The sequence below is a fragment of the Miniopterus natalensis genome, chromosome 4 (assembly GCF_054644295.1).
Source record: "Miniopterus natalensis isolate mMinNat1 chromosome 4, mMinNat1.hap1, whole genome shotgun sequence".
NCBI lineage: Eukaryota > Metazoa > Chordata > Mammalia > Chiroptera > Miniopteridae > Miniopterus > Miniopterus natalensis.
The window spans coordinates 62,964,410-63,103,029 of record NC_142084.1 but is presented as its reverse complement, the minus strand read 5'-3'; the positions used below and the strand labels follow the sequence as shown (position 1 = coordinate 63,103,029).

At 52.3% G+C, this 138,620-nt stretch overlaps 9 protein-coding genes across 15 annotated transcripts in view; 5 read left to right on the top strand and 4 right to left on the bottom strand.

Annotated features, from left to right (window-relative positions):
* The window catches only part of LSM7 (LSM7 homolog, U6 small nuclear RNA and mRNA degradation associated), a 3,894-nt gene extending 485 nt beyond the window's left edge, over positions 1-3,409 (top strand). The window contains exons 3-4 of the mRNA XM_016209756.2: positions 1,036-1,107; positions 3,129-3,409. Coding sequence (XP_016065242.1) covers positions 1,036-1,107; positions 3,129-3,271 — 215 coding nt within the window. The 3' untranslated portion in view covers positions 3,272-3,409. The remainder of the gene's footprint in view (positions 1-1,035; positions 1,108-3,128) is intronic.
* An 18,872-nt stretch (positions 3,410-22,281) lies between these two features.
* On the top strand, positions 22,282-24,788 carry LINGO3 (leucine rich repeat and Ig domain containing 3). The gene has a single exon (XM_087815994.1). It carries the CDS (start codon positions 22,282-22,284, stop codon positions 24,058-24,060), a length of 1,779 nt encoding a protein of 592 aa, XP_087672120.1. The 3' UTR covers positions 24,061-24,788.
* Positions 24,789-31,445: 6,657 nt separating this feature from the next.
* Positions 31,446-35,374, top strand: PEAK3 (PEAK family member 3). Its single transcript, XM_087816152.1, is given in 8 exon segments — positions 31,446-31,504; positions 31,506-31,732; positions 31,735-31,955; positions 31,958-32,029; positions 35,025-35,158; positions 35,160-35,299; positions 35,302-35,337; positions 35,340-35,374. Coding segments are annotated over 8 exon segments (924 nt in total).
* Positions 35,375-37,877: 2,503 nt separating this feature from the next.
* Positions 37,878-41,585, bottom strand: OAZ1 (ornithine decarboxylase antizyme 1). The gene is given in 6 exon segments (XM_016209754.2): positions 37,878-38,449; positions 38,737-38,822; positions 39,209-39,381; positions 39,824-39,910; positions 39,912-39,969; positions 41,392-41,585. Coding segments are annotated over 6 exon segments (684 nt in total). The 5' UTR covers positions 41,538-41,585; the 3' UTR covers positions 37,878-38,315.
* Positions 41,586-52,856: 11,271 nt separating this feature from the next.
* Positions 52,857-55,460, top strand: JSRP1 (junctional sarcoplasmic reticulum protein 1). Its single transcript, XM_016209683.2, has 6 exons — positions 52,857-52,951; positions 53,398-53,435; positions 53,596-53,725; positions 54,085-54,255; positions 54,802-54,893; positions 55,008-55,460. Exons 1-6 carry the CDS (start codon positions 52,897-52,899, stop codon positions 55,458-55,460), a joined length of 939 nt encoding a protein of 312 aa, XP_016065169.2. The 5' UTR covers positions 52,857-52,896.
* Positions 55,461-55,806: 346 nt separating this feature from the next.
* Positions 55,807-59,081, bottom strand: AMH (anti-Mullerian hormone). 2 transcript variants are annotated; one of them, XM_087816619.1, is made up of 5 exons: positions 58,186-59,081; positions 57,344-57,486; positions 57,022-57,151; positions 56,775-56,940; positions 55,807-56,691 (listed from the first exon to the last, which is right to left on the bottom strand). In XM_087816619.1, exons 1-5 carry the CDS (start codon positions 58,625-58,627, stop codon positions 55,824-55,826), a joined length of 1,749 nt encoding a protein of 582 aa, XP_087672745.1. In that variant the 5' UTR covers positions 58,628-59,081; the 3' UTR covers positions 55,807-55,823. The 2 variants fall into 2 exon arrangements, with proteins under 2 accessions (XP_087672745.1, XP_087672746.1); XM_087816620.1 differs by having other exon boundaries at positions 57,022-57,130.
* A 317-nt stretch (positions 59,082-59,398) lies between these two features.
* Positions 59,399-68,812, bottom strand: SF3A2 (splicing factor 3a subunit 2). The gene is made up of 9 exons (XM_016209753.2): positions 68,706-68,812; positions 65,490-65,653; positions 63,529-63,600; positions 62,750-62,796; positions 62,118-62,227; positions 61,038-61,087; positions 60,818-60,958; positions 60,352-60,420; positions 59,399-60,238 (listed from the first exon to the last, which is right to left on the bottom strand). Exons 2-9 carry the CDS (start codon positions 65,613-65,615, stop codon positions 59,522-59,524), a joined length of 1,332 nt encoding a protein of 443 aa, XP_016065239.1. The 5' UTR covers positions 65,616-65,653; positions 68,706-68,812; the 3' UTR covers positions 59,399-59,521.
* Positions 68,813-69,024: 212 nt separating this feature from the next.
* Positions 69,025-74,210, top strand: PLEKHJ1 (pleckstrin homology domain containing J1). Of its 5 annotated transcripts, XM_087816618.1 has the most exons (8): positions 69,234-69,408; positions 69,514-69,581; positions 69,669-69,735; positions 70,579-70,669; positions 70,772-70,835; positions 70,905-71,457; positions 71,944-71,992; positions 73,727-74,093. In XM_087816618.1, the coding sequence occupies exons 1-6, from the start codon at positions 69,315-69,317 to the stop codon at positions 70,968-70,970; spliced, it is 450 nt and encodes a 149-aa protein (XP_087672744.1). In that variant the 5' UTR covers positions 69,234-69,314; the 3' UTR covers positions 70,971-71,457; positions 71,944-71,992; positions 73,727-74,093. The 5 variants fall into 5 exon arrangements, with proteins under 5 accessions (XP_087672743.1, XP_087672742.1, XP_087672744.1 ...); XM_087816616.1 differs by lacking the exon at positions 69,669-69,735 and having other exon boundaries at positions 69,026-69,408; positions 73,727-74,210; XM_087816614.1 differs by having other exon boundaries at positions 69,514-69,735.
* Positions 72,484-133,481, bottom strand: DOT1L (DOT1 like histone lysine methyltransferase). 2 transcript variants are annotated; one of them, XM_087816613.1, is made up of 29 exons: positions 133,321-133,465; positions 119,254-119,297; positions 113,231-113,305; positions 110,034-110,097; positions 109,299-109,527; positions 107,759-107,853; positions 107,117-107,179; positions 99,560-99,615; positions 96,601-96,680; positions 94,310-94,378; positions 93,490-93,596; positions 92,982-93,023; positions 91,883-91,993; positions 91,386-91,620; positions 90,871-90,984; positions 89,894-89,985; positions 89,346-89,447; positions 88,860-88,997; positions 87,794-87,919; positions 85,998-86,473; positions 85,687-85,822; positions 84,989-85,132; positions 83,396-83,525; positions 81,570-82,150; positions 81,072-81,277; positions 79,478-79,542; positions 78,099-79,034; positions 76,714-77,334; positions 72,484-75,040 (listed from the first exon to the last, which is right to left on the bottom strand). In XM_087816613.1, the coding sequence occupies exons 1-28, from the start codon at positions 133,399-133,401 to the stop codon at positions 76,748-76,750; spliced, it is 5,184 nt and encodes a 1,727-aa protein (XP_087672739.1). In that variant the 5' UTR covers positions 133,402-133,465; the 3' UTR covers positions 72,484-75,040; positions 76,714-76,747. The 2 variants fall into 2 exon arrangements, with proteins under 2 accessions (XP_087672739.1, XP_087672738.1); XM_087816612.1 differs by lacking the exon at positions 76,714-77,334 and having other exon boundaries at positions 133,321-133,481.
* Positions 133,482-138,620: the final 5,139 nt, after the last annotated feature.

Genomic DNA, 138,620 nt, shown 5'->3' with positions numbered 1-138,620 from the left:
GGGTTCCTCAGGCTCCTCACTGTTAACTTTGAGGCCCAAATGTTATGGTCTTGGGACCATCCTGGGCATGGCGGGGTGTTTAGCAGCATTCCTGACCTCGACCACTGGATGCCGGGAGCATGTTAGTTTTGACAACCAAAATGTCTCAGACATCACCCAGAGTCCTACTGTCAGCCTCTGAATATGAACCAGAGGTACCTGTTAAAAACAAATAGAATCTTGTTCCCTTTTTAGCCCTGCGGGGGCTCACCATTGTCCCAGGGTAAATACAAACATTTGGTACCTCTGAGTAACTAATAGAGCTCTCACCACTGGGCTGTAAAAGTACATGTTTTCTCTGCCTGGAGTGCTTTTACCAGGTTAACTTGTTACCAGGTTAGCCGCCAGAGTCATTTTCCTGCTCTCAGCTCAAGGTTTTGGCTCTGGGAAGCTTTCCCTGACCCTCCACCTTCCCTGAGGCCTCTTTATTATTACCTCCTGGTAGCACCTGGCACAGTTTGCAGCTTTATGTGTAAACATGGTGCTTAACTCTGTATCTGCCACTGGAATCTAGTGGAGAGGACAGTACAGTACCTAGTCCTTGCCTTTCAGGGAAAATGGGCAAGCAGAGTGTTGACATAGTGGGGTACCTGCCTCCACCAGGTGAGAGCAAAGTGATGAGAGGCCTGCAAGTTGAGAGGAGTTGGAAAGGAGGAGTGGGAGGTGGAGCATCACAAGCAGAAGCACAAATGAGTGTGAAGGTCTGCAGGCCAGAGAGAACAGTTGGGAGAGGCATCAGTGGGCAGGAAGGATGAATGGCCTGTCAGGGCCACTGGGGGCTCACCCCCCCCTCAGGTGCTAGAATACGTCCCTTGATCAAGGAGCTGTAACCTAGGGTGCTCATTTGTTTTTTAAATTGAGGTAAAGTAAAATTCACATAACATAAAAGTAACCATTTTAAAGTATGCAATTTAGTGGCATTTGGTACCTGCCCCCTGCACCACTGTTGATCTTACACCTTTCCATTTCTCTTCTCTTCTTGGTGATTCCTACAAGCCAGTGGAATCCTGAAAGGGTTTGACCCACTCCTCAACCTCGTGCTTGATGGCACCATTGAATACATGAGAGGTGAGTGCAGCCAGCAGGGCTTGGAGGCCTCCTTGCTGGGCCATTCTTACTGTTCCTTACTAACCTGCCATCTGAATTATGAATGTGGTCCTTGTAGACTAGACAGCTGCCAGATAAGTGTTTTGTTTTGTTTTAATATATTTTTATTGATTTTTAGAGAGAGAGGAAGGGAGAGGGAGAAGAGAAATAGAAACATTAATGATGAGAGAATCATTGATCAGCTGCCTCCTGGCTGCCTCCTGCATGCCTTCTGCTGGGGACCAAGCCCACAACCCGGGCACATGCCCTGACCAGGAATCAGACCGAGATCTCCTGGATCATAGGTTGATGCTCAACCGCTGAGCCATGCCGGCTGGGCTGCCAGATATGTTTAATCTTTCACTGTCCCAGCATTCCAGACAAGCTCAATACACTGTCCTCTCAGAGACTTAAAAGATGTGCAAATGTTTTGCTAAACCACCATCACTGATCCTGAGACACCAGCTGCTTGTCTGGGTTAGAAAGATACCAACCGGCCCTGCCCGGGTAGCTCATTTGGTTAGAGCCTCATCCTGATACACCAAGGTTGCTGGTTCGATCCTCAGTCTGGGCACATACAAGAATCAACCAATGAATGTATAAGTGGAACAAGTCGATGTTTCTCTCTCTCCTCTCCTCTTATCTCTATCTTTCTCATCAATAAGGTTTTTTTTAAAAAGATGCCAACCTACTCTGGGGTTTGGTCAGCCCACTGTCCCCTGCCATCCCCATGTGTTATCCCTGCTGCTGACAAAGGGTCCCATTCCTCTTATACTCTGCCCCTAGTCCCTATACCCCCAAACCCCCAGAGCCTCCATCTGCAGCAGCCCACGGCAATCAGGCCATCCCTGGCCCGTCAGTCAACAAGTTCTTCAGCTCAGCCTGATCAGGCATTAAGAGGATGCCAAACCTAGGAGGGAGGGAAGGTCTTGCTCCTCAGGGGACCATCAGTATCTTGAGACACGTTATTCAGGTGGAAAGTTAACACAGCCACATAAGAGTGTCACTGGCCACCTAGGGGAAGCATGGCCGCAGCTCAGTCAGTCAACTCCAGGGGGCCTCTTGCTTTGCCCTCATTTTTTCTCTTCCCACCTGGGTCCACCCAGAGTCCCAGCCCTGCCACCTTGGGTGGATGAATTTCCTTTTCTGTAACAGCTCCACCACATGGGGCCAGTGGGGAAACCAAGTCAGCTCAAGCATGCAAAGCACTTAGGGCCGGTTAACCCTGGGAGGTACAGCTCCTGCTCCTTCCACAGAGTCTCTCCTGCCAGGGTGCTGCCTCACTTGCTGCATAAGTCTGTGTCCCCTCATCTCCCAGATCAGCCTCTCAGGGAAGCCTGGACCCATCCAAATGGATAGGGGATGGGAAGGTCAGGCCCAGACAGCTGTTGTCCCTGCAGGATCTGAGGGTGGAAGGCTGCCTTTTAGATGAGGTCTCTGATATTACTGGGCCACCTGGTTCTCCCCTCCTCCACATCCTTCAGTAACAGTAATGGGGACTTTTAGTTGCTGTGAACTCAAAAGAGCTCCCCTGGAGCTTGCTATCACTTCCATGGGTTTCCTCTCGCTCCGCTGTTAACACACCTTTGACACGGGTGAACAGTGGCCCTGCAGGACTTTCACAAATTTTTGTTCCAGCTGCCCGGCTGATATCATGGCCCCAGGGCCTCTGCTGGCTCAAGCACCAGTGCCCCCAATTAGCTTCACTACCCAGCACCCCTGCGGTCCCTTGGGCCTCCATGTTCTCATTTGCAGAATGAGGACAGGCTTCGGATGGTTGTTTCCAGAACTCTTCCTGGTCTCTGGGCCACTGTAGGGAGAAAGGCTGCATGTCTGGCTTTGGGAGGCAGTTGGCCTGCTGCCCTGGCCAGCACGTCCCCTCCAAAATACCAGATAGAGGGATGGGGGAAGCAATCTGAGGACCCTTTGATTTGGGTCTTCAGACTCCATCCTGCCCCAGGCAAGGTCTGAAGTTCTTACTTCTGCCCTCTCTTCTTCCGCAGACCCTGATGACCAATACAAGCTGACAGAGGACACCCGCCAGCTGGGCCTGGTGGTGTGCCGGGGCACCTCAGTGGTGCTCATCTGCCCACAGGATGGCATGGAGGCCATTCCCAACCCCTTCATCCAGCAGCAGGAAGCCTAGCAGGCAGGGAGGGCGCAGACAGGGATGCCATCAGACTTGGAGCTGTCCCTCCCGCCTTAAGTGCTGCCTGCAGAAATGGAACTTTCCTTTTTGTATAGGTTATTTTTTTGTTTTCTTAATAAAATTACAAACCTCTCATTTTCAGGAGCCCCAGAATCTTGCTTTTAGCCTTGATGTTCTGGCAAAGCCTGGTCACCGGGATTCAGTTCAGCTGAGTTGTTGAGCACTGGCCTTTGTCCATGATGGGGACTGGGGCATTCCACAATGACTGAGGCATGCATGGTCCAGGCTAGGGGATAGGGACATGTGAGGCTGGATCCAGGTGCAGACATCCCAGGCCAGCCTGTGTTTCCAGGAGGGTGGACCAGCCACCAGCCTTCTCAGCAGGTCCCAGGAGGCTATCTCTGCTTCTCTGCTTTGTCCCTTCAATGCCTCCATATGCCGTCCTGAGTGTTCCCCCCAAACCAGGGCCTTCCAGGTCATGTCCCTGCTTACAGCTTCATTCTCACAAAGAATAATGCGGATGGAGTGTGGATCTCAGCCCAGGCCTGCAACCTCTCCAAGTTCTGACCCTCTTGTCCCCTCCCCTCAGTCTAGCCCCAACCTACCCAGGGCCCTTCCCCCTGCTCCTGTCAGCCCAGGACTCTACCCCAATCATCCCCTCAGCTGGTCCATTCAGGGGCCATGCTCATGAATGCCCCTCAATGCCCCATTTTTAAAAGCAGGGCTTTTCCTGTCGTCCATTTCATAAACCATCCTTGTTAGGACTCTGTCTCCCACAGTACTATTCCCACTGAGAAGAGCCACATCAGTCTGGTTTGTCACTCAGTAGGGCTGAGGCTGGGAATTGCAGGCTGACACCCCCTTTGCTAACAGCTAGGGTCACACAGGAAGCGGCAGCTGGATGGGCTCATGCACTACCTGTTCACAGCCACAAGATACACTGAAACCTCTGGGCTCTGCTGTGGCCAGGCAGCACGAGCTCCTCATCCTCCTGCTCTCCCTGCCACTGGCCCTGCCCCGCTCCACCATTCCCTTATCAGAGGCCTCATTCCAGAGCCAGTCTCCAATAGCTGGCAGTGGAGGTGCTAGCCTAGCTGTGGACACCACCAGGGGAGGCTGTGATCTAGAACCTGGGCATGCTCAGCATGCCAACATCCAACCCTCTGTGCCTCAATGTCGGGGAGTGATTCCCCTGTGGATCATTTGACCACTGGGGGACTGGAACTTGTGCAGGGACGCCACACCATGGAGAGACTTGAGAACCCAGGCACCTGGTCTGTTCGCTCTGCACACCTAGCCTGTCCTGACGCCAAGACACAGGCTGAGACCTGAGAGTATGGAGACGGAGGGCCCAGGGGCTCGACCCCAGGGAGGGATGGGGAGCAGCAAGCTTGCAGGCTCTTTGGACCTCATTAGAGATGGGCAGCAGGGGGCCAGGACAGAGGGACACCTGGTTTCCTAGCCCTCAGCTTCTGTTGCAGAGGAAGCAAGGCTTGTGCTGGTACACCCCATCCCACAGTTGTGCCCTTCAAAGCAGCCCTCAGGCTCCAGACCACTCTCCACTGTCCCCCTCAACTCCCAGCAAACTGATGTGGGCAAAAGCTACTTTCAGCAGCCACCAAGTCCAGGACTCAGATCTCCCACCACTTGCTGTGTGGCTTAGAGGAAGTGTCCCAACACTCTGAGGTCCAGTTCCTTCTCTCTTAAGTTCAAGGAAAGGCATTGCATATCCACTCTGTGGCCAGGCACTGGGCTGCAGTTGTGTAGGGAGTTATTTAAGAGCACAAAACTTTGTGTTGAAGTCTGAAGATGAGAGCAAAATGCTATGGGGGCCCAAAAGAGGGAAACCCTGACTTCTTGGGGGCTCAAGCAAAACCCCCCAGAAAGATGAGCTCCTGCCACTGAACTATATCTGCCCTAGAGAGCTGCTTTGACCTAGTTTGTAAAAGACTGAAAGTAACCTAGCTGCCCATCTCTGGGGGATCTGCTATACAAACTTGGGTTCCTACAACAACTACAAAGCAACTTTTTTACACACATTGATCTCTCTGTGCAGGGTATTTAAATATAAGCACAAATTCTCTGCAGCTCTTCCTAGCAAGGGAGCAAGGCTTTATTTCTCCACCCTTTGGATTCTGGGAGCTTGTTTTGCTGATAAGAATATGGCAGAAGCCCTGGACAGCATTGCTCAGTGGTTAGAGCATCAGCCAGTGCACCAAAGGGTCTTGGGTTCAATTCCCAGTCAGGGGCATGTGCCTCGGTTGGAGGTTCAATCCCTGGCCCCCAGTTGGGGCACATGCAGGAGACAACCAATTGATGTGTCTCTCTCACATTGATGTTTCCCTCCCTCCCTCCCTCCCTCCCTCCCTCCCTCCCTCCCTCCCTCCATCTCTCTCTCTCTCCCTTCCCCCCTCCTCTCTCTCCCCCACCCCATTACACTCTTTCTAAAACATTAATGGAAAAAATATCCTCAGGTGAGGATTAACAAAAACACATACACATACACAGAGAACATGGCGGAAGTGACAGAGTGGGAACTCAGACTAATTTGCAAAGGGGCCTTGTGACTTCCACCTTTGTCCTCTGGGAATGCTGCCCTGACATAAGGAAGCCCTGCCAGCCTCCTGGAGGCCGGGAGGCCCTGTGGAGGAGCACTGAGGCCCCCCCAGCCAATAGCCAGCACCAAGTGCCTGTGCACTAGTGAGCGTCTCAGAACTGGTGGACTTTGCCGTCTGGGGCCTCCCGAGTTAACCCAGGAGGAACTTTGCAGCCAACCCACAGAATCACGAGAAATAATAAATTGTTTTATGTCCCTAAGCTTGAGGGACGTTTGTTATGCAGTGACAGGTCACTAAGACTTGCTCACTGAGGCCTATGACAGATTGCACAGGGAAACACAAGTTTATCATACTGATATATATTGTACAATATCATTTATTTAAAATAATAAAATTTTAAAATATCTGATGTTTCTGTGCTTTTAATGTGTAGAGAAAGATCTGGAAGGACTGGTGCTGACCTGGGATTGAAGATAGTGATCAAAGGAGCCTGTTAGCTTATTCTCATTTTAATATTTCACAAGGAAAGACTGAATATTATATGAAAATTTTAATAATGTACAAGAAGTCAGAGAAAGAGAAGGGCAGAAGTACATGGGGAGATGCAGAGACAGATTTATAAAGAGGGTGGCAGAGGCAGATACAAGGCAGCAAGAGTGAGAGAAATGAAGACATGGCCACCTGGCCAGCGAAACTGGATGCCCACCCTCCCTGCCCTCCTGGACCCAGTGTAAGTCCCCAGCCCTCATAGCCAGCAGCCAGCCCATAATGCCATCTGACCCCTGCCTGGGTTTCATCCTTCCAGCTCCCAGCCCACAGTCCTTGCAGGCCTCAGAACACTGGGCAGGGGCTTCGGCCACCAGACCAGGAGCCAGCCCTACTGCACATGCAGATGGTCACCACAGCCCATGGCTTCCAGTGCTGGATGAGAGACTTTGCGTGTTGTCTGCCGAGGCCCTGTTCTTGGAGACATCACTAGAGCCCCCAGCAGATGGGCAGAGAGGGGCAGACACTGGCTTGAGCTCAGACTGGCTAGAGAGCCCCACAACACCACCCCAATTACAGATTCTGGAGCCTCTGAAAAGTGGACAGGATCTTGACATTGGTGATGGTCAGCCCTGCTCCCTCCCCCAGCTGCTTCGTCCCCAAAACAGCTTTTGTAAAGGATGGGCTAACCACCCTTTCTAGTTCACTTAGCCCAAACCCTCTCACTATCCCTGTTCACAGATAAGGAAGCTGAGGTCCAGAGAGGTTCAGCAACTTTTTAAGGGTCACACAGCCTCTTACACCTTCTGCCCCCTACCTCCTGTGCTGTAAAGCCACCAAAGCTGACTGTCTCATGGGTGCAGAAACTGAAGCCCAAAGCTGAATGGGTGGGGGATTACATGTGGTGGGGGGCAAACAGAAGGGAAGGATCCCTGCCCATGGCCCTGGCCCCAGTCAGGAGCTGGGAGGGAGCAGGTGCCCTCGCTCTCACGCTGCAGGTCCATTCCTGCCACCAACAGCCAAGGGGAGACCTCTTTGCAGTCCCCCAGCTCCAGGGAAAGGACCAGACAATGCCTGTAGCCTGGGGCCCTTTGCCACAGAGCCTAGAAGCACCCCCACAGCATCTGGGCATGTTGCTGTCTGTTTCTGGATCCTGGGTTCCTGATTTGTGAAACAAGAGAAATCCAGTTCTGCTTGGACTCAGGCAGGGATGTGGAAGTAAGAGGAAGAGGGCTCTGTGAATGGGAAACTGCAAATATGTGTGTGGTGGGGCGGGTTCTTGGATTCACAGGGATGTTGGTTTGAGCTCAGGGTCAGCCCAGGCTGAGAGAGTGAGGACACCCCTCCATATGGACCCCCTACTCCCCACTGCTCTCAACATATCCCTCCCCAGTTCCAAGCCCGCCCAGAGCCCCCACTGTCTGCAGGACAGGTCCCACTCAACCATTAGACTAGGAGCTAGAGGGTGGGAGGTCTCTGATGCCCAATAATGTTGGCTACTGAATGAGGGCCTTCCTGTCTTTTCAAGCTTTCTACCTCCATTCAGGACCCAGGTCAGCAACCTGGGGTTCCTTTACCCACCTTGCCAGCTCCTGCCCACCAGTCTGGGCCATGCCATGCTGACCAGGGCCAGCAGGGGTCAGAAATCACCCAGGAATGAAGATCTGGAGGCAGAAAACAACCTTCCTGGTGTGCTATACAACCTAGAGGGATTAGTATTATCTCTATGTTATAGATGGGGTGACTGGGGCTCAGAGAGTTTCTGTCACTAGCTTTGGGTCACACAGCAGGGACCCAGCACAAACCCAGAGATCTGGATCTGGAGCCCAAAGCCTCAATCACTCTGCATGCACTTTTGCCACTCAGCACTTGACGGTTCCATACCCAATTACAGAGGGGACACCATTTGTCTGGGGCCACACCTGAGGCTCCTACCCCCACAGCCTCCCTCCACAGGCTGAAACAGCTAATCCTGCACATGTTGCTGGAGAAAGAGGACCAGAGGAGGAGGGCTTTTAATTTTAGAAATAATTATGGCCACATAAGGGCTCCTGCTGCCCAGACATGAGGATGCAGGATGGGGAGAGCCCATAGCCCCTGCTGCACCCCCCTCCCCAGAGGGACTTAGGAAGCCCCCTGGGCAGGTGGCTGCATCCCTCCACCAGCCCCTCCAAGGCTTCCTCATCTGGCTTCTGCCAGGCAGTCCATCTCCATGGCAACATCCACATCACAGGTGGTTGTAACCTTGGCAACCAGGTAACCTTGCAGCCCCACTGCCTGGGAGGCTCTAACTCCTAGCTGCACCCTCTTCCCACACTCCCCTTGCTCCCCATGGCAGCATCCCACTGGGGGTGCTGAGCCCAGAGAGGCCACCCAGCAGCTGAGCCACCTCCCTCTCCTTCTGAATGCCAAGGTTCACATTCTAGCCATTTGCTGAGCACCTACTATGTGCTCCAGGGACACAGAAGTGAGCAAGACAGGAGTGGTCCCTTCCCTCAGTGGGCTCACACTGGGGACGAGTTGTAGGAAGACGCTGGCCAAGGACAGAAAGGAGAAGACAAGCAGTGGTTTCAGACAACAGAAGACCCTTTGAGGGAAACAGGGTGCCACTTCCCCCCCCAGGCCGCCAGAAACCCCACCTCTGGGGGCAAAATCTACCACCCTCAATGTCACTGTGTCACTGACTCATTCAATCAATGTTCATCGCACACCTATTGTGTGCCTATTGGAGCCACAGCAATTTTAAAAAAGGACACATGATAAACAGCATAAATCAGTAAATTACAGAGTATCTTAACTGGGAAAAGTGGTAAGGACGTAAGGATGGGACAGAATGAGGCAAGGGGGAAAGACGTGAGTCAGAAAGGAATCAAAGGAGATCTGGGCAGATGTCTGGGGGAAGGCTGGTGCAGGCAGTGGGAACAGCCATGCCAAAGTCCTGAGGTGGCATGTGCCCTTGGCCTCACCATGCCCTTCAGCCAGGCATCCAGAGCAATGACCACAAGTTGGGCAGAGCCACCTGCACCCTGGTATCCCTCTCTGTCATCAGGATAGAGTCTGTAGCCTTAGGACATGTGTATTGTTCTGATCCCAATATTACAGATGTGGAAACTGAGGCTAGAGGGGAGTCTCCCACAGTCCCACAGCCAGGAAGTGGCAGGACCAAGATGTAAACCCAGGCCATTGTGTTGGTTAGCCCCACTTACCCCGTAGGACTCATCTCCAGCAAACCGTCCTTGGGGAAGCATCCCTGACCCCCCAGCTTAAGTCAGGCCCTGGGTATCTCTGCGTTTTCCACCCCACTCTGTGATTATTTCATGAATTTGTTCCATTCCCCTTCCATGGCAAGTCCTTTGTCCCCCTACCCCCCCCCCCCAGCATCTCTCCCTCCTGATACATAGTAGGAGCTCAATAAGCTTTTCTCCAAAGCTCTTGGGAGGCAGGCATCAGAAGGAAGAGAGGGAAGTTCAGAGAAGAGAAGTGACTGTCCCAGGTCACATAGCTCATCCCAGGTCACATAACTTGTCCGAGCAATGACTTCTCTGTGCAGGGCCCTGGGCTGGCCTTGGAGATGGGGATCCATGAGGGAGGGGTACTCACATCCTCTTTCTGAATCTCTAGGGGCCAGGGGATGAGAAATGGAACCACCCCCCTCAGCTTGAAGGGGGCCTGACTTGTGGCCTCCTGGGATGCAGTTTCTGGGCTTTGGGCCAACAAGACAGTCTGGGAACAGAGCCTGCTTGAGTCACAGGTGGCTGAGCTGATGCCAGGCCACCATCAAAGCAGCTGGAAGGACACAGTGGTCAGGGAGGGCTGGGGGGGAACAGTGCAAGGTTACATGCACACAGCCCCCAGGACAGCCAGGCCTGCCTTGAACCTCTCCCTTGGGTCAAATGGCCCTCTGAGCCTCAATTTGCTTATCTGTGAGATGGGGAAAGTGCCCACCTATGGCAGTGAGGAGCTGAGGGCCCCTGTTTGGAATGGAGACCAGCACACAGTAAGTGCTTGGCCATCATAACTGGGGTTAAGAGCATGATGGGGGATGCCCCCCACTCTTTGTCCTCTGCCCTGGTGCCCCACACCCTACAGTGACGTCCTGCCTTCCCTGCCAGACTCCACCGTGTGAGTTCCCTGAATAGTGCAGCCCCAGCTCCTGGCCAGTGGTGGGCAGGCCCCATCCTAGAGGGTCAGGACACCCACTCCCGGTCCCATTTCTGCCCTGGCTCCTTTGTACACAGAAGCCACATATCCCAGCCTGAGAGTAGGGAATAGGGACACTTCACCCCAATATCCATGATTCTAGGATGTCTGCGCCAAGATGCTTTCATCAGGCAAGGCAGGCTCCCTCCTAACGTGAGGTTCCCAAGCATGGGGGCCTTCACACTGTTCGCTGTCTATAAAAGCAAGACTCATTCTCCCGCAAACGCCCTTGAGCACCCTCATACTGCACAGGCTGGTGAGGATGTGATGGTGAGAAAGCCCCCTTAGTCAGACAGACACAAGTTATCACAAACTGGCCAAGGAAGCATGGAGGCAAAGGCATTCCAGCCAGGCAGAGGGAACTGCTGGTTCAAAGGCCCTGAGCTTGGAAAGAGTGTGACATGTTTGAGAAAGAGCGGGAGGATCTGCATTGTCACCAGAATGAGGGGACGAAGTAAGGCAGAGTAGAGTTTAGAAGAGATCCTGAGGGCGACAGGGAGCCACAGTTGGTTCAGGAGGCCGTGGTTAAGCTTCCTCTGGGACCCACGTGGGGAATGAGCCTGGAGGTCTGGCCTGAGTCTGGAAGAGGCTGGGTCAAGTGTCCAAGCGCCAGGTGGCGGAGGCCTGGACTGAGGGGCATCGAGGAGGGGGGTAGGTCTCAGAAGGGCACAGATCAGGAGCCCTGCGTTTCCCCCACCGCATCCTCAGCAGGCCCACCATGGCCACAGGCGTCCTCAGACGTGCCCCGACGCGGGCGGGGAGCGCACTGGGGCACGCTCCCTCCGGGTCTTGACCCCCAGGCCCTGCCGGTCCCCCTGGAGCGCGTCCCGGCACCTGCGCTCACGTGTCCCCGCGGGCCCCGCAGCCCCGGACACCTGCGGCCCGGGCACCCGTAACCCAGAGAGCAGGCCGCGCGCACGGCCAGGCGCAGCCCGCGCGTCCCCGCCCGAAGCACCGGTAGGTTGGCGGCGGGCACGCGCCGGCGGGAGTGCGCACGGCGGGCCCGGGAGGCAGCGGCGGCGGCGGCAGCTCTGTCGGCTCCGACGGCCCCGGTGCCGCAGCCCGCTCCGTTCCGCGGCGGAGCCGCCCAGGTGAGTGGCCGCGCAGGCCCGGCGACCCCCTCCGCCTGCGCCCCGCAGCCCCCATTCTCGCCCGGAGGGCACTCGCCTCGCGCTTCCCACCCGGACACACCACCCCTCGCCAGGCCCCCGTGCTCCCCCTGCAAACTTTGGGGGCCACTGCCCACGCTGGGGACCCCCGCCCCTTCACTGAGGCACCGAGGAACGGGGAGCCGGGTGGGCGTCTCTTGGGGCAGTGAGGACGCCTAAGGTGATGTGTCCCCCTCCGTGGGTGGAAGGGACACTGGCCGCGGTAGGGGAACAGGGACAGTCGGGATGGAGGCTTCAGCCCCGCTCCTTCCTGTCAGTCTCTCACCAGGGTCTGTTCCATCGGGAGGATGGGGGTGGGGGTGCCAAGCTGCCAGGAAGGTGAAGGGGGAGTCTGGGGTCCACACCAGGACCTGTTCCATTCCTGGGCCTGGAGACAGCTCAGCTTGGCATGAGGAGTTTAGGGGTGCAAGGCTGAGCCCCCTGCACTGTAGGCTAGTGTCCAAACAGCACCAAGGATGCTGGGGGACTTCTCTCCATCCGTTGAAGCTGGGCCTCTGGGGTCTGGCTACAGAGGCCACTGAGCCCGATTCAACAAGTTGGCAGGGGGAGCACCTAGTGCCTCAATCTGGGCACAAGAACAGATGGAGCCCTTTGGAGACCACCTTAAAACCGCTTTTTTCAACATGTCCCCTGGGCACTAAAGACTCACATACCCCAGCCTCCCAGTTCTGAGGAATTAGAACTTTGGGGGTTTGGGCCCCAGAACCTGCATTTTTAACAAGCAGCCCGTGGTGAATTCATGTGTGCATAGAGATGGTCAAGAACCACTTGCTTCTGGCGAAGGGGGGTGGTGGTGGTAGGAAGGGGGCATCTGGCATCACATGGCAGCAGGCAAGGGACCATCTGGGATTTGATGATGGGGGACCTTTGGGGCCAGCAGGTCTGAGACCTGGAGCAACCCAGGAGGGCTCTGTGAGGGAGGTGTGGAGGGTGGGAAGGTTGTGGTGTGTGAGTGCCCAGAGACGGAGAACACGAGGTCTCCGTGCGGATGAGGCAGTAGAAACCAGGTGTGCAGTGGGAAGGAGGGTGGTCTTTGTCTGGAGTCTAGGCCCAGGTGGGCTGTGGGCTCATTGTGTTGAAGCAGCAGCCATGTGAGACAGGACCTGAGCTGGAAGACCCTGTGAGCCTACCTAGGGCTCCCCTATAGACGCAGTGCTCACACTCTATCTGAATTATGTGGGGTGACAGGAAGGAGCCACCTAGCCATGGGATGGGGCTTGGAAGGGTTAAACCCCGCCTTCCTCCTCCTGCTGTTCTGTTCCCTGTCCTAGCTGGTAACTTCTGGCAAAGGACAGCCCCTCTCTGAGCTCCAGTTTTCAAACGAACACAAACACTGGATTAACTTCACACTAGCTGAGACAAATTGCCACACATCACGCTCAGGCCTGGTGCTGCTATAAACCAGATGCTCAGTTAATAGGGGACTGTTATTATCATTATCACTATTACAGCAGCTCAGCCTCAGTGTGCTCATCTGTAGAATGGGGGTGGTTGCTCCTAGCCACCCCCAGACTAAGCCTGGAATCTGAAAGTGCCTTGCTAAGTAGGAATAAAACGCAAATCTGAGGCAGCAGCTTAATTTCTCATCCCACAGTACTGTCATTCCCGGGTGCCCCTGAGTCACCACCTAGTCACCAGGTAGAGAACTCTCCAAACAAAGCTTGCCCCAGGTGGGCCTGAGGGAGCCACCCACCAGCACATGTCGAGCCTGAGCCTCAGAAGAGAGCCCTCTGCCCTCCACTCTCCAGCAGGGCTCTGGTATTTAGTGGAAAGGAGCTGGCATGAGACCCAGGTTCAAATGTTGACTTTCAAGCTGAGTGATGCCAGGTGAGCTGCGGACCCTTCTGACCTTCAGTCTCCTTTTCTCCAAATGGGTTCCATTATTCCCACCCTTAGGGCTGGGCTAGTGGGCAAACAACCACAATATACAGTAGGCTTCCAAAAAATGGTTCCAGATCTAGAAGCCTCACCTGCAGAGGGGGGTTGATAGCCTCCCCCACCCCCCACAGGCTGGCAAGAAAAGTGGGTCTGGAGGCCCCCAGGCTTCCAAGGGTTAACAGGGACTAACAGCAGAGGGAGAGTAATTAGGGCTTAATGAATTATCATGGATGAGAACACAGATCTAGGACACAGGATGACCATTCTTGGGGGCATTGGCAGTGTGTCCCTAAAAGCAGAGCTTGGAGCGCCCCCACCTCCCAAGTCTAAAGCTTGAATGAGGGATGCTACCAGAGCCTGTCAAACCAGGCTCCCCTTGTTCCCTATGGCATGAGGGGGAGGGGCAAAGGGAGGAGTGGCCTGGGGACAGAGCTGCCAAACTCCCAGCATCTGTTCACCATCCCACCCTTGCCCTCCCTGTGGGTCCAGCTGCTGTCTCCAGTCCAGCCTGGTTTGGCCCTGCCCAAAGGAATGTTTAGCACCCCCTGGCCTGGGAGGGGACAGGAAGCTGTGACCCATGCCTGTGAGGGAGCAAGCTCACTCAGAATAGAGGAGGTGGGTGGGAAGGGGCTAGGGTCCAAGGAGAGGTGCTCAGGTACCCTCAGCCACACTGCCTTCCCCTTATGTGCACAGCTTCGTGGCAAAGTAGTCTAGGACAGCTTGGGGTGGAGGAGAGGAGGCGTCTGTTTCCCAGATTCTGCCATGAGGGACAGATTTGGGGGCCTCTCCCCAGGTAGGTCCCCTCACTTCAGCTGATGCTGGTGGCAGACCCCATGGGGAGCTCGGCCCCTCTACCTTCCCAGCCCCTGAAGCTGGCATACAGCCCGCCTCCTCTTCAATACTGCAGAGACCCTGTGTGTGGCTCCTGCAGCTACTGTAACAAATCAGCACAAACCTAGAGCTTAAGACAACACAAATCTATCATCTCACAGTTCTGGAGATCAAAGTCTTAAACCCAGGTGTGGGCAGGGCTGGTCCTTCTGGAGGCTCCAGGGAAGAATCGTTTTGGCCTTTTCCAGCTTCTACAGGCGCCGCATCCCTGGCTCGTGGCCCTTCTTCCTTCTTCACAGCAGCGCAGCCTCTTCCATCTCTCACTCTGACCCTCCTGCCTCCCTCTTATGAGGACTCTGTGATGACACTGGGCCCTCCGGGGTAATCCAGGGCCATCTCCCCCATCTGGAGGTCAACTCATTGGCATCCTTAATTTCATCAGCAAACCTAATCCCCTTGCCAAGTCAGGTAACATTCACAGACTCCAGGAATTAGGACATGGGTGTCTTGGGGGGGGCTATTGTTCTACTGGCCACACACCCCACCTTCCCTGTTGATTTTCTCCAGAGCAATGCCCACATGTGGCCTCTGTTTAATTCTTTCTTCTGTTTCTCACCCATAGAATGACGGGGGGTTTGTCTGTTTTGTTCAAAGCTGTTTCCTGGTAGAACTTGAACAGCGCCTGGCACACAACAGGCACCCATTAATTGCTTGTGGAAGGAAGGAAGGAAGGAAGGAAGGAAGGAAGGAAGGAGGGAGGGAGGGAGGGAGGGAGGGAGGGAGGGAGGGAGGGAGGGAGGAAGGAAGGAAGGAAGGAAGGAAGGAAGGAAGGAAGGAAGGAAGGAAGGAAGGGAGGGAGGGAGGGAGGGAGGAAAGGAGGGAGGGAGGGAGGGAGGGAGGGAGGGAGGGAGGGAGGGAGGGAGGGAGGGATGTGGTAAAGACTTGACCAAGAGCAGAACAGAGCCTAGGACTCGGCTCCTGACCCCATCTGGCACCCAGTGGAGACTTCCAGATACAAAGTACCTTCTCAGCTGACTTCTCATTTACTGTCCACCCATCAGCCGGGAAGGTGGTTACTAGTCATGTGAGTCCCCTTTTGCAGAAGAGGAAACTGAGGCTCAGGGCATTAAAAATCTCTGCCCAAGGGAGTGGAGCAAGCTCCGGTGGGGACCCAGGAGTCTCGTCCTGGCTCCAGACTCACGCTATTCTCTGTTCCACTCATTAGATATTACCAGGTTCTTGGCACTTTCCTGGGGGTAAAAAGAGGAAATAATGCTGTCCTTGGTCTCACAACATCACTGTCTAGGAAGAGACAAGACTTTCCAGCTCAGGTGACATGGGGTGATAGGGCCAGACCATCTTTAAGCTGCAACTCAGAAACGCCATGCTCTTACTCAAAACCCCCCATGGCTCCTCCTGGCTCTCGCAGGCGAGTCTGAACACCTCACTGTAGCTGTAACGCTCTGTGAGGTTTCACCCTTGCCAACCCCAGCTCTCACCCCTAAACTCAGACACACCTGGGCCACAACCTCCTTCTCTCTCTGCTCCTCTGAAGCTCCAAGCTTATTCCCATCATGGGGCCTTTGCCTGGTGGCTGTCCCCACCTGGAACACTGTTTTCCTGACTTTTGCCTGGTGGACTGCTTCCCACCATTCAAGTCTCAGTTCAGACTGGCCTCCCTCAACCATGCTGGACAAAGCATCAGGCCGTAATGGACCCCCACGTTCCTCACACCATCTACTTCATGTAGTTGCATGATTCTTGTCTGCTTTCCCACTTGACACGATGCTCCCCGAAAGAAGCCAGGTGTAAAAGGCCACACAGTGTATGATTCCATTTGCATGAAATGTCCAGAACAGGCACATCCACAGGGACAGAAAGTGGGTTAGTGGTTGTCAGGGACTGGGGGAGGGGAATGGAGAGCGACTGCTAATGAGGACGGGTTTCTTTTTGGGGTGATGGAATGTTCTGGAACTAGATAGTGGTGATGGTTGCACTTATCTGTGAATGTACTAAAAAACACTTGAAATGGGAAAAAATGCACCCCGTGAAGGCTAGGTTGCCGCTGCGCTCAGGGCCCAGCACAGAAGGAGCAGTGGAGACCCAGAGTGCAGCTGGTGACAGGTTCTGTACGTGGACTGGCCCCCCCACCTGCCCACAGTGACCACGACTGCCCTGCCAGAGACCTCCATGGTCTCCACTGTGGCTTGCCTGTGCATGGTAGTGAACCTCTGTTTTTGAAACACATGTCATCTATCCACCCCAGTCCTTCCCCTGTGGGCTGGGGTGGAGGAAACCCAGGTGCTTTTCTCTCCTCGTCCATGTCACCACACACTCGCTGACCCCATAGCTTTCTGTGACATGGGAGGAATGAGCCTTGCTCTGTCAACGGCAGCTCTGAGGCCTCACAGTTCTGCCTGACTGGCACAGAGCAGGCTCCTGGGTATGCAGAGCCAGCAGAAGTCAGGGTCCCATGGAGGACAGGGGTCCTCCATTCTTGGGAGAGCCCTGGAATATAAGGTGTAGAGTTCTGTGTTTGAGTCTTGAATTCACTTCTCACCAGCTACGTGGCCCTGGGCAAGTCACTTCCCCTCTCTGGGCTTCTGCTTCCCTGTCTATAACACAGGCTGACAATCAGCCTATTTCCTTCTGGGGATGCCTGCTCAGTGCCCAGTCCCCTCTACAGCTGAGGTCTCACCTGGGGCAATCCTGCCCCCAAGGTCATTGCACCATGTTTGGGGACATCTGTGGTTGTCGTACTGGGGGTATTTCTGGCATCAAGTGGGTGGGGACCAGGGATGCTGCTCAATACCACCCGGTGCCCAACACAGCCCCCTACAGAGGATGACCTGGCCCACATACCAGCAGTGCTGTAGGGGAGAGACCCTCACAACTCCCCAGTCCCATTCTGAAAATGGCAATACTGAGGTGGCAGAGAAGGAAAAATGTCTGTTGGGTGCTGAGGTATGAGCTGGAGCCTGTGCTAGAAGGTGGGGCAGCCTCATAGAGGCAGAAGATGCAAATAGGGGTGGATCTGGGATGTATCAGAGGTGGAGCTGATGGCACCTGGAGACCTGGTGACTGGTTGGCTGGGTGTGTGAGAGGACTTTCAATGATACCAACCTGTGTGAGAGAAGGGAGGAGCAGGGACCACTACTGTTGCCCAGGGTGAGGTTGGGATGCTGCGGGGCCTGCTGGGAGAGGTCAGGGATGTGACTAGGTCCTGAGGCTGGAGCTCAGGGGAGACGTGGTAGCTGAGACACAAAATTAAGAGTCATTAGTGAGACTCTGGCCCGTTAGCTCAGCTGGTTAGAGCATCGTCCTGATATACCCAGGTTGCGGGTTCGAGCCCTGGTTAGGGCACATACAAAAATCAACCAATGAACGCCTAAATAAGTGGAACAACAAATAAAAGTTTATCTCTCTTTCTAAAAGGAAGAGAAAAAAAAGAGTCATCAGTGAATGGTGGTGTTCAGTCATGGGAGGGCAGGAGGAGAGGCCCCAGGTGGGTGGCAGGTCTCTGGGGAGGGTGGGGTTGTGGAGGGCCCTAAACACTTAGCCCTGCATAAGCAGGACTGGAATCCAGACCCCGATCCTGATCAGGAGCTGGGAGTCCTGGCCTTCTACCCCACTGTAAGACCCAGCCCTCCAGGGAGAGGAAACAGAGAGGGACCCAGAGAGGGTCCCTTGCTTGCTTAGGGTGCCCAGCCCTTTAACATCCGAGAGGAGCAGAACCTGAGGCACTCAGGCATCTTGGCTGCAGTCCCCATGCAGTGCTCCACCTGAGACTATCCTCCCACGTGCTCTCCCACTTTCAGGCCAGCCAGTGTCTGGGAAAGTGAGGGAATGGGCGTCCTGCAGGCAGAATCGAGTCCCCACTGTTCTCTCTCCAAGAACCAGGCACTCCCCCAAGGTGGGGGGAACAGAACCTTAGGGGGAAGCATCAGAAGCTCTAGTCCAGCTGCAAGTCCCCTCCCTGGGCCCCCAACCTCCCATAGAGGAGATGACAGGGCCTTGCCTGAGGGAGAGGCTAGAGTTGACAAACTGGGTCACAGCTTGAGTGGCCCCCCGCCTGGCCCGTGAACCAGCTGTCCTCTCAACCTGGGAGTAATTATAGAGCTGGAGCTCCAACTCCCCAAGGGTTCTCGTTTCTTTTGACAGGCCAGGTCCAGAGAGGGTGTGCTTTTCATCAGAGGTCACGCAGCCCGTTAGAACTGAGGTCTCCCGCCAGCCTCTCTGTGGCTGGGTAACAGTAGCTGTGCCCTAGCTGTCCCGACCTGTCATCACTCGAGTACTTCCTTCCTGAGTTTGTCCTTAGCCACATTCTCTGGCAACTGTATTTTAAAAATTATTTCCAACTTAACATGTTTGAAAAGTTCATCTTCATCTCTCTGACCGCAGCACCCGCCCCCCGCCTCCACACCCGAACTGCACGGCCGCCCTCGCGGCGTTGTCCTCTGCTGTGCCCTCCACGGGCTGCCCTTCCCCTGCCATCTGCTTGGCTCCCGTCCTCCGCTGAGTCTTTGCACGAACATCCCTTTCTCAGTAAATTAGATCATTGCAATCCCTCGACACCAGCCGTGGCCCTTTTCCTGGATTTCTTTTTCGCCACTCATGCACTCAAGGCAGGAGAGGCTATGTTATCCCCATCAGCTCCCGGAAGGCTGACCTCTCTGTCCCCCGTGCTCTGTGGCTCCAGCACCTGGAAAATGCTCGGCACTTGGTACCTGTTTGTTGACTGATGAACTGAACGGACACATGAGGGGCGCCAGCGTTACAGTATCTCTGGAGGTGATGATAAAAATGGGTCCAGCAGCCCTGGCGAGTGTGGCTCAGCGATTAAGTGTCAGCCTGCGCGCTGAAGGGTTGCGGGTTAGATTCCCGGTCAAGGGCACGTACCTGGGTTGTGGGTTTGCTCCCTGGTCCTGGTCGGGGTGCGTGTGGGAGGCAACAAATTGATATGTCTCTCTCATATTGATGTTTTTCTCTCGCTCTCCCTCCCTCCCTCTCTCCCTCCCTTCCACTCTGCCTAAAAATCAATGGAAAAAGTATCCTCAGGTTAACAACAACAAAATTTGGTCCAGCAAAAACAGAACTGCGTTTTAAAGTCTAGCTTGATGAGTTGCTAGGACTCTGTCCTGGCTCTGTAAAAAAAATAAAATAAAATAAAAATTAGCAAGTGTTACCACTGACTTAGCCCTGAGACTTCCCCCTGCCACCTCTGATGGGCTGTGTGAACCTGAGCTGATGACTTAAGTTGCTTTGAGCTTCAGCATTCCCATCAGTAAAGTGGGGGTGACAGCAGCCCCCCATGAGGTTGTTGTGGGAATTAAAGGGTACAATACAAGTGGAGCCCTTAGCCTAAGGCACAGAGCAAGAATATAGAAGTGTTCGCCATATGGTGATGATGATGCATTAAACGAGGGTTTAAATGGCATTTCAAGAAGACTAAGGTGGTGATGTTAGTACAGAGAATAGCCAGTGACACTGGGGGTGAGACCCAAATAAAGGCAAGGAGAGAACCATGCAGGGAAGGTGTTCCAGGTATTTGGCACAGCATGTGCAAAGGTCCTGAGGCAGGAAGGTGCCTGGTATGTTGGAGGAACAGGGAGAAGGCCCATTTAGCTGGTGCAGGATCAGTAAGGGGGAAAGAGGAAGGAGGTGAGGGCAGAAAGGAGATTCGGCGCAGGTTGTGCAGGACCTGTGGGCCCTGGGGAGGACTTCAAATTTTATTCCAGGGGTGTGAAATTCTCTCCTGCAGAAAGAATATACCAGGCAGCTCTGCCCCACATGGAGTTTATATTTGGGGGACTGAAAAATATCAGCCATTTACTCCTTGAGACAGAGCCAGAGATGTATGGATTCTTCCAGAGAGGCTACTGAGGTCCTGTCCCCCATTGCTGGGCAAGGGAGCGGTTCCACTTGACCACAGAGAGCAGGTGCAACAGGGGAGTGGGAGTGACCTCAGAGCCAGGGACAAGTTTGAGGTAGGAAGTTGCTAGAGGCATGAGATGGGCGACTGAAAAGGGAACCATCCTTTCTGGCTCTTGTCCCCACCTGGGACACAGCCTCACCATGTGCTGTCCAGGACAACAACATGGGAGAGAATGATCTAGAAAAACAGCCTCAGAAGGGAGGTTTGCCTTGCTGAAGGTGTATGTTCCTTGCAATGCCCAGGTTAGGATTAGGACAATTGCAGTGAGAGACCAGCTCCTTTCCCTCAGCCTCCCTACTGTGTTCCCCAGCCAGGGACTAAGACCTATGACCTCCTATAGACCAGGGTTCCCTCGATTTCCTCGTGGCGTGACCACATTCTCAGCTACAGAAGCTCTCTTCCCACCCCTTCACTCCAGTCTCTGCCTCCATCTTCACGTGGCTTTATTCCCTCTCTGTGTATCTATACGTGTGTCCAAATTCCCCTCTTGCTATAAGGACAACAGCCATTCCATTAGGGCCACCATACTCCAGTATAACCACATCTCAACTAATCACATCTGCAAAGACCCTACTTCCAAATGAGGCCACATTTGTAGGTACTGGGGTCAGTACTTGAACATATCTTTTGGGGGGGGAGACCCAATTCTGCCCACTACAGAGTCCTAGCTCACATGTCACCTTTCTGGGTCTGAAGGTGCCCCTTCATCCACCCTGGTCACCATGATTACCCATCCATGCTGCTTCCCTTCGCAGCCTCTATCAGTGCATCCTCTGGTCTCATTACCTGTGAGTTTAGTTTTTTTTCTTAATAAATTTTGTTTTAATGGGTCTCAAAGTTCTGTGACAGATTTTTGGTCAAGCCGTTTCCATTAAAAAAGTACTGAGTGTATTAAACGTATTGATGTTCATCAAGCAGGTACCATGTCTCAGGCAAACTTTTGGCTCTGATTAAGACACCCTAGAGAGTTTACAACCTAGTTGGAGGAGAAACAACATAAAGGGTTTTAAGATACACTATAATTTCACATGATGGTTGGACTTGTGCAGACAGGTAACAGGGAAGACAAAAAACTCTGGTAAAAAACTCTGGGGGAGAAGGGAACATGTAGACCACCTATATCCCACCCGACCGATGTGAGCCGCCAGAGGGCAGGATCTGCATTTGCTCTGTTCTGCAGTGTGTTCAGAGCCTGCCATACACCAGGCACTCAATAACTGGCAGGGGGAGGAGGGGTTGGTGCCAAAATGTTTATATTTCCATGATTCTTCTCCAGTTCAGTAAGTGCTTTCTTTTGTAATTTCTTAAATGGAGAAAAATTCACAAAACATGAAACTCACCCATTTAAGGTGCAGAATTCAGTAGTTTCAGTATATTTACAAGATTGTGCAACCACTGTCAAATTCCAGAACATTCCATCACCCCAAAAGAAATTCCCCATCCTCCTTCCCAGCCACTCACAACCAAAAATCCACTTTCTGTCTCTGGATTTGCCTGTTCTGGACATTTCACATAGATGGACTCACACTCTGGTGGCCTTTGTGTCTGGCTGCTCTCACTGAGCATTGTGTTTCCAAGGTTCATCCATGCTGCAGTGAGTGTCAGTGCGTCCCTCCTTCTCATGGCTGAGTGATATTCCAGTGTGTGGATGGCCCACATTGTCTTTATCCATTCTCCATATTTGGATACTTGGGTTGTTGACACTTTCTGACTAACAGAATGCTGCTGCTGTAAACATGGGTGTATAGGTTTTTGTGAGGTCGTGTGCTCAGTCCTCTTAAATAGATACCCAGGAGTGGGATTGCGGGTCCCATGGTGGATAAACGCCACTCGTGGGTATACCGGGGCGGGGCGGGGAGTCAGGACTACGGTGCTAATACTGCCCCCGCCCCCAGGTGCCCACGAGGATGGTGGCGGGGCCCTAAGCCGAGGCTCCCTAGGCCACGCACCATGACCTGCTGGCTGTGCGTCCTGAGCCTGCAGCTCCTGCTCCTGCCTGCGGCTCCGCCCCCGGCGGGGGGCTGCCCCGCTCGCTGCGAGTGCGCGGCGCAGACGCGCACGGTGGCCTGTCCCCGGCGCCGGCTGACCGCCGTGCCTGACGGCATCCCGGCCGAGACGCGCTTGCTGGAGCTCAGCCGCAACCGCATCCGCTGCCTGAACCCAGGCGACCTGGCTGCCCTGCCGCTGCTGGAGGAGCTGGACCTGAGCGAGAACGTGATCGCACACGTGGAGCCCGGCGCCTTCGCCAACCTGCCGCGCCTGCGCGTCCTGCGCCTGCGCGGCAACCTGCTCAAGCTCATCCCTCCGGGGGTCTTCACGCGCCTGGACAACCTCACGCTGCTGGACCTGAGCGAGAACAAGCTGGTCATTCTCCTGGACTACACATTCCAGGACCTGCGCAGCCTCCGCCAGCTGGAGGTGGGCGACAATGACCTGGTGTTCATCTCGCGCCGGGCCTTCGCCGGGCTGTTGGCCCTTGAGGAGCTGACCCTGGAGCGCTGCAACCTCACAGCGCTGTCGGGCGAGTCGCTGGGCCACCTGCGGGGCCTGGGCGCCCTGCGGCTGCGCCACCTGGCCATCGCTGCCCTGGAGGACCAGAACTTCCGTAGGCTCCCGGGCCTGCTGCACCTGGAGATTGACAACTGGCCGCTGCTGGAGGAGGTGGCCCCCGGCAGCCTGCAGGGCCTCAACCTCACCTCGTTGTCAGTCACCCACACCAACATCACTGCTGTGCCAGCCGCCGCGCTGCGCCACCAGACCCACCTCACCTGCCTCAACCTGTCGCACAACCCCATCAGCACGGTGCCGCGTGGGTCTTTCCGAGACCTGATCCGCCTGCGTGAGCTGCACCTGGCCGGGGCCCTGTTGGCCGTGGTCGAGCCACAGGCCTTCCTGGGGCTGCGTCAGATCCGCCTGCTCAACCTCTCCAACAACCTGCTGTCCACGTTGGAGGAGAGCACCTTCCACTCCGTCAACACGCTGGAGACGCTGCGCGTGGATGGGAACCCGCTAGCCTGTGACTGTCGCCTGCTGTGGATCGTGCAGCGCCGCAAGACGCTCAACTTCGACGGGCGGCTGCCGGTCTGCGCCACCCCCGCCGAGGTTCGTGGGGACGCTCTGCGCAACCTGCCGGACTCCGCGCTCTTCGAGTACTTCGTGTGCCGCAAGCCCAAGATTCGAGAGCGAAGGCTGCAGCAGGTCACCGCCGTCGCGGGGGAGGACGTGCGCTTCCAGTGCCGTGCGGAGGGCGAGCCAGCGCCCACCGTGGCTTGGGTGACACCCCAGCACCGCGCAGTGACCAGCACCAGCCCCGGCCGGGCGCGCGTGCTGCCCGGGGGCACGCTGGAGATTCGGGACTCTCGGCCGCAAGACAGCGGCACCTACACCTGCGTGGCCAGCAACGCGGGCGGCAACGACACCTACTTCGCCACGCTGACAGTGCGGCCCGAGCCCGCTGCCAACCGGACCCTGGGCGAGGGCCGCAATGAGACCCTGGCGGCTGCGCGCTTCCCACTGGACCTCACCACCATCCTGGTGTCCACGGCCATGGGCTGCATCACCTTCCTGGGCGTCGTCCTCTTCTGCTTCCTGCTGCTGTTCGTGTGGAGCCGGGGCCGTGGGCAGCACAAGAACAACTTCTCCGTGGAGTATTCCTTTCGCAAGGTGGATGGTCCAGCCGCGGGTGCGGGCCAGGGAAGCTCCCGCAAGTTCAACATGAAGATGATCTGAAGGGCCCTGGGGGCAACCTCCAGCTGCCCTGCCGGGGCTGTGGGCTCTAGGCCGAGCCAGGAGATTCCATTCTCTGTCCCCACCAGCCCGTCGCTGGCCTGTCCAATGACACCTATGCATTTTCCAGAGTGGCTGCAAGCTGACTCCTGGCAGAACTTCCATTTTTTTGTAGAGACCCAACCACAGGAGTTTTTTCATCAGGATGTGTCTTTTGCAGTTTCTCAAGCATTTTCTAAAGGTTTCCCCTGTCTTCCTGGCCCTGAGTGGTCACTGAGCTGCTTTTGGGGGGGTGGCTCGGAGACCTAGGGTCCTCACCCCTAACACTTCACACCCAGAGGCACACAGTTGCTGCCCCCGTGGTCCCCTGACAGCTCATACTTGAGGGAGATGGTCTACACTCAGGATGCTTGGAGGGAGCACAAAAGCCTATACTGTTCACACCTGGACACCCCACACTTCACACCCAGCACATATATTCACACCCAGGACACAATCAGACACACAGTTCTAAAATGGAACACACACCTGGCACTCAGCTGACACTAAGCAGGTGCCCCAGGTTCCAGAGCTCACCATGGGCACACAGCTCACACATGGGACAAGCAGCCCACATTTGGAACACACCCAGCTAACACTTGAGTCACAAATAGCTCACACCTGGGACACACCCAGCTCCTGCTCAGCTGGCCAACTCTGGGGGTATCTTGGGGGCTGGGCTAAGGTCTTGTTAAGCTGGTCAGTCTCACCTTGAGGGTGCCCAGCACTCTAGGTGACCCCCGACATGCTGGCCCCACCCTCACTTCCAGTGTCCTTCCACCAGGACCCACTGGCCCAGCAGGGCAGGCTGCCACTAGAGAAGCCATTTCCCCAGGTTCCTCCACCACCCTCAGAGCTGCCACTTGGTTATCCAGCCCACACCATGCTTCCTGGCCCAGGAGCATGGCTTCTGGGGCGTCCTCCAGCAAGCAAGATGTAGTGACCTTCAATCCTGAGTCTACACTACCCCTGAGCCAGTCCTGTGTCCCATTGCTCACCTGGGGAATGAAACCAGAGAGTGTGAGGGGCTCTCAGGCTCCCTGTTATGTGCATTGCAGGGCAGCAATGGGGAGAAGGCCTGGACAGGGATTCAGGCTACAGGGAGGTCTGGACCTGGTTTGTTGAGAGAAGGTGACAGAGGCACCTTGGTCTCTGCAACTCTAGGTCCAAAGAGTAGAGAGTCATAGATAGACTGTAGCTCAGGTTAAGAAAGGGTTTCCCCAAGGTCACTGCCCCATTGCTCTTCAGAAAGTGAGTTCCCCATCATTGAGGATAAGCAAGCAGGAGCTGAGGTACTACAGAAGTATTCAGACGCCAGACAGGGACCATTCATGACCCTGCCTCCCCCAGCCTGGTTCTTGCCCCCACTCTCTACCTCGACCAGACAACCATTAGGGCATCATTGTAGAGAAGGGGCACAGGAAGCATTGTGGGGCCTAACCTCAGCCAGAAAGGAGCTTGGCCTCGAACCAGAAGGTTAGGACAGTGTTCTCAAGGACCTTATAGGAAGGCTGAAAGCCAGTGTGTTCCTGCCCACTGTGTAATCGTGGTCAGTGACTGAGGACCACCTGGACTATAGTGTCCTCGTCGGTAAAACCCATCACTATATATAGAGCCTGGGTCCATGGACAAGCTTGATGGTGGACTTGAATCCTGGATCCCTCAAAATATTCTGAGATGAGCCCGAGAGAAAGCCAGGTAAACCCTGGAGGTTTTGAGTAAAGGATTCAGACAGAACTCAGAATGGGACATTGGCTGTTCTCTCTGGGCTGCGGCTGGGAGTGTCAGAAGTTCCAGTCCTGCCCCCAAGATGTGCACACTGGCCAGCATGGTGGGGTAGTAGGCCACTGGCCACGGCCAGCCAGGTTGGGGGCTCCATCCCAACACCACTTGTGAGTGAGGGACAAAGGGGGTGTGCAGCAGCTTCACACCCCACCTGAGTTGGCCAGAACCAACTAGTTTTTTTCCCTTAGTACTCTCCTGACCTTGGTTGCCATGACAACCCTGAGAGCCTTTCAAAATGACATCCAAGTGCCTTTAGCATCATCAAGAAAGGAGGGCATATGTTCTTGGCAGTGTTAGGACTTACAGAACATCACACATAGTGGGACCTCTCAGCCCCCTCTGCCCGCTCCCCTATCCCAACAGGAACAAAGACAACCCACCCACCCCCTGCCTCCCACCCCATCCTGCTGTATTTGACTGGAATCCAATAAAAATGAAATCAGTTTAATAACAAACCTCAAGGCTTGTTTTTTTACTTTTATTATTATTTTTATTATTTTAAATCCTTACCCGAGGATATTTTTTACATTTCGTTTCAGAGAGAGTGGAAAGGAGAGAGAGACACACACATCAATTGGTTGTCTCCTGCACGTGCCCCGACTGGGGCCAGGGATTGAGCCTGCAGCCGAGGTACATGCCCTTGGCCGGGACTCTCGAATCATGGGCTGATGCTCTCTCTAATCGCAAAGCAAACCGGCTAGGGCTTTTAAAAATTTTTTATGGGGGGGAGGAGAAAGTATAGATGAGGAATAAGGAGCTGCTGGGGTCCCCAGGGGGAGCTGCCTGGCTCCAGCCCCAAGGCTGACCCTGAGGCATGGGATGTTTGTGGAGAGAGAATGAAAGGTGAAAAGTCAGAGGTTGAACTTCAGTACCCTTGCTGTTTCCAGTGCGGTTCCCCTGGATTAACTCCTTTCACACTGATGACGACGCTGTGAGCTGGATCCTGATATGATCCCATTTTACAGATGGGCAAGGTGTCAAGAGGCTAGAGAGCATTTACCCAGAGTCTCCAGCTAGGGAGAAGCAGGTGCTGAGAGGGGCGGGTGGAACCTGGCTGTGAGGGAAACCCCTGCCCCAAGCTTTGTCTGGGGGCAGAGCCAGCAGTGGGGAAGAAAGGAGAAGTGAGGCACAGCCCACCCCCTCCCCACTGTGCCCGTGGAGCTGGTGGCTTCCTCACCTGGGGCTTGGGAGGGGGTTTCCTCTTCTGACAGAGGCCCATCAACTTTTCTGTCTCTGGGGGCTCTGGGAAAAGGCAGGCAGCTCTGAGTGCTGGGCGTAATACCAATAAGCGCTTCATTCATACTCCGACCTCCACCTGAGAGATGGAGAAACAGGCACAGAGTCTGGAGTCAGGGCTCAAACCCTGCTCACCTTTGAAAGGCTGTGCTGTTTCTGGAAGGAAGTGAACCAACTCAGAGTAGTCAACAGAAGCCACGGTCAAGAACAGCCTCTCACTTGCCATCCCAGTGTCACTCTCTGGGCCTCAGTTTCCCCATTTGAGCATGGGGAAACAGTTTCTTTCCTGCCCTGCAGGACACAGAAACAGAATGGGGACATGACAGGTGCTTTGGGGTGACTCCTCTGTGCCTGATTTCAAAGAAGCCAAAAAGTGGGGGGCACAGGCCACATTTTCCCCATTCCTCCTGCAGCAAAGGCAAGCAAAACAATAGCCTCATGTGCCTCAGTTTCTCCATCTGCGGTGTCTACTGAGTCCCTGTTTCAAACCAGGCCCAAGGTTCAGGGTTTTCTGAATCCTGTCTTATTCTTGAGGTGGGGTGAGGGGAAGAAAGTCAGATGATTCAATTTTTTTACTTTTGAGAAGAGAGATTTCAATTATTCAGTGTTTTCAGTGATAGATCCAGAAGTATAGGCCAGGGCCTCTTCCCCCAGAGTTTACCGTGTGAATGGAGAACAAGACAGACACCACTTGACACCCTGCTGACCGGTCACGTGGATACACGTGTTTCCGTGTCCGAACGCTGCCAGCCGGTCACGAGATAACTCGTGCCTGCATTTACATTAATTTAAGTAATTTTAAACACCTTGCTGACCAGTCATGACGGAAAAGTAGCTGGCTGCAAGGGTGAGTCCTGGCTCAAAATGGCCAGTCAGCAAGGTTTAACAAAGGCAAATAATTCCGGGAGATAAATATATGTGCTTTTGCAAAATACAAGTTCTCATACAAATGTATAACTAAATACTGACTCCATGGTGTTTCAGTTATATCTCAAAGGGCCGTGGGGTGCCCAAGTGTGAAATAAATCCCATTACTGGATAAAAACTAGTGGTCCATCTAGCTAAACAGCATTTCCAGAGGCATCAAAAGAAGTGGTGGGGAGAGCAGAGGGACATACTCTTTAATTTATAAATGTACCCAGCCCGGCCGGAGTGGCTCAGCTGATTGAGCATTGTCCTGTGCACTGAAAGGTTGCTGGTTCGATTCCCGGTCAGACCACATGCAGGGTTGCAGGTTCAGTCCCTGGAAGGCAACTGATCGATGTTTCTCTCTCACATCAATGCCTCTTCCTCTCTTTCCCTTCCTCTCTCTAAGCATGCCCTCTGGTGAGGATTTTAAAAACTTGTAAATGTATTCAAAGTTTGAAAACACCATGGGGAATCTTAGGAATCCCAGCAGTGAGTGAATTGGCTTCTAAATATCCATTACACCTACAAGCTTTGTACACATCCACTCCGACTGCTTATCTAAGTGGGGTATACAAGAAATTAATGTCCCCTTATGCTGACTTCTTCTTTCTTAGCCTTTTTTTAAATACCATCAATCATCTCTGTCAAAAGATAAATATAAGTAGTTGTGAAGTGTTAAACTCTGACAGCAAAGCAAAATTAGAGTTCCAGGCAAATGTTTAACCAAACATGTTTAAACACAAGCTAGTGAATGAAGAACTTTAAGTTCAAAGAGCCAAATATTCTTCATTTCTGAGAAATCTCAATTACTTTCTCATTCTGGTGAGCATTTCCACATTGCACTTGGCTGCCACAAACTAAGTGGGTATACAGTTTTTGTGTTGATCTATCACTAAAAGACTTGCACTAGAAGACTGAAAGAAAACATTTTGTATCTATGTATATTTTTAAAAATCGGTCCATGAAGAAGGAGCCAGGTGTAAGTTTCCTATGGGGAATATGTCCTCATGGAGGTACTATAAGGCCAAGCTGGTCCACTTCATTCTTGTTCTTTACAGTCTATGTTTCCACCTTTGTTCCATTCGGGTTCAGAAAGCTTATTCAGTACAGTGGTCCCTCAGTTTTCGAATGTCATCCGTTCCAGAAGACCGTTCGAGTTCTGAAACGTCCAAAAACCAAGGGATCAACAGCCGACAGCCGGGCCTCAGGGTCTTGCCCTCAGCAGAAGCCGTGTGGCATGTTCGACTTCCGAGGTGTGTTCGAAAACCGAAGCACTTACTGCCGGGTTTACGGCGTTCCTAAACAGAAATGTTCGGCAACAGAGACGTTCGAAAACCGAGGCACCGCTAGAGTATTGCAACATCCTCTTAAGGCAGCTTATCTTCTTGATAAGGATTGTCAATCGAGATCCTTCCATCTCTCTGTACCTCACTGTTTATCCTCCTGAAGCTGTGATCTTGTCAAATCGGCACCCAACCCAGAGGTGTGCCCGCTACTGCCAGAGCCGAGATGATTCAAAATTTGTTATCCCCACCCGAGGACATGTTTATTAATTTTAGAGAGAGAGGAAAGGGAAGACAGAGAAAAAACACACACGTTGATGTGAGAAAGGTTGATCAGTTGCCTCCCGTGCATGCCCCGACCAGGGATCAAACCAGAAACCTAGGTATGTGCCCTGACCAGGAAACCGATCCACAACTTTTTGGTGCACAGGACGATGCTCCAACTAACTGAGCCACCCAGCCAGGGCCAGGCTCAATTTTTTAAAGAAAAATCTAGCTAGTGTGGCTGTTAGGAGAGTGGGAGACACTTTTTTGTTGTTGAACAGAGTGGTGGGAATTTACCGAAGGTCACACAGCAAGTCAGAACAGAGCTGGGCTCCAGTGGAGCAGCACCTGCCCAAAGCACAATCCCGGTCCTGGGATGGGGGGGCGGTGGAGGCCTACGCACTGGGGGTTTCTCAGATGGTCCCACAGAAGGGGAAGTCGTTCTCCAGGAAATGACAGCCGCAGAAGAAAGAGCCCTGGTTGGGTTTCTCCCTAAACAATCTTTGCTAGGGTTCCCTGCCCTCCCCAAAGATGAGGGACCTGAAAGATCTCACTCCCCCTAATCCCCTTGGGCTACCCACTGCTGTCCATCTGCAGTGACCTTTGGGACCTCAACCTGTCTTCCACCTGCCCTAACCCTGCTCTCAGCCCTGGGTCCCACCTCCTGGTCTTTATGCAAGCTGTTTCTTCTGCCTGAAATGCTATTCCTACCTTTGAGGGAGTGTGTGGCTAGTCCTGGGAAGTGATGCAGAAAGACTCCTCACCTTGCCAGGCCTTTGATCTGTTTCCCATTCCCTGCCTGTGACAGGTCAGACGGTCCTGGGAGGCCAGGGGTTGCAGCTATTAGGAGTTTGTCCTCAAGGCCCTCTGCCCCGAGGTCACTCCTGTCCTGAAGGTAGGAGGCTCCTGGAGGGGTGCTGGGGCAGGGAAAGGGCAGACGCAGCAACTTTTCCAGGTTGAGGTGATCTGGAATCTGGGTGGGGCAGGGCTGGGGGTGGGGCAATCTGCTGTTGGCTTGGGGGGGGGCTGAGCTCTGGGGATGAGGCCCAAGTGCAGGTACCTGAATATTGCCACTGGCCCCCAGCTTCCCCCAGAGGGCCCAGCCCCAAGGCTGGCTATTCTATCAAGATCACAAAAGTACCGGGTCCTTCCCACCGCCCTGAAATAGATAGGCAACATCCCTGTCCTGCTGATGAAGAAAGGAGCCCAGAGAGGGCAAGAAACCCTCCCAGGGCTGCACAACAGGGTCAAGGCTGGGAAAGAGGGCCAAGGTGTGTGAGACTGCCCTGCTTTCGCCTAGGTCCCTTGCATACCCACCTACCACCATCAACCGCTCACAGACACCCCATATATGCCCACTCACACATACCCCCCAATCAGCAGCATGAGCAGCCCTGAGCCACCCACCAAAACCCCCAGACCCAACACCCCCACCTGGCTGACTCAGCCCACATGCAGCCACCTTGGTGAGCCACCTAAAGGGGCCCTGGGCTGGGGGAAGGAGGGGACAGCGGGTCACCAGGCCCCTCTGAGGTGGCCAGAGGGAAAGGATGGAATCTCTAATTACCATTTAAGGAACTCTCTGCCTAATGACAATTTAACTCAATTGTTTTCATTTTCTTACTACCTTTATTTTTAAAATAAAGCTAGGCTTGCCTGCTTGTAAAAATGAGGAAACTGGAGTTAAGAGAAGTGCAGTGGGCTGTTCAGAGCCACACAAGGGGGTATGGGGGTCACCTAGTTCTGGGATTCTCTGCCACTGACTGTCACTCCTCTGAGCCTGTTTCCTCATCTGTAACACAGTGTCATCCCTACCTCACAGAGCACAGGGCAGTTGGGTGTTAGTATTACTTCCATTTCAGAGATGGGGACATGGGGCTGAGGGGTGGAGTCGTGTATCCAGGGCCCCATACTCTGTGTGTCCTCACCCCCTCCTTCTTCCCTCCCCCCACAGGTGTCATCCCGGTCCTCCTCAACTGATCCACAGTCCCCACCCCCACCACTGCCTAAGAAAACCCTAACCAGGACCAGGTCCCTGCCCGCCCAAAGGGCTCCCAGCCCCAGCCCTACTCCAGCAGGGCAGCCTCAGAGGCCCCTTCTGGGGTCCCATAGTGTGGACAAGAGTCAAACCAGAGGCAATGACCAGACCAGGCCAACCTGTCCCCTGCAGAGCTGCCCTTCTGCTCGCTGAACACTGAGCTGAGCCTGTCCTTCCATAACCTACACCAGCCAGAGGCCGTGTATGCTGTGCTGGAGGCCTGGCAACTGGAGGGCATTCTGCTCCATGCATGCCTGGCTCCCGGCCCAGTTCCTGGGGGGCCACCTGGCCCCTGCTGCCCGGGTCACAACTTCCACCTCCTGAACAGGTCGACCTGTATGGAGAGCAGAGCAGGGACGCCCTATACTACGGAATGGTGAGGGTGGATGAGGCGGCCTGTCATGTTCTGGCAGCCAAGGTGAACGCCACCATCTTCCCTCCTCCTCAAAGGGCTCCCCAACTTTCCATCTAGGCATAGCCCATCCCTGCTTATTTTGCAACTAACGCAAATTAGCACAGTCAGCCCTTAGAACCATGTTTCTCCATCACCTGGGAGTCTTGTTAAAACTCCCTCCCCACGCCACTCAGGAATCTGCATTTAAACTCACTCCCCAGTAGATTCTGGCTGGAAAACCACTCAGTTCACCAGCCACAGCCAGTTAACAGCCACCACTTTATTTTTTTATTTTTATATTTTTTTAAATATATATTTATTGATTTCAGAGAGAGGAAAGGAGAGGGAGAGATAGAAACATCAATGATGAGAGAGTCATTGATCGAGCCTGCTACCTGGGCATGTGCCCTGACCAGGAATCGAACCCCAATCACCTGGATCCTAGGTCGACGCTCAACTGCTGAGCCACCCCGGCCGGGTGACAGCCACCACTTTAAATAATAATAACAATAATAATCATCATCACCAACCTCCAAAATGTATTGAGCACTTCCTTTGTGTCTTGCACTGTTTTAAGAACTTTTAAATGTTTCTTTTTAAGGTTTTCATTGATTTTAGAGAGAGAGGAAGGGAGAGGAAAAAAGAGAGAAACCTCGATTGGTTGCCTCCAGCACGCACCCCGACCAGGGAGCAAACCTGCAACCTGGGTATATGCCCTGACTAGGAATTGAACCCGCAACCTTTTGGTGCATGGGATGACACTCAACCAACTGAGCCACACTGGCCAGCGCTGTTCTAATAACTTTTGGACTCATTTACTCATCTAATCCTCACTCTGACTTTACGATTCGAGTGGAACCACATTTCATCAGAAGATGCTTTGTTTCACCCTGGCCAGTGTTCTCAGTGGTTAGAGCGTTGGCCTGTGCACTAAAGGGTGGTGAGTTCAATTCCTAGTCAAGGGCACATACCTGAGTTGCAGGTTCATCACCGGCCCTGGTCAGGGTGCCTGCAGGAGGCAACCAATAGATGTGTCTCTCTCACATTAATTTTTTTTTTCCTCTCTCTCTCCCTTCCTCCCTCCCAGTCTCTCTAAAAATCAATGGGAAAATCTAAAGAACTTAATAAACTGATGAACAGAATAGATTCAATGACATGGAAGCATAGATGAGATTGACGAATGTCAGAGGGATGGAGGAGGGCGGGTCGTTGGAGGGGGAGAGAGTAACCAAAGAATTTATATGCATATATGCAAAACCCAAGGACGGGGACAATGGTGGGGCGAGGGACTGGGGAGGGGGAAGGGACGGGGTGGAGCGGGTCATTGGGGAGAAAAAAGGACATCTGTAATATTTTAAACAAAAATAAAATAAAATAAATCAATGGGAAAAATCCTCATTAAACGATGCTTGTTTAATGTACCACTAAGAAAAAAAATTCCTGTTAAATAAGCCATACCGCCGAGCAGCAGGCGCATCACCATGCTGGGGAATCTAATCAATCTGGCAGAATGTTATTATGGGCCCATTTTACAGACTGGAGTATGGAAGGAGTAAGTTGTTGTTGACTGTGAGTTCTTTAGTGAATAGCTCAATCCTGACTCTACCTCAGAGGTCCCTGGGGACTTTATTGTTTTTATTTTTATTTTTTTAATATATCTTTATTGACTTCAGAGAGAGGAAAGGAGAGGGAGAGAGAGATAGAAACATCAATGATGAGAGAGTCATTGATCGAGCCCACAACCCGGGCATGTGCACTGACCGGGAATCAAACCCCGATCGCCTGGATCCTAGGTCGACGCTCAACCGCTGAGCTACGCCCAGCTGGGTTATTGTTTAAATATAGAACCCCAGAGCCCCCCACAACACCTGTAATTTAAAAAAAAATTTTTTTTTTAACCCTCATCTGAGGATATTTTTTTCCATTGCGTTTTTTTAGAGAGAGCGGAAGGGAGAGAGACACAGAGAGAGCAACATCAATGTGAGAGTGACACATGGAGTGGTTGCCTTCCACGAGCCCCAACCAGTGCGGGGGATTGAGCCTGCAAATGAGGTATGAGCCCTTGGCAGAAATTGAACCCAGGACCCTTCAGTGTGTGGGCCGACCTTCTAACCACTGAGCCAAACCAGCTAGGACAACACCTATGATTTTTAACAGGCCCCCCCAGGTGATTCTAATGTAATTCCCAGACCTGATGCTCTCTTGACCTTCTAGAAAGAGCTATGCCGTCCATTACTACAGCCAGTGGCCATGGGTAACTTCTGTGCACATGAAATGGGGTTGTTCTTGGCTGAGATATGCTCTGATCTTGAAGACTATCAAAAATGATAATAAATGTAGCCCGGCCGGGCGTGGCTCAGCGGTTGAGCATCAACCCAGGATCCAGGTGATCAGGGTTCGATTCCCGGTCAGGGCACTTGCCCAGGTTGCGGGCTCGATCAATGACTCATCATTGATGTTTCTCTCTCTCTCTCTCCCTCTCCTTTCCTCTCTCTGAAATCAATAAAGATATATAAAAACATATATATGTTAAAGAAAGAAGATAATAAATGTAAAATATCTCAATATTTTTATTGATGACCTCTTGAATGATGGATACCATTTTGGACATAGTGGGTTAAATAAAATATATTCACTTGTGTCTTTTCATTTTTCGAAAATGTAGCAAATGGAAAATTTTAAATGACACCATGGCCAGTGCTGTATTTCTACAGGACAGCCCAGCTCTGACACCTTAACTGTCACCTCACACTTTACCGCATGGTAAGGGCCTACGCCATTCCTAGGCTGGAGAGTTTAACTCCTACACGCCATCCTGTCTGGTGTCGTTTTCCTTAAAATAATCTTGGTGACTAACATCCAAATTAACATTTAACCCCTGCTCCTAGAGGCATGCAGGCTGCCCCCCACTCAAAGCCAGAGTGGGAGCAGATTGGGGTAGGCAGGAAGGCTTCAAGGCAGGCCGTGCTGGTTTGGGGGTCTCCCAGTCAGGCCCTGACGGCCACCCTCTGCTCTGCAGGTGCCCAAGCCTGGAGCCAAGAGGCGCCACCCGCGGGTCCTGGAGCTGCCGGCCTCGCTGCCCCTGCACTTCAACCTCCAGGGGCTCTGCGGTCTAGTGTCTGAGCGTGAACTGCCTGAGAGGCGCCCTGGAGCTGCCTGTGGCGCTGGCGGCGGAGGTGCTTGAGTTCACTGGCTGGAGGAGGGCGCGCAGAGGCCCGCAGAGGCCCGCGGACTTCCCCTGAGCCCTGGCCCTGCTGCTACTGCAGCTGAGCGAGGCCCTGGAGCATCTGGAGGCCTGGGCGCATTCCTAGCAGATCTGCTACCAGAGAAGCTACTCTGGTGGTGTCGTGGGACTGCTCGGACACCTGAGCCCTATGCCTGCTGCTCTGGAACCTTGGCTGAGTCTGCCCAGGGTCCTCGGGACCCCTGGCCGCCCACGTAACCCCTAGCCGCCCACGCGCTGCAGCTGGGCTGCCTGCTCTGTTGGCTGCCGGCCTGGAGAGCCTCGCAGCCCATCTGGCCCATGCGTGATCCTCTGCAGCCCTGACGTGCTGCGCGCTTCATGCCAGAGCTATAGGGCCGCAGAGCAACGCAGGGCCCTGGCTGCGGGTGTGCAGCGCGCTGCTGGTCCTGCACCTGGCTGAACGGGCCTTGCGGGTGGGGAGGAGCCCAGCCTGGAAGGACTAGCTGAGCTGTGAATACCTGTCAAAGGCCACAAAAGGCTCGCTGGGCTGCATCGCCCTCCCAGAGAGACTTGCCTGTTCCAGGGCCTCTGCAAGAGACAGGCACGCCTTCCGGCATTGGGGCTGGTGGCAGTGTCTTCACAATATGATGGACACCTACTTCCAGAAGAGGCCAGAGGCTAGTGGAGAGTGCAGGTGTATGGACACCCCTCCTCCAATTCCTGCCCCTTTCCCTTGGGCCCAAGTCCACCCTTAGATGGCAGATGCACCCCCTTCCAGGGCTGGGGGCTAATGTCCAGGGCCAGCTGAGGATTTCTGATACCAAGGCCACCTACCCCTTTTCCAGGTGTGGACACCCCCTGCCAATCAATGTGTGTGGAACTCCTTCCAGCAGAAGCCAGGGTGCCCTTCTAGTGCTGGTCACTGTCTCTATAAGAGCAGAGAGTGTGGACACTCCCTCCAATGCCAGAATGGAAGGCATTCCTTGTCCCTGAGCACCCCCTGGTGCTGAGCAAGCATGGCCAGTGATTCCTCCAGTGTGAATGTCCTTGTCAAGAGCTGCTTGGGGTCTCTGGGGGGAGGGGAGGGCGACCCAGTACAACCCATCCCAGGGGAATCTGAACTCACCTTCCCATGCCCTGCCACTTGGCCCAAGCTCTCTCCACCCACCGTGGCCTCTCTGCTGTTCCTCTGACATTAAATTCTGTCCTGTCACCCAGCCTTTGCATGGGCTGTTCCCTCTGCCAGACTGTTCCAATCTCACCTCTAAATAAAGTTTCCTCTCCTGGGCCCTCTCTAGCTCTTCACCTCCCTCTATTTCCAAAGCACTTAAAACCACCTGGAATTATTTATGCATCTCTTACTGTTACCCACCAGGTTGTGAGTTCCCCGAGGAAAGGGGACAGGCTTAACACATAGTAGGTGATTAATAACACAGGGGGATAAACAAACTGGCCTGCAAGACCCATCGGGGGACCTGAGGGAGTGAAGGGGAACTGTTTATGCCTCTGAAAAATGGACACAGGAGTCCTATACTCTTGCCTAGGGTCTCCAGTCATGCCTCCTCACTCCTACTCCCCTAATATGGTGATCCTGAAGGGAATCTAACTCCTAGATATGAGCAGGTCCTTCTCCTGCTCAATTATCTCCCATGACTCCCTAATCCCTTCAGAATACAGTGGGGTTCATACAAAGGCTCTGGTAAGCTCTCTAGCCAACTTCTCCTGCCACATTGCCCACCCTTGGAAATATTTTCTGGCCTCCAGGCCTTGCCCAAGTTATTTCTTCCACTGGAAACACCCTCCCCTCTACACCTTTGCTTCAGACTCCTATTCATCTTTCAATGCCCTAACCCAATGCCCTTTCTCTGCCTTGACCTGCCCACATTGACTGGGAGCGTCTGCGTCCAGCTCTGTACCCCCCAAGCCTTTGAAAACCGGCTCCATCACTCACGTGGCTGAATATTCCATCCCACTCCCAAATATGCAAGTCTCCCAGCAGCTTTCCTCCTCTGTCAAAGATGCTCCCTTCGCAGCCTATTTCCCAGCCAAGGTCTGGATATGAATCTCTGATCGATGCCCAGATGCAGCCAGCACGTGGAGATGTGATCCTGCCCATCTTGCGACTTCAATTCCCACCCACCCCCAAGTGCTCCTATTCCGGAAAAGCACTGCAAAGCCCTCCCTAGGAGCAACTGGAATGTAGAGTCTGCACAGTTGCTGAGGGGGAGCCCACATTCATATACCCATACTTGCCCTGGTTAAGTCCCAGCAGGCCCCCAACAGCTCTGGGCAGAGGTGAGGCCATTCAGTGAGCAGGAACCTGGCGAGCCTCCAGCCCAGGGAAGGGAACAGGGCAGGGGGCCTGAAGGACCAAGGTATGAGTGGGACAGGGCAGGATGCCACCCACAGCTGCCTTGGAGATGCCTGGCTGAGGGAAGGTGGAACTAAGTGGAAGGGTGGGGCCCCAGGATCTTGAAACCTGTCATGGGACTGCCCAGCACATCCCACAACCTGGCTGCAGGCAGAGGAGAGACTAAGACCTTGGCTGCCCACACCAGGCCTGTTTTTCCCCCGTCAAAGGTGGTCACTCAGGTCAGGATGCATGACATACTTGCTAAGAGCTCCAGCCCACCCCAGGTAACTGAGGACCCTACAGGACAAATCAACACCACTGAGCCCAGACAGGTCTTAGATGTAATCACTTTTATTCAGATTTTTGAAAGCAATAGAAGAGTAGATTAATACCTATCTTTCCAAGTTAAGACCTAAAACTGTTTCCAAAACTTCAAATAAGAAACTCCTGCTTGAAGTACAAGGATAATCTGTATCACCTTAAAACCAGCAATAAAAAAGTAAAATATAAACTTTTATTTAGAATTAAAGCAAATACTTCAGTATCACAAACACAATATTAAACTTCAAGAAATATACCGCTAATTTGGAGTGAGCATTTATTTGCACAATTACAACATGCGGACAAACCCAGAAGAGGGAGCAGGCCTAGCATTTACCCCCCAGTGCAGCAGTTGGTCACACCACCCGCACAAAGCGAGACACACAAAGGGGCTACGATCTGTGATGATCTGTCAGTGGTGGCAAAGGTGAGGGGCGTAGGCGGTGCAGCTGCTACTCATCCTCATCAGAAGACTCTCTCTCAAACGTGTAGGCCATGAAGCAAGCGTCGGGTCTCTTGGGGACAAGGGGATGCCCCGGTCTCACAATCTCAAAGCCCATAAAGCTGAAGGTACGGAGCAGAGCGGCTGTGGGGGAAACTGCATCTGAGCAGGCTGGCCTCCAGCACTCTAGGCTCTGTGCCCGCCCACCTTCACAGATGGTCCCTAACAGAAGCCTCCAAGGGGCTGCAGCAATAATGAGGGGGCAGAACAGACTGAGGATGGTCCCTTGAACAGCAGGACTGAGCACCAAGATTTGACAACAGGGCCTTGGGCCACAGGACTCCACCCCAGGGCCAGGGGAGTAGGTGCCTTCTCCTTTCATCCCTGCAGGAGCAGCTGGCAATGGGGGGGGGGGGGGGGGTGTCACCTACCTCTGTCATCACGGTTCTTGTGGAAGCAAATGAAGACATGGTCAGCATGCAGCTGCTCCTCCGCAAACTCGAGAAGAACTGCAAAGCTGAAATGCAACAGTCAGGATCTGCCTCACCCTCATGTGCCCCTCATAAAGGCCTAGCCCACACCCACTTCTCTCGGGGGCCTGATTTATGGGGAGTACCACCCTTCCAGGTCTAGACCTAGAGGCACTGGGGCCTCTCTGTAGGGAGGTATTCCTGGGCACGTTGGAAGGTTGAGCATTCCTGACCCCATCTCCTCAATGCCAGGAGTGCTCCCAGTTGTGACAACCACAGATGTCCTCAAACATGGCTCAGTGTCCCCGGGGAGGAACATCCCAAGAATTGCTAGTCCGCTACTCAAAAAGGGAAACTTCACCCCCAAAATGACATGGCTGGCCCGACGCTTCCTCCTCCCCTGGGAGTGAGGACTCGACAGGATGGCCCTCACCTGTCTTTGCTCCCCTCCGGCAGAGCACCGCCTGGGATCTCGATGTAGAGGCAGCTGCTGCTCAGCACCGCTCTCCAGTTAACATGTTTGGCTTCTGTGAGCCTGGTCTGGACGTTGAGAATTCTCGTCTTGTTATTAGACGTTAGTTCCTCTGTTACATTCAGCCTATTATCCTGAGCAAGAAAAGCACCTAGTTCACACCTTAGGCACCAACTCTCACAGGCTGGGGATCTTCCTCCTTGATCCCACAATTTGGAAAACTCAGAAAAGCACCAAATCAACCAGTCACCCAGCCCCCTGCAATGATGTCTTCCACATGCAGAGCAGCCCAGACCTCTGAGGAAGGTGGCTCAGGCCAGGAGCCCCAGGCTGGGGTGCAAACAGGAGTTTGCCAAGGGCTACTTGTGGCTCAAGAAGGGCCTGGGATGCAGCTTGCACCGCAGTTTATGAGGATTCAATAAAATGATGCAGATAGAATTCCTACTACACAGCAGGTGGACAAGAAATCTCCACTGCTCAGAAGTAGGGGCTGCAGGCCTGGCCTGGCCTGGCCAGCCCAGCCCAGCCCACCCCACCTCCCCAATGTGTAGGGAGCCCAGAGACCCAGATACTTACAGAGTAAAATAAATTAGCTGAAAGATTGTGATCCCTCTGACTATTCCCTCGCCCACCTGGGATCTTCAGGGGTGGGTGAGGGACATCAGGAGCACCACTGAGGCCCTGGACCCAGGTTACTACAGCAGTTAAGGGAGACCCTGGAACTGGAGAAAATGGGTTGGTTAGCAGTGCTGGACTTTACTAACAGGACCATGAGCTTCAGCCCCACCAACTGAAAGCCAAGGCTCACAGCCAGAGTAGTGCCCACCTGGGATGCTGCCATTGCCCTCCCCAATCTGATCCTTATACCAGTCAAGTGGTCCAAACCAGCCACTAGTGAGGGCAGCTCAAAAGCTCCACCCTCACAATCAAAAAAAGAAGAGATTACTTAAACGGGCCTCCTTGGGCAATGTTGGTTATCAACCCAAAATTCCACTTAGTTCGTCTTTTGTCCTTAAATTATCTTAAGACAAGGACAAAGTCTCACCAATCCAATCCTACCTCCCCGTCAAGTTTTACTTCCCACTTCTAACTCCGACCGCTTCAGCTTCCCCCTTTCTATTTTGCAATCTGTAGCAAAAATCGGAAATTCTAGGGCGTTCTCAAGAAGCCAGAAACCTTCTGTAGTTGGCCCACAACCGGGCAGGGCGAGCTACGCCGACGGGCCCCTCCCGCGCCCGCCCGCAGGACTCTGAGTTGCGTCATCTCAGCAAAGCTGCCCTGCGCCCCGGGGAGATTTTCACAATCGCGCAGTCGGGAGCGCCAGCAGCCATTTGCTGCGCAGTGTAAACAAGTCCCAAAGTCGCCTCCATTTTGCACGGCTACCATCTGGGGCCCCCCAAGCCCCAGCCCATGTGCTTCGGAGCTCAGGATCCCCCGCCGCGGGGCTAATGTAAACTCCGGAGATAATGGTGGCGGTGGGTATCTAAGATACTGACAACTACAACCAGCACACTTCACATCGGACTCCCGAGCCTACCGAAATTAAGACACAATCACGTTCTACCAAAACGTCTGTAACGGGAGGGGGCAGCTAGAAGGGCTGGGGTAGGACACGCGCGGGGGCTGATCGCCAGCCACCCAGAGAAAAGCCCCGGGTGCTGTCTACGTGGCGTAGCCATGCTCCGCCTGACGTCGGGAAGCCTGGCGCACTCGGACCAACGCGTTTTGGAGCCGAAACTGGGGGTCACTAGGGCGGCCACAATGGGGCGCCGGGTGGGGGGACCCGGTTTATTTGAGCGTTCCCACCCTCCAGCGCTCACGATCCCCGCAGTCACCGCTAATCGGCCGCGCCTGCAAAGTGCAGATTCATGGGACTCACGGGCCCGACTCGGCCTCCGACCAACCCGCCCCCCGATCCCACAGCCCTCCCCCAAACCCGATCCCATATCCCCGCTGGCTCCTAAACACAACTAAGTGCCCCAGTGCCCCCCAATCGCCTGCCAGGTCCCGCTGCCCGCCCCCCCCCCTCGCGCGATAGTGGCTTCGACAAAGGGGCGGGTCTCGAGCTCCCGGGACTTCCGTAGCTCCCAGCGGGCCTGCGCGGCGGCGCTTCTGGAAGCTTCGGGCAGGGGCGGGGCGCTCACCTCTCACTGCTGCGGCCGCCGCGGCTGTGTATGCTGATGAGCGGCATGGTGCGGCTGGTGTGGACGGTGGCGCTGGGTTTATTCCCCTCCTTCTCTCTGGCGAAGCAGTGGCTGTTGAGGATTCGCTGCAGGGAGGATTTCACCATCCGGCCGCTGGGGTCCGAAACCAGGAAAACCTCCGCTGCGCCTCTCCGCGCCGCCGCCGCTGCTCGCCGTTCGCAAAATGGCGCCTCCGCCACCTCCCGCTTTTATAGGCGCCACTGCAGGCCACGCCCCCTACGCGGCCGGGAACGCGGCCGCGCAAGGGGGCTGGGCCTTAGGGAGACTAGGTGTGCACGCCCCTCTCGCGTCTGATTGGCGAAAGGAGGGGGCAGGGGGCAATATCACGCCGAGGATTGGGTTAAAAGCTTAGGGTTCCGCCCCCTCCCTCTGGCGTACGTCTGCGGGCGCGCGGAGGGGGCGTGGCCGCCTTGGCGCCGAGAACGCGGCGCGCGCCCGCGCCTACTCCTCCCCGCCCCCACACTCGGGCCCGAGCCGGGCGGGGCAGCGGCTTCGCGCTGGGTCCGTTTTCGGGGTTTCTCGCTGTGGCCCATTCTTCGCTGTGGTCCCCATCGCCGTCACTAGGTTCACTTATCCCTGCGGGGTCCCTTCTCCCTACATCTCGGGGGGACAGAGGCCCCGGGTATTGGGGGAAGAGGTCCCAGGGCCGCCACCCCCAATGAGACAAAATTATTTTCAGTAATAACCTCCGAATGATTGGTCATAATGATGACTTTCTAGAATCAGTCTTTCACGTTTTAAAACAACTTACAATTAAAAAGAATTTTCAATGTTAACGATATTCAGATTTAGTAAAATATTTTGTCTAAAGTTTGGACTTTAACATAAACAAAAATATTACCCTATACACATAAACTTAGATATTTCGTGTGTCAACTAAAGTCTTCCCCAAGCAAAGATATTACTCGTGGCAGTTAATTCAGAAACACATTTCAACTAAGAACTAAATTTTGTACTTAAGATCCTGGTTTTATGTTGTAGGCACAAACAGAAACTCGAAAAGTTACATGGGACTGAAGCAACTCCTGTTTGTTTCTTTGTTTTTACAAGCCCTGCCAGTTATTTCTATCTCATTTCTAGTCCCAATCTACTGTGTTTATTTGGGTTAGAAACAAACTTTCCCCAAAGGGACCTTGAATGATTACAAAACTGATAGAAATTCACTCTGCAAAACTGTCTAGTCCCTGTGTGTTTCCAAATTCCTTTTTACGTGGAATGCAGTACTACTACTTATACAATATAAGTAATAAAAATGTCTAATTTACAGTAATATATATTATTAAAACTGAAGAAAAAAACTAACAATTGCTAAGGTTGGGCCAACCAAAGAATCTTCCCAGAGAAAAAATATTTAATCAATGGCATTGCTTAGGATTGCAGCTCATGGGGAAAACATAAAGCAAATGGATTTTTCAGTTAACTTTACAATTGTTCCCAATTTTTCTATATTGGGAGGGCTCACTCCCACCATCCTAGGGTGCTTCTTAAGTATCCTCGTATTTGTAGTATTAGTATGGTTGCTATTATTGAGGCTTTATTTTCTTGAGGCTGGAAGAGTCCCTGGGTTTCGAAATCTTTTCCTCTTGGTAGCTCTCCAGTATCTTACCCAGACAGGCGATTCTGGGACAAGAGTCCAGGATCCGGACCTGCCAGTGGCCGCCACTGGTCACTGGGTCACACTATGTTTACCCCCCATGACTGAGGCCAGAAAGTGACTGAGATCACAGCTGACCCCCAGCACAGTGGGCTGGGGACTGTGTCCTTGCAGCCCCAGCCAGACTGATCCAGTGGGGTGTCTCCAAGATCTCCTCCTCACCTGCCGGGCCAGAACCTGGGGGATGAAATGTGGGCAACACCAAGGCCTCTTCAGATCTCTGGGAACCAGCAGAAGCCTCAGGACCCCAAGATTCGAGCGAGACTTGGGGTAGGGAGGGTTCTTTCTTCATTGGCAGGCCATGTGCTGTTTCTGGCCAAAGTACACTTTAATTTGCAATCATCATGGATGGAAAGGGGGAACACGTAGCCTCTTGGTAAAAAAAAACAAACGGAAGCAGTTTGCAAAAAAGCAAGGGTGGAGGAGAAAGGGGTGTGTTTGGGGTCAGGGTAGGGCAGGTTGGGGAAAGTCACCGCAGGGATTCAGGATGTCTGCGGGCTCCCAGCCTGGGCAGAGAGGTAGGGAGCAGTGTTGTGTCACCCTTGTGGGGATGGTGGGCTCTGGCTCTGGGACAGCTCTCTCTGCCTGCTGTCAGGGAGATGGGAGTGAACAGGATGCAGAGTGAGTATGTTGTCTGCTTTGCTGCCTACGTGGTGGTGGTGGGCATGGGGGACTGAGGTACCTGCCACTGGTAAGATTGTGAGCCAGACCAGAATCTCCTTCCAGATTTCATCCAGCACCGAAAGACTTTCCTGCTGTTGGATCTTGATTATTGAGCATGCAGTAGGTTGCTGAGGCAGAAATGAACTCCCACTATTCACATCAGGGCCGGATCACTCTGTGAAGCCATCCTGGGCACTGTGGGGGGTTAACAACATCCTTGGCCCACCCACTCAATGACAGCAGCACCCCCACTTGTGACAACCACAGATGTCCTCAGACATTTCCTAGTTTCCTCCCCCAGTGTCACTTTGTTTTTCCTCTGTCTCATCTGGGGGCACCTACAAATGCTGAGCCTGTGAAAGGGGAAGCCATGCTCAGCAGACAAGGGTGGATAAAGGTGCAGGATCAGCACAGGTGCCTAGCCTTGGCTGGGCTTACTGGGGACTGAGAGAAATCAGGCAGCTGGGAGGTGCCCTGCTACTAGAGAGGAGTCTACAAGAAGTGAGGCGGCCCCCAGATTGCAGTGGGGGGAAGAGGGAGTCATGGATGGCTTCCTGGAGGTGGTGAGAGCTGAGCTTTTGGGATGGGACAGCCGAGGTCATAGGAAGGGCATATCAAGGATGGAGGGTCAATGCCTGGGGTATGCAGAAATCAGTGTGGAAGGGTTAGGCATCTGGATGTGCGGGTGGGTGGAGGAGGCCAGGGATCTCACTATAATTTTAAAAAATTATAATTATAATTTGCAGGGCCTGGCCAGTGTGGTTCAGTGGGCTGAGGATCGTCCCATGCACCAAGAGGTGGCAGGTTCAATTCAGGTCAATCCCCAGTGGTAGCTGATTAATATTTCTCTCTCGTTGATGTTTCTCTCTCTCCCTCTCTCTCTCCCTCTCTCACCATTCTGTTCTCTCTAAAAAATCAGTAAAAACATATTAGAAAAAAAAAAAAAAAAGAGCCTGGCTGGCTTGGCTCAGAGGTTAAACTTCAACCTATGATCCCGGAGATTGCAGTTTAATTCCCAGTCAGGGCACATGCCAGGGTTGCCCACTTGATCCCCAGCAGGGGGTGTGCAGGAGGCAACTGATCAATGACTCTCTCATCATTGACATTTCTCTCTCTCTCTCTCTCTCCCTTCCTCTCACTGAAATCAATAAAAATATTTTTTTTTAAAAAAGAAAAATTATTTGCAGACTGTAGTCAACTGAATAATAACCCCTAAAGATATCTACTCCTAATTTGTGGGACTGGTGGTTGTTCATGTGGCAGAGGGACTTTGCTAGTAAGATTAAGTCCAGGCCCTGAGATGGAAATGACTCTGGATTACTAGGGGGCCCAGTGTCATCAAAGGCTCTCATAAGAGGCAGGCAGGAGGGTCAGAGTCAGAGATGGAAGAGGCTGCGCTGCTGGCTGTGACGAAGGAGGAAGGGCCATGAGCCAGGGATGTGGTGCCTGGAGAAGCTGGAAAAGGGCCGAAATGGTTCTCTCTGGAGCCTCCAGAAGGACCAGCTCTGCCCACACCTGGGTTTAGCCCTGTGAGGCCCTGTGTGGGACTCCTGACCCCAGGACTGCGAGATGATAAATGTGTTGTTTCAAGCCACTAAATTCATGGTGATTTCTTACAGTAGCCGCAGGAGACTCATACACGGACGGTGGAAATATTTCACTGGATGGATGGCATTTGGTGTGAGCATTTGACAAAAGGCATCTGACTGTGCACTTAAGACTTTACATTTCACTCAGTGTAAATTCACCCAAACATGAAAGCCACAAACATGCTCTGAGTTCTGGCACATGGCATGTGTGTTGAAGTGGTTCCATGCCGGCAACTGACTTTGAAAGCTAACTTTAAAGGTGAGAAGGGTTGAGCTCTGGCCCGGTGGCTCAGTTGGTTGGAGGGTCCTAAAAAGGCTATGGGTTCCATTCCCGGTCAGGGCACATGCCTACGTTTCTGGTTCAATCCCTGGTCATGTACGGGAGGCAACTGATCAATGTTTCTCTCACATGGATGTGTCTCTAAAAACAAAAACAAAAACAAAAAAAAACAACCCATATCCTCAGATGAGGATTAAAAAAAAATTGAGATGGGTTGGTGAAGCCATGGACAGACAGATGGAGGCAGAACAGAGCAAACACAGCAGGATATTACCTGAAGCATCTGAGTGGCAGATATGTGAGCCTTCACTGTAAAACTCCTTCAATCTTTCTATATGTCTGAAAATTTTCCTAAAATGCTAAAAAGTAACAATAAGAAAGAATTGACTGGATCACCCTTCACCATGTTTATTGTTATTTTCAAGCCTGGCCTCTTCTCCTAACATTCTCAGCAACAAAAACTTGAGCAAGCAGCAAGAAAAAAGGGAAGTGAACGGAACCGACTAGTTTTAATATGTGTCAAACAAACTGTGGAGAGAAGCAGGGACAAGGGAGGTTTCAAACTGGCACAGTTTGGCCACAAATCCACATACACATCTGCGACAGATGATAAAGTATCCATGGCGTTTCGACAGCTCTGTAAAAACACTCACCCACCAAGGACTAGGGCATGTGCCAGAATTAGCAGGGCCTATCTCAAACTGGGGGCTGGTTTTTTTGTTTGTTTGTTTTTAAATTGATTTTAGAAAGAGAGGAAGGGAGAAGGAGAGAGAAACATCGATGTGAGAGAGAAACATAGATTGATTGCCTCCTATATGCACCCCAACCAGGGATCGAACCAGCAACCTAGGTATGTGCCCTGACTGGGAATCGAACCCACAACTCTTTGGTGCACTGGACTATGCTCCTACCAACTGAGCCACACCAGCCAGAGCTGGTGGCTGTTTTTTATCCAATTTATATTTTTTATGCTCCTCAATACCCTTTTCGATATTTTACATTGCTATATTTCAAATGTTTTTACAGAAGATTCATTATAGAGAAAAGAGTATTTGTAGGTTGAGCCTGAACATTACTTTTCTGCTATTTCCTGCCCCACATTACCCATGCCTTTCTTTTCACCAAGTTTTATGTTTGTTTCTATAGTTTTTGTTGCTAAATATAAGAGTGATGAATGTTCATTGAGGAAACTAAATAGATATGGGTATGTTTCTTACCAGATCTTTTTTTTCTCTCTGTGTGTGTCTCATTTAGTTTATTTCATTCATCTGTATTAAGTGTACCTTTCTTCACATTTTAACAGCTTTATCAAGAAACAAGTTGAAACTGAAAATACCCGTTAACATTAACATCTTTTTATATATTTCTGTTCTGTGATGCAAAGATATTTTTATTTTAAGCACTTACTTGGTTTATCAAAGGCCTAATTCTCTCATAAGCAACTTCTTTGATTTTAATATTCAGAGATTATTTAATAAACTGATTAAGACCTTCAATTTAAAAGACAAATTGGTCTCATTCAAGGGTGGTCCATATGTTGATCACCCAGAATCCTGATTGGCCAAAATTTTAAACCCAACAGCTCTAATTCCACAAATACATTAAATTTGTTTAATGTTAGAAATAAGTCTACCGCCTGGCCGGGCATGGCTCAGCGGTTGAGCATTGACCTAGGATCCAGGTGATGGTGGTTTGATTCCTGTCAGGGCACATGCCCGGGCTGTAGGCTCCATCCCCAGCAGGAGGCATGCAGGAGGCAGCTGATCAATGACTCTCTCATCACTGATGTTTCTACCTCTCTCTCATTCCTGCTCCCGTCCTCTCTCTGAAATCAATAGATATATTAAAAAATAATTATTGGCCAATGCTAACTTGGAACCTGAAACTGAGGCATGTGCCCTGACCGGGAATTGAACCTCGATCTCCTGGATCCTAGGTCTATGCTCAACTGCTGAGCCACGCCTGTGGCTTTCTTAACTCTGTGCATATTTTAAATATCTGTGCTTATACTTTATATGTGTGTATAGCCAGACACAAAAGGACACAGACTGTGTGATTCCATTCATGTGAAATGTCCAGAATAGGCAAATACACAGGGACAGGAAGTGGGTTAGTGGCTGCCAGGGGCTGATGGAGATGGGGGTTTGTAGAGCTACTGCTAATGGGAACAGGGTTTCTTTCTGGGATGATGGAATGCTCTGGAATTAGATAGAGGTGATGGTGGCAGAACTGTACAAATGTACTAAACACCATTGAATTGTACACTTTCAAAGAGTTAATTGTATGATGTGTAAATTGTATCTCAATAAAGCTGTTACTTTTTAAAAAATGACAGAGGATTAAAGATGGCAGTGGACTGAGTGGAAGCTACACTGACACTTCTGGGACCAAACTGGAATCACAACAAAAATATAGAAAAACCATCCTGAATAATCAACTGCAACTGAAGACGAGCTGGAGAGCACCCTCATGACCAAGAAGGAAGTGTGGAGACCTCACAGAGACTGGTAGGAAGTATGGAGTTGCAAAGGGCTGGCAGGGCTAAACGTCCGGAGGGGGATCTCAGCTGTGGGGGGTTCCCACTGAGGGCTCTGGGACCTAAACCCCAGCCTGGGCTTCCCAGCCAAGAGCACGAGAACTGAGAAAGGTGCCCACGTAACATCTGGCTGTGAAAAGCAGCAGGGTTTCTACCTGCCAGGGAGAGGTGGCTGGAAATGCAGGCACCCTCTTAAAGAGCCAACACACAAAATTTCGGGTGCAGCCATTCACCTTGGACACCTGCAAAGGGAGGGCAGAGTGGACTGGAGCTGTGTGAGGAGAATCTAGGGTTGTGGGCTCTGGAGCTAGAGCTCCGAGGACACCCCTCAGGATTCCTGTGCTGAGTCACTCCCCCATACTGCGTCTTTCAGAGGCAGACATTTACCTTCCAAGCAGCTTTTGCCTGAAGGGGAAGCAATTGTCCCACCCTGCTGGAAAACCTCTCACCCTATCCCACAGAGTTTCAACAGCCTGAGGCTCATTAAGAGAATCAGATTAATCAGCTGCAGGCAGAGGCAGACCTCAGAGTGCTTTGAGTCTTTGCCTGATCTGCTTCTTGATCCAGGCCTTGGAAAAGCAGACTTTGGTGTGCATCTTGGTCCTGTCCAAACATACCCAGCCCCAACAGAGGGGAACTCAAGCCGTGGGTTGTTGGTAGCTCCAAACAGGGTACTCGAGGCCAGTCACAAACAGTATCTGACATTGGCCTGCACCAGAGACCTTCCAAAAAGACTGAGGGTCCTAGCAGACCTATCTAATACATAGAAACAAAACCAAATAGGCAGCCAAAATGGGGAGACAGAAAAACAAGCCCCAAATGAAAGAACAAGAGAAGTCTCCAGAAAAAGAGCTAAATGAAATGGAGATAAGCAATCTATCAGATATAGAGTTCAGAATACTGATTGTAAGGATGCTCAATGGCATGAGAAAAGATATGGAAACTATGAAAAATGACCAGTCAGAAATGAAGAATGACATAGAAGAAATAAAGAGCACATTGGAAGGAATAAACAGCAGATTAGAGAAGCTGAGGATAGGATCAGCAAATTAGAAAATAGGGTAGGAAAAAAAAAATCAATCAGAGATCCAAAAAGAAAAAACAATTTAAAAAGAGGAGGACAGCCCAGCCAGGCATGGCTCAGCAGTTGATCATCAACCTAGGACCAGGAGATCGCAGTTCAATTCCTGGTCTGGGCACATGCCAGGCTTGTGGGCTCGACCCCCAGTCAGGGGCGTGCAGGAGGTAGCTGGTTAATGACGACTCTCTCATCATTGGTGTTTCTATCTCTCTCCCTCTCCCTTCCTCTCTCTGAAATCAATAAAGATATATTTTTTAAAAACATACAAACAAACAGGAGGAGAGTCTATAGGAGCTGTGGGACAATGTAAAACGTAACAATATTCACATCATAGGAGTACCAGAAGAGCTTGAAAGTAAGCAAGGGTTAGAGAACATGTTTGAAGAAATAATGGCAGAAAAGTTCCCTAACCTGGTGAAGGAAAAAGACACACAAGTTCAGGAGACACAGAGAGTCCCAAGCAAGAACCCAAAGAGGCCCACGCCCAGACACACCATAATTAAAATGCCAAAAATTCAAAACAAAGAGAGAATATTAAAGGCAGCAAGAGAAAAGCAATCTGTTAGCTACAAAGAAGCTCCCATAATGTTGTCAGCTGACTTCTCATCAGAAACTCTATAGGCCAGAAGGGAATGGCATGAAGTTTTCAAGGTAATGCAAAACAAGGATCTGAAACCAAGACTATTCTATCCAGCAAGGCTATCGTTCAAAATAGATGGTGAAATAAAGAGATTTCCAGACTAAAAAAAGGTAATGGAGTTTATCGCCACCAAACCAGCATTGCAGGAAATTTTAAAGGGACTGTTGTAATAGTAGAAATAGAAGCATTGCAAGAAATGTTAAAGGGATTGCTGTAATAATAAGAAGAAATAGAGAGAGAAACATAGGCATAAAGAATTTAAATGGCAATAAATAAGAACCTATCAATAATAACGCTAAGAACTTTAAGGGAGAGATCAACAGCAATACAGTCATAGTTGTGGACTTTAACACTCCACTGACTTCACTGGATAGACCTTCCAGACAAAAAGTCAACACAGAAACAGTGACTGTAAATGGCACACTAGATCAGATAGATTTAATTGATATTTACAGAACATTTCACCCCAAAGCTGCAAAATATACATTCCTCTCAAGTGCACATGGGTCACGCTCAAAGATAGACCACATGTTAGGACAGAAAACAAGTCTCTACAAGTCCAAGAAGACTGAAATCATATCAAGCATCTCAGGCCACAATGGCATGAAATTAGAAATAAACTACAGTAAAAACACTCAGAAACATTCAAACACATGAAGGCTCAATAGCCTGTTATTAAACAATGAATGGGTTACCAATAAGCTCAAGAAAGAAATAAAAAACCTCCTGGAAACAAATGAAAATGAATACACAACAACCCAAAATCCATGGTACATAGTGAAAACCATCCTAAAAGGGAAGTTCCTAGCACTGCAGGCCTACCCCAAAAAGCAAGAAAAAATTTTAGTAAACTATCTAACCCGACAATTTAAAGAATTAGAAAGCTCCCCTGTGAAGCCGTCTGGATCAGGGCTTTTGTTTGCTGGGAGTTTTTCTTATTACTGCTTCGATTTCATCAGTTGGCCTATTCAGGTTTTTTGATTCAGTTTTACATGATCTCATTCATATGTAGACTCTAATAAACAAAATAGACTGAGGAACGAAATAGATCCAGAGACATAGAAGCATGGAACAGACTGATGCATGTCAATGGGAAGGTGGGGGTGGGGGAGTGAGGGGAGAGAGATCAATCAAAGAATTTATATGCATATATGCATAACCCATGAACACAGACAATAGTGTGGTGAAGGCCTGGGGGGGGTGGATTCGGGGTGGAGGGGATCAATGGGGGGAAAAGGGGGATATCTGTAATACTTTCAACAATAAAGATAAATTTAAAAATTGTTTTAAATAAATAAATAAAATGACAAAAATAATTTCTCATACTGCCAGGCTGGGCTAGGTGGTGAAGTATTTGATGACACACTGAACAAAAGTGTGCACATGTGACTAGGTGGCATGATATAGCCAACAGTTATCCGGTGGTTACTTAATATGGAGTAACTCATTTCGACCTCACTCCCAGCCTGGAAGGAAGTGACCCCACTTTCCAGGTGAGCCGGCAGAGCCCAGATTTCCCAAGGTGGTCGTACCTTCCAGGAAGCCCTCCCTGATGCCTCTGAAGGTCAGGCCAGCTATGGGGGTGGTGCACAATCGGTGCTTCATAAAGGCTTGCTGGCAGAATCCACAAGAGAAAGCAAGAGGACAGCCCTTTGTGGTGCTCTCGCCCCTAGAGTCCCTTTTTCTGATTTTCAGGGACAGGAAGTAACATTCCCAGGGTCACTATGGCCAGCCTGACAGTGATTCTATGCTGAAGTGGGGGCGGGTCACCCCTCGGCCAATGCCTGGCCCTCCTGCTAGCGGGGGACGCCCCAGCTGAGTGCAGTCCTCCTCCCCCTCCTGCTCCAGCCGCAGAGCTGATTGGCCCACCCTGCTGCCTCTGTCCACCTGTTGCTGTCTTTCAAGGGGCCACCCTCCATCCAGTCCACCGGGCCCAGCGTGGCGGCTGTGGAGTAAGTGGGGCAGGGGGAGGCCTGGGCAGAGGTGGGGGTCCCTGGGGGTCTGGGGAGGGCATCTCTGAGATTCATGGGGGTCCCCAACTCTGTGGCTGCCCCCTACACACCTAGGAGTGCACATCCCTGACCATTAGGCATCCCCACTGCTGTGCCAGCCCCAGAGAAGGGTCACCTTTCTGCCCAGGGATGGGATACACTAACACAGGCAGCCAAGAGCACTGGGGACCCTGAAACAAAGGGCTTTGGGAAGCCAACAAACTTGGGTTTGACCTCGAACTCTGCACGACCTCTGGCCAATACCTCCATTCCAGCCTCAGTTTCCTCCTCTGCCCCGTGAGAGCAGAAGCAGTGAGAGGAGACAGGGACCCCAGTGTTGAGATAGAGAGGCCCCCAGGACCCCCTCACCCTTCCCCTGCCTGTTGTGGCCAGAGTGAGGTTGGCCCTGGCTGCTGGAACTTGAGCTCCTAGATTTAGGAGGCCAGGGGGAACTGGGTGCCAGGTATAGCAGATGAGAATGGTCTAGAGGGGGACCCCTTGGGGGCAAAGGCCTGGAAGGGGATGGGCCACAAGCTGGCCTGCCCCATGGCTCTTGGGCACCGGATAAAAATAGTCCCTGGTCTCAGAGAACATGAGCCGACCCTGAAGCTCGGGGTTCTTGTTTGGGCTCTTTGCTCATCTCTTTGTGACTTTGGGTGGGTCCTAGCCTTTTCTGGACCACAGCAGCCTCTGCTGTGTGCTCAGGGAAGCTGGGGTCCCTGAGGGGCTGGGTAATGGGGAGGGGTCCCAAGGCAGGCCTGGAGGGTCAGGGAGTGTGCCTGGACCATGCCCTGAGTATGAATTTGCCAAGTGAAGGGTGCTCCACACAGAAAGTCATTCAGGCCTCGGGGGAGGCAGAGGCTGGGTAATATGTGCACTCAGAGTCCTCCCTACCCAGCTCAGGCCCAGGCCCACAGCAGGGGCTCAGTAAATGCAAGATCCCTCTTTCCCATCCCCCCACCACTTCACAGCTGGAGTCTGAACTGAACCCACTGCTTCTCAGATATCTCCATGACAACCATGGCCTTGGAGGAGCCTGATGGAGGCTTGGGCAGCTGCCAGGCGGGTGAGGACCTCTCTGCACTGGCTGATCTCTGCTCAGGAAGGTCCCAGGGGAACAGGGCTTGAGATATCCTTGGGGGTGCTAGCAGGATGAAGCCCACGCCCCCCATTCTCCCATGAAGCAAGGTGGCTCACCTTCAGAGACCAGGACTTGGACACTTACACTGGCTTAAACTGTGCTCCCATTTCCCACCTCTGGTCCATTGGTGCTTCAGGGGTCTATGAGAAGCACCCCCCAAAAAGGGGCTGGGCCACACAGGTTGGGTTTCTAATCCCAGCCTGCCAGGGAAGTGCTATGTGCCTTTGGGTAAGGCTGCCTCTGAGCCTATCTGCTTTCCAATCTGTAAAGTGGGAGCAATCACCTGCCTCTCACCCAGCAGAGCCTGGGGAATGGTGGGATTGGCCTGAGGATCCCCAGGACCTTGACTATTCCTCTTTTCCCACTAACAGTGACACCCAGGCTGGCCAACTCCAGCAGCTGGCCCCATGTGAGTAGCTGGGGCCCTTGGGTTTCATCCCAGGACTCCCCTGGAGTTGGGGACACACTGGCCAAAGAGGGTGGGTTTCTACAGCCCATGGGAAGGGCTTGGGCTCCCTCAGAGGAAAGGCAGGAAGGAAATACCCAGGATGACTGGTGACTCCCCACAGGATTCTCAGGAGTCAGAGGCTGAGGGTAGCTCTTCAGGCAGAGTGGATACCAGGCCCAAGAAGACAGAAAAGGAGTCTGTGGCCAAAGTGGCCCCAGGACCCAGCAAGGACAGGCTGAAAGCAGGAGCAAGTAGGTTTGCAGGAGGCAGGGGTGAAGTGGAGGGTGGGTATGGACATGGGGAGTAAACCTGGGATGGGTCGTTGGATGGGGGGGGGGGAGACAGGGTGCTGTGATGTTGGCTCCTGGCTGAGTGGTGACCAGGTGTCGCAGGCAGTAACTAAAAGGTCTAGGAGCTTCTGCTAATTCATGATAACACCAGCTAAGGTGCTATTAAGCTTCAGCTAATTATCAAGAATATTCTCGGCATACCGGTAAAGCTGCGAAACTTAGTTCCCCTGCTTAGGGCCACACAGCAGGCAGGGCTGAGCCAGTTTAGGGTGCAGGGCCGCCCCTTGGAGCCGCGCCCAGTCCCACATTTGCTTCCGAAGCCCCGAGGAGTCCCGCGCGCAAGAAGGCGCAGGCCGCACCACCCCCGCAGCGGTCGCCACCACCTCTGGCCCTGAGCGAGGAGCTACCGTGGGGAGACATGTCGCTCAACAAGTGCCTGGTGCTCGCCTCGCTGGTGGCACTGCTGGGCTCGGCCTTCCAGCTGTGTCGGGGTGAGCCTGCGCCCCCAGGGTCTGGGTCTTGCACATTCCCCCACCCCGATGGAGAGGCCCACGTCCCTCCCCAGGCCCGCCTTGCGCGGCCCCGTTCCCCTAGCGTGGACCTTGTGCGGAGTCCTCCTCTCCCTTCTCCCCTTGTGCACTCCCTGTTTAGGCACCGACCGTGCACCTCTAGGGTCCGGTATGGACGCCTGTCTCCAGGTTGGCTTTGCGTGCCTCCTTCCGTCCGCCCTCTATGGTCCTTGCACGCCCAAGATGGGCCGCGCGCTCCCCGTTGGTGATGTGAGCCTTCCTCCTGCGCTAGGGCGCTCCTGCAGCCCGCAGAGAAATACGGCCTGTCCTTTTGCAACCGGAGTGAGGCAGATTTGGAGGGAACAGGGCGCGCGCAGTAGCGGGGACAGGAACTCTTTCCAAGGGCTCGGAGGAATCCGGCCCAGCCCTGTCCCCGGGGAGAGGGAGCTGTACAGCGGTGAGGGCTGGGGTGGACCGTGTGGCCTGGCTCAGCGCAGGCTGATTCGCACCCCTCCCATCCCTTCCCAGACGTCGTGGTTGGGGAGGTGGACGCCCCTGCACCTGTCCCTGAGCCATGGGTCCCACCGAACTCGGCACCAAAGAAGCCAGCGTCGCCCTCGGTAAGCGTTTCTTTCCACGACTGCGGGCGGCTGGACCCTCATTCGGAGGAAGGGGCCTGTGCCTGTGGGGTGGGTTTGCACTGAACCCATCAACCCGTACTGTCTGCGTTGCAGCCGAAGCCTGCGGCCTGGACCCCCCCATCGGGACCCTCTGAGCCCCAGGTGCAGGCAGAGAAGAGGACCGAAGTTCCCAGGAGTGCGGAGGCTGAAGAAAAGGAGGAAGGGGACCCTGAGAAGGCCGCTGGAGAGGAGCGCGCTTCCCTTGTCCACGAAGGCCCCAAGGAGAGGCTGCAGAAAGAGAGGCCGCGGAAGGAGAGGCCGCGAAAGGAGAGACAGAGGACGGAAGAGAAACCACGGAAGCCCGAGAAGCCACGGCCCGCCAGGGAGTCCGGGGAATCCTTACCCCGGCGCTGGAAGGCACGCGATGGGGGCCATCGGCCGTGGGTACAGGACTCCAGAGATCCTGAGCACAGGAAGAGGCAGGCCTGGGCCTCCCCACGGCGCCCCAACGCGGAGGACTGGCCTCCAGGCCGCCAGAAACACCGCGCGGGGAAGGGGCGGGACTGAGCCGGGCCTGGGTCTTGAGCTGGAATTACAGGACCTCTTCTCGGTAGCCCCGGGTTCTAGGAAAATAAAGCAAGCGCTGCCCCCCCTCCCCCGCCCTCGCCTGCGCCTTTACACCTCGCCCTCGCAACTGGCCCGGGGCCTGAATAACAGGGATGGGAACTTCAGACAGCGGTGGGGCTGCGAAGGGAGGAGGCAGGGCCAACGGAGATGACTCTGCCCTGCGCGCAGAGTTGGCTGAAGGAGGCCCCGCCTGCCCTCAGACACGCACAGACACCCCAGCCGCGTGCTTGTGGTCTTTATTGGGGTTATGATTGGGGTCCGAATAAATATGGACAGGGGTGCCACTGGGGGCGGGGCGCGGGGTTACCGGCAGCCACACTCGGTGGCCACCATGTTGGGCACGTGGTGCGCGCTAATGCGCTCCTCCGACAGGGTGATGAGCAGCTTGCCCACGTAGGCCGTGGGCACGCAGCAGGGTGGGCGCGCCAGAGCCGCCCCGCGGGCCTGCATCTTGAGCAGCAGCACCACGTGGTTACCGTAGTGCGGGTTGCGGTCGGACTGCGGCCAGCCGCACGAGCCCTGGCAGTTGTTGGCCTGGTACGTCTCCGGGATGAGAACCGAGCGTTCGGCACGCAGGTCCACGCTCAGCTCGCGCAGTGCGCACGGCGCGTCAGCGGTCCCGGCCCCCGCGCTGCGCTGTGCCCGCGCTGGCCCACTCCACTCCCGCCGGCGCCACTCGGCGCGCAGGCCCTGAAGTGCCTTTAGTAGTAGCAGCGCGCGCAGCGGACCGCCAGGGCTGCCTGGGTCCCACGAGTCCTCGGGACACAGTGCAAGCAGGCGCGCCAGCAGCGGCGGGGCAGCTGGCGGCAGCCCTGGGAGGCCGCGCAGCTCAGCCGCAGCTGCCTGCAGCTCTGCGGCCACGCGGCGCACTAGGTCCGCCGCCCACGGCGAGGACCCTGAGCCCTGCAGCGGCGTGGAGTCCCCGGCTGTGGTAGCGGCAGGCGGCAGAAGGAGCAGCAGGGGCTCCTCGCCGTCTAGCAGGCGCTCCAACGCCGCAGGGTCAGACAGGTTGACCAGGCCCTGCGGGAATCCGGCTAGGGCTGCAGGGTCCAGGGCCAGGCGGGGTGGCGAAGCCCGGGCTTGGGGCCCCCGCAGCGCGCGCACCAGGCGCGTGAGCGTCTCCAGGAAGGGGTCGGTGCTGGGCAGCAGCTCCTCGGGTTCCGGGGTCGGACTGGAAGGCGAGGGAGACGGGGTGTAGGCGAGAGGCTAAGCTGTCCCCACCTCCCCGCGCCTCTGGGCTCGGCCCAGGCGCACCTGGGTGATGGGAAAGGCACTGTATCCAGCCGACCGTGCGCGGGCATGGGCATGGGCGTGGACCCTGGCCGTGGCAACAGGAGCAGGGCTGGGGTCATCCGCGTGAAGCAGCGGGGGTCAGCTCCGAACAGCAATGCCTGCAGCTGGGTGGTGCTCAGGGCGGCACCTGAGGGAAAGGCTCCAGGCTGAGTCAGGGGCTGAGACCCAGGGCAGAGGCCCCCGCCCACTTCCTCTCCACCCTGCCTACCATCTCCGCGGTGCCGAAGGGTTAGGGCGAGACCCCGGCCGTGCCAGGCCCCCGCGGGATGGTCCACCGCCAGCACCAGGTAGCCGGTGTTCCGGGATAGGCAGAGATTCTGAGGAGATGCGAGCTCAGCCTGGCTGGGCAGGGGCCCAGGATGCCAGCGCTGCTCTGCCAGCTGCCCTTACCACCCCTTCCAGGTTCTACCCTGAACATGGACACCTGGAGCCTTTCCCCGAGGCCAAGACAGTTTAACTCCCCCCACCCCCACCTCTTGCTATGGGTGAGGGCTCCTGGGAGTGGGGAATGCCCAAATCAACCCTGGTACCTGGGCGCCCAGCAGCCCGGCCCCAGTTACAGTGACCTCTGGGCCAGGCCCTGGGTACAGCACCAGCAGCGCCAGCTCAGGGGGGCTCATTTCTCCAGGTGGAGGCTCCTGGAACCTCAGCGAGGGTGTTGGTTCCCACGTCACTGCCACCAGGATAATGGGGAAGGGGGACAGCTGAACCACTGAGGCCTGAGCCCCTTGCCCAAGCCTGTCCTGCAGGGAGAGCGCACTCCACCCCAACTGGGAGCCTTGGGACACTAGTGGGGGGTTGACAACCCTGAACACCAGGTGTAGGATCTTGCCGGGACATGGGTGGGAGAACTCAGGGTGGGTAGTGGGGTTGCTGCCTGTCATCCCTGAACCTGAGGTCTCGGTTTGGGGATCTCCTGGGTGGAGGCCCATGTGTCACGTGGGCAGCCCCTTCCCCTAAGTGTACCTGCAGTCAGTGGCCGCTGGACACGGGCCACCTCTTACTCCAGGCTGCCTGCTGTGTAAGCAGGCACTCCCCCACTGGATATTTAGGATTGCTGGCCCCAACCCCATTGGCTCCTTCCTGAAGTGGGAACTTTCCCAGGCAGTGCAGGAGGGGTGGTCTGGGAGCCAGGTATTCACTTGGGACTTCCAGCCCCAAATGTGGCAAAAATAAGGGCATATACCTCCCAGGCCGCAGACTCACAGCCCAGCTCAAGTGAGCAGGGCCATAGGCTTCAACCTCCCCAGGAGGCCAGAGAAGGGCCCTGAGGTCTTACTTGGGAGAATAATGGTCATCATATAATGGGAACGATGGCCGGGGGACCACAGCAGGGTATCCTGCCAAGCCTTAGCCATGGGCCCTCACATACCTTCCTCCAGGTGCAGGACCACCAGCCGCTGCCCCTGAGGCTCTCCCAGCCATGCTCGAAGCCACCTCAGAGGGGGCAGGGCAGCATGCTTGTGGCCTGGGGTGCAGACGCCAAAGATAGCCAGGTCACGAGGCCCCCAGTGGGCCTGATGCACAGCCTCCAAGAAGGCCTGCTCATAGCCCCTCAGGACTCCCACCACCTGTAAGGGGGAGCTGCTGCTGTTTCTGCCTCCACCCAGAGTCACCAGGCACAGGGAGTCTTGCTGGTTGCTTGGAGACCAGACCCGGGGGGCTGGCCAGTCCCAGTCTTGGTGGAAGATGAGACCCCCGGTGCCTATAGTGGGTTCCCCAGGCAAGGCCTCTTCTCCAGGGGTCCCGGCCCCCAGCACAGTCTCCATTGCCCATAGCAGCAAGACCAACAGGGAGAGAGGTGCAGCCAACATCCTGGGAATTGTAAGGGGCTGGGCCACCCTGCTTATATGGGAGAGCCCAGGGTGTTTGTGCTGGAGGACAACCCCTATCGCCTCCCAGGAGGTGACCTTGGGGGCCAGTGCCTGAGCTCCACTGCAAGCCTGGGCCTCCTCAAAGCCCCTTCTGTTCTGGCCCTGCCGCTGCCTATCTCCTTCCCACCAGTGATAGAAAGTGTGGCCTGTGACCGATTTGTCCAACTGTCCTTGAGTTTTTTCCTCTGGAGACAGAAGTGGGAATGTGAGCAGGGAGTGACCAGCCCAGAAGGGCCAAACATCAACAGCTGTGGGGTTGGGCCTGGAGGAGGGCAGAGGGGAAGAGCCCCCTCCCCGAGGACCCAAAAGAAACCAGTTGTCTGGGTTTGTTAAGACCACCAGGTGTGTGGGCTGGAAGTGGGTGGTCTCCAGACTCAGCTGGTGCTCCTCAAGTCTCCTGCCCACTCACCTGGCTCCGGGGACCAAGAAAAAACAGGAAGACAAGCATCTTAGCTTAGAGACCTCAAGGACAAAGAGCACCCTCTGCTTTGTTCTCCTCCCACAGGCTGCACCCCAGACCCACTGCTGGCTGGCTGGCAATGCCTGTCCTCCACCCTGCAGTTTTCAGGACACAGCTGACATGTTGGGCCATCAACCAGTCTGCTGGTGGGTCACAGTGTCTTGAAGTCTGACCCTGAATCACTCCCACATATGGTGGAGGGGCCACCTCACAGTGTCCTGCCCACCCACTGATATAACAGTGCACCCAGGTGCCTGAGAAGGCTGTTTAATGAGATCTGGGGGCACGGCATAGCCCTGTACAAAAACTAATTTCTATCAGAGAGAAAAAACAGGAAAACAGCAAAGTAGACTTGCACTGACAGGGGCAGCTTTTCAGTTGGCTGGGGGAGGGGGTGGAATGTTTCCAGGGCCCTCGGAGGGCAGTGGGGGTCTCAGCATCGGGGGCATGGGAGCTGGAGGATGGACTCCAGGATTGGAGGGGTGAACTCCAGGAGGCTGGGGGTGAACCCCAGGAGCTGGAGGATGAACTCCAGGAGGAGGGGGGTGGACTCCAGGAGGCTGAGGGTGGATCCCAGGGGCTGGGGGGTGGACCCCTGGGGCCTGGGGGTGGACCGAAGAAGCTGGTGGGTGCACCCCTGGTGCCTGGGGGTGGACTCCAGCAGATGGGGGAGGGTGGACACCTGGGGCTGGTGGATGGACTCCTGGGGCTGGAGGGTGAACCCCAGGAGCAGGGGGATGAACCCCAGAGGTTGGTGGGTGGACTACCGGTGTTGGAGGATGGACCCCAGGAGCTGGAGGGTGGACCCCAGATGTTGGTGGGTGGACCACTGGTGCCGGAGGGTGGACTCCGGGAGCTGGGGGGGGCAGCTGGGGAGGGCCTGGGGGCCCTGCAGGTGTAGGCCCACTGGGTGGCATGGGGGGCAGAGGCAGGCCTCCTGGTGGAGGTGGAGGCAAAGATTCAGGCAGTGGTGGCCGTGGGGGCAAACCATTCATCAGTGGGGGTGGTGGCCGCTTCACTCCAGGAGGCCCAGCGGGGAGGCTTGGTGGGGCAGGCGGCTTTTCCATCTTAAAGTGGAACTGAAGAAAGAACTGGAAAAAAATAGAAAACCTGAGTGGAGTCCCTTGGGGCCTTGGGTGGGGAGACAGACAGCCAGGGCAGCTGCCAGAAGGTCCTTGAATTGCCTGGACCTAGAGCGACTTACCTGTTTGGTTTCCCGGTTCCAGTGAGTCCAAAACTTGCCCTCAGCCTTGTCAATCTCTCTGCTTGGCACCTGCAAGGGCGAGGGGGTGGAAATGGGCCTTAGGGATCCCAGGGCCCAGGTTTAGGCAGGGACTGCACCTCAGTGTTAGAGCAGGCCCAGACCGGGGAGGCCCTCATGAGGGAACAGGGCTTGGTTTGGAGGTACCAGACACAGCTTACATTCTAGCTCTGCTTCTTAATGACCCCATCACCTTAGTGAAGTCATGGTTTTCACTACTGTGTCCACCAGTATACGTCAGGGCACACGACACAGCCGAGAAATCGGTGACCAGCCCGGCACAGAGGCATGTCACTGCTAGACATGCGGGGGCTCTGCTCTTGGTGGGGGCACTACCTCAGGATGCCCTTTCCCACCCAAAAAAGGCTCAGTTGGGAAGGACACCCCTGGAATGGGCAGCAGAAGCTACCTTGAAGGCGATAGTCTCATAGGGCTCAGCAGCCATCAGCAAGTACTGCCAGCGCCGGTCTGGGGGCTCGATCCTCTGCTCATAGGCAGACATGAAGCGGTGGCGTGGCATGATACCGTCGGCAATCTCAGGATAGTCAATCTGCGGGAACACAGTCAAGTGGAAGCACTGCTTTCCAGGAGACCCTCCCCTCATGACAGGGCCCTGGGCCTCATCTCACCTGGAAGAGGAGGCTTTGCTGGCCCATCTCTGTGTCCCTCTGCTTGGTCACTGCAACACACAAGGGTATCAGGTCTAGGCCAGCTGGTAACCCTGTCAAAACTCAGGACCCCAGAGGGTGGGACACCATGGGAGGTTACCTGGTTGTAGGGCACCAACCAGGCCTGGGAGAGCTCTGTGCTATAGGTGCTACTTGCCCAAGACCACACAGGTGGTGGCAGGAGAATGGCTCTGTTACCCTGATCCGAGGCCTTGGACAGCACTGAGCAGGAACTGAGGATAGGAGGCACCGGGTGTTTACAGCAAGTGATGCCTGCACCCTCGCCTCCAGGAGAGGGTGCCCTTCGCATTAGTCTTGTGGCTTTCAGGCTGTTCTCCACACAGCTCCCAGGTATGTCAAACTCCCCCATAAGACCTCCAGCTTCTCCCCACTACACTCACGACAGGGACAGAGGGCCTATCACAGCCAAAAGGTGGATCCTGCCATTGTAGCCCTGGTTCATAAGCAGGCCTGTTCCAGGGCCTTTGTAGGCTGTGTCCTGTCTGCAATGCCAGTCACACACAGGACCCTCCAACATTTTGTTAGAACACAGTCCCCTATGTTTCAACTGGGTCATGTAGCCAGCTTTCTGAACTAGGTACCCAGAGCCCTCTTCCCTGCTAATGGTCCTGCTGAGTAAGCTGCCACTAACACAGACCATTATCCTCTCTCCACTTTTTCTTTAGGTTGAGGAGCTAGGACCTGGTTCCAAGCTCATAGGAAATGGACATACCAGGCTTGCTGCTCCTCCTACACATCACTCATCTTTACTAGGAGTGCAAAGAACTACGAGCTCTCAGGATACCCTGACAGGTGCACAGGGGAGTGGCATCCACAAAGTCATGTTTGAGTTCATATTGAAAAGGTGGGGACCGGGGGTGGGCTGTGGTGGTGGTCTCTGAAAGCAGTGAAAGGTGGATGCAAATGAAGGCCAGTGAATAGCAGTGTGTGTATGGCTCAGGGACGGGACCAGGGTCCTGGCCAAAAGGCTCACTCCTTCCTGTACCAGCTGTGGGCCAGCCTATCCCCAGACAGACTTACCTTTATAGCCTGGGCGGCCGATCTTCACAAACTTCTTCACTTCCACCTTGACCTTTTCTGGTGCCGGCTGGGCAGGGGCCTCCTTGGCCTCCTTGGCTGCTCGCCGAGCCCTGCAGGCGGGACGGACACAGCACTGCAGCCCCTTCTCTCCCCCCCCCCCCGCCTCTCTCACACACACACACACAGGCCGCCAAGGCCACAGGCCCAGGCGCTAAGAGCCATCCTGCCCCCGCATCGACCTTGGAGAGCCTCTGCTAGGTGAGGGGGTTGGGAGGGGCAGGGTTGGATGGGTGTCCCAAGGTCTGAATGGAAATGGATGGGACAGGCACAGGCACCTTTCTCTTCTTGTTACATTTCCCAGTGTCCCTTACTAGGGAGGCCTTCCAAGAACCCCACATTTCTCTACTTGCTAGGTAAGGAGCACGTCCTGTTCCTCCGCTCACACTGGGGTAGCCATATCCACCTACCCATCCACCCATAATGGGCAGGTCTCAATATCCTGATCATAAAATGAGCTGGCCCCAGACCACCTCTGCACCATTGTCTGGTGTGGCTCAGAGATGTCATAGAAGTGCTAGCTCCTGACCCTGGGGCCCAAGGCTTCGATTTGGGAGTAGAGATGACATACTCACAAGTTGGTCTGGTGCTTTTTCCCCTGGGTGTGTGCGAGGTAGCTCCCCTAGAGTAGGACAAAGTAAGCAGGGATGGGGCCTGGATGCCGCCTCAACCAGGCCTGCTCTGCCTTCTGCCTGCTGGGAGCAGGGCCCCAATATCCACAGTGCAGAAGGGCGAGACCCTGACATACAAGGCTGTTCAATGGCACATTGTCCATGGTTGTGAACACACTTAAAAACAAAGAATGTTCGACAACATGCAGAAAGGAAAGGATAAACAGGACCTGTTCATTGCTGCATGGTGAGCCCAATGTGAGAACTCGTCAAACTATTATATAATCTCACAGTCGTTAAAGGAAATGAACTGGAGCCACACCAGTAGACCTCAAAACCCAATGTCAAATGTCCCAAGATATGCCCATGCTCACAGATGTACATCTCTGTGTAACAATGGCACCCACAGTATTAAAGGAAAATGGACAAGTAGCAAATCCACGCCACTGGTGGCCTTTGGGGGCCGGGATTGAAGGACGAAGGCTGGGGACAGAGATGTCTAGGTCTTCATATGGAGTGACCAGTGTTTCTCCTAGAAAGACGTGTTTAAAGCTGCGCTCAGTGAGTAAGTGGTCAGGTGTGAGTGGCGGGCCTCAATCAGCTCCTTCGCCCTTGGCCAAGTTATGAACAACAGGTTAACAAGGCAAAAGCCTGGAGGATGGGTGGGAACAGCGCATCCTAGCAGCGATCTTATCCACAGGGGTGGGGAGTGGACATGCAGGGAGTGGGCGCTGAGGACTCACCTCATTGTTGTGGAGTGTCAGGCACAGCTTGCATTCATATGAGCCCAGGTGGTTCTTCATGAAATAAGGGTCCTGGGAGGCAGGCATAGTCCATTAGATCGAGGGAGATGGCACCATGAGCCCTGCCAGTCGTGAGCAATGCCTGAGAAGCAGGGCTCTCCCGTGGCTGGCAAGGGAGAGGTGGCTGTTGTCCTCTGGGGCAAATGTTCTGGGATGAAGGACTAGAAGCCTCGGGCCAGCTTGGCAAGAGCCTTCTAGGGCAGTACTGCAGGACCACCCAAGTCTACTTGGCAGGGCTGGGTATTGACTCTACATCTGCAACAAGAGCCTGGGGCAGGGGTGGACACTGATGGTCCCTGGCCCCCCCTCTGAGCAGAAGGGTTCTCCAGGGAGGCCCTGGCCCCACACTGGTGGCAGTTTTGGGTCTGGAAGGATGCAGAGCCCAAAGAGCACTGCTGGTCATCCATTTCCTGGGCTGGGGCAGGGATCTGGCTATAAACTCCACCAGCCTTCCAAATGTTACAGCACAAGGCAGACACAGGCAGAGGATAACAAGCGAGAGGGTTAAGAGAAAGGCCATGGAAACTTATATCTCTGCAAGTCCTATGTGCTGGACAGGTCACTTTCCATAAACCAGGGCAGCATGGCAGTCCTGCTCACAACAGATGCGAAGCAGACCTGTAGCATTTAAATCCTAACTCCACAACCCCGGGGTCGTGTTATCTTTGACAATGACACCCCCACGCCACATCCCTGCATTCCCCAACTGTTTCTTCATCTGGAAAATGGGACAGTAATAGAACTGACCTCACCAGTGAGGCCTCTGAGGGGCTCTGGGGGTACCTGGCACATGTAAGGGCCTCACACACCTCAGGGGTTTTCAAAGTCTATGGTGAACCATACAAGGACCGTCAGGCTCTCACCTGGGCCACTCTGCCCCAGGGGACACTGGGTGACATACCTGGAGACATCTGTGATCATTATGACTGGGGGGTGCTCCTGGCATTGAGTGGGGGGAGGGATGCTGCTTGACATCCTATAGTGCCCAGGAACACCCCTCACAGACTAACGTCAGCAGTGCCCATGGGAAGAACTGGTCCACCAACAGCTCTGTGGCTAAACTAAAATGTTGCCCTTCACTGCCTATGGCTGGAATTACATCAATTTATGTGCTGCCATCGTGGCCCTCCCCACTAGAGATTCTTCATGCCACTGGCTTATTAAATGAAAACCAAAATGACTCACATAGTAAAAAACCCTTCAGATATGGGGTCACTAAAGGCAGACAGTCTTGGGTGGGCAGTGGAGGCATGCTGCTCTAGATCAAGTTCCTTTTTTTATTTTTTAAAATTTAAATTTATCTTTATGGCTCAGCGGTTGAGCATCAACCTAGGATCCAGGCGATCAGGGTTCGATTCCCAGTCAGGGTACATGCCTGGGTTGAGGGCTCAATCCCCAGCTGGGGGCGTGCAGGAGGCAGCTAATCAATGACTCCCTCATCACTGATGTTTCTATCTCTCTCCCTCTCCTTTCCACTCTCTGAAATAAATAAAGATATATTTAAAACATAAAAATTTATCTTTATTGTTGAAAGTATTACAGATGTGCCCAGCTGGTGTGGCTCAGCAATTGAGCATCGACTTATGATCCAGGAGACAGAGGTTCGATTCCCAGTGGGGAGCGTGCAGGAGGCATTGGATCAATGACTCATCACTGATGTTTCTCTCTCTCCCTTCCTCTAAAATCAATAAAGACATAATACAAAAAAAAAATTACAGATGCTCCCCTTTTCCCCCCCAATAACCCCTCCACCCCCCTCTGCCAGTTCCCTTTTTCACAGAGGAGGCGCACAAGGCCCACAGAGCCAGGCAACTGCTCAAGCGCACAGGTGCAAGAATTCAGAACATGGCTCGATTGTGAGAGGGAGGCTGTGGGGACCAACCCCTCTGGCCCTAACTCACCTTGTTGATATCAATGGTCTCCAGGGCCAGCTGCCGGAGGCGCTCCCTACGGTCACGGTTGCTCTCAGAAGAGGAGGCGACGCCCCCACTCCCGGTCTTGCCCCCGGGGCGATGCTGGAAGTCCATGGTGAGAGCCCTGGGGCTTTACTGAACTGGGAAAATATCTGGGGGGTAGGGCAAAGGGGAGAGGTGGTAGGCTTGTCAAACATGGCCAGCTGTCACTGGGACCTCCCCAGGCCTGGGGGACTCAAGCCTAGCAGGGGGAGCAGATGAAGACAACATACCCTCACCCCACCCATTTCTCACCCCTCACTCCTGCCCCCCCATCCCCACACGACGTCTAAAAACCCCCATGGGTCCAGTCTTCAGTCTTCCTGGGATTGGAATAAACCAGTTCCTTCCTAAATGGCCAGAATAAGGTCCTAAATCTGTAGCGGCAGGCTGATGCTGAGAAAAGTACCTGCTGAATCTGATTGGGTCAGGGAAATCGAAAACCAAGCAAATACTTAACCGCTCACCAAATCAGAGTAAAAACCAGTAACTATAGGAAACCAAACTGTTGGTTACTCATAGCCCATGGCACACATGTCATCCCTCCCCTGGCAGCACCTGCATCCCAAATGAAACAGAACTCACACCCTGAGAGGAAGGTCCCTGCCCAAGTAACCGCAGCTCCCCAGACAGATTAGTTTTATATTCAGAAAAACTGGATCATTATGAGGGGCCTCTCAGCTGAGAGAGGCAGGCACGAGAGGCTAGGGGTGAGGGTCAGGTTGAAAAGGGGAGTCCATCAAAATCTGCTACTGACCAGCAGGCAGACTACCCCTCCCCATGCCATGTCCAGAAGGCAGGCATCCTAGCCTGGAGGCCTGCAGCCCAGGGGCACTTCAGGAGACTTTTCTGGGAAAAGGACATAAGGGAAAGTATTCTCAGACACTGACAGTTGGGGGGTCCCCCATACCCCAAAAAAAACACCAGTTCCTTGCCAGGCCCACTGAGCAGTGAGAACCACAAGATAAAAAGCATGGCTCTCACTCACAGAGCTGGTAACTTCACATAACAGGCACAAAGAACCACAACACACCCCAGGAAAAAGAAACCTGCCGGAACCCTCAACAGAAGATGGTAACACCCTCCTTAATTACCAGAGAAGTTACTATACCATGAAACCTGAACAGGATGCCAAAGGTCAGCCTGGTGAACCTTGGTAAGTAGAGACTGGATGACCCAAACAATGGAATGCACGCACTTGAAGGTAGGAGTCAATCTCCCATAAAGGAGAAAAAAAGAAAAGGGAGGAGCAGAGCAAAAACCTAGATGGAATTCCAGAGTGAGAACAGAAAGAAACAATATTATCAAAGAAAGACATTACCAAAGAAATAAAAGAAAACGCCCCAGAACTAAAATGACCTAATTCTTCCCATAGAAACAAAAAGACCTTTAATAAATGGCTCATGAAACTTTGCACCCTGAGGAAAACCCTGTTTCTACTAGACAAAGAAATAATAGGTCAGAAAGCAGAATGGGGCCAGACCTTTCAGAACAGCACTGAATCCATAAGAGGAGCAACACTTTCACAGGTCTCAATGTGGATCTTCAAGCCAGAACTTTAATTTTATACCCAAACTGTGAAGGTAAATAAAGCCATTCTCAAATAACCAAGGATTCAAAAATCAATCAATTGGTCGACTGATTTCTTCAAAAACTACCAGAGGATGAGCTTATAGAAGGAAGAGAAGAAAACAGATTGAACAGAAGCCAACCCAGGAGAGCACTAACAAAGCTCTAGGACAGCTGCTTCGCCATAAGGTGAGCAACTAGAACCAAGTGGAGCAGAACCTCAGGATCTGGGGAAAAAGGAAAAAAAAGGATCAATTTGTTTAAACCTGTGGAAAAATATAACCTATCACTGTGTGAAATGCTGAAGCTTTGTGGAAAAAATTAACAGCGGGCAAAGAAAATCAGGCTCCTGGCGGGGTAGATCAGTTGTTTAGAATGCCAACCCTATACACCAAGGTTGCGGGTTTGATCCCTGGTTAGGGCATGTACAAGAAGCAACCAATGAATGCATAAATAAGTGAAACAACAAATCAAAGTCTCTCTCAAATCGATAAATAAAAAGGAAATCAAGTTAACAGGAAAAATGAAGAAATTAATTAGCTTTGGAGGAAAACAGTACAGGAAAAGCAGCACAGATGAACATGTTACTGCCTTAACAATAAACAATATTTTCAGTCTCAGAAAACAGAACTGGCCCTGGCTGGGTAGCTCAGTTGGTTAGAGCATTGTCTGATAAACCAGGGCTGTGAATTCAATCCCTCATCAGGGCACATACAAGAATCAACCAATAAATGCATAACTAAGTGGAACAACAAATCAATGTGGTTTTTTCCTCTCTCAAATCAATAAAAAAGAAAAACATCATTAAAAAAACACACATAACTAATGATTTGACTAATGCTCATGACATAAACACATCCAGGTATGGGGGGGTGAAGGTGGAGTGGGTAGGTGGCAGAAATACGACCTCATCAATCACAGGAGGAAGTCAGAAGGCCCCGTCCAAAACCGACACATCCAGAAAGAAATGTTATTTATAAAGGTAAAGACCAGCATTAAACATTGAGCAGAAGCAGTCCCTGGGGCCAAGGAGGGTGCAGGGATGAATGACAGCTTTTTATGAACTGGCAAACATTATCGCGAGCTTCACTCCCTCGTTCTGCGTAGCCAAAGGGTATAGGAAAAAATGGTCTGGGCATCGCGATCTGGCCGGTGGGAAAGCCATTTAACTTCGAGGCTTCGCTGGAGAAATGGGGCCAGCTAACAGGCTCTGGTGGCCTTCGGCGCGGTGGGGGCACTCTGTCACCAGGACCTTACTTATTATTTAGTTGGCCTAGAACCCGTAATCGCCATTACCCCCATTCTAGGTATAGAAACTGAGGCTCAGCGGAGCCTTGACTAACCGACGCAAATTAGTGCTCAGAAGTCCTCGGTTACACCGAAGGCGCCACGTGAGCTGCGACCGTCACACGATCTCAGCAGATCTTTGTATAGTTCCAAGCGAGCGGTGGGGCGCCGGGGACACAGAGGCCCTACATTATCGAGTGGGCAACGCATCCGCTACCCTCTGCCGCACCGCAGGCGCCCCTCGCCCACGTTTGCTCCCTTCCAGGGAACTCCGGGCACCGTGGCCGCCGCTCTAGCCTCGCTCCTCACCTACACCCAAGGCCGCGATTCCCTCGTCGCCTTTTCAGCCTCCACGGCCACTACGACTTCGTCCGGCGCACAAGTGCCGCGGACTAAGGAAGCACTTCCGGAGGCAAAAGGGGCGGAACCTCCCTGTACGCAAGTTCAGCCCGCCCAGGAGCGCGGTCAAGACACTCCAGAGGCTGGAGGGAAGGGGGCGGGGCTTAGAATGAGGCCAGGAGTCCGAAGTGCGCATGCCCACCAGGCTCTCAAAAAAAAACACACCTCAGTCTAACTCGCGCCAGGCCTGTTGTCGCGGGAAGGAGGGTTGTGACTCGCCCTCCTCCGCCTGTTCTTGTCCATTTCAGTAGGGGTGCTTTCTTTCCAACCCGCGTCCAACTTATAGTGTGGTTACATATAATGAGCCTCTGTGTTGTCCGCTATCCTCTACGTCCACGAAGGCTCCACTCTGTGGCCCCCCCGGGAGGAAATGCCCATTTATGATTGACAGGCCGAGACGCGCAGGCGTAATAGCTTCAGTAGCACTTCCGGAGGGCGCCGTGGAACTTTTTTGGCGCGAGCGGGGACGGCTGCCAGGGAACTGCGGCCGGTGCTTGGTGTTCTGGGTCCTGAGGCGCCATGCGCTACAACGAGAAAGAGCTCCAGGCGCTGTCCCGGCAGCCAGCCGAGCTGGCGGCCGAGCTGGGCATGCGGGGTCCCAAGAAGGGCAGCGGTGAGTGGGGCAAGGGCTGTGGGCCGGAGACCGGGCCGGCGGGAGTGCGGGTCGGGTCGGGATGGGCGGTCGCTGAGCCCGCGAGAGCCCGCCCTGTGTCCACAGTGGTGAAACGGCGGCTGGTGAAGCTGGTAGTCAATTTCCTCTTCTACTTCCGGACCGACGAGGCAGAGGTAGGGCGGCGGGAAGGCGGGCCCTGGGCTGGGGTCGGGAAGCTGGGGTCCCCGGATGGCCCGCCCATCCGGCTCGTCTGCCCCCAGCCCGTCGGAGCTCTACTGCTGGAGCATTGCAGAGTCACCCAGGAAGAGCCCAGCGGCTTCTCCATCTGTGAGTGCGGGGGGCGGGGACTAGGCAGGCGGGGACCCCAGCTCCGCTCTGCCCCTCCCCAGAAACAAAATTCCCCATCTGGGGCTGGGCTGAGGTCCGCCCCTGTGCCACCGCCAAGGCCACCAGCGTTTTCACTCCTGTTGGCGAGCGCTGCCCTCTCGGGGTGCCTCCAGTGAGAGCTGAGGAGCACTGGTTCTCAGTGGCCGGCTTTGTGCTGGGGACCCTGTTGGATTCTCTTGGGTCACCTTGAGAGGATCCAGCCTGCAGGGAAAGGCGGAGCTTTTCGTTTCCTGTAGTGGCCTTTACGTGGTGCCACAGACTATGGGACTTCAACAGCAAAAATTTATTTCTCCCAGTGCTGGAGGGTAGAAGTTCGAGGTTGGGGTGTCTGCAGGACTGGTTCCTTCTGAGGGAGAATCTGTGCCATGCTCTCCCAATTTCTGGAGGCCATTGGCAGTCTTTGGTGTTCCTCGGCTTGTAGAAGCTTCACCCTGATCTCTGCCTCCGTAGTCCCACGGCCTTTTCCCTGTGTGTCTGTGTCCAGGTTTCTCCTTTTTATAAGGACACTAGTCCCATCCTACTCCAGTGTGATCTCACCTTAACTAATTACACCTGCAATGACTTTATACCTAAATAGGCCCTGTTCCCAAGTTCCAGGAGCTAGGTTTTGAATACACCCTTTTGGGGATACAATTCAACCCACAGCCTGTGGGAAGTGATGGGCCCAAGCTGGGTTTAGAGGAGGGGATAGTTGTGGACAGTGGCAACAGGCAGCTGAGGCCTGTGGCCAGCATGGGTGGTTATGGGAGTGAGCAGGGACAGATGGGGTCCCTTCCTTTGCAGGCTTCATCGAGGACCCAGAGAGAAAATATCACTTTGAGTGCTGCAGCGAGGAGCAGTGTCAGGAGTGGATGGGAGCTCTGCGACGAGCCAGGTGGGGTGTGGGGTGTGGGGTGTATCCGGGCCTGGGGGCCTGGGGCAGGGGCAGGGGCAGGGGCAGAGCCAGGCTCTGAGCACAGGCCACTTCCCTTCCCAGCTATGAGTTCATGCGCAGGAGCCTCATCTTCTACAGGAACGAGATTCAGAAGATGACCGGCAAGGTGTGCATGGGGCATGGGAGGTGGGAGGAGCTCTTGGGCCAGGGCTCATGCCACCTGTCCACCACACAGGATCCCCTGGAACAGTTCGGCATATCAGAGGAGGCCCGGTTCCAGCTGAGTGGCTTGAAGGCATGAATCTGGGGTTGGGCTTGGCCTCCTCAGCTTGACTCATTGGGGCACAAAGGAGCCCTCCCCACCCTCATTGGGCCCTGGGTTTCCTGGCCAAGCCTGGATTTTCAGAGTAAGGTGTTTTGGCTTAAAGACTTCAAGTAGCCCAAGGCTGGTGAGTGTGGGCAGAGGCTGTGTGCCTTGGGACCCATCAGACTAGTCCAGCACCTCTCAGTGCCACATGCTGCTGCTAGGGGACAAGTGTCCACTCCCAGGAGCTGTGCCTAGTCCCTCAGGCTTGTCCATCTGGGGCCTGGCGGGTGCGTGAGGCTGGCGCAGCTTTCTTGCCCCATGCAGGCTGAATGTACGAAGCTAGATAATGCTGTGAAGGGCTTGGGGCCGTGCCTTCTGGACTGCTGTGAATTCTGCTGAGGGCTGGGGCCTGGCCAACACCTCTCGGCAGAGTTGGAAGCATTTGCCCTGGGGCTGGCATGCTTGTTCTGGTCAAATAAAGGTACCTCTTTTTCACACGGGACGGTGCAGTGAATGCAAAGAGGGACATGTATGCTCCACAGGCTGGTGGAGCTGGTTTCCGAGGGAAGTCGGGTTCCTGGGAGGAAGGGGCTAGCTAGGCCACCCAAAATGAGGGGAGGAGACCCAGAACATAGAGCCTAGAAAGGCAGGGAGGCTGGGAGCCCAGCTCAAGGACCCTGAGGGAGAATGGGTGGGGTGGGGTGATGGGATCCTTAGGCCCATGATCCCACCTTTGGTCACAAGCTGACCCCTTGAGTGCAGACAAGACCTTGGGAAGGGTTTAGTTTTAGTTCACCAAAAGTGCCATCCTTGCTCTAGCCGGTTTGGCTCAGTGGATAGAGCCCAGCCCAAGGACTGAAGGGTCTTGGGCTTGATTCTGGACAAGAGCAGATACCTCAGTTGCAGACTGGATCCCAGGTCAAGGCTGGTACGAGAGAGAACCAATTGATGTATCTCTTTCACATAGATGTTTCTCTTCCACTGTCTGAGAAGCAATGGAAAAAATACCCTTGGAGGTGAGGATGAAGAAAAAAAAAAAAGTGCTGTCCTTGGTCTGGCCAGTGTAGCTTAGCAGTTAAGAGTATCAGCCTGCACACCAAGGGCCTGCGGGTTGGATTCCTAGTCAAGGGCATGTACCTGGGTTGGTTCCAGGTTCAATCTCTGCCCAGGTCCAGGGTTGTGTGGGAGGTGACCAATCGATGTTTCTCTCCCCTCTCCCTCCCTCTTTCTAAAAATCAATGGGACAAAATATCCTTGGGTGAGGATTAACAAAAACAAGCAAAAAAGTGCCATCCTTGGGAGTGGGGTAGGGAGGCCTGACTTAGTCTGATGTAAGCCCTAGGGTGGCTAGGCCTTCCCCAGATGGGAACTCAGTCTGTCTCAGTCACAACAGCTGCTTTCAGGGGTATGTGGGGCCTCTCTGGGTGTGATGGTCCTCCCCAACATGGGTCCCTCAAGGCTAAGGTCTCACCATGTGGTAACCAGGGAGAAATGCCAGCAGACCAGGTTCAAGTGAAAACAAACATTTTATTACAGTCTGGAGATGGAAATCAGAGTGCGGTGGGGTTCCCTTAGGAAAAGAGGGTCAAGCCAGCAACCCATAGGGATGGGCCATGCCAGCACCCCCAACTGAAACATGGCCTACCAGAACAACAAAGCAGGGCTGGCCTGAGACACAAGACACAAGCCAGCATGCATGGACCATGGGAATGAAATGGGGCGGGGAATGGGTGAACAGTCTCCTGCAGGAGGTGCGGATAAATAAAAAGGCAAGCAGGTCTTAAATAAATCACATCATAGCTGAAAGGGAAGGCTGGTGCCTGACGGGGAGGGTCTTCAGAGTTAGATTTTCCTGAGCAAAGCGCCCTCACAGCCCTGGGCTTCCCTGAAGTTGCCCATAGAGCAGACTGGTCTCTGCCCAGAGACTAGAACCTATTCTCCACAGGGAGGTGGGCCCTGCTGCCCTCAATACCAACAGCGGCTGATCAATCTCACAGTCAGGAGGGCTGGAGGGTGGACACAAAAAGGAGACCACAGCCCTCAGGCAGACATGGTTGTGTGGGGAGCACAGATGACACATCAGTAGGAGGTCCTGCACAGTGGCACAGTCATCACAAAAGTGATGCAGTGTTTACAGGGTTGCTTGATTCCAGACCAGGGACTCGCTACATGCTGCAACTTTGCTACTGTTAGCCCTGCAGCTTTTTTAGGGTGCCCTGTGATGGAGGACAGGATTGCGGGATGTGGGGTGAACACAGCACCTTCATATGCCAAGAGCACAGACCTGGAGGTAAGGGAGCCAGGGCAGCAATTACAGGACAGCTAGTTAGAAGAACCTGTCTAAGCACCATCTTCAGCCTCACTATTGCTCTGGGCCAGGCATCACCCCAGGGCAAACGGGAGGCAGAGCTCCACCAGGACACACCCAAGGAAGTGAGGGAGTCAACAGACAGGTGTGCTCTGCACCCTTTTGGGCCTGTGTTCCATAAGACTACTGTCCACCCCCAAGAAAGGCCTACTCCAGCCCTGCCACATTGACCCACCCAGGCAGGCAGAGGGCCCCTGCTAACCATATCTGGAGGGATAGGCTATGCTAGCCAGGCTGGGAAAAGCAGGAACATGAGGCTTGAGTTCCCATGTTCCTTGGTGCTACCTCATGGGGACAAGTGTCAGAAGAGCCAGGCCTGCAGTGCCCCCCTGGGGGTCCAGGCCCCCCTACCAGCCAGGACCTTTGACTGATTGCCCTTTAGGAGAACCTTGAAGGCTTCTGGACACACCCTTTCAGGAATAATGCACAAACACTGCTCAACTGAGAGACCCAGGACTGTTAGAGACTGCTGCTCTGAAGGGACTGGAGAATCCTGTTGGCAGCCTCTGGAAACATCAGAACAGCTCTCTTGCCTTCCCGTTAAGCCAGCCTTTGCCATCATTGCTCATCCATGGTGCATTCATTCCCAAGCACCATGGAGGCTGCTCCAGCATGGGGGTAGGTGTCACCCCAGCTGTGGGATTGAAGCAGTGGAGCAGTGGTACAGGCTGACCAGGGGGATGTGAGGTGCTCTAGCCCTGGGACAACGCCACTTGTGTGCACTTGAATAAATAAGTTTTTTCCCCTCACTTTTCCTTTTTTTTTTTTTACATTTACTGTGCATCATACAATCTAAAAATAAATGAAATCAAGTCTATGAAATTTATAAATTTTCATCACATCTCTATAAAATACTGTCACTCATCAGCGTGACTCTCTTCTATACAGACACACCAGGCACCCATGGCTAACCTGCCCCACGCCCCGGCCAGTGCCTCACTGGACTGCAAGCCCAAGACAGTACAGACATACAAAAGTAAAGCACTTGCTCCCCAGCAGCCCCACGTTGGAGTCAAGTACCAGACCTGCCCCATGAGCACCACACACAGCCCTCCTCTGTGCAGCATCCAGAGGCTGCCCACAGGCCCTTCCTATGCCAAAGGTGCCATCCCAGGTACCCGGGCTGACAGTCTGGCTGGAGCATTCACAGTGATGGGGTAGGGGAGAGGGCCTTTTCTGAGGGGCATTAAGAACCAAGCGAACCACCCTTGACCAGGAGATAGGCATGCCTTTGGTATGGGAGAGCTTAGGGATGACTGGGCAGGCGCATCAAGGACTGGTTTTGGCGTTGGTCAACCTCGAGTCAGCACCAAGAGAACGTGGAGATGGCAAGGCCTGGCGATGAGATAGCACCGGGCCCGGCTATTGGCGTCTCCGCTGGCGGGCCAGTCCGTCGGGTTGATGTCTTTATATAGATCCTCTCATATATAGTATTTACATCTCTTAATAGGTTGCCTTTATGACTTCGGTGGAATAAGTCAAAATTGTTTATACTTTTTAAAAAACGATAAATACTTTATCTAAAACTATCGACAGTATAAGCTGGAGCCAGGCCCAGCATCTCCTGCAGGTCTGCGCAGCATGGACTCAAAGCAGAGCCTCGTCCTCGGTCCGTCCTGCCATCTGGTCGGCCACCAGCCCTGCAGCTCACCTGTCCTTGCACAGGTCTCGAGGTTGAGGTAGAAATCCTAGTTACCTGCAGAGACCAGCGCAGGAGGAAAGGCAGCACAGCGTTAGTGTCTCACTCTGAGAAGCCCATACATCCCCGGGCTGGGAACCAAAGCCAATAGACGGACAGAAGGAACTTAGTTGTAAACACTGCCCTGGCCCAATCAGAGGTGGGAGGTCACCATCCCAAGGCCCTTCATGGGGCACTGGGTCCCAGCCTCCCCACCTCCCTCAGAGCCTTGGAACCAAGACCCTCCCTGCTCACCACATGCCAGCTCATTGGGACGGGGGGACGGGGGGACGCACGCCTATGGGCAACCCCACTGACAGGCCTGCACGCCCCAGAAGTAAAGTCATCACTGTCCAGTCTAGGGAGACCACCTGTAATGGTCCCGGGATAGGATGGAAGGCAGGTGTCCAAGATGGGTCAGGACATGGAGCCTGACACCCAGATGCCTCCACATACACATCTCTGACCTCTTCAAGCCGGTCCCAGCCACAGTGCCTTCTGACAGCATGAGGCTACTGTGAACTGGAGCCACCCCACCTTCTAGGCTTTTCCACCAGGACTAGACACAGCCCATCCCCAGACCTGAGCCACTACCAGAAGACTCTCAGACTCCTGCAGCCTCAGGTCTGTTTCCATTTAAACACATGCAGATGGCCAAGGACAGCAGGCAGACCTCACCTGGCCCCTGGTTCCCAGTTAGCACCCAGCTTGATCCTGGGGTACTCACCCCGTAGGCTGTGGACTCGCCCAGGAAGGCCCTTTGCCCCACCAGCAGTGGCCAGATCAGCTGCTCCAGGGGTCCAGCTGTCTAACACCCTCACAGCCAGCAAAGGAGCAGATGGCCTTCCTGAAGGCCTCACAGCCACCTTTCTCATCCCATTTTCAACATCAGGCCCTTCCCACACTGTTCACCTCTGACCACACTAACATCCAAAATGCATGGACCCAATTCCTTGGAGGCCAGAGGAGCACTGATCACCTGTCCAAGCAGCCCTTCCTGTGGCTGTGCCATGCTCACCCCATTATCCATCGGCCTCTGGTGCATGTGGGTTGGGGCCTGCAGGCTAGCTAGGTAGCTCTATGCACAACCACGGTCTTCTAAAGGCCTAAGTACCAGGAGCCTCAAATGTATAAAATTTCCCTAAAACCATGAGGTACATTCAACAAAACAGGATGAGAGAAGCCGAAGAGTGGGCAAACGGCAGCGCTGAGATTCAGAGGTGCCCCCACAGCCCCACACTGGGGCTGCCTGGGTCCCTGACCACTGCAGACATGCAGCTGGATGGTGGCAACAAGATGAAGCTAGGCTGCACAGGCCAGGGCCCTGGCCTCATCCACCACCTCCTGGTCCCCTCCATGCAGGACTTAATGCAGTACCCTGCCTGCCCAGCCTGCAGGGCCTCCCTGATCTGCTGCCTCTTTGGGCTGGAGCACTGGTGGGAAGGTCCAGTGGGCATCAGGGGCTGGTTACTCCCCTCCTGAGTTCTGTGGTGGAGCTCAGGCAGCAATCAGAGGCCAATGTGCATGGTGCCATGGTCTCCCTTCCCACCCTGTGCTTATTTTTCCTTGGTGCCTCTCAGAACTGACAGTCCCAGGCTCCTCTGAAGAGCCCTGTGGGCCCGTCCACTCTCTGTGGAAGAAAGGACAGGTGAGTTTCTTGTACGGGCCACCTGGTTGGGCTCTAGCCTTACCTTACAGAACAGAACGGCTAGCTAACCAAGGTCTTTATCGCGGCTTAACCCCCGCAAGGCGCGCGGCATAAGGAGGCGGCATGCCAAGGGAAACCCATACGGCGGATGGCCCAGTGGAGCTGGCCTGCTGGATCAAGGGCGAGGCCTGGGCCAGGGCTAGCCCAGGCAGGGGCTGGTGGTGCACCATGAAGGAGGGGCGGGAGACCTTGTGTGGGAGGGAGGCGAGCTTGATTGACAGAGAGGCGTTAGCAGGAGGCAGAGAGGCAGCAGAGGAAGCAGGTAAGAAAGCTTGGTTAGTTGGGAGGGGCGCAAGATTCTGCAGGAGCACGGGCTCAGAGTTAGCAGGGAGCAGTGCGGGAGCAGGAGGCAAGGTAGCGTTAGGAGGGGGGGGTGCATGAAGTGCTGGTGGCCCCGCAGGGGGCCGACCCAGGGGCAAAGGAGGCTGGGGTGGGGGCTGCCTCGTCTCCACAGAGGACAGGGCCTGAAAGGAAGAGGCGGGGGTACTGGCCACCGCCTGCATGGGGGTTAAGCTCAGCGTGGTGCTGCGACAAGCAGCCCCGCTGCCGAAACTGGCTCCAAACGGATGAGTGGAGGCGGAAGGCACCGTGTGGTTAAAGATACCTGCAAACAGGAGAGAAAAACTCAGCTTCAACAGGCGGGCATTCTCCAGGCAAGCGAAGAGACACACGCAAAAAAGGGGAAGCAGACAAGCAGCCGCAGCTCTGAGTGCACGCAGGTGCAGGGACAAAGCAGCAGGCAGCAGGAGTGCAGGTCACCAAGTGAGACTTACCTGCAGGATGGCCCCAGGCCATACCCCCCTCAGCACGCCCACCTAGGCTGCCAACTGGGGGCATATTTCCCACCTTTGCCCAGCAAGGAGCCATCTGTGGAGGTCTGGGACCGAAGAGGGCCCACCCTATGGCTCCACTCCACCCTACACAGAGCCACAGTGCAGTAGGCGCTGTGGTCACTCTCTTGCACTGCCAGTCCCCAAGGGTGCCCAGAGCCATGGGCTATGTCAGGTCTGAAGGTGACCTCCATGGGGAGGCAGAAAAGCTCTAGTCACGGCGCCAGCTCTCCTGAAGGTACGAGAGACATTGTCACAACTGGAAAGCCTGACAGGCCAACTCACGCGTGAGTGCTCTGCCCATGTGAGTCATATCTGCGTTTCGTGAAAAGGAACGAGGTGGCGGGTGCAAAGTGGACACAAAGGGACACGCGGGCACAGCCTCTCACCCCTTAGGGGGCTCTGGAAGGAAACCTGTAAAGCAGTTGTGATTAAATGCAGTGGTCCAGGAGGCTTCCTCGATGGCTTGGCCTCTCAGACCCCAGAGCACATCCTGTGGGACCTGAGAGTCAGACAGGAGAGACGCGCTTCTGCCTACCTCCAACTGCGCCACCTGCCACACCGGAGGAAAAGCTGCCCATGGCGTGCGAGTTGGTCAGTCTGGTTGCGGCGGATGAGACATGTACTAGGCCAGCAGCAGCTGGCACGGAGCTGAACAAGGACTGTAGCACAGAAGAGCCTAGGTTGGCCTGCAGGGACATGGAGCCCAAGGCGAACTGTGGGCCAGGTGTAAAAGTGCCCAGGAAGGGCCGGTGTGTCTGGGAGGAGGGGGCCGTGCCACCTGCTGAGGACACTGCTGTGGTGAGGCCTGGACTGCTGAGGAGGCCCCCAGGAGGCACAGCAGCGGCAGAAATGAAGAGATTGTGGCCGTTTTTGAAGTCAGGCTCACGGTCCCGGCTCTTGCCCACCTTGCCATGCGATGAGGCCTTGTCTGAGGGCGTGCACACAGGCAGGCTGACCTCTGCCTCCCTGCCCTTGACCCCCTCGCCCTTTGGGCCACCCAGTCCATCCAGCTGCCTCTTGTTCACAAAGGGGCAGGGTTCTGCACTGCCCTCCTTACCCCTTGGGGCAGAAAAGCTCAGGGGGGCACCCAGGCTGGCCACTTCAGGGGCCTTGTGGGAGAGAGAAGCACCATCACTGAAGCTGTGTAAACTGAGATCGGCAGCCAGGCTCCCACTGAAGGTGAAGCCATTGGGAGGGTTGCTGATGGGGCTCAGCCCGCCGGCCCCCGACAGTGAACCTGGAAAGCTCTTCCTGGGGTGGGCAGCCAGCTTGGCATCAACCGAGCCAAGCTCCTCTAGGGTTGGCCGAAAAGTGAACAGGGAGTTCTGGCTCAGAGCGGAGCTGGCCTGTAGTGGGCTGTCAGCAGCCTTGGCCAGGCTGAGGTCGGCGATGGGTGAGAAGGTGGACTTCCACTTGCTGCTGTTGATGGGCTCGCTGGAGGGTATCGGCTTCCTTCCTACCAGGCTGCCACCTGATGAGGAGAGGCAGGGGCTGAGGCCTGGGTGTCTCTGAGGGGCCAAGTGGGGTGGGAGCTGTGGTGCAAGGTCTCCAAGGGGATCTGGGAGGAAGCTGCATGGGCTCAGACCACCATAGCTCAGAATGATGGACGCCCTTCCACCCAGAAAAGGTTAGTTCTCTGTGTGGGACTATAGGAGAAGGTAAAGATAAAGAAGTGCTTCTGTGGGAGGGCAGGTGGGTGGGCGAGTCAACACAAATCAGACTCTGGCCCATTTCACCAGGAAGGAAATAGGTCCGCTGCCCAGGCAACCGAGGACGTGGCACCTGGCAGCACCAAGACTGGCCTGCGGTAGGAATGGCCTTCCCAGCACCACTGTGCTCAGGAACGCCTGTGCAGAAAAGACAGGGCATGCCACCTAGCACTGGGGACAGATGCAATGGAGCACTGTTACTTACCATTTTCCAAGGTTTTTGGAGGAGATTTGCTTTCTAAGGAGATAGTTGCAATTTTTCTCTCAATTCTATCAAGAAAAAAGAAAAAAAAAGATTGTTTGAAATTCCTGTGTACACTAAGAGCTGTATGTGTTCAATGAATTGCCCAGGGAGGTTGGGCAGCAGTAGACACACAGCCCGCCTGCCTTCAGACCTCCTTCAAAGAGGACTCATGGCTGTCCTGCCTGTGTTGTGGCCCAATTACTGAGGGCTCAGCTGCTACAGAGGAACAGGGACTCCACTTCCCCATATACAGAAACACACACTTGTCCCAGATAGCATTCTCTCTCAAGCTCTGTTTAAAACCCTTGTGCTTGTTGTGATATGCCATGTCATCTACAGTATGTTGTGCATGTGACACGTAGGATGTAGTACACTGTAGCAAGGTAGAATTCATAGCAGCACCAAATTATAAATGGTGTGCATTCTATGTGTCAGTGTATTATAGTTTGTCCCCAAGGACACTATGACCTCCAGAGACATAGAACTTCTGAATGAATCTGGAAAATGATTAAGTTCAATGTGCCTGAGAGAAAAGAAGAGTACTCAAGTGCAACTTTTGAGAGCGTAGTATATTTATGTGGAAGAGGAACAAAATAAAATAACTTTGACAAGACACCAAAAGCATAGGCAACAAAACACACACACAGATAAATGGGACTTTGTCAAAATTTAACCCAGGGAGACAGGAGACACATTGTCACAATATGTATCTGATAAGGGATCATGTATCTAGAATAAAGAACTCTCATAACTCAACAACAAGGAAGGACACCCAATTAAAGGTAGGGAAAACACTGGACGGACACACACAGACAGCCAATCAGCATGTGAGAAGATGTACAACATAACTAGTTGTCAGGGAGATGAAGGTCAGGACCATGATGAGATACCACTTCATATCCATAAGAATGGAATTTATATTAAGAACAAAATCAGACAATAACAAGTGCTGGTGAAGATGCGGGGAAAATGGAACCCAAGTGCACAGCTGGTGGAAATGTACAATGGAGTGGCCACTGTGGAAAACAGGGTGACAGTTCCTCAAAAAATTAAACATAGAATGACTATGTGACCCAGCAATTCTACTCGGTCTGAGGTAAATTGAGACAGACAAAATACATGTATAAGATAGTTCACAGCAGCACCATTCACAATAGTTAAAAACTGGAAGCAACCCCAGTGTCCATGGGACAGATAAATGGACAAACAAAACACAGTCCATCCACATTGGAATATTACTCAGCCTTAAAAAGGAAGGACATTCTGACACCTGCTACAACATGGATGAAGTTTGAGGACATTATGCTCAGTGACATATGAGATTCTTAGAGAAGTCAGATTCCTAGAGACAAAAAGCAGATGGTGGGTGCCAGGGGCTGGGGGAGAGAAAGTATATGGGAAATGATTCAGGTCCCCTTCACCCCCCAACTAATGGCAGGTGGAAGCGGCCTGTCCCTGGGAGGTTAACATGACAAGGGCCTGTCCTTCAGAACCCTTCCGGTGCTTGCCCCTCTCCCAAGGATGGGATGGATGCCTGCCCTGCCCTGCCCCTCACCTGGTGCTGCCTTGCTCTTCCTCAGAGCCCGGCTCCTCATCAGAGGTCAGAGGAGAGTAGTGAGCCCCATTGGTCTGGCTCAGGGGCTTCTCTTTCTTGAGCACGGGCGGCTGGTCGTTGTCCTGGTAAGGTACAGGAGAACTCTTCAGGGAGCTCTCAGGGGACGAGATGGCTGTGATTTCCAAAGGCTGGTTAATGTTGTTGACCTGAGGAACCAGCACAAACACAGGACAACTCTGTCAATGGGTGCCCACAGCATGAAGCCCAATGGCTTTGCTCTGATCCCTCCTGCCTAAGGTACCCCAGGCATGGACTACTGAGGAATCACAAAGCCTGCCAGCTGCCCCCTTCCAGCATGTGGCCAGGCTCCTGATTGTGCTCCTGACACAGCCCATCTCGGCTAGCCCAGGGAACAAGAGACCCAGTGTCCAGATGCCTGCTTGTCTGCACTGGGTGGCCCCACCACCTCCTGCCCCAGTCATTTGTTCCTGACCTCACCATAGAATTCAGGTTGAGGGGTGACCCTGAAGACTGAGTGAAGAGGCCAGCAACGGATGGCAAAGCCCGGCGCTTGGGGGACACGCCTGAGCTCAGGCTGGGGGTCCCTGCTGATGCCCGCTTCCTCCTGCCTCGCTTTCTGCTGTCCTGCCCATGGCTCTGACTGCTGTCTCCACGGGTGCCCCCAGGCAGAGGGCTGTGCTTGTTGGAAGGTGACTGTTTGGCACTGCCGGCACCAGCCGAGATGGTGAAAATAATCCTCCTCTTGGCTTCGCTCTCTGGATCTGAGAAGCCAGCCTCAGAGGGAAGGTCCCCTTTGCTGGCATCAGGGAGCAGGCCCTGGGTAGAGCTGAGCCGGGGGCTGACGCAGAGCTGATGAGTGGGCGAGGCCGAACTGGAGTTCCGGGGCTGCCCTAGCAGTTGAGGATGCTGCGGGGTGGAGCTTCGGGAGCCCATGGTGGTGAAGAGGCTCCCCGAGCTGGAGGACTCATCAAAGGCAGGGGGCTCAACTCCAGGAGCGAGTGGAGCTGGGCTGCCTGCCAGGGCCCCACTGATGGCCACTGAGCCTGCATAGGAAAAGCCTGCCAGGAAGAGACATGGATTATCAGGGAAGCCCATCCCAGGAGAGGATGGTGCTGCCCTAGGTGAACATGGAAAGGACACTCAGCCTCTGAGAAGCACCCTCCATGTCGTGGTTGCCCCCATAGATGGCACCAAGGGGCCAGGCAGGCACCCTCGGGCTGGTGCAAGTGCAGGTAAGAATGCTTAGGTGTGGTGAACTTGTTCCCATGTTTGGATGTGGCATCATTGGAGGCCCTGGACCCTGTGTACCACTCCCCACCCTGAGCCCTCTTGGGATCTCCCCTAGAGGCTCAGAAACCCATGTGACATCCAACTGAGAAAGAATTTGTCTTTTACCCAGAACTCATCATACTGCCAGCCACAAAGTACCCCCCACATTGCTGAGTATTGGGGCTCAAGGAAGGACTGGTCTCAGTAGTGGCCTCTGCATTTTATTCTTTTTAAACTGATTTTAGAGAATGAGGAAGGGAGAGAGAGATATTGATTCTTGTATGTGCCGACCGGGGATTGAACCCACAACCTTGGTGTATGGGGACAACAATCTAACCAACTGAGCTACCCGGCCAGGGCTGAATTTTATTCTTTATGCCTAGAAAAATAATTTCCAAACAGGCCATATATTCACACAAGTCAGCAAACTACAACTTGGCCCATAGGTCTGGCGGTTTGGTTGCCAATCATTGCTATAGCAGTTTTTATTGGCACATACCTACTGCTTATCCACAGACTATCACACTAGAGTTGAACAGCTGTGACAAAAATCCTCTCAGCTACAGAGCCACAATTCCCCCCACCCCCTGGGACATGTGTCAACACACAGATGTGTCAAAAATCAGAACTCTCTGAAGGAGAACAGGATCCAACTAGAAACTGGGCAGTCCGGGAGCCCACAGTGGTTTGACAAGAACAATGCCACCACACCATCCAGGTTCTAATACAACCAGACCAAGCACGTCCACATCAGGATGCCAGGCAGAGGTTCAGGTAATGTACTGAAGGCCCAGCCTAGAGTCCCTGACCCCCAGGGATCACTGTGCTGCTGCTGTTAAGGGGGACAACAGTCCTGACTCAGCACAGACCCTAAGGATGGGAGGAGTTAGGCTCTGAGCCTGGCATCTCTGGGGGCCTCACTAGAGCCATTGTTCACACCTTACACCCCCAGCATAGCCCCTGCAGACGTGGCAGGGGGCACAAGTGGAAGCTGACCTCTAGAAAGGGGGCAGGGGCAGGAGGAGCACCCTCACCTGTGGGCGCCAGGGTGAGGCTTTTGCTCCCAGCAGCGTTGCTCCCAGCACCATGGGCATTAGCACCCATCTGCTTTTCAAGTGTGGACGAGGACTCTCGGGTCTGAGGCACAGGGCTGGGGGTGCTTCTCTGTGGAGAGAATGCACACTGTCAGCTGAGCTGGGCCCGGCATGTGAATGTCGGGAAGGGGTCACAGGCCATAGGATGTACTGAGGACCTGAAGCAGGGAGAACAGCAAGTGTGTGAAAAGCAGCTCTAAGAAGGGAAAGTGACCTGCTCAGCGTGTGATCACAGTGGACAGCTACAGGAAGGGTCTGATCAGGGGAGGGACAGATATCTGACTTGGGTCCTAAAGGATCACTCTGGCTAATGGGCTCAGGGTGGGGATGAAAGATACAGGGAGAGCAGTGAGGGCTGCAGCTGCAGTTATGATCTGACCCAGCAATTTCTCTCCTATGTGAAATGAGATGAAAACACTGTCTACACAAAACCTGTACACACATGTTCACAGTGGCCAAAAAGTGGCAACAAAAAAACATCCATTGACCGATGAAGCTATACACAGATGTGTCCACCCACACACCAGAATATTACTCAACCACGAAGAGGAGTGAAGTGCTGATACTCACTAAAACATGGATGAATCTGTAAACACGGTGCTCAGTGAGAGAAGCCAGACACAAAAAGGCCACACAGTGTGTGATTTCATTTATGTGAAATGTCCAGAACAGGGAGACAGGAAGTGGGTGTGGTTGTCAGGGACGGGGGTAGGGGAAGAGACGACTATGGATGTGGATGGGACTTCCTTTTGGGGTGATAAAACATTCTGGAACTAGACAGAGGTGATGGCTGCACAACCCTGTGAACATACTAAATGTCATTGAAATGCACACTTTAGATGGTGAATTGTATGTGGATTATAACTTAGTAAAAAAAAGTCTGCATTATACAAGGTTTTGTACTCAAGAGTCCACAAGCATGAGGCAGGGGAACGCAGGTGTGGACTGAAGGAAGGGGACGGGTTTCAAGTTTCTACCACATCAGGAAGTTCTATTCCCTCTCCACCCGCACACACCACCGTCTACAAAAAAGGAGCTAAGATAAAAATGACAAGATGTGCCCTGGTCAGTGTGACTCAGTGGTTAGAAGGTAGGCCCGTGCACTGAAGGGTCATGGGTTCGATTCCTGGTCAAGGGCACGTACCTGGGTTGCAGGTTTGATCCCTGGCCCTGGTCAGGGCACGTAGGGGAGGCAACCAACAGATGTATGTCTCTCACATCAATGTTTTTTTTCCCCTCTCTCTCCCCTCCCCCTCCCCCTCCCTACACTCTCTCTAAAAATTAATGGAAAAAATATCCTCGGATGAGGATTAAACAACCCCCCCCCCCCCCCCGCAAGATGTTAATGTACTTAAAACTGGATTTTGGATGCTCTATTTTTCTCGAACTTTAACAACATGCAACCTAACAAAAAGGAACCAGGTCTTGTGGGGCAAACACCAGACAAAAGTCCCCTCTGCCTGTGCTGACACTCTTGGAGCAGCACAGCACTGAACTGTCCACCCCCCCAGCCCCCACCATGGTGCCCACTACCTTCTCGGCACGGTTGGGTAACACCACGCTGGCCAGGGGGATGCTGACGGGCAGCTTGCTCGGCTGCACAGTGCTAAGCGGTATGCTGACTGGTAGGCTGGTGATGGCCTCCCCGCTGCTGGCATAGGCGCGCTCCTTCAGACCCTGAAGACACAGCAGACTGCCTGCTGCTGCTGACCAGTGAACCCCAGGCCACAAGCACCACCCAAAAGACACAGTATCCCCCAGCAATGGACAAGGGACCTCTGTAGCAGATGGTCGGTCCCCTCAACCCACTAACACCTACCCCTTCAACTCCAACTGCTTCTCCTGACCTTCTAGACCCTGACCTGTCACCCCAATGGCCACCAATCACCAGGTCCTCACACTCTGACCTCCTAATGTTTCTCAAACTTGCCACCAGAACAGAGATAGAGCTGCCTTCTGGCAACGCTCCCCTAAGGGGATTCTACTATCTTGTCACTTTCCTAGACTCATCCCTGAGAATGGTGACACAACTGAGGGTGGGGACCTGACTGATGAAGCCCTAACCCTCCACCCCTGCCCCATATTTTCTTGGTTCCATAGCCCTCACCTGGATGCCCTCTTCTAACAGGCCCGCTCAGGATGCCCACTGAGTGCCCCTCACTGCCGTGGATCAGGCGCAGGTGAGAAGACCCCCACCCCAAGGGACCCTTCTTCCTGGTGATTGCCTGTACCTTCTCACTGCCTTTTTCTCCTGTCATCTGTAAGGCCACAGGGGATGATGGCCGTGGGTCCTGAGGACTCAGCTTGATGCCGTTGGTGAGGCCTGGGCTCTGGTATGGAAGGCCATTCTCCTTGGCGTGCTCAGCTCTGGAATGAGACACATACCTAGGTCACTCTCTGTGGAGACCCTGTGGCTGAAGCTTTGTGTTCAGAGCTGATAGCCTGGGCCTAGCAAACCCTTCCAAACTGATGAACAACCCATTCTAAGACCCCAGAACAGCGCAAGGGCACCAGGGGCAGACCTGCTGGCCCACAGACTCACCGTGGGTGTAGCTCGCCAACGGATGTCTTAGTGTGGTCCTGGCTCAGGTGGCGTCTTAGCACCAGCTTGGCTGGGGAGAGCCTGGTGTAGTCTGGCAAGGCCAAGCCAGACAGCTTTTCAAGCCGGGACCGGCTGCTGTGGCTGGGGGTACTTGGCACAACCTCCTGGTCCAGCGGGGAGGCCAGGTACTGGGGGGTGTTCTGCTTGGATGAGGGCCGACTCAGCGTGTTGCAGAGCTCGTAGCCTGCCACGTGGCCATTCATGGAGAGCTCTGGGCTCATGCTACTGAAGTGGGGCAGTGAGAACTTGGAGCAGTCCAGCTCGAGGTGCAGCCGGCTGGGCTCTGCCTCCAGTTCCCGGCCCAGGCCACCTTTCCCTCGCAGGTGCAGGGACACAGCGTCATCAGGTGGCACACAGGACTTGAGCTGCAGGAGCTCCTGCTGTCGCTGGCTCTTTTCCAGCTCCACGATGCTGATCTAGAAGACCAAGATGCCAGGCCCACAGCTTGCTCAGGGTGAGGTTTCTGCATACCCACCGAAGGCCCCAGAACAGAGGCTGGCCCAGCCCCACCCAGCAGCCCATCAGAGGGGACCATCCCAGGAGAGAAGAAGGATGCCCACCTAAAGTAACTGCAAGGAGACAGACTAGCTTTGTGTGTGACGGGGAGGCCAGAACAGCCAACCACCCAAACCCAGTCAGGACACTCTAGGTGGACGGACAAGACAGCACATGAGTGTCAAGAGTGGCTCTGCAGATGCACATCTGCTGACATGGAAAGATGTCCCCAGGAAAGCAAGGAATAGAGGACACGGCACTCCCACGAGTATACAACATTGGGGAAAACCCTAAAATAGAGTTTCCTTCCAGGGATCAGGTCACAGGGCATTTTTTTTCTTACACTGTTAGGTTTTCTTCCTCTATACAAACACATATTTCTCTATTACACAGAAGAGCCAGAAATCAAATATATGCCCTGTGGAGACTTCTCTTGCAGGTACATCCATGGAATCAAGGCCTGGCTTTGGCAGCAGTCAGCAAACCTCTTTCTATGACTATGACACACACTGCTGACTTGATGGGCAAGATACACCGGGGCTATGTATCACAGGACCTTAAACTGCTCACAGATCTACTTTGGGGACTATGTCTTTAAGGAAATATCCTTAAAATGAGCCATGGTATAGAGAAATTCATTGCAGTTTCATTTTATAGTAAAAAACCACTTGAAAGAGCCTCAAGGGTCTAGCGACTGGCAATGTTCTACATGTTATGAAGTTGAAGTGGGGCTGAGTAGATGGAGTAGAGGCTATAGTCTGTACACATGGAGCTTTCATAATGGCAATGCTCACGCTGCATGTCTCCCTTTACTTTCCTGTTACTTAGAAGTTCTGTACTCAGGAACTCAGCCATGGCCTCTATGTTATGTTATCAAGATCAGCACTTTTTCCTAGCTGATCTCGATAAACAAGTTACCCCATCAGAAAAAACACAAGCTGTTTTATATTAATGTGCAAACACAGGTCTGTTCAGCAACTGTGTCAGAAATGCTTCGCCAGGAGGCACTCATGCACCCTTTAGGTCTGGAAGCAGATGAGATGCCCTGGGATAGAGCAGGGCGCTTACCTGCCCTACTTCTTGTTCCCCTCTAGGGTTGACAATGGGATATTAGGCTGTTGTTAATATGACACTGGAACTAATACCGTCTTTGGGAGGACGGCTTTGGTGGGTCTGCCATGTTCCTAACACCATGGTTGAAGCCCAGAGAGGCCAATGCAACCCCATTCCTTGCCCCCTACCTGCAGTTCCAGGCAGTGCCTCTGTTTCTCAGATATCTGGCTCTTCAGTGCCTGCTTCTCCTTCAGCAGGTTCTCCAGGGACAGTGTGGACCAGTCTAGCTTCAGCTCCTCACACCTAGCCTTCAGCTGTGGGAACAGGGCGGTCAAGGTCATGAGCATGTGCACGGCTTAGGGAAGATGAATGGCCCCCCGGGGACCTGCTTTCCACCCTGACACTGGGCTCTGGGGGGAGACAGGACAGGCGTCTAGGCAGCTGTCCCTGGGGGCCAGTCCCTCTCTCCCTCCTACTTCTGGAAGGCCAGGCTGCAGAGACAGCCCAAGGAGACCAGGATCCTCATTGAAAACGCCCACAGGAGTATGGTAAGGGGTCTCATGGGATAGGACAGGGGTGCCTATTAGAAGGGAGGCCCCTGCACGTCCAGTGCTAGGTGCACAGGGGGTCCCCAGGAGTGAGAACCAGGAAATCCAGATGCCCTTGAAAGGTCTGTCTAGGCTCTGGCCAGTGTGGCTCAGTTGGTTGGAGTGTTGTCCCATACACTGAAAGGTGGCAAATTTGATCTCTGGTCCGGGCATGTACGTGAGGCAACCAATCAATGTTTTCTTCTCACATTGATGTTTCTCTCTCTCTCTCTAAAATCAATGAAAACCATATCCTCAGGTGAGGGTTTAAAAAAAAAAAAAAAGGCCCATCCAGTGAAATCATGAGCCTTCGGGATGCCTCTGACAGGAATTTAAGAAGCCACATTCTGGGCCAGGCTCAGCTTGTGCTCATGTACTCTGACAGCCAAGTAAAGCTATGCCAGCATTCCTAGAATGAACTAGGACAGAGAGTGGGGAGGGGCACTGGTCCTCCCACTCAGACTAATGGGGTCATGGGAAACTTGTCCTTGGAAGAACATGCTGGGCACCCCAGGCACCCTCAGGTCATCTGTCTTGGGACGCACATCAAGACATGGGCCTCTAGGCCCATCAACGGAGGGACACCCGGCCCTTCGCCTGGTCTGGGGTCTAAGGCTTCTGCTCACTATGGAATGTGCTGGAACTGCCACCGTCTCCGGGCACATACCAGTTGCAGGCTCTGGCTTCTCAGTTCCCTGTTGTCCTTCTCCAGCTGCTCTGTCTGCTCTCGCAGCTGCTGGTTGTGAGCTGAGATCTCTTTCTGTGCTTGGATCAGGTCACTGTAGGTCAGTGCCTTTACTCCCAACTGTGGACATACAACAGCAAGGCTGGGTTTGGTGGGAAGGGGATGGGACTGGCTTATGCCCAGCAAAGACTGGGGTGGCACCGTGCTGGTCACAGACAGGAGAGAGGAGGTACAGTCCCTCAGAGAGGGGAACAAGGGGGTGACACCATGATACAAGTCTGTGCAGGCCCTATGAGGGGCTACTGGGAGCAGTACTCTGACCAGAGCTCAGGTCCTAGACCACCAGAAAAAACACCAGAAAGGAAACAGTCGTTCCGTATCTCAGCTGTCCTGGGCTGCGCTCCCCGCCTAGCCCCTGCCCACCTCCCAATCCTATATTTATGTCATCATGGCCTCGAGTGGCTCTACCTCATCCAGTTTCTGCTGGAAGAGCCTCTTTATTTCTTCTTTTTGGGCCTGGCAGTGACCAAACAGCTGTTGTGCAGCACCCAGCAACCGGGCATTCTTCTCCTGCAGGCGACAGAAGGCTGGTGAGTGTGAGCCCGGCCCACACCATCCCTTCCCTCAAACAGGCTCCAAGGAGAAGCACTGATGTGACACATCTCAGTCCATTTCACTGATAAAGAACACGGTCCGTTCCATGAAGTGCGAAAGCTACCACCTCCCTATGCTCAGATGTGGCAATGCATGCATACACTGGGGACACCAGCTGGCCCTCCATCTGGGACTTTTTTGGAAAGTGGCACCAACTCAGTGGCTATTTGAGTTACTACCTGGGGGTTATAGATACTTTTCAGCATGGGCAGCAGCAGGTCCTCTGAGCAGGGACAAGGGGATGTGACAGGAAGCAGGGCATATTCTAGGCAGACTGGGGGCTGTCAGGGGCAGCAGGCTGGGGGTTCACCTGGCTAACCCCTCTGCAGAGTGCTGGGAACACAGAAGCAGGCACCCCTTACCTTCTCCTGGTCCAGCAGCTGCTGTAGGCTGGCCTTATACTGAGGGGTCTTCGTGTACGCCAGGAACTGAAGGTACTGAATCTTGAAGGACTCTAGGAGAGCCGGGGACAAGGTCTCAGTGCAGAAGCCATCTGGCTGAGGCTGAAGGCTGTGGTGGTGGTGGTGGTGGGGAGGATGGGGGCGCTCGTATTTCTCTGGGAGCTCCCCCAACCCTGTCGTCAGATGCTGCTGAAAACTGCCTGTCACATTGCCAGCACCTTTGGTCCCCACACTGCCTTGGTATCACCATACCACCGGCATGTATGGCTAGTATCCCCACAGAGCCCTTTGCAGCTCCTTCTATCACCAGCCACATTTTCTTTTTCCTCAAGACTGTAAGTTTCTGTGACCAAATCTGTCAATTTTCCCAGTAAACACACGCTATTGATGTTGAACTGGGGAAACTGATGGCTCCCACAATTCAAAGGGGTTTCCTTCACCCAGTCTTTCAAGAGATGAGAGGTCTTTCGGTCAAGCCCCACAAGGTGAGTAGTTCCTCAGCTCAAACAGGGCCAGCTCCCTCACAGCCCCACCTCATCCCTGAACAGGCCCTTCCCACACTTTTAAGAACACTGGGGCTGGGTTACCCTCTGTGGAGCTGTCCCAGGTACTGTGGGGAACTGAGCAGTATCCCTGCCCCCTACTCTATACAGGAGCACCCCCAGTGTGACAACAGCAGATGTCTCCAGGCATGGCCCAGTGTCCGGTGGGGACAGAACTTCGGCATAAGACAACCACACAGACCCTGCTGGCCTGGAAGCCCAGGCGCAACCTGGCAGGACTGACCCTGAGCCCTTGGGACTCTAGTGTGGTCAGCCTGCTGCAGGTATCACAGGGGGCTCATCAGAGAAGCAGAACCTCAGACCCCACCCCTTCCTCACAGAGCTGTTAAGTCAGAATCCGCACATGTACCCACAGCGTTCTTGGAGCTGGCTCACCTAGCAGCTTCTGCAGTGCGGGTGGGGTGGGTGCCAGCAACAGCTGGTCAGGGGGGTGCCGCTGCACGCTGGGAGGTAGCTGATAAAAGGGGCTGTGAGGTGACTTGTATGCATCTGCGGGAGACAGCAACATTCACGTGTCAACACTGACTGGCACACCCTTCCAAGGAATTACAGACTGTTCTATGGAACTTCTCCAGTTTTTTTAAAGGTAAGACTCAACACAGCTCCTACAGTCCATCTCAGCAATTCTAGAAGCTGTGACAACTGCCTTCATAATCTAAGAAATTTCTGTGAGCAGTGTCATTTCTGCCACAGCTGTTGACGTTACCAAAGCCCTGGCTGGCAGGATGTGATAGGAAAGACTCCACCAGGACTTGCTCTTGGCAGACTATCAGGGTGAAGCAATGCCCAGCGAACCCTGAGGACATCCTGAGGTGCCCTCGTGAGCATGATACATATAGCCTGAGCAGCAAGCTAAAGGGCCCTAGGGAGGGCTCTAAGGCCTGGCTCACCTTGCGGTGAGGGTGCTGCTGTCTGGGACACAGTCTGGGCATGCAGCAGGTCCAGTGCAGTAGGGTTCTTCTTGGGCTTACGCTCAGGGTTCGCAGTGCTCATCTTCTTGGGACGTCCACGCTTCCGGCCAGCCAGCTTCCGGCCCTTCTTGTTCAGCTTCTTCTTCCGCGCCTTGGAGGGGGAAGGCTTCTTGATAGCGGTAGTCGCTGCTTTCTCTTCCTCAGCACCAGAATCCTAGTGGACAGAGGTCAGTGAGAGAGCAATGCCTCACCTCTCCCCCCATTAATAGAGTCACAACACAGGCTCCAGGAGAGCAACTGAACAGAGGTGTCCCTCACCCCAGGAACAGCCCCCCTCCTCCAGCCTGGTAATCAGTGCCAACCAACATGTGCACTGACCACCACCTCTCTGGTTGGAAGAGTCCCTCCCTCTATAAGGGCAGGGTGACCAGTGATAGCCATGTGGAGCCCTGAGCCCAGGGTGGGTGGGCACTTACAACAGAGGTGTCTGCAGGCATAGCCACCTTGCTTTCGGGCACCTTCGTGGGGGTAGTCGTATTACTCTTATTTTCTCGCTGCTGCCGGCGCCGAGCTGCCTCTTGTTCCTCCTGGAAAACAAGTGCCAGATGTGTCCCCCAAAGTATGGGCATTACCCAAAAATGCCAGCTTCATCAGAGCCACCAAGGTGGGCTACTTGGCCCGGCTTTGCTCATGTCAACTCCTCTGCCTGCTGTACAGTGGAGGAAACTGAGGCACAGAGAAGCCCAAGAGACATCCCCAGCCCCTTAGCCAGCCCCAAGCCATGGGTGTGTTTACTGCATGGGTGTGGACACCCCTAGACTCATGGCTTTCTGACCTGTGTGAGGAAATAAAATCAAAGACAAAAAGGCTCTGGGTGCACCACAAAGAAGCTGCCTGACAGTCCTCTCTCTCACAGAGAGTACAGAGGCCCCCACAGTGAAGTACATCTCTGTTAAGTGAAGGTTACTGGAAAGGCTTTGGGAAAAGGAGAGGATGGTGCTGGCTGACTTAGCTTGTTCTCTGTGCTAGAGGTAGGGAACCTCATTAAGACCCAGATACCCCAGATATGGCAGGAATGACGAAGGACTCCAAGTGGTGAGGGCTTTTTCCTGCTTAGATGCTTGTCTGAGTCTCCAGAAACAGACATTTGGACAGATGTACTCTGAGGTCTGGAGGAGGCACGTTTGAGGACTGGGCATTGCAGGGACACTGGGACCAGCAGCAGAACCAAAATGTTGGAATCTAGGCCACTGCTCTTTAGCAAGTGTGGCACACCACTTAGAAGCAGGTGGCTGTTGACAGAGAGGAACATCTTGAGTTCCAGACATGGTGGGTCAGTGTGCTGCGAGCAGCTCCCTCAATTCCACACTCTGCACACTTCACCAAGCTACCACAACATTGTTCAAAGGTCAATACTCACTCAACCTAGTTCCCAAAAGACTGCTGACAGGAAGTATGGCCCTGCGGGACCCATGACCCCCATCCCCAAACCAGCACTCTCCATCTACCGCTTAGAGTTCCATCAAGCTCATCAAGCAGCATACCCATGATGTTCAATGAGGAAAACATACTTACCCTGAGTTTTGGATTTTTCAGACTAGAAAAATAGTTTTCAAGCTAAAAATGGAAAAAGAAAGGAAAAAATCTTATTAGACACCAGTCCCAAACCCTGTCAGGACAAGAGCAACACCTGAGACATGCCAACATGAGATGTCCGCGGAGCTGTCATAGGGATGCCCAAAGACCCACCCCATACAGGCTCCCACTCTCAGGGGCTGTGCAGGCCTGCAGGGCCATCTCACATGAAGCAAGCTGGGTGGGAACCAGGTTGGCCAGTTCAGGGGCTCCCAGGACACCAGAAGCCTCAGACACTGAGGCCAAGTCCATTATCATCACATCAGTAGTGACAACATCTGCCTCATATAAAGACTGAGAGCAAAAAGGGAAGACAAAGAGTCCCTAGTTCCCACTCATGCTGTGGGAAAAGAGTGTCACAGATCGTCCAGAGAGAGTGCCATGGGGGGGAGGGAATGGGGAGGAGGCTTTCCAGGAGGGCCTGGGCATCACCCACGGGGACACTTACTATGGTGCGATCGATGGTGTGCAGGTAGTAGGAGACAGGCTTCCCCGTCCATGACACTGAGCCCTTCAGGGGCGAGAGCTCCACAACGCGCATGATGGTGCCAATGTCTGCAACAACGGGCATAAGTTAGGGCCTTGTGCACCTGGGGGAATGACTCAGGCAAGGCATGGAGCAAAACTGCGCAACCTCATCACCAGCCATCCCACTCTCCAGGCTGGTGAGGTGCCTAGATATCAGCACACTGGCAGCTCAGGGCGGTGTGCAGCATGCACAATGATCCCTGCTAACCCAGGTGCTTGTCCAAGGAAAACAGCAATAAGCCTGACTGGGTGGGATGGAAAAGCACTTGAGGACCACTTGGAAAGAACACAGCTACTAAGATGCCCAGCACCCGAGAAATTATGACCCCAAGGCCAGGTGCCACAGAGCAACATAGCTCTTCCCCAGGAGGCCAGAGGTCAGCTCCTCCTGCTGAAGGCCCCTACACCTGGAGCCCATGGCACACACCAGCCATTTGCTCCTCAGGCCAATCAGATGTGAGAGCAAAGCAACTTGTAAACCACTGAGTCTTCATAACTTTGTGTCAAAGGTGTGGGGTTTCAACCTGGGTGGTTCTGTCCCCAAGGGAAACTGGGGAATGTCTAAAGACATCTGTGGTGGTCAAGATGGGGGTGCTCCTGGCATCAAGTGGGTTCCCAGCAAGCCCCTAGAGATGACCCAGCCCTGAAGTGAGCAGAGCAGAAAAGGGACCCTGTGCTAACACGTATCGTATGCTTAAGATCATAAATACTAAGAATTTGGCAACATGAGAGTTTCTTACCACTCAAGTTTCTACTGTTTATTCTGAAGTTCAGAGGTGCAAAGGGCTTCGAGGACACAATTCTGCCACCTGAAACACAATGGGGAAAACAGTCATACACAAAATAACAAAAGGATGATGGAAGTCAGAGCAGAGGAGGGGAAGCTACGAAGGAAGAAATGTGCACACTGAGCACACAAGCAGCCAGGGACCATGAGTCCTTTCCATTTCCTACAAGTAAAAGCAAAATTAAAGTTTGCTTAGGCCTGACTTACTAATAACTTTCCTATAGAAACTTGCCCAGGGCCTCTTGAAATCCCACAGATGCTGACCTGACCCAGTGACCCCCACCTGCATAGATGTGTCCCATGTCCCACACTGGGAGGCACCAGCAGCCCTTACACCCACCCAGACGGAAACAACCTGGCTTGTGTGTCAGGTCAGGAACTGCCACACAGAAAACAGTTATTACATTAATGCCCCATGTTAGTGTAGTTGTTCCACAGAGGAAATGGACTGTCACACCTGCCATGGTGAGCATATGTGAGCAGTGCTGCTCAAGTTATGATTACAACAACATTCCACATGGACTGAAAAACACACCAAAGTAAACATGATAATGCTATACTTTGCAGTGTGAAAAAAAGGCCAAACATAAAAGTCCAAGAAAACAATGTTTCATTGAAATAGGAAAAGTCAGGATAAATCCATTTAAAGCACACGCGTGCGCACGCACGCACACACACACATGCATGCACAAGCACACCCTCACCCATACCCACAAACACAGCCCCATAACACCCCAGTCAGAGGAACTCCCCAGTGCCCAGATTGTTCTGGAGTACCACCCTCATTAGGAAGAGGAGAGGATGGGTCCCAGGGCTGGGATGGTGCAGGGTTAGGTGGGATCCTTGCTATGCCAGGGAATGAGCAGGAGCTGGAGACCATGCGGGGTATTCACAGTCATGGGCACATTTAAGTGTGTGGGATACAACGAAATAAAACCCAAGGGTCGACAGACCGCTTTCACTAGGAATCTGCCATCCTGCAATGCTCACATGACAATACTTGCATGAGGGAACTTCTAAGAGCAAGACATTATAGGACAATAGATCGCTGGTGACTAGAGGGCTTAGCAGGCAGTTCTGCCCTTGAGCCAGCCCATGTGTGACAACCAAGCACTGAGACCTGCAGGAAACTGGGCTCAGAGGGGCAAGGTCAAAGTCACTATGAGGAGTGAATCCAGAATGAATGACATCCCACAGGTCAATGAGCCCAGATACTACGTGGACATCGCCAGAAAGATGCAAGGGCCATTTTCTAACAAAACCCCACAATAGCCTAAGGCCTGAAGGCCACTTGTGACTATTGGCTGGAGAGATAGGAAAAAACAAAAGAGGAGCTCTGGACCACTGGGAAAGATCAAGGTGGGATTGGACCCAAAGGCCACAGGAATCCCAGTCCTCTTCTCTCCTTGGGGGATACAGGTGCTGAGGGAGGGGCCTGAAGGCTCAGGAGATGGGGTATGTGCAGAGTGCAGTGGACAGTGGCCACTCACTCTTACAAATAATTAAAAACAACCATGCATGCTCACCTGTACACAGACATGGGAACACACATGCTCACATACCCACATGAAACTGGTGGTGTTGAAGGCAGATGAAAGCTATCTGGGTCTATGACCTCCCCCCTCCCCCACCCAGTCTGGTCTGGGCTGCTATCTGACTTGGGATGGAGGAAACGGAGGCAGAAGGAAGCAGTAGGGTGGCTCTGGCCAGGCTGGCGCAGTTCCAAACAAGAAAGGCCCAGAAAATGCAGAAGAGCCTGGGCTGGATACCCCAGGTTAGGGTTGCTAGACAAATAGGGATGCTGGTCAAGTATGAATTTCAGATACTTATGATATTCCTTTAGTAAAAGCTGAGGCATCCTTATACTAAGAAGCTATTTGTTGTCTATGGGTAATTCACATTTAAACGGATAGCCTGTGTCTTACTTGCTAATCTGGCCACCCACCCCAAGTCTCTTGGGTTGGCTGAGCAGTGGGGTAGAGATCAAGTCTATGCCACTCCAGACACCAAGCAAGGAGGCACCTGGGCCTGGCACTTCAGGTAACAGTGAGATCCACAGTGAGGGCATCCCTGCTGCCTGAGGCCTTTTGATTGGGCCTGAAACGGATGGATATGAAAACTTAGAAGAACTTCCACACCTGCAATCTCTGTCAGATCTAGCCAGACCGAGTGGGTGGTAGCTTGAGAAGCACGGCGAGCACACGGCAGCCACATAAGGATGGGGTTAAGGGGGAAGTACGTTACCTTCCTTCATGTTTGCAAATCGCTCCTTCAGCTGGTGATCCACCTCAGGACCAAAGGCAAAGTTATTCACAAATATAACACTGCAAAATAATATTCCAGTTGAGTAAAATGAAGGTTCCATTTTCACATGTGTATACAGCGCCAGTGTGTACGATGCCTACCACTTTCCACTGCCAGTTCCATTGTGAGGCCTCCCCAGGCTCTGCCCGCACCACTTCCACCCGGCCCAGGGTACGGGCTCCAGGGCCCACAGGGTGTAACAGCAGCCTGAATTTGTTGCTAACATACAATTCAGAAATTTTCATGACCACCACATTGCTGGCTTCTCTGGAAAAACTAAGATGGACGTGTGCAGGCCAAGGTGACCCCAGATCAACCTGCCCTGAAAGGTTGGTGGTCCTGTCTGCCCTTTAGACATTTCTGGGCTGGAATGCAGGCAGCACAACTGTCACCTGGGGCAGGGGTGTGAGGATAACCAAATACCCAGACAGGAAGGTAGCATGATAGAGTCAAGCTGCATCTGAATGTGACACTCAAGGATCCTTGGGACCAGAGCAAAGCTCTTCCAAGGGAGGGTATAACTCAGCCTGTCTCACTTTTTCAAATGTTCTCTGGCACCAGATGATCAAAGGAACTTCAGTCTGCAGATGTCTGCTAGGACAGTTGAGGAGACTGCTGCACCCACTGGGAATAAGGAGGCTTTCCCATGCCTGCTCCCTCACCCACCCAGCCTAGCCCTTGCCAACTTAATAGGAACTCTCTGAATGGCTAAATGCTAGAAACATCCGCGCAGATGGTTCACGTGAAGACGCAAAGACAAGACAGACAGTTTCATACTTAAGAGTCACGTGGCTCTCCTCTGCTATAAGTGCCTCCAGATTAAAACTGCCACAGCAGAAACTGGGCCACAGACAGCAGAACTGCAGATAGGGGACCACTTCCTCTTTTGAACATGACAGAAAATGCAGTGAGCTGTCATCTCCATGCTGCCTATTTTAATCGTCTCAATAGCTTTAAAATCAAGAAATCTCAACCCTTCACAAATGAAGGAACAGTAACAGAAGGCCTGACACATGCAAGGACAGGCACTGATAGCAAGGGCAGACTGGTGGGAAGGACACTTGAAGGCGTAAATAAAGGCCAGCACCCTCTCCCTGCTCAACCAGACAGAGAAACAGAGAAGATAGTGAGATTTAAAGTGGGATGGGGGCACCCCAGATGCCAATGGGCAGAGCATAAGGAGGACAGGTGAACCAAGTCAGGTGGTGCTCCCACTCGGAACTGAGCTTGGGAAGGCTGGACTCCAGAGTCTCAAGGTGACCGTGACGAGAGGGCAGAACCAGAAAGGCCTCTGGGGATTGCTGAGTGAAGAAGGAGACATCAGACATTCCTGTCCTCTCACATTCAGACCCAAGGAAACCAGAAAACTGAGGCAGGGGTCACCCCTGATAACCAAAGCACAGGAGGGGAGGGGACACTTTTGACAGAAAGCAGAGTGCCTGGGGGACATCCAGGGCATGCAAGCAGAGCCCAACCTTGGGGCTTTGCCACTCTCTCCAATCACCAGGTCAGTACACAGGAAGGAGGAAATGAAGAGTAAAGCCTGCGGGACCATCCCAGGCCAGGTGGCTGATGAGCAGAAGAGGCCCAGGGTGCAGTGTGTGCTCAGGAAGCTCTCACATTCCTGGGATGCCCAGAAGACAGGACACTGCATTCTGGCTGTTGTTGGACAGTGCTTGGTGAGTGTGGGGTTCTCCCCACTGGAGAGGTCCCGCGCAGCACTTGGACTCTGCTCAGCCCACCACAATGGCAGCATAGCCCCAGACCCTGTTCGATGAGGACATCCATGGAGTCACCATGACTCTCTCAAGAAGATGGGGAAGACCGGGTCATTGAGAAACAGTGGCTAACAAGAAGCAAAAAAAGGAGACACTTCTATAAGAGAGGCAAAGCCTCGTTGCCTTAAGAATAGCACAGTGGGAGACACAGGGCAACCGGCAGTAGGTGCACCCAGAAGGACAGGGAGAGAAGGACAGGACAGCAGGTCAGACTGAAAGCCTATGATCCACCCCAGCAAGACCGGCCTACCACTCCCCAAGAAGAGTACTCCAGAGTGTGCAACGTGGCCTCACAGAGTCACCAAGGTCCTGGTTACCTCTGGCTGATCCACACAAGACCCTCACACTCGGACCTTTCCTCTTGCTCACTCAACAAGGTCCATCAAATCTACAGCTATGCTAGACGTCAGGGGGAGAGCACAGCAATCCAGCCTTGCATATCTTAACCCTGGCCTGAAGCCAGAGGAAAGACAAAGTGAAAATAACAAGAGAGAGGGCAGGCAAGAACTACAAACACAGCTATAGGAACTGGTGGACATGGAGGTCACATGTCAAGCCCTAAGGTTGAAGGGCCTGCTGAAGCCAGGGGGGCTCTGAAACGGCCTCTTATCAAAGGACCACGCAGGCAGAGCTCAGGATGTTTCCAGCTAGGACAGGCTGCTCACACCCATACTACACTCACCCCACAGGGAGTGCAGAGAAATAGCCTCTCCCCACCAGGCAGAGAGCACAGTATCCAAGTGCAGACACAGTGAGAGCTGAGCTCAGGGCCAAGATCTCCAGGCAGCTTTCCCTCCTTGGCTGCAAAAGTAGGAAAGGGCAGTTTCTGACAGGCTGCAAGGGGTCAGTCACACTGGCCGTGGGCTGGTCACTGACCACCTGTCCTGCTAACAGTTCCAGACAGTGATCCTTGGCAGCCTGAACCAGAAGGGAAATGAAGAGAAGAGAAGCTCTGTCTCTTCCATCTAGCTCTGCTTTGGGAGAGGCAGCCATGCCCAGCAGCCATGGCCGCCACACAGGGACTTGTGAAAGCGATATCCTCCCTGGGGGTGCCCTGCCCAGCCAGGCCCCAGTGCTGTCCTCACTGAGCCGTTGAGTGGTGACTCCCAAACCCGCCATACCTTGTGTTAGCGATCCGCTCTCTCCACTCCTCTGAGAGGAAATCACCTCTTTCCAGCTGAAAACAAGAAAACAGGGACAAGGACTCATCACGGGTCTTGCTTGGCCCCTGAGCCATCCTCCCACCTAGCGAGGAACAGATGAAATGAGCACAAAATCGCTAAAGTGGGCAGACCTCAAGGAAAGACTGAGGCGTGGCTGCAGGCAGCTCCACAGGGAGAGGGGACAGTTGACGATAAGCCGAGAGCACACACTGCAAGTGTGGGTCACCATGAGTCACCAGAGGGGGTACCCCGACTAGTGCTAGAGCACCCATCCCATGGGCCAACGCACAGAGCAATGAAGACAATAGAGAATGTGCCTGGAAGTCATGATGTCATGTTCACTCACTGCCAGCAGGGGGAGCCCCCAACACATAGCCTGCAGAGCAAGGACCCGTCATAGCTCCACCAGCTGGGATGGACAGAGGATGAGTTGGCAAGGGCTATAAGAAACCTGCATTGGGTACTCACGGGAGTGTCCAGGACACAGACTACTGACCATGAGAGAGGCCTGCATGGCGAGTTGGCATAGGCTAGGCTTCTTTCTGTGACATGGAACACACCTGTACTGTGGCTCTCTGACTTGCTTTACCTGAGGAACAGTGCTGCCTGGACCTTCAAAACCCACTCTCAGTGCTACTTTTACTAAAAGCAGACTGTCATTCTGCCTCAAGGACAAAGTCTGTCCAAGAGGACACAGTTCCAAATAACTGAACTGGCCCAGCCAGGCGTGGCTCAGCTGTTGAGCATCGACCTGGGATCTGGGAGATCATGGTTCGATTCCGTCAGGGCACATGCCCGGGTTGCGGGCTCAACCCCCAGTTGGGGGCGTGGAGGAGGCAGCTGATCAATGACTCTCATCATTGATGGTTCAACTCTCTCTCTCCCTCTCCCTTCCTCTCTCTGAAACCAATAAATATACATTTTAAAAAATAATAATATAAATAAATAACTGAACTGTTCTGAGCTGAAAACATGTCCACCCAAAAACCTGTACTTGGATGTCCAAACAGAAGGATTCACAGCAGCCCAAAGGTGGGAACAACCCAAATGCCCAACCACAGATGGACAGATAAACAAAAGTGACCTATTCATACACTGGAGCATCACTCAACCATGAAATGGAGTGAAGCACTGACACTCACTACAATGTGGATGAACCTTTAAAACATGATGCTCAGTGAGAGAAGCCAGACACAAAGGGCCACCGAGTATGTGATTCCATACATATGAAATGTCCAGAATAAAAATCCACAGAGAGAGGAACTGGGTTAGTGGTTGTCACAGGCCAGAAGTGACTGCTGATGGGCCCTCATCCATACCATCACAAATGCTGTGAAATGAACAGGAACCCCTTCTCCTTAAGAAGACAGCAGGAGCCTGATGGGAACTGCATCTCTCTCAGGAGAGGACAGAAGGAGGACCCTGAGCAGAGTGCCCTATGGGTGCTACTACCACAATGCAGTGAGACCATGGGCCTGGGGCAGGAAGAGCTGTAAACCCTATGTCCTCCAGTGTACATAGGGAAACCATCCACGATATCTTGTGACATGATGTGATGTCACTGCACAGGGCATGAGGAAGTGGTCCGTTCTAAAACACTCAGGTGCTGAGGGAGGGCCTTCCCACATCCTGGTTGTATCCCGTCTCTGAATCCTCTCCCCACCTGAGGAATCTTCTGAATTTGCCATCAATACCTGTGAACAGCCCAGCCAGGATATGGGGAAGTGACTCAAGGCCAAAGTTTTCACTGGTGCTATGCAAAACAAAGCTCTCAGAGCAGCCCTAACATCTATCTTCTGTCCTATCTCTGTATAAAGCACTGCCATGAGGATGACTATCTGCTTTGTCCTGGGGTCTTCCCTGTAAATCCCCAAACCTGAGGGCAGTCTTGAGGACCCTGATGCAGGTGGCTTTAAGGCTCCTCCCAGTGTGTCCTCTCTCTCCCTGGAGGCTCCCCAATCTTGGCCACACTGTTTCAAACCACAACACCACTGCTCACTCTGACCTCATATTCAAGGCAAGGAAACAGCCAGAGTTCTCGCCTCTGCCTGCCAAGCCCCACCACTCTTGGGCCATGACCATCCAAGGAGTGACTGGCTAAGTGGCTGGCTCTCTGTTACTGAGGTCAACATGCCTGAGTTAACTCTGGCCAGAAAGATGTGCACGTTCCCAGCAAAAACCCTGTGACTGGCCCCAACATCACTGAGTTCTCCTATTTCTCCCATCTGTGGAGACATGTATGAGAGGAAAAAGAGATGGGAGGAGTGTCCAGCACATACATCGTCCTTTCCATGTGTTCCAAGTCAGCAGGCAGGTCCAGAGTCTGACTCAGGGCGATCACACCCCTGACCCAACCAGCTCCACCTCACCACAGGCAACCTCCTGGGAGCCACCACCCATACCTGCATGACACTCACATGCTCTCAAAATCCAGGAAAAAGAGCATGGCCTGTATGAAGTATCCACTCCAATGGGGAGACCAAGGCAGGCCCCACCCAAAGCCAGGTTAGCAAGACCCACTGACAGGAGGCCCTAGGCTTTGTCGTTCTGCAAACCTGCCCAGGAGCAGTCACAGATCTACAGAAGATGCCCATCTGAACTGACTGACTCAACACAGAGCAGGAACAGAGTAAAGGTGTGCAGATACCTCTAGAATGCATGCAGAACCAGATGACTTTCTCAAGGACAAAGCAGCCAGCATTCCAGTGCCCGGCAGCTCTGTACCTTCTGGGTCTGCCTGTCAGTAGCACCAGGCCGTCCTAACATGGACAAGCCTGAAGGGAGCAGCTCTTACCCAGGTGGAGGCCCCAAGACACTTCCTGGAGGGACACCTGTCCCCAGGGACACAGGCAGGTCCACAGCTGCTGGGCACCTTTCCCACGCAGCACTTCTATGAGGCAACAGCTGCCCAAGGTGCCACACACTGTACTAGTGAAACCTGTGTGCCAGGCCCATCACTGGGAACCAAGAGCACACGGTCAGGCTATGAGCAGACGACTGAGGTGCTGCGGGAGTTCTGGACATCTGCCTGGGCAGAGAGCTGGATGAAGCGTCTGTCAGGTCGAGACGGTGCCCTGAGGTATGACAGATGAGCAGACAGAATCCAAGTGGAAGGAGCAGATAGGGCTCCAATGGAAGGAGAAATATGAGTGGGCAGGAAGGGCCTAGACACCTGGGAACTGCTGGGCTGCAGGACAGGGAGGATCAGGGGCAGAGGCTGGCCTTGCCTGGCTGGGCGGTATCTCTGCAGGTGGAGAGGGAAACAGAGGAGGAAGAGGGCCACCAGGGATCCTTGGCCCTAAGAGGCAGGCTCTGGGGCTAGAAAAGTACACTGGACTATTTTTAGGCTACTGTTGCCTTTGTTTCCTCTCCAGTTCTTAAGTAATAGAAGGCAGGACTCCATTTACCAACCCAGCGCCTGGTCAAAGCCACAGAAAGCTGCTGGAAAGTTTCTCAAGACCCAGGACACATGTTTCTGCCAAATCCAGGCATCCAGCGATCAGACAGAACTTGGAAAGTAAGTGAGAGGACACTAAAGGCACAGATGGCTGCTGAGCCTGCTGCCAGCTTGTTCCAGACCTCATTGAGGCTGGAACCAAGTGTCCTTTTAGTCAAATTCTGCTCCCTGTCACTTTGCAGGGGCCACATGGGGCTAATGAGCACCCAAAGCCCCAGGAGACCCAAAGAATGAGACAGTTTCCATGTAGGGAGCCTCTCCTGTGTGCCCAATGATGCAGCACAATGTTCAGACATGTCACTGACCCCCGAACACCCACAGGGCTAGGCACTGCCACTTGATGCTGACAGAGGAGGAAGAAAGGATAAATGATGTGCCCAGGGCACTCCCCACTCCCAGCCTCCTCCAAATTGCACTCCCAAAAGAGTGCCAAAGGCCACATGTGGATTGATCAGTGCTTTCTGGGAACCAGGTTAATAAAAACTCTTATATTGAGTGCTTGGAACTATTGGGCTCACTCACCAGAAGCAGGAAGTATTTTTTTAACTTAAAAACCTGTGTTTTGCCCTAGCCAGTGTGGCTCAGTTGGTTGAACGTTGTCCTGTGCACCAAAAGATTGCAAGTTCAATTCTCGGTCAGGGCATGCCGGGGTTGCAGGCTCGATCCCCGGTGGAAGTGTGTGGAAGGCAGCCAATCGATGTTTCACTGACACATCGATGTTTCTTTCTCTCTCTCCTCCTCCTTCCTCTCTCTCCAAAAATTAATAAAAAATCTTTTTAAAAACACACAAAAAAACCCTCATGTTTTAAGGAAGTCACTAAGTCTTAGGAAAATGGTTAGGAACGCTCAGCCAGTGGATAAGACAATCAGGCAGGAAGAAGTTTCCTGAGAACAAAGAGCAGCTGGATTTACTACCCAATCAGCCTGCAGGACAAATGCCAGAGAATGTTAGATGTGGAGAATGTTAGAAACAGGAGAGGTCAAAGGATATGACTCCTCACCTTTCATTGTGCCGAGAAAATTCTGGAAGACATTCCACCAAGAAAAAAGGAAGGAAAGCTAGGCCCATGCCCTGGATGTGCAAGTCCTAGCCCCAGAAAAGCAGAACAGCAGCGGAGGGAGCGCTTCCAAACTCACTGGACAAGGCCAGCATCACCCAACACCAAAACCAAAGATGGTACAAGAAAGGGAAACCACCTACTAGGACATAGATGCAAAAATCCTCAACAAGATAGGAACAAACAAAAAACCCAACAATGTGTGAGAACACACACCACGAGCCAGTGGGATTTACCCTGGGTATGGATGGTCAGCTCAACAAACCTCTATCATGTCAAGAGGCTACAAAGAGAAAACGACATGAATATATATCAACAAATGCAGAAAATGCGTAGCAAAATCCAAAACTTTTTCATGATGATTCTCAGAAAAATAAGAATAGTGGGGAACTCTGTCAACTTGATAAAGAACATCCACAAAACACCTACAGCAAGTATCATACTCCATGTTGAGAAACTTAAGGTTTTCCCCCAAAGATTAGGAACCAGGCGGGATGTTCCCTCATCCCCGCTTTTCAACACCGCACTGGAAGTCCTAGCTAATGCAATGAGACAAGAAAAATAAAGGCAAGGTATACAGATTGGGAAGAAATAAAACTGTCTGTGCACAGGTGATACGATCATCTATGCAGAAAATCTGAAAGAATTAACAAAAAACTGGAACTAACATGCAATTATAGCAAGGTTACAGGATAAAGGTATTATTATATATTAATATATAATATGTAAAGGTCAGTTGCTGTCTTATAAATCAGCAATGAACAAAAAGAATTTGAAATTAAAATGACAACCCCACTTATCAGCATCACATAAAAGAAGAGAAATACTTAAGTATAAATCTGACAAAATATGTATAAGATCTATATGAGGAAAACTACAAAACTCTGATGAAAGAAGTCAAAGAACTAGATGAATGGAGACATAGTCAATGTTCATGAATGAGAAGAATCAATATTGTCAATGCCAGTTTTTCCCAACTTGACCTACAAATTCATCGCAATCCCAATCAGAATCCCAGCAAGTTGTGTGGATATTGACACACTGATTCTAAAGTTTACATGGAGGCAAAAGGTCCACAATAGGAATACAATATTGAAGAAGAACAAAGAGGACTGATGCTACTCAATTTCAAGACTTACTCTAAAGCAGTAATCAAGACAGCATGTATTGCTCTGGCTGGTGTGGCTCCATGGTAAGAGCATCGGACTGGGCACCAAAGGGTCACAGGTTTGATTCCCAGTCAGGGGCATGTACCTGGGTTGCAGATTCAATCTCCAGCCCTGGTCGGGGCATGCGGGAGGCAACCAATACGTATGACTCTCTCACATTGATGCTTCTCTCTCTCTCCCTCACTCTCCCCCACTTCCACTCTCTCTAAAAATCACTGGAAAAAATATCCTAGGGAGAGGATTAAAAACAAAAACAGAAAAACCCAGCATGTACTGATGACGGAACAGAAACATAGATCAACGGAACAGAAGAGCCCAGAAACAGACCCCCACAAACACAGCCAACTGATCTTTGACAAAGGAGCAAAGAGGTCTTCACAACAAATGGTGCTGGAACAACTTGATCTCCACATACAAAGAAATGAATCAAGACAAAGACCTTACATCCTCCACAAAAATTAAACAGATCACAGACTTAAATGTAAAACACAAAACTAAAACTCCTATAAGATACTGTGAGGGTAAACCTAGGTGACCTTAGGTTTAGCAAGGAGTCTTAAATACACCATAAGCATGATCCACGAAAGAAGAAGCTGTTATACTGCATCTAAGGAGCAGGAATTATCTTCTTCCCCATTCTCCCGTACCCCCAACAATCGATCCCCAAACTATGATTCTATTATTTATTCCATTTCCCTAATGTGTAAGGAACATCCATTCCAGCTCAACAGTCAGCACCCCACAGGACAGCCTGCTCTAGGCTGGTGACAATGGAGAGAGGACTAAACAGTTGTGAGAGCTCTTTGGGAGGGAACAGTCACAGGACAAGCCGGTGGAACTAGTAGAATTTAAGTGGTTTTGACCTCAACAGCTGGGTATGTGGTGGGTAATAAACTGAGTTGGGAAGAGAAGGACCTGTTAAAGATCTGGTTCTCGACCCATGCCAAATGGATAGAGACTGCATGGCAGCTGTGTGTCCTCGGGCAGCAGAAGAAACCCTGGTAGAAAGATGAACAGGGAGTCTTGAGCACAGAAATGCTTTTCAAGATGTGGATGTAGATGCCCTGGGCAGAAGGAGCAGTGAGACCAGAGGATCCAGGCCAGGGCCTGAGGAACCTTGGTGTCAAAAGGCTAGGCTGAGTGATGAAGACTGAGGGGCAGCCTAGAGAGCCGTAGAGAATGCTGCCCCTAATCCCAGCCTAGCCAAGGAAAGGGGCTTGTGGGCTGGATCACATGCTGCTGGGAAGGCAGCAAGAGAAAAATGTCACTCAGCCAGCAAGTAGATGGGGGAAAAGGCTGTTTCCTCCACATCCTATTACCCATTTCACACAAGCTACACTATACACACATATGCACGACATGGAAGGAGGGGCTGCCTCAGAAGGAGCCCCAAGTGCTCCCTGAAAACTTATCAATGCCTGGAGACACACAGAGTGCAAGCGATTACCTTTGTGCAGCCAAAGGGCTGAGAAAGATGCCACAACATGCCACCTCTGTTCTCTGAGAGCGTGGAGGAGGAGCTAGAACCACCTCCCCCAAGGTGGCCCCTGAAAAAGGAAGATGAGCATGGCCAAGAAAGGGTGAAAAAGAGGGAGAACTTCCGGGTCGTGCCAGCTGCCCCATCCAAGGGCCTCCTGGAGGGAGTTAAGCATGCCTTCTTTCAGCAACACCACATGCCCAGCTCAGGCCAGGCCAGGGCAAGGATGGGTGAGAAGGAGCGGCCCAGTGGGGATGAGCTGGATCCCACAGGAGGAGATGAACGGCGGGTCCAGAAGGAGGAAGAAGCAGAGGGGACTCGTTAGCTGAGGGGGCATGGAGCGATGGCACTCACTGTGTATTCTGCATGCTTTTTTCCATACCATTTCATCCACTTCCTGAACTCTCGGTCCATGGTCTGCAAGGGAACAAAATCAGACAGCCTATCAGAAACCCAGGACAGCCAAGGAGGCAGAGGAGGCCCCCTCCACACACTTTGGCGGGCAGCCTGTGGCTCCTTGAAACCCATCCACCCCTTGGTCCCTCTCCTGCTCTGACAGCTCAAGCTGAGGCTGCAAGTCTGCCCCCTCCACCCATACAACCCATGAGCAACAGCTCCAGGAGGATTCTGGGGGTCCCATGGATGGCAGACTGGGGGGCCTGTGATAGTTCCCAACCTCCAGGGAACTAGAAGCCACCATAGTCCAAACCATAAACTTTCTGTGGGACAAGATGATGCTTAGACCCATCCACTCCCGTGTTACCAGCTGACCCCACCCTGGGAGCAAGGAGGCTGTAGCTATTAGAGGAACAGAAACATACCAATAGGGGCCCAAACTCATGATGGACACCAAGGAGCCCCCAGAGCCCCTGCCTGGATGACCCACCCTCCCCATGTCCCCATACACACCTCCCCTGCCACCTGTGGATGGGGGCAAACAAATGTGAGAAAGAAAAAGAGGTACAAACACATGGCCGAGTCCCCAAAGTAGCTCACCTCCGCGTACTTGGCTGGGATATCAGCTTTCTCGACTCCGTAGTGATGTTTGCAGTTGGTGGCCGCAGCAACCTGTAGCACGACCTGGCCCACTCCTTCAGAGAGGTGGGGGGAGGGGCCGTCACAGATACAGCACAGTGATGGGGAATGGGGGGGAGGCCAGATGGGCAGTGGCCAGGAGGGTAACAGGAAGAACCCCAGACTCTCTATGAAGGCATGAGCGCTCACTAGAAGATGGCTGTCACATTTTGGCTCCCACAACTGGACTTGTTCTTGGTCTAAGACCAGATGTAGCCTGAACCATCTAGATACAGACACAGCCCCACGAGACTGATGCCTCAGGGTAAGGCTCCTATCTACCTCAAATCCACACTACACTGCCACCACAGCACAGCAAGGCTCACCAGATCTGATATCGTCTTGAGGACACCATCAGTGCTTGTCATCAACTGGATTTAAAGCAGGATTGGAGGTGGCAGGAGAGCCCCCCCAGAACAGAAATGGAGTCTCCAAACCACTGTCATTGGTGGCATCGCTGCACAGCCCAACAAGCAGGCCAAACAGCTGACAGACAGGTCATCCAAGTCCGGGAAAGAGGGGCACTGCCTTCCAGTGCACAGCACCATGGACCTTAGCCAGAAACCTCTCCTCCCACGAGGTCAGCTTTGCATTTCAAATAATGTGTTTGTTAGGAGCCCCTCAATTTTCCATTTTGAAGAGAATGTATTCAAATAATAAAAATAAGCACACTGTTTAGAAACAGGTAAGTAAAGGCCCACAGATTGAGGTTGTGAGGGTCTCTACCAGGGGCAGGGAAGGTGGTGAGAGCCAGGCACAAAACTGGTGGTTTTCAAAAATCATCACTCTTTCAATATGAGAGATTAATAACTGGCTTTTGAACCACGTGCATTCCAATTAAAATATGAATTGTGTGCTTGAAAGGGGCTTAAGCTAAGGATGACGCCACTAAAAAGTCATCTTGTCCCGAAGCATCGAGGACACACATACCTCGGTTGCAGGCTTGATACCTGGCCCTGGTCAGGGCATGTATGGGAGGCAACCAATTGATGTGTCCCTCTCACATCGATGTCTCTCTTTTTCTCTCTCTCCCACTCTCTCTGAAAAGCAATGGAAGAAATATTCATGGGAGAGGATTAAAAAATTTTTTTTAAAAGCTCATCCTCAGCACACCTGTCAGGCCCCTCTGGATGTCCTGCTAAGACAGGCCCTGCACCCAGGAGCCTCCAATGGTGCTAAGGATGTCCCCTAAAAAAGAAGTAGGGGGCTGTTGGGGCTGGAGAGAGCTGGGACCCCCCCCACCCACAGGTGTTGAGAATCAGGAGAGAAAGGGCTTAATTGGAACTTGTTGGGATGAAGCTGTTTCCTCCATCTATGGGGAAGCAAGGGGCTCTGCAGGAAGGTCAGCTGGGGCAGTGGGTCTGAGGCAGGGCCTGCCCCCTCCAGCAACCCCACACTCTGAACTTTTCATGGAAGTGTGGGGACTTGGAGCATGGCCCAGGGGAACCTGTCCCACACTCACCACTTCCCAGGTCCACGAACAGGTCGTCCTCCGTCATCTTGATCTCGTCAATCATCTGTGCGACCAGGTCAAAGGAGGTCTCCCCGTATACCTCCGGGGAGAAGGGCTCGTAGTTGTTGAGTTTCTCAGGGTCTGTCACTGAGTGGTTGTAAACCTGCTGCAGGATGTGCCGCAGGAGCCCATTGGATGGCCGCGTGTTCAGCTTCATGGGCTGTGTGGTTCCCTTCCACTGTGGAAATCAAGGAAAGCACTGGAACGTGTCACATGGGAAAATGTACCCTATGACCTTCACACCCCAATACCAGGTTACTGCTCCCTATTGAAGAAAGTGTGCATGTGTGTATGCGAGTGTGTGTATGAGCCTGTGTGTGTAGACAAATATGTGTATAGGTGTGTACATGCATGCATGTGTGTATGTGTGCATGTGTGAGAGTACTGGCAAGCAGCAAGGCCTACAGTGCACACAATGCTCACTGCCTGGGCCCTGGTGCTGCTATGCTGCCTCATTAAACAACAGAGTTGTTAGCCTGTTGGCCCCAGGCCCTGACCTCAGAATGGCTGTCTTTCTGAAAATCTTCCTGGGAAAAGAAATAGGCCCAGAGCTGCAGAGAGCCGGAGCCCCTCAGCCTCAGCCTTCCCCTCTTGGGATCTGATAACGTGAAGGACAATGGGGTTGAGAACCACAGTTGGGGTCTAGATGAAGAGAAGGCCTGAGGGAAGGGCAAGGCCACCTACCAACTGGTGGATGCTGTCAATGGCCCGGTTGTACTTGTCACAGAGCCTCTGCATGCTTTCAAAGCTGAAAAAGGCAATAGGAAGGCACTGGTTACTGCCAAGCTCAGAACAGGACACCAGGAGGGGATGGCACGTGGACAGATGTCACAGGGTCAGGCAGAGATTGGCTCCCACCCAGAGGTCACGGGGCACTGAGAAGTACCCCACATGGGTAACAAGGCTGGGCCAAGAGTTTTGAGCTGAGGTAGTCATGGCTACAAGGCTGTATCTTGTGCTCACAGGCGAAACCCAAGGTCAACGGTGTGCCCAGCAGGCCTTAGGTCAGAAAAGGGGTCCACACAGCCATTCCTAGAGCCCCATGGGGAGTGGGACCCAGAGCAGGCTCTCACTCCCAACCCAGCCAGGTGGGCTTTCTTTCCTTGGCTGGATCTCACAGGCCTCCTGCCCTGGGCCCTGACTTGAATGGGTGCTGAGTGCACCTGCAGGCATAAAGGGCAACTGGTTCTGCTGGACCACACCCAACACCCTGACTAGACAAAAAGGAGGGCAGCACTTCCCTCCTTCACACTAGTATCACTTCTGTTTACTAAAACTTTTAAAAAGTTTCCAACACTTTCAAAAATATAAACAGCATGTGTTAGAAACCTAATGAGAGAGTTTGGGTGACTTTTTTAAGAAACTAAATTTTCCCAAACATGATCAATTTTATTTCCGGTGTTAATTTTCAATGAAATCCCCTAATCCAGGGTTCTCACCTGGGGTGGTCATACCCCCCGGGAATACTGGGTGATATCTGGGGACACCTGTGGTTGTCATAACTGGGGGTGCTCCTGTCACTGAGTAAGTGGGAGCCAGGGATGCTGCTCAGTACCCCACAGTGCCCAAGATGGCCCCACAGAAAGTGACCCAGCCCTGATGTTCACAGTGCCATAGTGGGAGAGACATGCAACAAGTTTCTGTGCTGTATGAAAGGAGCATCCCTGGGCTCTCTCTACACCTGGGAGATGCTCAGTGACACCAGCTGAGTAATGGGCTCCTCTGCACACAGGACACAGAACCACTACTCCCCACATGCATCTTAGATACCCATCCCACCCCTTGTTCTCAGCCCTAAATTTACCGAGTTTACAGGCACTTTCCTTCCTAACAGAAGTAACAAATTCAACTAAGACCAGCGCCCACATGACAAGTTCACAACTTCCTTGGATGGCAGATGCCATTGAAAAAGCTAGAGAGTTCAAGGGCAGGACAGAGCAGTCACCACCAAAGCCTGAAGAGTTCTCACAAAGGACAGTGACAGTGACCAGAAACATCAGAGCAGGCTGATGCAATGAGTCAGTAACCTAGGAGAGATGAGCTACAGCACATTCCAGAGAACTAACTGCACACACAGAATGGAAGTGACAAGGGGTATGAGGGGGTGAGCAGGCTCACAGTGGACAGAGGCCCTCCTGGCCTTCTGGCCCTGAGTCCACCTAGCAGATGGGAGGATGACTTAGCAGCAGATCCAGGGCTCTGGTTCACACTTTCTGTGGCCACAAGGAGAAGCCACTGCACTATTCACTACTCCGCATTTTAGTTCCTGTGCTCCAACTTTCACATCACCCCTTCAACTCGACAACGGAGACCACTCACAGGAGACATTCTTCTGCAAGGATGAGTGGACACGAGAGCTCAGAGCACTTGGGCTATCCATGCACCCTAGCCCCAGATGGGAAGCCACCCCAACAGGCTAAGATCAGTCCCATGGGCTGGCCCTGCTCTCCCCTTGCTTAAGAGAGAAACGGTCCCATTGCTCGCCTGACCCCAAGATCACACCAGTCCCTTGAGGGATGCCATCAGACTGACCCCACTGCTCTCTGCCAACTCTGACATCCTTCCAGTCTTTTCTAAGCAAACTAAACATGAAGGGAAGAACATCAAACACCCACTGCGAGCATATCCTGTAGCAAAAGTGCCTCCAAAACTTCAGCTGCTGTAGGTCCCACACACAGCAGACACCCCCTTATAAAAGATGTGTTGCACCGACTACGTGGACTGACATGCAAGGACCAGCGCCCCTACATACCCTCACCCCAGGGGCAAGATGACTATGTCACAGGGTCCACAGCATGGCTGGTGCCCAGGGTGAGGAGAGTGCAGTTCCCTTTTATTTTATTTTTTCCAATCCTCACCCAAGGATATGTTTTCACTGATTTTAGAGAGGGGGGGAGCGAGAGAGAGAGACAGAGAGAAAGAGAAAGAGAGAAACATCAATTGATTGCCTCCCGTATGCACCCCGACTGGGGATCAAACCCACCACCTGGGTATGAGCCCCGACCAGGAATTGAACCCAACACCTTTCGGTGTACAGGATGACACTCCAAGCAACTGAGCCACACTGGCTAGGGCCTGTTCCCTTCTTTTTACAACGCCAGGTAACAATTATTAGATGGGGAGGAAGGCGAGAAGTGAGAGGACAGAATCAGGGTCAGCATTTCTCACGAACCAAGAAGGTCTCCAAACACAAAAGTGAGATCAAGTGAGGAATGCCTGAGTGCTGGGTCCTGTGTGGGAGCTCCTAGGCTTCTCTGGGCCATGTTCTTCGTCAAGAGTGAGCTATCTAAGCCCACAGACGGCACCAACCTCTGCTGGTGCCAATTTTGAGCCTGCCAAGAGCTAAAATGGACATGAGCCTGGAATGTCATCTTTCTTTCTCAAAGAAAAATAAAAAAATTCCAGGCAGACATTCCAGAGCTGGCCTCTCCCTTCTCCACCCACAGGACTCTCCTCTGAGATCAGGATGTGCCTGCAGGAAACTGCTGAATGAGGCCAAAGGGCTGGGCACAATTACTAAGAGTTGGACCAGGACTGACCAGGGCCCAGGGTTCCAGAGGCCAGGCCACCAGCAGCTCCTGGGTAGAAAGGTTTGCTGCTGGAGTGGCCTGCTATGAAAACATCGACTACTAACTTGGGGTGATTTCACACAGACCAAATCCTGTTGCCACAATGTGGCATTCTCAATTATGTCCTCACTCTGACAGCCTCTTCCAATATCTGATAAAAATTTCCTACCAAAATAGCTCTACAGAGACTACAGCCAACTCTGAAAGGAAATTTCAGATCAGCCTGCACCATTGTAGAAGAACTAATTATAGGCTGTGTCCCCATCATGTGTTCAGCCAGCAGAGAAGCAACTCAGAGAGAAGCCCACTTACCTTTTGGTGTCGTAGTCGATTAGGACATAATTCTCCATAGCAAGCTTGAGGTCTGGGATTTCTTCACAGACCCACCTGAAATCCAAAAGCAAAAACAACAATGAAGTTGATTATTCAGGCTCAACATTTCACTCTCAACTTTCTTAAACACAATGTTTACTCCCAAATATAAAAAGAAAACATCCTCATTACTCAACTCACATTGTGAAAGAAAAGGAAGACACTGCTTCAAAATAAATGCTGTCAAGTTATGATGAGGCTGAGTTAAGCAAAAAAAATAAAATAAAATAAAAAAATTTTTAAATTGATTTCAGAGAGAGGAAGGGAGAGGGAGAAAGAGCTAGAAACTTCAATGATGGGATAGTCATTGATTGGCTGCTTCCTGCATGCCCCTACTGGGAATCAAGCCTGCAACCTGGGCATGTGCCCTCACAGGGAATCAAACCCGTAATCTCCTAGTTTATAAGTCGATGCCCAACCACTGAGCCACGCTAGCCAGACCGAATTATGCAAATTTTATGTAGCTTCAAGTTCAGACAATGTTGGCTTGGGAGCTACGTGGATTTACATGTTACAGAGTGAAAAAAATCAATCAGCTCAAACCAGACAGCTTGAAAAGCAATGTGTTGATCAGAAATGAAAGAGAACTATTATTGAAGAATTAACTAACCGAGGACAATAGGGCTTCTTCAATAGACACATTGCAAGAAAAAAGAAGATGAAGGGAGAACCTACAGATTAAAAGAGAAAAATATGTCAGCCAATCCCAAGATATAGCCCTTACTGGATCCTGATACAATCTTTAAAAACAAAACATCACAAAAGAGGAGTCATCACTACAGATCATACAGAGAATAAAAGGCAAATCAGGAGTATGATGAAAAATGGTGTGCCAATAAACTCAACTAACTTAGAGGAAATGAACAAATTCCTTGAAAGACACAAATTACCAAACTGTCAATGAGAAGAAACAGAACATCTAAATAGCCCTATCCAATTAAAGAACCTGATTTCCTAATCAAACACTTTCCCACAGAGAAAACGCTAGGCCAGATGGCTTCACTGGTGAATCATATCAGATGTTTGAGAAGAAAGAGCACCAATTCTACCAAAATGTTTCCAGTTTTATGAGGCTTACATTAGCCTGATGCCAAAACCAGAGGAAGACAAAGCGTTGTAAAGATATTACAAGAAGAAAATATACAGACCAGTATCCCTTGTCAACAGACACAAAAATCCTTCACAAATAATAGTCAAATGAATTCAGCAACACACCTTTATCAATGGAGGGTTATTCCAGGAATGAAGAGCTCTTTAACACTAAAATTAATCACTGCAATTCACCTCATTAATAGAATAAAGGAGAAAAAAATAGTACGGTCATCTCAACAGATGCAGAAAGTGCGCATGACAGAATTGAATCCCTACTCATGATGAAACTCGCAGGAAATTAGAAATGAGGAGAGCTATCCTCAGCCCGATAAAAGTCATGGGCTCAGATTTGAGGCTATTGTCTCTGGGCAAGAAACCACCCTCAGCTCCACTTTGCCTGCTGGCTCCGTTCTGGGCTCTGCAGGGGATAGCAGGTGGGGTGGGGGACGCAAGGAGACCTGAGAAGGAATAAGGAACAGCTCTCCCCCTGGGTCCCTGTGTCATCTAGCAAGACTTCCTCACCCTGAATGAAGTATTACTTCTCGTAACAGCGGCTGAATCCAGCTAGCAGTTTTCTTTATCATGCCCTCCACCCCGGGACCCCCCAAACACATGCACAGACCACACTCCTATCTCAGAAGTCTGGGTGCCCTCCCCTCAAGACCCATTCCAAACTCATAGTCACCAGGGCCGGCTAGGCAGTCCACGTGTCACCTCCTGACTGCTCCCCAGACCCAAGGGTCCCTGAGACATTGTCTCTGGGCTACACTAGTGCTCTATCCTCCTTTGCTTACAGAACGAGCCTCTTTACTCCCAGTGAGCACCTTCTGACGGGGAATCCTCTAGTTAGCAGCACACGTGGTTTTGGGCAGGAGATCATAATCCTGCAGCTAACACCAAACTGGGTGCAAGACTCACACTCCCAGGAGGGTGGAGACAGGTGAGGAAGCCTGTGGGCCCCACTTCCCGTCAACACTGTACTAGATAGATAGAGGTCCTGGCCAGTGCCACATGGCAAGATAAACAAATGGACAGTCTTTACTGGAAAGGAAGAAGCAAAAATATCTCTATTCACAGACACATGATTCAGTGAGTAGTTCAGCCTACAGAATATACAGAAAAGCTTCTCATACTCAAGACATGGATTCAGCATGGTCTCAGGACACATGGTCAACATGCAAAGATGAGCTATATTTATATATACCAGCAACAAAGAATTAAAAAAAAAGAGAAATTTTAAATGTCACTTAAAATAACATTAAAACATAAACACTTAGGCTCTGGCCAGTGTTGCTGCTAGTTGGAGAGTCATCCCATGCACCGGAAGGTCTTGGGTTCGATTCCAGGAAGGGCATATACCTGGGTTGCAGGTTCAATCCCAGGTTGGGGCACCTACGGGAGGCAACTGATCGATGTAGCTCTCTCACATCAATCTTTCTCTCTCTCCCTCTTCCTCCCTCTCTAAAAATAAAATCTATTAAGAAAATCCTTAAAAAAAAACACATAAATACTTAGAAATCATTTTAATGAAAGATTTATAAGAGCTCTACTGAAAATACAAAAACATGCTGAGAAAAGTTAAAGGCAACATAAACAAACAATGTTCATGGGATCCAAGGCTCAATATTGTTAAACCTCCTCCTCAAACTAGACTCCACCTCAAAGTAATCCCTATAAAAAGCCCAGCAGGCTTTTTTGGAGAAACAGACAAACTGATTCTAAAATTGACACAAGGCAGAGAACCTAGAACAGCCAAAATAATCTTTAAAAATAACAGCACTGTTGAAGGACTTACACTATCTTCTTTCGGGACTTACTATAAATCTGCAGTAACCAGGAGTATGTGGTACTGGACAGAGGTAAACAAATAGAGCAGTGACACTGAACACAAAATCCAGAGAGACAAACATATAAACACAAAATTTTGATAAAAGCACCAAGGCAGCTTAATGGGGAAAATAGAGTCTTTTCAACAAATGAGGCTGGAACACCAAGTGTAAGATAGAAAAAAATTGACTCTTCACCCCCATAATCATAAAAACCATTTGACATGAGCCAAGATTAATTCACAACTGATTTTAAACCTGAACGTAAAAGCTAAAACCACAGAGCTTCTTTAAGAAAATGAAAGGCGGTATCTTTGCAACTCGAGAGGCAAAGATTTCCTGGATGTGACCCAGACAACTAACCATCAAAGAATGAACTCAGTTAAAAGCTTCCACTCACTGAAGTGCCATTAAAACCACAGTCAGCTACACTACACCTCACCAGGCACTCACTGCCAGAATATGCAAGAATTTTTACAACTTAGGGGAGACAAACAACTCAATAAACAGCAAAATAAAGCAGAGCTCCCTGGAGAAGTGGCTAATTCTAAGGATACAATGTGGGAAACTCAGGACGACTCTGGAGTATCCTGTGGTTCCAGAAAGTGAGGCTCTTCTCAGAATGGGTGAGGGCAAGTCACAGGAACACGGGACAAAATGGATGACCCCTCAGTGGGCAGCCAAAGTTGGAAACAATTCAAACACATCCATCTTGTGGTGGACAGGTGAACAGGATGAAGAAACTGTGGTCCCTCCTACAATGGCACACTGCTCAGTAATAAAAAGGAAAAGCTACCGGTACACACAACCAGAGAATCTCAAAACTGTGTGCTCAGTATGTGCTATATGATTCCATGTAGGTAAAATTTTAGAAAATGCAAACTAACCCATGGTGCCAGAAAGGAGATCAGGGTTGCCAGGGACAAGAGTGAAGGGGTAGATGGATTACAGGGGACATGAGGAACTGTGGGGGATAGAGATGTCTGTTGCTGTGACTGATCTGCATAGACATATGTATAGCCACCCCACTCAGACTGCACACTTCACACGTGTGCAGTTTATGTGCTTTAATTGTATCTCAGTTGCATTTTTAAAAGTAGTGATATGGGAAACAGCACCCTCAACTACCTCTGTATATGTTGAAGTCCTCCATTATAAAAAGTAAAAGGAGAGAAAAAACCAAAATGAGGTAACTGCCTATCTCTGCCAATGAACAAAACTCATCAGTGTGGACAAAGAGGGAAGAAGGTCAAGTTGTTCTGAGACCCAGAACATGAGGCTCAGGCCTGGAGGTCAGCAGCCACTGCCAGCCCAGAAGAGTATCAGGCCAAATGGAGATTTCAAACAAAAGGCTGGCTCCACAGCTTTGAACTGGGCTGACACCCCACACTGCAGGACAGGAAGATACCCTACTTCAAAGAGGAAAACCCAGTGGAAAGGCCGGCCACCACAGAGTATCCTTGGGGAGTAGATGAGAACCAGGCTGCCTTCTCAGAGCCCTCCTTCTCTCAACTACAACACTCCCACCACCTAACCAGCAGCCTCTTAAAAATAAATAAATCAGCCCTTGCCAGTGTGGTCACCAGCTTGATTCCCAGTCAGGGCACATGCCTGGGTTGTGGGCTCAATGTCCAGTGGAGGGTGTGCAGGAGGCAGCAGATCAATGTTTCTCTTTCTCATCGACATTTTTCTCTCTCTCTCTCCTTTTCCTTTCCTCTCTCTCTAAAATCAGTAAAAACATATTTTAAATAAACAAATAAACCAAAACCAAGCAACCAGTAACACTGCTCCACCAACTGAGTGGTTTACAGATTACATTAGGAAAAAAAGTAGCCTGGCCGGGCGTGGCTCAGCGGTTGAGTGTGGACCTAGGATCCAGGCAATCGGGGTTCGATTGCCGGTCAGGGCACATGCCCGGGTTGTGGGCTTGATCAATGACTCTCTCATCATTGATGTCTCTTCTCATCATTGATGTCTCCATCTCTCTCTCTCCCTCCCTCTCCCTTCCTCTCTCTGAAATCGATAAAGATATATTAAAAAAAAAAAAAAAATCCCAAATCTCAACAATGGTGCCAGATCAGGCCCACCCTACTAGATCCACACAAATCATTCCACTCAATCCTTGAAACAATCTTGCAAGGAGGCTCTGATCAGCCCCCAAAGCAAACCAAATCAGCGGGGGGGAGCTGCAGGACCTGTTAGGTCACCATCTCCCAGGTGGCAGGGTGGAGACGCCCATTCTGACTCTTCCACAGTCAACACAGCCTGGCCCTGCCATGGGCCACTGCAGGCTCATGTGGATATCATGGTGCGTGGCCCAGGTAGTGGCTACATGACTAAGAACGTTAAGGAACAACACAGTGAGATGCGAGTAAATATATATGCGGGTTTACCAAGGAAACTGACAAAAGAACAGGGTTTCCAAGCATGGGATATTCAAAGCAGAAAGGAGCCACTGTCATCGTTCAAGTTTATTCCAGACCCTCAATCCAGCATGGGGAAAAGGCCCATTAGAGACAGAGTGGAGGGGGCCTCCCTTCTGGCTCCAGACCCTCAAGTTCCACATTGGGAGAAGGCCTGCTAGACACAGAGCGAAGAGCGCTTTCCTCTTGGTTCTGTCAAGGTCATCACTGACACACTCTGTGTTCTTCCCTGCACTCTCACAGACTGGGCTCTTGGAGGGCTGCTGAGGGTACAGAGGAAAAATCAGCCTACCAAGGGTCAGTAGCTGAATCAGCACCAAATCCAATAGGAAGGAGACAGAGGTAGAAGAGAGAGTAAAACAAGGGGAAAAGGGAGGGGGAGTTCCCTTGTCCATCACCTTCCATGGGAAGCCAAAGCTCATAGAGGCACCAGGACCTGTCCAAGCGACACCCAGACAATCTGGACTCCTCTGACCAAGCTCTGATACCCACTTCTCAAGTCTTCTCAAGAGGCTGACAGGGAGCACAAGAGAGACTGGGCTGGGGGAAGGTGGGTGCGCTAGAAAGATAGGAACAGGCCCTGGTCCCGAGCTAGACCCACCCCTGCAGGTGCCACACTCACCGGATGGTCTCGATGATTTCATGAGCAGCATCATGGTGTTTGTCCTGAAAGATAAAATGACAGGGTTTAGAGCTGAGTGAGCAATCCCTCTACACTCCACTGATGGCTGCTTGGCCATCTCAGGGCCCAGGGACTACATATGGGGGCACTGCAGCCCCTGGGCTTTCCCATCTCTGCATTTCCATACCCACTAAGCTCCCAAGCCCCTCACCCAGGCAGGACCTCCCAGAGAGCCCTGCTGAGGCACTAGGGTGCTGTCCTGGGACGCCTGCCCACTTGGAACATGCTGGCCTAGGGGAGGGCCTGTTCCTGGAGTGCTCTCTCCCCAGCAGGCAGTGGGGAAGGGGAGGGATGAAGTTTATGCCCCTGACCCTCCTGTCCCCAACCTGCCAGTGCCCACTGGCACTTCTCCCAGGCACTCCCACTGCCTGTATGCTACAGGCCTGGCTTTGAGTTACTGAACCTCCTGGATCTCTGTTTCCCCATCTGTAAAATGGGAAATGCAAATAATAACCACCATGAGAACACATGTGGCCATTCTCCCACCTGGACGAAGACACCTCCCACTTCTACTGCTGGCCAGGACTGTGCCCACTGTGTTGGGGTTCATCATGTATTCTTCCTCAAAAGGAAGCTCAGGGACCACTCCAGGCCTTTCACTAGGGTGTGGACAGCAAGCTAACCCAAAACCTCAAAGAAACTAAGATCAGGATGCACCGAGTGGTCCCCTCTGACTCTGTCCTTCTCTCACATAAGCACTACATTTTCCACATCATGGTGAGAATTAGTACGGTAGTGAGTGCAGGGGGTCAGCAAAGAGGATGGGCTCAGAGGGAGAGGCCTACCAACAGCTGCTCCATGACAGTAACAACGCCTCTTAGCCCAGGCCACCATTTCCACTGCTTTACAACAGGAGGACAGAAACCACGGGTAATGCTTCACATTCAATAACAAAATCAAAACAGCTCTTTACATACTTTTGAGTCTTAAGCCTTATTTTTATAAATAATAGCTCTATTGAGATATAATTCAGATAGAACGGAGCTCACTTGTTTCAAGTACACAGTTCAGTGGTTCTTAGTACGTTCAGTGTTGTGCAACCACTGCACTAATTCCAGAATATTCCATCACCACAAAAGAGAGCCCCATCCCCATCAGCAGTCATTTCCCAGCCCCCTCCCAGCCCCTGACAATCACTAACCCACTTCCTGCCTCCATGGATTTGCCTGTTCTGGACATTTCACATAAATGGGATCACATACTACGTGGCCTTTTGTGTAATGCCTTATTTTTTAAGGCACAGGAAAAACCATCCGTCTAGTGCTCAGAATAATGTCCTCCCATTTACTAAGAATCAAGCAACAACTACTACTTAAACTGGTATCACTTAAACAAGGCAGAGACAGGATAAGAATATATGTCTACACAGAAAGTCTTACATGAATGTTCACAGCAGCATGATTCACAATCGCCAAGAGTGCAATGCAGTTGGCAGTTATTACCAGGCCACGGCCTTCACTGCATTAACTGTATTGGCCCAAATATGCACACAGGCCTGCAAAGGCACAGGGGCCTGGAATTTGGTCTCTTCTGTGATGGGATGAACATGTGCTTTCTCAGCTTTAAAACCAAAATAAAGCGAGAAAGAAGCTGACTACTGCGCCCTCTAAGGTGTCAGAGTGATCCTTAGGGCCAGGCCAGTTTCTACCCACAGTCCTGAGAAGTGTAACTTTGGAAGCCCTGGTCACTATCAATGATTCAGAAGTTCTCATGACGTCCTGGCCATGGCCTCTAGTTACTTCTCCACAGACCTTCGGGGTAGAGGGATGTCAGGCCCCAACCAGGAAAGGTCAGACTGGGAACAGTCCCAAGGAACCCTGCATTGATAGTCCAGTCCTCATCTTGTTATGTAGGAACACCCCCTCACACTCCCTTTTCCATCACAGGAACCCTTGACCCTGATTGATGGCCCAGCCGTTGTCTCATTATGCAAGGACACCTCCTCATATTCCCTCCTGCATTTCATTGACAGCCCAGTCCTCTCCTCATTACACAGGGACACCCCCACGTTGCCTCCTTCACTGCCCGTGTTCCCAGCCCAGCGTGGCCCACGACAAGAAGTCCTATTTGCTGCATTAGAGACTGACCCCACACTCTTCTCACTACTTGTACCAAAGCACCCAAAAGAAGCAGCTGAGAGAGGTCCTTCCAATAAAAATCTGTCTAGTGAAATGCTGGCAGCTGGGAAAGCTGAGTGGTGGGTACCCGGGGTTCACTAGGTCCCCCACTTTGAGGATCACATGAAAAGGTCCACAGTAAGTGCAACTGTTCCATCTTAAACTGCATACTGCATAGGAGGCAGTCATCACGCCCTGAGATAACACCAAACTGTCCCTTATGGTGCCACTCACCTCCCCAACTCAGGCGGCAGGCCTGTATCTTATTCTTCCAGGCACTTACGCTCATGTGCTCAGGGATTATGTGGAGGGGGCCATTCACAGAGGGAGGGCGGGTGGGTGTGGGGAACCCAGCTGTCACTTTCAGCAGGTGCCGACGTCCTCCTTAACCAGGAGGACAAATTTGAGAACAGCACCCACGACAAGAACTCACAGGTGGGGATATGGCTCCAGCTCTGCCACCAGCTTGTCCCCTCAACTCCCTCTGAGAAGTTTGAATAGGAGGGTCTCTCAGATCCCCCTGCAAGGGCATGAGCCCACCATTCTAAGCATTTATATCCCGTTCATCCCAAGTCCACATGACTTCTGGAGTCTGTGTGCCCAGAGTATACAAGACAAGAGGCAGAAACAAGAGATCAACAAAGGGGCGTGTACACTAGGGGCCCACAGTGGGCACTATAGACACACTGCTGCATTGGACCCATTGCCAAGTTCACTCTCCTCATTCCCATTGGCAACAGGAAAATGATACTCGGGAAGTGCCCCAGGTTCTGCAGGATCACTTACAGATAGAGAGTAGGAACCCAGGGTCCTCACATGGTGACCAGCATCAAAATCTTGTGCAGAAGTAAACACAGTACTAGACCCCTCCCACAACCACATCAAAATTACAACTAAAATACAGAACAACCATCATTCAGAAACCTGAAATCTAGCTGAACAGAAGTCCTACAACTAGGGAATTAAAGAAGAAGCACTTTGATACTGGTAGGAGAGGCAGAGATGAGGGGTGGAATCTCAAAACCAACTGGTCCCACACCCACATGTGGCGATTTAAAATTGGGAGGGATATCTTGGCTGTGGGGGTTTCCCTGGGGAGTGATGGGTCACAGCCCCACACCAGGCGCCCCAGCCCAGGGTTCCAGTACCAGAAAGAGAAGTCCCCACAACTTCTGGCTGTAAAAACCATCAGGGATTGTGGCTGAGTTACACAGAGGCTGCTGGAGTCCCAGGCAATTCCCCTTAAAGGGCCCGTGCGTGGACTCACTCCCTCTGAGCTCCAGCACTGGGGCGGCAGCTTGAAACAAAATTAAAACATTTAGGGAAGAGCTAACTTGTCTATAATCAGGGCGAGAGATGGAAGGGCAGCTTTCTCCCAGACAGAAGTGCTGGCAGAGGTCAGTGTTCCTTTGCTGAGCCCTCTCTGCCAGAGAGCTGAGAGGCAGGCTCCATATCTGAATCTCCATCAACCTGGCTCACACTTTTTGCCACACACTGGTGATTCCCTGAGACCCCGCCCCTCTCTACTTGCAGGCTCATCCAAGCTATTTCCATACAACTGGCCTCTCTTGCCTCATGCTTCGGACTTTCCTAAAATTTCTCAAACAAGAAGCAGCTAGCATTAGTGTGCCCATCTCTCTTAATAAGTGGCCCCACGGCTGGCCTAGTGGCAGCCTGCCATGGTTTACAGCTTGGTCTCTCCTGGGCACCTCCAAGATCAACACAAGTAGCAGCCATCTCTAGATTGCTTTGTAGCTCATGCTGTATGGCCCCGGGCAGGGCACAGGCAGAGGCTGACTTTGCACCTCTTAGAAGGCCCCAGAGTCAGTGCACCTGGTGGTCATCTTTGCCATGCCAGATTACAACCCTACCACCTCCACGAGTGACACACTCAAAGGGCAAACTCGGTGAGCACCAAAGCCCGACTGACGCAAGTCCTCCTCTACAGGGTTGGCTCCAGCACAGCAGCTCATCCACGGTAGTCACAGCCTATCGTCACAACAGATTGGCCTGGGGTCAATCCCTCCCAGTAACGCCGACATCAATCAAGGCTCAACTACAATAGGACAGTGCACGCAGCTCATACAGGGGTGCACCTGGAATGCTCAGCTCAGGTGACTGGGAAGGCTGAGCCACTGGGCCCTACAGGACACCTACTACACAAGGCAACTCTACCAAGTCCTGGAGACATAGCAGATCTATCTAATACATAGAAACAAACACAGGGAAGCAGCCAAAATGTGGAGACAAAGAAACACGTCACAAGTGAAAAAACGAGAAAGCTCCAGAAAAAGAACTAAATAAAATGGAAGCAAAAGGACTAGCAGATACAGAGTTCAAAACAATGGTTACAAGGATGCTCAAGAAACTTAATGATAACTTCAAGAAACTCAGTGAGAATTTCAACAATATAAAAAAAGACCAGTCAGATATAAAGGATACACTAAGTGAAATAAAGAATAATTTAAAGCCCTAGATGGTTTTGCTCAGTGGTTAGAGCATCAGCCTGCGGACTGAAGGGTCCCAGGTTCAATTCCGGCCAAGGGCACATACCTCAGTTGCAGGCTCAATTCCTGGCCCCAGTTGGGGCGCATGAAGGAAACAATCAATTGATGTGTCTCTCTCACATTGTTGTTTCTCTCTCTCTCTCCCCCTTCCACTCTTTCTGAAAAGTAATGGAAAAAATATCCTCGGGTAAGGATTTAAAAATAATAACTTACAGGGGATCAACAGTAGAGGATGCCGAGAATCAAATCAAGAATTTGGAATATAAGGAAGCAAATAATACCCAATCAGAACAGAAAAAAGAATCCAAAAAAATGAAGATAGTGTAAGGAGTTTCTGGTACAACTTCAAGTGTACCAACATTTGCATCATGGGAGTGGCATAAGGAGAAAAGAGGGAGCAAGAAATTGAAAACCTATTTGAAAAAATAATGACAGAAAACTTCCCCTACCTGGGGAAAGAAACAGACATACAAGTCTAGGAAGCACAGAGAGTCCCAAACAAGATGAACCCAAAAAGGCCCATACCAAGATATATCATAATTAAAACGCCAAAGGTTAAAGACAAAGAGAAAATCTTAAAAGCAGCAAGAGAGAAGCAGTTAGTTACCTCCAAGGGAGCACCCATATGACTGTCAGTTGATTTCTCAACAGAAACTTTTGCAGGCCAGAAGGGAGTGGCAAGAAATATTCAAAGTGATGAAAAGCAAGGACCTACAACCAAGATTACTCTACCCAGCAAAGCTATCATTTAGAATTGAAGGTCAGATAAAGAGCTTCCCAGATAAGGAAAAGCTAAAGTTCATCACCACCAAACTAGCGTTACATGAAACGTTAAAGGGTCTTCTCTAAGAAGAAGGAAAAAAAAGATCCAGAATATGAACACTGAAATAGCAATAAATACATATCTATCAACAACTAAATCTAAAAATCAAAATAAACCAACAAGCAGAACAGAAACAGACTCATGGATACAAATAACATTTTGACGGCTGCCAGATGGGAGGCGGGTTGGGAAGATGGGTGAAAAAGGTGAAGGCATTTAGAAGTACAAATTAGGCATAACGTATGGACACAGACAATAGACAGGTGAAGGCCTGGGATGGGGTAGGAGATGGGTGGAAGGGGGCAAAGGAGGAAAAATGGGGCACATCTGTAATACTCTCAACATTAAATTTTTAAATACTGTGCAGGACTCGTGAGTGAGATGCCTGTGCCCCCCCCCCCCCAAGTGTCAGATTTAATAGGCCTGGAGGTCCAGAAATCACATTCCTAATAAGTTCCTAGGGAACCCCCTTTGATGGAGGAAAAGCTTATACTGGAAGGTGGGAAAAGCGTTCTCCTTTCTCTCCCTAGGGAAGTGAAGATAACTGATTGAAAATACCCCCAAGACAATCAGGCGGACTACCCTAGCAGGAGAGATGTTAAAGGAGGGGTGAAAGCACAGTGTCCTGCAGTGAGGGCACCCACTTCCTGCTCTCTCAGGGTGCTGCCTTCTTTTCCGGTGGCTCCACACGACACTGGTGGCCTGGGGTAGGGGTGCCAGGTCGCTTCCATCACACATGGTCCCTGAAGCCAAAGCAAGTTAAACAAAGTGGTTCCTGGTGAAGATCACGTACTTGGACTCAGGATAGGCCATTGCTGGCTGGCCCATGAGCAGCCGCTGCATAGGAGGCCAACTCATGGGTGCTACGTGGACACAATGGGACCAGCTGGGGCAAGCATCAAGGTAGACCAATGCTATGGACAGACATGAAGAATATGATGTGTGAAGAAAATTTTAAAACATGGAGAACAAAGGGGACAGACGAGATGTTAGAGGGCTGAAAGCACATGCAGGAGAGGTCTCTGGCTGTTTTTTGTTTTGTTTTTTAATTTATTGATTTGAGAGAGAGAGAGGAAGGGAGAGAGAGAAAGAGTGATTTGTTGTTGCACTTATTTATGCATTCATTGGCTGATTCTTCTATGTGCCCCGACCGGAATCAAACCTACAACCTTGGCATCTCTAGGTGTTTTTTAAATATGTCTTTATTGATTTCAGAGAGAGGAAGGGAGAGGGAGAGAGAGAGATAGAAACATCACTGATGGCCTGGCCGGGCGTGGCTCAGCGGTTAAGCATCGACCTAGGATCCAGAAGATCAGGGTTCGATTCCCGGTCAGGGCACATGCCCGGGTTGTGGGCTGCAGCCGATCAATGACTCTCTCATCATTGATGTTTCTATCTCTCTCTCTCCCTCTCCTTTCCTCTCTCTGAAATCAATAAAGATATATTAAAAAAAAACAACAAAAAAAAACATCACTGATGAAAGTCATTGATTGGTTGCCTCCTGCACACCCCCTACTGGGGATCAAGCCCTCAACCCGAGCACATGCCCTGACTGGGAATAGAACCGTGATCTCCTGGATCCTAGGTTGATGCTCAACCACTGAGCCATGCCAGCGGGACTCTCTGGGTGTTTTAATGGCAGGGTTTTGCTGAGCAGAGATCTGGCTGGAGGAGTGAGATGGGATGAGGTGGGGGGGGGGGGGTGTACACGCCAAGCCCTGCAGGGGTCTGTCTCACACTGGCCCTTTTCTTCATCACTCCACTCCCCACTTCCGGGTGTGCAGGTACCCTCTGCGTTGGGCAGCAGGCTCACAGATTAGGCTAAGTGCATTAATTGGGCCTGAGGCCCTCTGCTGCTCAGGGGGAAGCAAAAGTAGTAAGTTTATAGTTTATTCTTTATATGGTCAATTCAAGAATTGATCATGATAGATAGCACTCTAACTAGTTCAAAATAAGGAGGACCCCAAAAACAGAGGCCACATGGCCCAACAAATTAAGAGCAAAAAACAACTGGCAAATGGCCGTAGCAGAGGAGGAACAGGCAGAGAGCAGGTACTGATGGGATGTAGGATGGGCAGTTAGAGGTCAGGTCTTTGGGATCAAAACCCAGGCTGCCATGGTGCCCAGGGCAAAGATGGTGGGTCAGATGGGCCAAGGGTGGCCAGATTTGCGGGGGGCAAGTCAAGAGGAAAATGCAGGTGCCTCATTCAAAAATGGTTAGCAAGTTCAAGGCAACAACTGCAGAGCGTTAACCAATCGAGACCCTTCTGCAGAGAGGTTTGCAGGTAGGACTGGAGTTTGAATCCAATAGTGCTGCTTCTAGAAATGGATCTCAGACAGGTCATACAGCCCCTGCACATAGTTCTCCCATATGTACACTGGACCCTGTGGGGATGCATTTGTTTGGAAAGCCCTCCTGTCTGTCCCAGTCCTGCTGCCAGACCTCTGCTCTCACATACCCACCCAGGGAGAGATCTGCCCCGTGGAGATGATCCCCAGGCTTACAGTGCTCACGCTCACAGAGCAATGAATACCAGGGCCCTGGGTCTACCATCTGGGACAGGAGGCAGCACAAGGAGAGAAGGGACAGTGAGGTAAGAGATCTCAATCGCTGTGAATGCATTCTCCAAAGCTGCAGAAAAAGTTCAGTTCACCCAATCACTGCTTTTGAGCTCACTAGTTTTAAAAACTATGCTTACATGGCCCCCAACACAGTGTCATGTTGCAAAAGGGGATAAAAAGGGGTAGCTGATGCTGCTCTTTGGGGGGAGGAAGGTGCTGAGTCAGCACTGTCACTGGGCTGGTCCAGCCATGACCTGCACTTCCTCCCACTGTCAGGGAATGTCTTCTGCTCAGACAAAAGACAGAGCTGAGAGAACGGCCAGCAGTGACTTACCAGGATGGAGGGCTCATCTCCTGCTGAGCCACACTGCCTCAGCAACCGATGCCCAATGCCAACTCTGACCTATACAAGCCAGGTGACAAACAAGGCTGGCTGGAGAACAGAGCTACATCTATACACACCCTGCCCACCAGCCCTGCAGTCCCCACATCCCCTAAATCCATGGGACAAGGAAGCTTCACCCAACACCATCCCAGCACCACTAATTTTCATGAACGCCCACCCTGTTGAGCAAGTGAGCAGCTAGGCCGCTGGACCTCATTCAGGTAGTGGCACCCACTGTGCAAACACAGTCTCACAGTCCTGCATGCTAAGCTCTGTGGTCAGGAGGAAGAAGCCCACATGAGGAAGAGAGATCTAGAGGCATGCCATCCCCATGGCAGTCACAGGTGACCCAGGGTTATGAGGCACTTGAAATGGGCTGGTCTTGGCCATGCTGTGCTCAAAGTGCAAAACACACTAATTTCAAAGACTTAGAATACATACCAAAAAAAGTTGTTCTTAACTTTTTAATTACATGTTGAAATGATAGGATTTTGGTCATAGTTAAATAAAATATATTATGAAAACTTCTCTCACCTGCTTCTTTTGACATTTTTAATGTGGCTACAAGAAATGCTGAAATCGCACATATGGCAAATGTGCTAGTCCCACCAGGGGTCACCTCATGTACCTCATTCCACCTCTGTAATTGGTGGGAGCATTTTTAGGTTTGACCCTGAACATGAGGTCCATGGAGGGCCTGGGTCCTTGCAGAGCTGAGACCAGGCATGGAATGCCCTGTGCTCTGGGCAGGATTTTTCTCAGGTCAGGAAAGGTATAGAAAAGGGAGTTAGATCTCCACAGGAGGAGAAGTGCCACCTATAGCCCCAGGGGACAGAGCTTAGACCAAAAGTGGTTTAATAAGAAAACTTCAGTTACTCCAAAAATACCTATTTATCACCCCTTCATCTAGCTATCATCTAAATTCCAAGATTAGTGTATTCCTTAAAGTCTTCTATAACTCTGAAAACTTAAAATGGGCTTCCCTTTTCTGTTCTTCACGTTTGTATACAAAACATACACATTTATGAAACAGTTAAAAAAAACACAAAAAAACCTTCAGTTGCTTTAATAAAAACTAGCCCATCAGTAACAGTCCAAGGTGCCCAGCCTCTAAAGAAGCTCCTCTCCAAGTGCCCAGCAGCCAGATAATGGAGGTTTTCACAGAGTGGTTGTCATGAAATGACACCGGTGGGACCGTGGGACACAATGAGCAAAATTTCATCCCCAGAATTTTCTTGCCCTCATCAGAGAAAATGTTTTATCACCACAGACCACTCCAGCCTGAAGCCAAGTATATGAGGGGAAGAGAGACAGCACAAGGACTGATGAGGCCTCTCTGACCAGGAGAACTGGTCCAGGCCCTGCCACCAAGTGGTGGGCACAGACTCCAGGATCTGAAAAGCCAAGCTATATTGTGCCCCCCAAAATTCCAAATATTTCTATCTCCAGCAAGTGGTCACTATTAGCACACCAGTTTATTTGGAGTCATCCCCACCCCCAGGATGAGGGCCAAATGAATGCCTCACCAGGGCCTCAAAAACCCACAACTTGGCCTGTCTTTGAAGGGGATATTACTCAGCCATGAAAAGGAGTGAAGCACCAACACTCGCTACGTGGATAAAACTGGAACATGATGCTCATTGAGAGAAGCCATATTCCATTTATGTGAAATGTCCAGAATAGGCAAGTCCAGAGATGGGAATGGGGTTAGAGGTTGCTGGGGGCTGGGGAGGCAGGTGGGAGTGGCTGTTGATAGAGACAGGGTTTCTGGAATTAGATGAATATAATTACATATTATTCTCTAGTTTTGTAAGACATCATTATTGAGGGAAACTGGGTAAAGAGAACATGGGATGTCTGTGTGTTATTTCTTATGGCTGCACAAGAATCCATGATTATCTCAAAACAAAAAGTTTAATTAAGAAAAAAAAGGACAGCCTAGCCGGTGTGCTCAGTGGTTGAGCATCAACCCATGCACCAAGAGGTCGCTGGTTCAATTCCTGGTGAGGGCATGTGTCCTGGTCAGGGCTTGATCCCTGGTAAGGGGCGTGTAGGAGGCAGCCAATCGATGTTTCACTCTCAAATCAGTTTCTCTCATCCTCTCCCTCTCAAAAAATCAATAAAAATATTTTTTTAAAAAGAAAAGGATGGAGTTCCCAGAGGGAGACTGGGTGGGTGGGTGCCCTGTAGCTGCCTCCTCCTCTCTACTGAATGTCCAAAGTTTCCGGGGCCCCTCCAACTCCCTCCAACTCCCACCCATCAGGACCAGAGTTTGCAGTAGACATGTGGATTTTAGAGACCAGAGTATGAGAACTAACAGCTACATATAGAACACTAGACTTTTTTTGATCATCCCTTCCCTTTTTAAATCAGCTACTTCATCCACATGAAGCCATGGAAGGGTTAAACTGCCTTCTACCTGAATTCAGATTAGGCAGCACTCACACAGGCAGAGGTCAGATCAGAAAATATCTTCTGAGTCACAGGATGGCTGGCTCACTTGGCCTGCCCACTCAGCTATTACTCACTGCCAGCATTAAGGGCATGACTGCTCAGAGGGCACTCATCAGAAAGCTGTGGGCTCTGGGTAGGAAGCTGAGGGTGGAGATAGTCACCCTGAGGCTGTTCCCCCACCTACAGCCTTGCGAAGTCACCCAGGTAAAGGACCCCTGCATGTCTTCCTCTCTAAGATTCTTGCTCTGCCATCAGCAACCCAAGATGCCATTTACTCCCTTCTGAGTTGAGACCTAGTTTCCCGAACCAAAGAAAGGCCATCCTGCTTTAGAAATGATGCCACTGTGAACTGCAAGTGGGTATCAGAAACTCAGTCACTGAAGGAACAGAATGTGCCCAGCCTCCCCTTCATGTTTGCCAATTGCACAAAAGCCGGTTTCTGAGGCTGGACACTTCTGAGTGTGGCTTTTGTGGCTGTTTGCATTTCCTCCTACTGATGCCCCTCTTCAGAGAAGCCACCCACACCTCCTCCAGGGCAAGAGTGGCAACTCCTCCCGATGGAACCTCAGCTGACCCTATATACATGGGCACTATAACTCTGCTAACTTTTGTGTTTATGCGTCACCCACCTTCCTTCATATGTAAGTTTCTTGAAAATAAGAACATTGTCTACTGTCCTCTGTAGCCCCTGGGAATGCTACAAATTTTCAGGAGGTGCTAAGAAGGAATGAATCAGTGAACAAGTAAGCTCAGTCATTTCAAATGTGTGGTCACATGAGTAATCTGACCTTTCACGAGTTGAAGTTTCTGAAGTAGCCCATTTTCTTCATGTATTTATCATCGAGTCATCATAAAATATGAACTCTGTAAGTACTGCCCCCTCATTTGAAAAGCAAAATTCCTCAGTGGGGAAATGAAAGATTGAGAGACGTCACTGCAAAGTAAGGTTGTTGCAAGCCCTGGCAGCTAGCTGAGAATTTCACTGGGCTGGCCTGGCAGTGGGACAGCCACACCATAAAGGGACCTGCTGACATCAGGCAGCACACCAGGCCAGGTGGGCAGCACACCGCCATCCCCTGCCAAGTGAGGCCAGGGTCGGCAAGGGAAAGATGCTCTGTAGTTCAGAACTAACCACCACTAGAAAGCCAGGTTCCAACCCAGGAGGCCTTAGGGTTACAAATACCTGTGGCCTTGCTCTACGGGAATAAAAGCAGGTGACAGAAACAACATGAGTGTCTCTGAGTAAATTTTCACCTTAGTATAAAAATGCCTGGAAGCTGGGTCACAGTGGTTTTAACTCTTCCCATGCTCAAAAATACCACTTTGTAAGGTGCACATATGTTGTTAATTATATACTCAGCACAGGCCCCCCCTAAGCATTTCCCAAATGAAACTCAAGTTCACATAAAAACCTGTCCGAGGATGTTCAGAGCAGCTTTATTTGTAATCCCCCCAAACTGGAAATATCCCAAGTGTCCTGCCACCAGCAGCCTAATGGATCAATGGAAAACTGGGATACACAGCAAGAACAAGGAGTTACTTTTTATACCCACTACAACATGGATGAGTCTCAGGTATGTTTTGCTGAGCAGAAGCAGCCAGAATCCAAAGGCTCTAGACTGTTGAGTCCATTAACCTAACTTTCTGGAAAAGGCAAAACTGTAGGGACAGATTGGAGGTCAGTGATTGCCAGAGGTGAGGACAGTTGGCAGCAAAGGGCAGCAGAAGGGACACTGAGTAATGACGATTGTTCTGCAGCCTTACTGCCATGAGTCCGTCAAAAACCCCTATAACTGTACCCTTAAAAAAAAAGTGAATTATACTACATGCCACTAAAGATAAATAATTAAATTTTAAATAATGCACTGGGCAGCCACAGGGACTGGTGTAACAGTTGGAGTTCTGAAGGTTCTCCCACTCTGTTTCCTGTCGCTTTGGACATCTCCAGCCTGGCCCACTGCTCAGGTCGCCCACACCATGCACACGGGAGTTGCCCAACCGGAAAAGCCAGAGTCGGGCTAGACCTCGTCTCCCGTGCGGGATGAGCAAAACTCCAAAGCGCCCATGCGCAAGGCAGCCTGGAAACCATGAAACCCTTCTGAGGACACCAGCTCCAGGGCAGTCCCTGGGTCCCAACCCGCCACGGGCACGACGTTTCCAAAAACTGACACACACTGAGGGCGTTCCAGGGGCGGGGCGCGCGGGCTTCCCCGCTGTGTCCCCTGGAGGCCCCGCCCCCGCCTCCCCCTTTCGCCCCCCAAGACTTGCGCGCGAAAGGGCGCCCCAAAGGCGCCCGCCGATGGCGCCTGCTGCGCTTTCCCTCCCAACGGCACACTGTCCGGCCGGAGCGTGGACGTAGGGACACCGACACACATCACGCTGCACTCAAGGGCAAGAGGCCGAGACGCCCACTCCGCGCCCTGCATTTCTAGAATCACCCAGGGGACAACTCTGTAAATTTCCGCTCGGCCTGTCATTTTCCAAGGGCACTTGAGATTGGGGACAGAAAGCTTCGTTTTCAAGGGTCCGGCCGGCTCACCCACTCAAGATTACTGGACAGACTGCCTCATTTCCAAGGGTCCGGCTAGCCCACCCACTCACGATTGGGGAGATAGAATGCCTCGTTTCCAATGGGCTGGCCAGCCCACCCACTTAAGATTACTGGACAGAATGCCTCATTCTGGTCCGGCTAGTCCTGCCACTCAAGATAAGGGGGGCAAACTGCCTAAAAAAGTAAAAAAATAAATAAAAAATTAAAAAAACTAGGGGGAGGGAGAAGGAAAAGATGCCCTCAAAAATAAAAATAAAGCTGAGCCAACTGACAGTTCAAAGAATAAACTACTAAAAAAACAAAAACACGAACGAAAGAAAGAAACCCTGAATGTCAGAACACGAAACACGGGAAGGCAAGTTCGCCGGCCGCCCGAGCCCGGGGTACCGGGGTCTTAGCCCCGCACAGGCAACGGCAACCGGGGCTCGGGAGTCTCTTGGAGGCGCGGGGTCTGGCCGTGGAGACCCTCGGCAGGCAGGAAGGGGGGTCCCCAAGAGGGTTTCTGAAATCGAGTCGTGCCGTTGCTCAGTGGGCCCCCAACGCGATCCGCGGAGGGCGGGGGTCCGGGGGGGAGGGGCGGAGGAAGGGGAGGAGAGAGCGGTACTCACGTAGACCGGCAGCGGCCACGGGTAGACGGCGGGCTCGGCCCCCACGGGCGACTTGAGCCTCAGCTCCAGCTTCTCCCCCATGTCGGCGCGCGCGGCCGCCGCACCATGCTAGTCGGGCGGTTGGGGGAGGGGCGGGTCGCCGCCGGCGGGGGCGGGGCGGGAGAGTACAGGTGGGCGGGAGGCTGAGGGGAGGGGGCCCGGCGTGGGCCTCGGCCGCCGCCGCCGCCGCGCTCCCGACCAGCCCCCGGCTCCCTCTTTGTGGTCACAGGACGGGGGCCTCCAGCGCCGCCGCCATCTTGGGCCGGCGTGAGGCGAACACAATGAGCCGGGAACCGGGCCGAACCACTCGCCACGCTCGCGCGGGGGTGCCCGGCGCGAGGCAGTGGCGCGCTCCCGCTGCCCCGCCCGCCGCGCCGCGCGCGCCTCCCCTCTCGTCCCTCCCCATGGACTCTCCCGCACGAACGCACGCACGCGCGTCCTCCGCTGTCCTCGCCCGCCCCAATGATGCGGGTACCCTGGGGGACCCCGGGAGGCCTGAGGTGACAGGTTCGAGCCCCGCCCTTGAAAGACGGGGACACCCCCCCCACACACACACACAAAATAAAGCCACAATTCTTTATTGCATGCGATGGTCGGAGTCCAGGCCTCCGCTCCAGCTCGAAGCATATAGAACTCCCTCAACAAGAATGCAGCTTATTGAGCATCTGCTAGGCCCAGACCCTGGGCACTCAGTGCTGGCAAGAGAGAAAGTCCCCTGCCCACACAGCTGCCGGTTTAACTGACAGTGGTCATGGGGGAAGATAAAACAAGTGACATAAATGCCACGGGATGGTTAATCTTAGTGTCTGCTGTGCTGGGCCCCAAGCTCGGAAAACTTTATCCCAGATGGGCCCCCTAGGTATTTTTCTGATGAGATTAACACTTAAATCAGCCGACTTTGTGTAAAGAAGGTTGTGACAGCCACAATGTGGGTGGACCTCGTCCAAGGAGTTGAAGGTCTGAAAATGAAGTTTCCTAGAAAGAGGGAACTCTGCTTCCAAAGGCCTGAGGACTCCAGTTGCAACATCAGCTCTTCCCTAGGTTGTTCCAGGGGCCCTGCGCTGGAGATTTCTGACTTGATGGTAGCACAGTCAGGTGAGCCAACGCCTTGACGTAAAACTCTATATGTATGTGTGTAATAGTGTGTGTACATGTGTATACATGGCGAATATACACACATATTTATGTGTGTGCATATATAGTGTGTATGTGTATATATGTATTATATATGTGTTGTATATTATACATATAAACATACTGTATACACACCTATACATTTGTATGTGTGTACATATACTATACATGAGCACCTTTGTAAATATACAGGTATATATAGTATATATGTATGTATATATTATATGTGTGTATACATACTGTATATTACAGACCCATACTTACGTATAGGTATGGATATGTATTACATACCTATATATGTGTGTACATGCAGGCACACATTCCATGGATTCTGTTTGGACATCCTCACTAACACAGCCACCTGACTATGACAATTGAGCATGGCTCTGTGCCAGCTATGTATTTCTATATCTGTGTGTATACATTGTATATGTGTACATATGTGTGTGAATATGTTGTATATGTACTATATATGTATGTTGGCTCTGTGCAGCTAGGGACCCAACCACTTGTCCTTTTAGTATCTCACTTAAGTGTCACAACAGCCCAGGAGGCCAGATGATGCTGTTCTTCCCAGGGGAGGTGACTGAGGGCCAGAGATGTGCAGCGAAGTACCCAAGTTCATACAGGTTTGAGGTGGGGAGGCTGAGAGTGGAACCCTGTAGAATTCTGACAGCAGCACACACTCCTGTCGGTGATTCTTACAAGCAATTCTGAAGGAAAGGGACCAGATCTGAAGGAGGAGATGCAGCTGCTTTCATTTGTGTGAAGTCCCAACTGAGGCCCACTGACTGAAGGGTTAAAGTCAGGATAGCAGTTACTGTGGGGTGGGAGTGGGGATTACACAGGGATGTTAACAACTGGAAGTGGTTCGGCTTTGCGAGTCAGGGATGGCCTGGGAGGTCCTAAAGAGAGGGGTCCCTGCTCTGCCCCTTCTCATTCGCCCTTCCCAGCCTGACCAACCCAAAGCTCAGAGCCACCCCTCCTCCTACCAGGGAGAAGAACCAGTCAGTTGGGCTCCCTGGCTCCCAGGCTCCCTGCGGTAGGAGCTATTTTAAGCTTTCATCCCATAAGACACAGCCGATGCTGGAGCCAGTGGCTCAGGAAACTCCCTCTCTCCTCCTCCCTCACCTCTCCCCCTCCTCCTTCCTTCTCTTCTCCACTCCACTCCTTTCCCTTCTTCCCTCCCCTCCCCTCCCCTCCTCTTCTCTCTCCCTCTCTCTCTCTTTTTCTCAGCCTTCTTCCCCCTTCCTTCTTCCCTCTCCCCTTCCCTCACTCCCCCTCTATCTATCCTTCCCCTGACTTTCTGCAGAGAGATCCCGAGGGTCCTCTCAGACCCTGACTCAGGCAACCAGCCAAAGAGTGGCTCACAACAGCTGCCCCTGTCTGACCCCTCCCCATGTCCTCCCCTCTCCCGCATTTGAAGGATGTCAAAGCAAACTCTGGCCTGCTGTGACCTTGGGCCCAGGGCCATCTACATGTGCTATTCCCCTACATAGAATATTCTTCCTAGACTCCTCCAACTGGTGTCACTTCCTCTCTCCCCTCACTTTCTCCAGAACCTTCCTGCACCTTCCCCAACAAGGCCAGATCCCAGGATATGCCTTGTATCTCCGTGCCACCAGATTTCCAGTACTGGTCCACCCTTCCCTACCTGAGTTCTTGGGTAAAACACTTAACCTCTAACAAACAGCTGCTGCCAGCAGTCCTGACATCAAGATGTTTGTGAGGATTGAGTGAATTAATATAGAAAGTGCTAGAACAGTGCCTAATCAATAGAAGTTAATTGCTGTCACTTTTGCTGTTGCAGTTGTTATTGTGGTTAGGTAGGGTGACCAACCATCCCGGTTTGCTTAACACTATCCCAGTCTTAGGACTGGAAATCCAGGAAATTCCTTGGTCCCAGGCAAACTGGGTGGTCTGTTACTCATTTAAGATTAACCGTGTGCTTGATCTTCCATCCCCCACACAGCCAGAAAGGAAATCTTCCCCTCCCTCCTTCCTTTTTTTTTTTTTAAATATATTTTTATTGATTTCAGAGAGGGAAGGAGAGGGAGAGAGAGATAGAAACACCAATGATTTGAGTCATTGATCAGCTGTCTCCTGCACGACCCCTGCTGGGGACGGAGCCTACAACCCAGGTATGTGCCCTGACTGGGAATCGAACCGCCATCTCTTGGATCCTACCTAGGTCCATGCTCAACCACTGAGCCACATGGGCTGGGCCCTCCTTCCTTCCTTGATTGTAACCCTTTATTCATTCATCCATTCACACCTTTGTTCAATTCTTTATTCCGCTAGTGTTTATTAAGCACCTAATACATAGCAGACACTCATCTGGGTGCTGGGGTCATAACAGCCAAGACAGTGGATGTGGACCCCTGTCCTCACAGAGTTCCTGTTCTAGAGAGGGCAGTGAACAAAACTGACAAGATGTAATTTATTATACAGGGGTGATGTCACAGGGAGCGTTCAAGCAGGAGAAGGAGTGGAAAGAGGGACAGTTTCAGTTCAGACATTGACCCTGTAGGGCCAAGATTGCTCAGGGCCATACTGGCAGCTTCAACACAGCTGTTTTCACCGGGGTGACTGCCCTTGGGGGCTACTGTGCAATGACTGGGGACATCTGTGGTTGTTAGTACTCTGGCATCTAGTGGGTGGGGGCCAGGGATGCTGCTCAGCACCTCACAGTGCCCAGGACACCCCCACAGAGGTTGAACCAGCCCCAGTGTGAGCAGTGCTGATGGGGAGACCCTGCTCAAATATTATTCTGATTGGTTGGTTCCTGCAGAATCCAGTGAGGGCAGGCACTCTATCCTGGTCACCTCTGCATCCTGAGATGACATAGAATGGAGCAGCCAGGCAGGGCTCAGACAAACTTTGTGGATGAAATGATAAATGCCATGCCCATCCCACCCTACATTCAGCTGGAATGGTGGAACTGGACCCCAGCTGTGTTGGTCTCTATCGCGCCCTATGCATCTTTTTCCAGAGTATTTCCTCTCATCATTGTCATAGTCACAGTCCCATCGCAGGCTGAGTTCCCTGGAGATGCTAAGAACGAGGACTTGATACAGGTTGTTGATTTGAGAGGTGCAGACAACAGTACGGTGTGGTGGGAGGTGACACAAAGGAAGAGAAGGCAACAAAAAAGGGTGGTTGGTTCTCAGGCCAGCTGCCACAGGGGGCAGTTAGAGCTTCACCATCAGAGGGACTGTGTGCACACCTTGGACTTAACCCACCCGAGAGGCGAGGGGACTGGAGTACTTCTTTACCAACTCCTATCAGTTTTTGGTGGGTGTGCTTGATGAAGGTATGAATTCCCAGGCATTTCCAGCCTACACAGTCCTGGACGTGTCCTTGGGTACAAGACACAGATGCTGGCTGTTGGACTCTTAAAACAGTCATGTCCAACAGAAAAGGTCAGGGCACTGGTTGTGTTGGAGTCAGTGCCTAAGTGACATGGCTCATCCTCTCCTATGGCTCTAAATATTTCAGGAAGTGTCACACTTCCCCCATTGTCTTGTTCTCCAGCTCCAGAGCAAACCCCTTGCTCACAACCCACACCTGCCTAGGGGCTTGGAACAGTCTTTTGTTATTGCTTGTAAAATGCATACATCAAAATGTCAAAAATGTAAAGATGAAAAGAAGCGCAGGCATGTTCAAATCAAGGAAATACACAACAGTATTATCTTTGATAAATACACTTTACCAAAAAGTACTAAAGATTGGACAGAGTATTCCTATGCCTGCAGGCCCTGTACCCAGTTCCCCTTATTTGTAATGTGTCACATTAGTATGATACATTGGTGGGAACTAAGCGACCAAATCTAGATTCATTATTATTAACTGAAGTCCAAACTTTATTTGAATTTCCTTAGTTTTTCCCTAACATTCTTTTTTGTCCCAGTCTCCTTTAAGCTGAGACAGTTTCTCAGACTTTCCTGGGTTTTGATGCCTTGAAAGTTTTGAGGAATACTGGTCAGGTATTTTGTCCCTCAATTTGTGATTTTTTTTCTGGCATCTTTCTTATGGTTAGACTGGAGTTATGGGATTTGGTCCGACACAGATAAAATGCTCTTCTCATCAGATCACATCAAGGGTAAAAGCCATCAACAGGACTTACG

Excerpts from the sequence above, each read along its gene's own strand:
- SF3A2 (XM_016209753.2), bottom strand. The coding sequence starts at position 65,615 with ATGGACTTCCAGCATCGCCCCGGGGGCAAGACCGGGAGTGGGGGCGTC. Across the intron at positions 62,797-63,528 it reads TGACACTCCACAACAATGAG|GGGAGCTACCTCGCACACAC; the intron begins GTGAGTCCTCAG and ends GTCCTACTCTAG. Across the intron at positions 60,421-60,817 it reads ATGAGACTATCGCCTTCAAG|GTGCCAAGCAGAGAGATTGA; the intron begins GTAGCTTCTGCT and ends TCGCCCTTGCAG.
- LINGO3 (XM_087815994.1), top strand. The coding sequence starts at position 22,282 with ATGACCTGCTGGCTGTGCGTCCTGAGCCTGCAGCTCCTGCTCCTGCCT.
- DOT1L (XM_087816613.1), bottom strand. The coding sequence starts at position 133,401 with ATGGGGGAGAAGCTGGAGCTGAGGCTCAAGTCGCCCGTGGGGGCCGAG. Across the intron at positions 107,180-107,758 it reads TCCCAGCCAAGTACGCGGAG|ACCATGGACCGAGAGTTCAG; the intron begins GTGAGCTACTTT and ends GTTCCCTTGCAG. Across the intron at positions 93,597-94,309 it reads AAACAGTAGAAACTTGAGTG|ACATTGGCACCATCATGCGC; the intron begins GTAAGAAACTCT and ends CCGTTGTTGCAG.
- JSRP1 (XM_016209683.2), top strand. The coding sequence starts at position 52,897 with ATGACAACCATGGCCTTGGAGGAGCCTGATGGAGGCTTGGGCAGCTGC. Across the intron at positions 52,952-53,397 it reads CTTGGGCAGCTGCCAGGCGG|TGACACCCAGGCTGGCCAAC; the intron begins GTGAGGACCTCT and ends TCCCACTAACAG. Across the intron at positions 54,894-55,007 it reads AGAAGCCAGCGTCGCCCTCG|CCGAAGCCTGCGGCCTGGAC; the intron begins GTAAGCGTTTCT and ends TCTGCGTTGCAG.
- PLEKHJ1 (XM_087816615.1), top strand. The coding sequence starts at position 69,315 with ATGCGCTACAACGAGAAAGAGCTCCAGGCGCTGTCCCGGCAGCCAGCC. Across the intron at positions 70,670-70,771 it reads GGAGCTCTGCGACGAGCCAG|CTATGAGTTCATGCGCAGGA; the intron begins GTGGGGTGTGGG and ends TTCCCTTCCCAG. Across the intron at positions 70,836-70,904 it reads TTCAGAAGATGACCGGCAAG|GATCCCCTGGAACAGTTCGG; the intron begins GTGTGCATGGGG and ends TCCACCACACAG.
- AMH (XM_087816619.1), bottom strand. The coding sequence starts at position 58,627 with ATGTTGGCTGCACCTCTCTCCCTGTTGGTCTTGCTGCTATGGGCAATG. Across the intron at positions 57,152-57,343 it reads CCGGGCTGCTGGGCGCCCAG|GCTGAGCTCGCATCTCCTCA; the intron begins GTACCAGGGTTG and ends CTGCCCAGCCAG. Across the intron at positions 56,692-56,774 it reads GTGCCTTTCCCATCACCCAG|TCCGACCCCGGAACCCGAGG; the intron begins GTGCGCCTGGGC and ends CTCGCCTTCCAG.